General features: G+C 45.8%; 1 protein-coding gene across 1 annotated transcript; it reads right to left on the bottom strand.

Moving 5' to 3' along the window:
• Window positions 1–18362: 18362 nt before the first annotated feature.
• Window positions 18363–58900, bottom strand: LOC141115363 (proteinase-activated receptor 1-like). Its single transcript, XM_073608508.1, has 3 exons — window positions 58744–58900; window positions 44902–44934; window positions 18363–20246 (listed from the first exon to the last, which is right to left on the bottom strand). Exons 1-3 carry the CDS (start codon window positions 58823–58825, stop codon window positions 19264–19266), a joined length of 1098 nt encoding a protein of 365 aa, XP_073464609.1. The 5' UTR covers window positions 58826–58900; the 3' UTR covers window positions 18363–19263.
• Window positions 58901–118731: the final 59831 nt, after the last annotated feature.

The raw sequence follows: 118731 nt of genomic DNA on the forward strand, positions 1-118731 counted from the left end.
GCAGGTACGGCATGGGGAATTCTGAAAATGGAATGCATTAGTGTCTCACTGACACTTCCCTGCGCTGCTCTGCTGATGGTGAGGGAGTCGAGTGCCGGCAAAAGAGGCTTCGCGTGATGGGGGTTGCCTACCCCTGGCTTAGAGTATGTAATGCAAAACCCATTGTACAGGGTGCAGCATTCAGGGGTACTGTCCAGGGGCCAAAAATGTGTAACATTTTAGTATAAGATTTGTAACATGTAGCACAGCATACACAGTATTGCCGTAAAAGTATGTTACAAAGTATGGTACAAAATCCTGACCACTGAACCCTGCATGCCATGCCATACATTACATACTCTTGGTCACTGAACTCTGTGTACTTTACTGTCCCCCAACAAATTTTCCTTTTCCTTCCGAGACAAAATTTCCCTCAAGTATCCTCTTTCCAAAGTAACCATTGAATGTTGACCTCTACACACCTCTTTGCTTACCTCTGCCCTCCCCCCATCCACAGCTAAACTCTGTGCCCCTTTTCAACAGCTCACCTCTGCACCCCAATCCACAGCTTACTTCTGAAACCCTCATCCACAGCTCACCTTTGCAACCCTCATCCACAGCTCACCTATGCACCCCCTTATCCACAGCTCACCTCTTCTTTCCGTGTCCACAGCTCACCTTTGCTTTCACCCACCCACAGCTCACTTGTTCTCCTCCTGTCCACAGCTCACATCTTCTCCCTCCTCCGCAGCTCACCTCCTCTCCTCCACATCCACAACTCATCTTTTCCCTTCACAGCCACAGCTCACCTCTTCTCCCTCTGCCAGCAGCTCAACTCTGCACCCCCCAATTCACAGTTTACGCCTCAGTATACAACTCACCTCTGTACCCCCAACCACAGCTTATCTCTTCCCCCTCCTTCTAAACTTCCCACCTGCACCCCATCTCCAGCTCTCACCTCTGCACCCCCCCCCCCCTTCAAGCTCTCACCTCGCACAACTCAGAAAAGCCTTATAGCTGTGCAACAGCTCTATGCATGGTATGCACAGGCTTTTCTACTTTAGCACAATACAGTCTTACTTGGGGAGCTCCACCTATCACAACTGTTGCTCAGAGCCGAAGAGGAGTTTCATAGCACTTCACCTGGCTCTGTGCTACATGTCTGGCAGCAGCAGCAAGCCATCTCTTGAATCACCACATTTAGAAATGCAGGTGCCTGTGGGATCAGGACCCGGGGCACTCACCAACAGATGTGAGGCATGTGTCCTGGATGTCCCGTTGCCAGTACACAGAAGCCGGTGGAGGAAGTGAGTAGTGCAGAAAACTTTCTCTACTACCTTCTGTGTTAAGTGACAGGTTGGAGAAGAGAAGGCTGCCGGAGGTGCTGTAAAAAAAAAAATCCTGGCGTTGACAGAGCAAAGAAGAAGTTTTGAAAGGGGGGCCCTGTTGGCACCAGGAAAATAATTTTGACAGGATCACTTATCTGTATCAAAAAGGAAAACTTTAAATTACTCAAATGAAAGCAAAATGACCTCAGTTCCACTGCATGCTTTAATTTCAGGGAAAAAAAGTGCTAACCCATGTGTTAACATTTTTAAAATGTTTTTTCCTGGCACCAAAATGGCAGCATACATGTGTTAGTATGCTACCATGGATTGGTGCCAGGAAAGGAAAATTGCAATATTTGACGTGAGTGAAATTGAGTGACATTCCAGAATTTTCCTGCCATGGGATGATCTCCATATTAACAATGCCAATGATACCCATGTCAGCATTATAATGGTGGTTTTCACATTGCTTTGCTAGAAAACAGAACCATGTGAGCAAATTTCAGCATGTCAAGGTTCCAGGGTAGTACTTTCTTCATTATTAAAAGTCATGTTTCCAACTAATGAGGGCTCATTTTTTGGAACAAAGACATGTTCAGGATAGTTAAATGAACCTTTTGGGCCATTTAAAGCCCAAAGCACCCTTAAAAAAACACCTTAATTTTATCTTTCTATCTGACTCCAAAACATTTAGCCAAATTGACATTTCAGAAAAACGAAAACCCATGTCCACATTAGGACTATGACATCTGCAGCTATTTGGACCATAATTGACAGCTTACTTCCAGGTTTGGCTGAAGTTGGGTATGGACTGAAACCAAGCTCATTATTATTTGTTATCAATATTTTATAACTTCTTGTGAAAAAGTGAAATGGATGGTAAGACTTTGTGGTTTGGTAAGGAAGCCCAAACACTTCCTGTGATAAGTAACCTTACTTACTTAACACACACACTCAGAGTCCAGTTAGTAGTTACATTTACATTAGCTAAATGGTTTGTTTAAATAATGTATTACGTTATGTAAATAATGTTAAAGATCTGCTTAGGAAAATTATATGTATTATTTATTAAATATTACTATTATGGATTTTACAAAAACATATGGACATTATCTTAAGGAATATGTTTAAAAAATGATTAGAAACAACTATTAAAGCGGTAGTAAACTGCCATCTTTAAAAAAAAAAAAAAACAAGATAAAACCTGCAAGGCAAAGTTATAATGTGGTAGTATGCATCGTATACTAGTACATAATGTGGAACTTACCTTAAAACAAAGCCCTCCAGCGGAGCACTGTCACCGCTGACAGGGCTTCCATCTTCACCCAGTCTTCCTTCAGGGTTGGTGGGCTCCGGTCCTTTGGTTACGGCTCCCGCTTGTGGCTCCCAGGAGCTGCTGTTCATGGCACAGGACTATGAAGGAATGGCACAGGAGCGCCGGTGACATCACCTGCAGTTCGCAAGTAAATATCTCCTAAACAGTGCACGTTTAGGAGATATTTACTGTACCTATAGGTAAGCCTTATGGGATAGTAGGCATCATGCAAATTCACAAACATGCATAGCAAAATAAATAAATAGTCAACACACACATCTAATTATAATAGTACTTCTTTTATTCTATTATTATTGGATACAATTGGCCACGGCCTGATTTATTGGTTTTATTTTCGTTTTTAATACCAAACCAAATTTTTATTTATAACATCAAATCCATTCTCATAAAGCATATTCTCGACCAAACTTTATTTAACAATAAACCATACTCAACCCAGCCACTGAGACTCGAGCTGACTCAGCATTTATCATAAAATCTTCTTCTTAAATCTCCCAATCGACAGGAGAGCTGTCAACACAACCCCAGACTGCGGCCGACTCTATGCATGTTTGCAAATCCAAATTAAAAATATCTAAACCTACATCAGATAAATGTATGCCGTCAAATCTATACAAACCTGTCAAATTACCTTCCAGTTCCATATGACGAAACGACAAACCTAAATCAGGGACTAAAAATTTTTCCATAGCCTTATTTATCCTTTTTCGAACTTTGTTCAGAGGTTTGAAAACTAAAGAGTTAGACCAACATAAACGTGGTATAATTTCTGAAAAAAACAAAACCGTGTTTGGCGAAGTGAGCCGCAAAAATCTATAGGTATCTTTCATAGAAGAAATCAAGTCTAAAGTTTTTATTTTCCCAATATCATTACCACCAAGATGAATTATAATTATATCCGGTGAAGCATGTAAAGCATATAATCTACCTAACTCGAAAACCAAATCTTCCCACAACATACCCCTCCGTCCATACCAATGAATGCGAAAAGATGAAGGATCCAGTCCCAAATTTTCAGAATATATTCTATTTGCTGCTCTCTGTTGCGCCCAAAAAATAAAAGAATGACCCACAATCCAAACTGTGCAGTGAGAACCTGAAACAGAATAACAATTTAATAAGGACAAATGTATAATTGAAAGGAATTTGAACTCCATCTCCCTATTTTTTTGATGATATTGTCTTGCAATCCAATCCGAGCGGCCTCAGTAGCCGCTCCAATTCGAAAGGAATGACATGTAATCTTTAAATGACTCAATTGTAGATATACCAAACATTTTTTCAAGACTGCCGAAAATTGATAAATAGTTAGAGGAGCACCATCCTTGTGAATAAATAAAAAAGTTGAAATATTGGGTCGCAATTCAAAATAAGAACGTAAAGCTTTTACCGGGCAAATATTAGCATCCGTACATTCTTTCAAATTTATCCAGGGCCCTAAACGTAGAGGGTCTGTTTTACTAAAACGCAGGAAAATATGTAGATCATCAGATAGTAACTGAACATTTGATGATAATATTCCTAATGTACCTGTCCTAGAATAAGGTAAAACTTCGGAAATTCGAAACGCAGCAAACGTTATTGTAAAAACCGAAGAAAAAAGAGCGGATTCGTAGTTTGACGAGCACACCTGACATGTTGCCATACAAAGTCTTGACAAAATATCAGGTGTTATCGGAGACCTGACATCTTTCCTAAAATTGATCCTCTTATATCCCTTTAGAACCTGTCTCACAGAGAAAAAGCTATGACATGGAGGCAGGCTGTAAAGACGAAGAAAGAAGGAAATTCCTGACAAAGTTTTACTAATATGAGACCAGGAATATTTCTTCTGGATTAACGATTGAAGAAATAACAACACAATACTTTCCGAATAAGCAGAAACAGTAATATTCAAAGCTAATAAGAAATTAGACCATAACAGCCATGAAGAAGTATAATTCTCCCAAGTAGAAGGGGCTACAGAATTCTTAATATGCTGAAAGATCAAATCAGATCCCACAGATGTGACGGGCAAGGTGCCCCCACCACATCCGCCTCTGGCATTAATTCGAAAAACCGCTCCATCTGTAGGCGAGAGAGAGCATCAGCAATTATGTTAGTCTTACCTGTAATGTACTTAGCCTTTATCCAAATGTTCCATTGTAGGCATAGAAAAACTAAATGACGCAAATAGGAAACCACTGGAGGCGATTTAGATGAAAGGCTGTTAACCGCAAAAGCAACACCTTTATTGTCAGTGCTAAATAACAACCTCTTATTCATAAAGCAAGAACCCCAGAGTTCCAAAGATACAATAATAGGAAATAGCTCTAGAAGAACTATGTTTTTGCAAAAACCATTTGTGATCCACCTGGAAGGCCAAGTAGATGAACACCAATGGTTTCCCCAAATTGTCCCAAAACCAACCGAGCCAGCAGCATCAGTTAAAAGTTTAAAGTCACTATCAATAATAAAGTCCTGTTGCCACAGAGCTCTTCCGTTAAATTTCTCCACAAATTGCAACCAAACCATCAAATCTTGCTTTATATCCATAGTAATTCTAATATGTGATGACGGATTTTTCAATCCTGAAATAGACGTGTATAACCGTCTGGAAAAAACCCTTCCCATAGGTAAAATTCTTGTTGCGAATGCCAATTGACCTAACAACGATTGCATCTCCTTTAAAGTTACTTTATGTCTCCTAAGGAATAACCTCAAAAGCTGATTAAGTTTATACATTTTTTCAGTGGGCAATCTAAATTCCATGTTTATAGTGTCTAAAGTTATTCCCAAAAATTCAATACAACTAGTTGGGAAAATATTTTTTTCTTCCGCCAAGGGAATCCCAAAATAATTGCATATTAATTGAAAAGATTTTAATAAATGCAAACAATCGTTTGAACCACCCGCACCCATGAATAAAAAATCATCCAGATAGTGGATAAAGCAGTCAGAGGCAGTTACTTTACTTACTACCCATTCTAAAAACGTGGAGAAAGCCTCAAAATAAAAGCAGGAAATAGAACATCCCATTGGCAGGGCCTTATCGAAATAAAATTTATCCTCGAAATTAATACCCAATGAGTTAAAGCAATCAGGATTTAACGGAAGAAGCCGAAAAGCGGATTTTATATCTGCCTTCGCCATTAATGCCTTAGTCCCTAATGAACGCAGCTTAGATACTGCCGTGTCAAAAGATGTATAAGAAACTGCCACTGAATCATTATCAATTTGATCATTTAAGGAGCTTCCACAAGGGAATGATAAGTGATGGATGAGATGAAATTCATTCGGCTCTTTTTTAGGAATCAAACCCAATGGGGAAATCCGAAAATTGACAAAAGGGGGGCTATTGAAAGGTCCTTCCATTCTACCTTCTGCCACTTCTTTTAATAATTTTTTACGCACTAAATGAGGGTAATCGTCTACCGATTTTAAATTATTCACCTGCGTACAACCAGTACCTTGATATTTGGGTAATGAAAAACCTACAGAGAAACCTTCAATTAACAGAGATGCCATCGGAAGGTTTGGATAAATTTGTAACCAAGTAAGAATTCTTTGAAACTTCACCGGCGTAACTGCTTTTGGAAAAACCTTCTTTTTGACTTGGCTGTAGCTTCCGAAAACACTTAGATATTGGGTGGTTGCCTGAGCAAAAAGCACATTCATGCTTATATTTGCATGCAGATAACCATTTACAATGGCTATCATTGTATGCAAAACACAAACCTTTCTTATAGTTAGTACCTGTAGCAGAATTAGAAACAGTATTGGCTGTACGCAAAAAAGGCTGTTTTTGAGGTAAAAATAAATTCAACCAGAGACCGACGTCCTTAGACCCCCATTGCAAAGAGGGTTGGACTGCCAATTTCTGTCTGAAAGCCTCATCATAAGCCAACCATGAAAACCCGCTAAAGCTTTTGTAAGCTTCCAAAATAATGTCAATATGTTGAAATAATAAAGAGCTTTTGGATGGGCATCTTTCACATAAAACACTTGCATATATACAAAAAGCTTGTAACCAAATGTAAAAAGATTTAATCAACGGCTTCCGCCGATCCTCCTCTGGCTTCTCATCCCTCCTCTCATATTTCGGAAATTCTCTAGAAAGGGGAAGAATCAAATTTAAATCAATAAATTCCTCTCTCCAGATTTTCTCCCGCAAAGAGGAGGACAAATGAAAACCCAGAGGAGAAATAAAACAAGGCATGCACTCTCTAAACCCTTTTTCAGGCCCAGTGCCCACTGGGCTGCAAGCCTCTTGTGACACAATAGACTTCTGAGGTATAGGGCTTGTTTCATTTAAAACCGACGACCAAACCCCTGCTGCACTATCGCCCATGCTCCCAGACATTCCTGTCTGAGAGACTGTTTGAGCACGCATAACTGCAATAAGCTGCTGCAAAGAAGAAGACAATTCAGAAAGTTGGGAGACAGCTGCACACTCACCATCATTATTAATAACACTATTGACTCCATTAGAAGTCATTGGCGAAGCACACCGCACAGTGATAGGAATGCCGGCTGCTGGAAGAGTAGGAGGAAAAAGCTAGGTTCCCCTATTGCTTCCCCACTTTGACTGAGGATCCTCTGCTGATGTTCCGCTTGATGTTGCTGTTCAGGCGACTGTACTATGGCCGCAGACGTCACCTGACTCGCTCTCTCCTCTCCGCTATCCTTAGACGTAGTCGCGCATGCGCGCCGACTACCCGATGACGGAACCGGCCTCTCTCTCCTTTCGTCAATTTGTACAGGCGGAGCCGGACTGAAGCTCCTCCTCGGAAGCCGCTTCCTCTTGTTCACTCTACGCCCCTCTTCTTCAGCTTGTGTGACGTCTTCCTGCCTCTCGACCTCCGGAACTGCAGGCGCCAGACACACTTCTTGTACAGCGACCCGACATGGACGCTGACGATAACCATCTCCACCACTTCTTCTCTGTTCTTCTTCCAATCTTCTCTCAGCTTCCCCAGAGTCTTGACCCGCAGGTAAAGCAAGGCAATTCCGGATCCATTCTTCTCCTCCAGCCGCCTCTGCTCTTTCTAATAGCTGACGAATTAGGGTCTTCATCCCGCCAGAGAAAATACAGGATCCAGTATTATAGCTACTTTTGCCTGAGCTCTTTGCACTGTAATCTCTCTGGCGTCTGGCAAACTCCTAAATGGAAATCTCCCTTAAATAGGCCATAAGATATCTTCTAGAATATTCTAAAGGTCATATGACCTTTACTGACCAATCCTAACTGACCTCTTGACCTTCCAGAACCTTCTAAAACACCTGACTTAAATTGTCCAATCATTGTTTAATTAGCTAACCTTCTAGAGTCTTCTATGACACCTGACCTTAACTGACCAATCCCTAATAGTCTATTAACCTTCTATAACCTTTTGAATCACCTGACCCTAAACAACCTATCAAATTTTAAATTACCTGAGAGACCTTTTAATTGATTCGTAAATGCCGATGCCACAATCCCATGAGGAAAGGACGGCCAAATATGGCCTCCCCTTTATTTCCCCATTTTCGGTAAAAATCACAGATCGTTATGATGGCAGGGCACTGTATGTATACTCCCTCCTAATCTGGCTACTTTGAGCCATCACATACCTAAACGTAGAAGCCTATCCATACTTACTTGGCTTATATGCTGCAGGTGAGTGTGTGAGGCACTTTACTAGCATATTAGCAGTGCAAAACAATAGGTTCTTTTTTTCTACCTTCTTTGAGTGCCTCACTCATTTATTTTCAAGAAGGGACATTTGGTTGAGGCAAGTATAGACTTTCATGGTACCATACAAAGGCTTTACACACACAACGTAAGTATAAAAATATATTTTTTATTACAAAAGTTACTTAATTAAAAAGGGGGACATACATATAGAAAAAAGGACAGTTTGTGTCGTCACAAGACACTCAATTGCTCTATATGGCCAGAACACACAGATGCAGTGACAACAAAGGGCTAACACGTTCAAATTATCACAGATCATTTGTATATCCTTCTCTCGACATGTTTGAGACATACTTCTGCTTCTTCAGGAGCTTTTGTATTTTAAAGAACAATAATAAAATTTTTTATATTACTTAAAAGAGAAGTATGTTTTTTTTTCTATTTGCCCATTATACTTACGTAGGTGGATGCTGCATCTGTCCCCCGCCGCCTCTTCACTGAGAACCGAGCCACCGAACATCGCACATGCCTCATTGGTTTCCGTGTGTGACCTGTTCTTTTTGGGCAGCTGGGCCCAGGGCTTTTCTTCTCAGAGATTAGGTGCAGAAACCCCCCCCTCTGCCTACAAAAGAGCACACCAAGTCATAGGGTGGGTGTGGCCAAATTGCAAAGTGGGAGGGTCTTAAGGGGGCATTGTTAAATAAAACACAGAGTGCTGGGTACAGAACTGCATAATACAGAGCTACATAATACACAGAGTGCTGGGCACAGGACTATATAATACACAGAGCACTGGGCACAGGACTACATAATAAACTGAGCGTTGGGTTCAGGGCTGCATAATACACAGAGCGCTGGGAACAGGACTATATAATACAAAGAGCATATGGCACAGGACTACATAATACACCAAGCGTTGGGTTCAGGGCTGCATAATACAGAGAGCGCTGGGCACAGGACTATATAATACACAGAGCGCTGGGCACAGGACTACACAATACACAGAGCGTTGGGTTCAGGGCTGCATAATACACAGAACGCTGGGCACAGGATTACATAATACACAGAGTGCTGGGTTCAGAGGTTTGCTATGCACAGAGGACACTTCTGCCCCCACATCCAAAGCTCACCTCAGCATAGGGTACAGCTTTAAAACTTCCTACACATCTCTAACCACAGATTCCCATCCCAAAACACCAAGATTCAGTTTAGAACAAATAAAAGTTAACCTAGTTTTCTATATATATGGGGTACCCCCAGGGGCGGACTGACCATTCTGGCATTCGGGCACGGACCGAGGGCCCGCGGGGTCAGGGGGGCCCCATGAGAGGCTCAGTCTGCCCCAGGAGGTGCCCGCAGTTTATCAAGCAGATTGCATGATAAACCCCCCCCCCCCAGACAGGCGCGCCTCCGGCCACCTCTCCCCCTGGGGAACTCAGCTGAGGGGCGGAGCCATATCTCAATGCCGCGGGGTCAGGAAGGGAGCTGGAGGCTGCAGTGCAGAGTGCACACAGATCGGACAGACAGCGGAGCGGAGTCTCATGTTCGCATTGGCCACCCACACTGACCTGCCTTGTGTGCAGCAGCAGGTCAGTGTTATAAAAACAGACAGCACAGCAGTTGTATGCATTGTTTTTCTAAGAACTTGCCCTGGCCCATGATACTCTCCTGGTCCCCCCACCCCCACAGTGTCCCCCTGTGTGTGTGTGTGTGTGCTCTCCCTCCAGTGTCCCCCTGTGTGTGTGTGTGTGTGCTCTCCCTCCAGTGTCCCCCTGTGTGTGTGTGTGCTCTCCCTCCAGTGTCCCCCTGTGTGTGTGTGTGTGTGTGTGCTCTCCCTCCAGTGTCCCCCTGTGTGTGTGTGTGTGTGTGTGCGCGCTCTTCCCCTCCAGTGTCCCCCTGTGTGTGCTCTTCCCCTCCAGTGTCCCCCTGTGTGTGCTCTTCCCCTCCAGTGTCCCCCTGTGTGTGTGTGTGTGTGTGTGTGTGCTCTCCCTCCAGTGTCCCCCTGTGTGTGTGTGTGTGCTCCCCCTCCAGTGTCCCCGTGTGTGTGTGTGTGTGTGCTCTCCCTCCAGTGTCCCCGTGTGTGTGTGTGTGCTCTCCCTCCAGTGTCCCCCTGTGTGTGTGTGCTCCCCCTCCAGTGTCCCCGTGTGTGCTCTCCCCCTCCAGTGTCCCCCTGTGTGCGCTCTCCCCCTCCAGTGTCCCCCTGTGTGTGTGTGTGCTCCCCTTCCAGTGTCCCCGTGTGTGTGTGTGCTCTCCCTCCAGTGTCCCCCTGTGTGTGTGTGCTCTCCCTCCAGTGTCCCCCTGTGTGTGTGTGTGTGTGTATGCTCTCCCTCCAGTGTCCCCCTGTGTGTGTGTGTGTGCTCTCCCTCCAGTGTCCCCCTGTGTGTGTGTGTGTGTGTGTGTGTGTGCGCGCTCTTCCCCTCCAGTGTCCCCCTGTGTGTGCTCTTCCCCTCCAGTGTCCCCCTGTGTGTGCTCTTCCCCTCCAGTGTCCCCCTGTGTGTGTGTGTGTGTGCTCTCCCTCCAGTGTCCCCCTGTGTGTGTGTGTGTGTGTGCTCCCCCTCCAGTGTCCCCGTGTGTGTGTGTGTGTGTGTGCTCTCCCTCCAGTGTCCCCGTGTGTGTGTGCTCTCCCTCCAGTGTCCCCGTGTGTGTGTGTGTGCTCTCCCTCCAGTGTCCCCCTGTGTGTGTGTGCTCCCCCTCCAGTGTCCCCCTGTGTGTGCTCTCCCCCTCCAGTGTCCCCCTGTGTGCGCTCTCCCCCTCCAGTGTCCCCCTGTGTGTGCTCTCCCTCCAGTGTCCCCCTGTGTGTGTGTGTGCTCTCCCTCCAGTGTCCCCCTGTGTGCGCTCTCCCCCTCCAGTGTCCCCCTGTGTGCGCTCTCCCCCTCCAGTGTCCCCCTGTGTGCGCTCTCCCCCTCCAGTGTCCCCCTGTGTGCGCTCTCCCCCTCCAGTGTCCCCCTGTGTGCGCTCTCCCCCTCCAGTGTCCCCCTGTGTGTGCTCTCCCCCTCCAGTGTCCCCCTGTGTGTGTGTGTGCTCTCCCTCCAGTGTCCCCCTGTGTGTGTGTGTGTGTGCTCTCCCTCCAGTGTCCCCCTGTGTGTGTGTGTGTGTGTGTGCTCTCCCTCCAGTGTCCCCCTGTGTGTGTGTGTGTGTGTGCGCGCGCTCTCCCTCCAGTGTCCCCCTGTGTGTGCTCTTCCCCTCCAGTGTCCCCCTGTGTGTGTGTGTGTGTGCGCTCTCCCTCCAGTGTCCCCGTGTGTGTGTGTGTGTGTGTGCTCCCCCTCCAGTGTCCCCGTGTGTGTGTGTGTGCTCCCCCTCCAGTGTCCCCCTGTGTGTGTGTGCTCCCCCTCCAGTGTCCCCCTGTGTGCGCTCTCCCCCTCCAGTGTCCCCCTGTGTGCGCTCTCCCCCTCCAGTGTCCCCCTGTGTGCGCTCTCCCCCTCCAGTGTCCCCCTGTGTGTGCTCTCCCCCTCCAGTGTCCCCCTGTGTGTGTGTGTGTGTGTGTGTGCTCTCCCTCCAGTGTCCCCCTGTGTGTGTGTGTGTGTGTGCTCCCCCTCCAGTGTCCCCGTGTGTGTGTGTGCTCTCCCTCCAGTGTCCCCCTGTGTGTGTGCGCTCCCCCTCCAGTGTCCCCCTGTGTGTGTGCGCTCCCCCTCCAGTGTCCCCCTGTGTGTGTGCGCTCCCCCTCCAGTGTCCCCCTGTGTGTGTGCGCTCCCCCTCCAGTGTCCCCCTGTGTGCGCTCTCCCCCTCCAGTGTCCCCCTGTGTGCGCTCTCCCCCTCCAGTGTCCCCCTGTGTGCGCTCTCCCCCTCCAGTGTCCCCCTGTGTGCGCTCTCCCCCTCCAGTGTCCCCCTGTGTGTGTGTGTGTGTGTGTGTGTGTGCTCTCCCTCCAGTGTCCCCCTGTGTGTGTGTGTGTGTGTGTGCTCTCCCTCCAGTGTCCCCCTGTGTGTGTGTGTGTGTGTGCTCTCCCTCCAGTGTCCCCCTGTGTGTGTGTGCTCTCCCTCCAGTGTCCCCCTGTGTGTGTGTGTGCTCTCCCTCCAGTGTCCCCCTGTGTGTGTGTGTGTGTGTGTGTGTGTGTGTGTGTGTGTGTGTGTGCGCGCTCTCCCCCTCCAGTGTCCCCCTGTGTGTGCTCTTCCCCTCCAGTGTCCCACTGTGTGTGTGTGTGTGCTCTCCCTCCAGTGTCCCCCTGTGTGTGCTCTTCCCCTCCAGTGTCCCCCTGTGTGTGTGTGTGTGTGTGTGCTCTCCCTCCAGTGTCCCCCTGTGTGTGTGTGTGTGTGTTCCCCCTCCAGTGTCCCCGTGTGTGTGTGTGCTCTCCCTCCAGTGTCCCCCTGTGTGTGTGTGCTCCCCCTCCAGTGTCCCCCTGTGTGTGCTCTCCCCCTCCAGTGTCCCCCTGTGTGCGCTCTCCCCCTCCAGTGTCCCCCTGTGTATGCTCTTCCCCTCCAGTGTCCCCCTGTGTGTGTGTGTGTGCTCTCCCTCCAGTGTCCCCCTGTGTGTGCTCTCCCCCTCCAGTGTCCCCCTGTGTGTGTGTGTGCTCTCCCCCTCCAGTGTCCCCCTGTGTGCGCTCTCCCTCCAGTGTCCCCCTGTGTGTGCGCTCTCCCTCCAGTGTCCCCCTGTGTGTGTGTGTGCTCTCCCTCCAGTGTCCCCCTGTGTGTGTGTGCTCTCCCTCCAGTGTCCCCCTGTGTGTGTGTGTGTGTGTGTGTGTGTGCGCTCTCCCCCTCCAGTGTCCCCCTTTGTGCGCTCTCCCCCTCCAGTGTCCCCCTGTGTGAGTGTGTGTGTGTGTGTGTGTGCTCTCCCCCTCCAGTGTCCCCCTGTGTGCGCTCTCCCTCCAGTGTCCCCCTATGTGTGTGTGTGTGTGTGTGCGCTCTCCCTCCAGTGTCCCCCTGTGTGTGCGCTCTCCCTCCAGTGTCCCCCTGTGTGTGCGCTCTCCCTCCAGTGTCCCCCTGTGTGTGCGCTCTCCCTCCAGTGTCCCCCTGTGTGTGCGCTCTCCCTCCAGTGTCCCCCTGTGTGTGCGCTCTCCCTCCAGTGTCCCCCTGTGTGTGCGCTCTCCCTCCAGTGTCCCCCTGTGTGCGCTCTCCCTCCAGTGTCCCCCTGTGTGCGCTCTCCCTCCAGTGTCCCCCTGTGTGTGCGCTCTCCCTCCAGTGTCCCCCTGTGTGCGCTCTCCCTCCAGTGTCCCCCTGTGTGCGCTCTCTCTCCAGTGTCCCCCTGTGTGCTCTCCCCCCCCCCCCCGTGTCTTCCTGTGCAGGTGTGGCTTGAGTGTGGGGACACAGGGGGCCCCATGATCTTCTATTGCCCGGGGGCCCCATGAGTTGTCAGTCCGCCCCTGGGTACCCCAGAGATACAGTATGTCCAAAGTTTGCATTATCCTTCTGTTCTGATTGTCACCTATTAATTTTCTTTATGTTTTGGCATGTTTCAAGCTATCCAACTTAAAATGACTGTATACTGTGTATTACTGTACTGCATTTTTATCAGTATTTCCTTAAATGTTATAGTAGGCCACCTATGTTTTGTTTTTTGTTTGTTTTGGGGATGTCATTGCTATCCTGTATTGTGTGGTATATAAAATATTAAATAGCAATTCCAGACAACAAATGAAAGCAATTATTGAAAGACTAATGCAATTTATCAAACATTACAAATCAGGCAGGAGGGGGGGCACAGGCGCACAGGGCCTGAGAAACGCTAAGAGAATTTTGTCTGCTTCATCAGGAGCTGGCCAAAATTTGAACAGTGTATGGTCAGCTTAAAGCGGTTGTAACCCTAAATAAACTAAATAAAAAGCTCCTGTTCCTTTAAAGCATGAATAACAGCATAGTGCTGTTGCGGTGTAATTTGTCCCTTTCTATGTTCTAAAATACTAGGTTGATCCAGTGTGTTCCTGTGTCCCCTATGTGAAGTGATCACGGTAATCATGGCTGCTGATCCATGATACCTTGGTCAGTTTACGTGCCTCTGTCATCCCGCTGCTCTCCCTCTCCCCCTCCCTCCCCCCTTGCCTGTCAGCTCAGTCTGTGTAGTGAGAGCCAATCTCCTCCTCGCCCCTCCCCTCTCTTTCTGACGCTATTATTGCTGCTATACATAACCCCATTACTTGTATCCTCTCTGTTTAATGAAGATCTAAAATACTGTGTGTCAATTTTTTTAAAAATTATAATCCTGAATACCTCCTTTTAAGCGCTGCACTGCGGTCACATGGCCTCCCTCTGCTGGCCGGCTGATGTCAGAGGGCAATCTCAGCCCCTCCCGCTGCTCTCCTTAGATTGGGGAAGGAGAGCAGAGGGGGATCACGTGACCCCAGAGCGGTGGTGTGAGAAAAGGTATTTAGGATTATAATTTAAAAAAAACTGACACACAGTATTTTAGATCTTCATAAAACAGGGAGGATACAAGCAATGGGGTTATGTGACTTAACAACCACTTTAAGATTGCCAAATGCAAAGAAAGCTTTGCTAATTACAGCCTATCCCAAAGCAAATATAAACCATTCTATCCTAAAAAAAAAGGCCCACATTTTCACAAAGCTGAATATATTTTGAATTTCTCATTACTTTCTGGACTATGGTCACCAAAACACTTAAAGAGGGAATATACAGACAGCAACAAAAAAAGTTTTGGTTTTATATTCACTTTTATAAACTATATTGGCATGATCTATTATACATGGCTCTAACATACAGAAAAAAAAAACATGTAGTGAAGACAAAACTTAATATTAAATCAGACAATTGTGTAATATAAAATGGGCACTGTTCATATACAGTATAAAGATCTGCATGATGAAAATACTAGGCATGTTGACACAAAAAAAGAAACAATAGTGTTTAATAAACAGGAAATCTCTGTTTATTCATTAAAGGTGAAGTCTGGGCTGTATTAAAAAACAAACATACATAAAAAAAGAATCAGTGCTTAGGAGGAAATATTAAATCACATGAAGGTGAAGCTGCTAACACTATCTTGATACAAGATATAAAATCTTAAATATAGAAAGTGTAGTGCTAGAATTATATCCAAAAATTAGAAAATGCAAATACAACAAATAATATCATTAACATATACAATATGTGATAAATAAAATAAAAATGTAATCTGTGGATATACGGTCCACATAAAAGAGTAACAGATATCCGTGTGACCAGATCTTCAAGGCACTTCTTATGCAAAAGCAACAAATAACATTATTACAATATGTGAGAAATAAAATTAAACTTTAATCTGTGCATATAAAGTCCACATGAGACAAAAGTATCCACATGACCAAATATCTACATTTATTTAAAACATACATACTCACCTCCATGCTGCAGCATTGGTGTGATGCTGCAGCTGTCCCCTCCACCTCTAAGACCAAGAACTGAGCGATCACATGACCGCTGCTCACTCAGTTCTTGGTCAGCTCTGGGCACAGAGTCACTGATCTCCGTTCTGCCCTCCAGCACTCACTGGAGTGCCAGGCTGATGAGGGGGTGGCACTGAGAGCTGGAGCCAGCTGTCAGTTAGACGGCTGTGTGGATCCTGACAATATGGTCTGGATCCTTCCAGAGCCTAGAGAAGCTGTGTAATGTCAGCAGATAGTGGACTTTAGCCCACTATTAGCTGACTCTCTGTGACCCAGTAGAGAAGTACAGTGGGGAAAATAATTATTTGATCCCCTGTAGATTTTATAAGTTTGCCCACTTACAAAGAAATTAAGGGCGTATCATTTTTATCATTGGTGTATTTTAAATGATAGAGACAGAATATCAACCAAATCTAGAAAAAAAAACACGATACAAATGTTATAAATTGAGTTGTAGTTCAGTGAGTAAAATACGTATTTGATCCCCAAGCAAAACATGACTTAGTACTTGGTGGAAAAATCCTTTTTGGCAAGCACAGAGGTTAGACATTTCTTGTAGTTGGTTACTAGGTTTTCACACATTTCAGGAGGGATTTAGGTCCACTCTTCTCTAATACTTAAGGTCTCTTGGCCGTTGCTTGGCAACTCAAAGTTTCAGCTCTCTCTATTAATTTTCTATAGGATTAAGGTCTAGAGACTGACTAGGCAACCTTATGGCCTTTGTGTGCTTCTTCTTGAGCCACGCCTTTGTTGCTTTGGCAGTATGTTTTGGGTCATGCTGAAAGACCCATCCATGACCCATCTTCAGTGTTCTGGCTGAGGGAAGAAGGTTCTCATTCAAGATTTTATAACACATGGCCCCGTCCATTGGGCCCTCAATGCGGCAAATTTGGCCTGTACCTTTAGCAGAGAAACAGCCCCAAAGCATGATGTTTCCACCTCCGTGCTTGACTGTAGGGATGGTGTTCTTAGGGTCATAGTCAACATTTTTCTTCTTCCAAACACGGTCGAGTTAATGCCAAAGAGCTCAATATTGGTCTCATCTGACTACAGCACTTTCTTCCAATCCTTCTCTGAATCATTTAGCTGTTTATTGGCAAACTTCAGATGGGCCTGTTGATGTGTCATCTTGAGGAGGGGGACTTTGCAGGCATGGCAGGATTTCAGTCCATGAACCAGAGAAAGATACCCCCCTTATTTTGGGACTTTGACAGACCACCAACTCTTGAGTTAAAAAATATGTTTTTAATGGTATGCAATAAAAAAGGACGTACAAACGTCTACAACATATGTAAAAAGATGTGCATTCCATACAAAAACAGAACCAGAGATATACAAATGAATATAAATCGTATTACAAATACTCTCCAAGGGGTGATGTACCCCAATACCCGACGCGTTTCCAGTATTCTGATACCTTCATCAGGGGTTTGAGAGTTGGGAATGTTTTACAAATGTATAGGTTCAGGTGGAATGACTCTGTGTTCAAGCAGACGTGATTGGACGCTGACAGACTTCCGGGTAATTACCATCCACTGCGGGCATCACCCCTGAGGCACATACCGGTCCACAGATCCTCTCAGGATCTTCTTTCAACTTCCACGGAACTCCATCAGCCGTTTATCACTCAAGCTTGTTTGACCAAATTGAACGTATGTTTCTTTGGGTTCAAACATTCCGGTAAGCCTTCCTATTGTTGGTGGTGGTGTTTTTCCATTCCAGATGTCATGTGCACACTGACTTGTTTTATGTATGAAGTCACATATATATTGAGGACTATCAGCCCATCATTTTGTATGAGTCACATACTTTTTGAGGACTTTATTTTTTTTGATATACCTTTTTGATGTCCCCCTTTTTTAATTTGGATTTGCTGATTTGAGGATGTAATGGTCTTCATGTTACATAACATGTGGTTATTCTATTTTTTATATTACACTTATTTTGTTCTCTGATTTATGCACATATCCTACTGGCCCTGTTAGCTGCTTGTTCTTTCAGGTAGCGCAGAATTATTTGTTATATTTTGTCTTTTATCATAAATAGTGATATAACAAAATCAACAAAATGACCATTGTAACACACTAAAAACAGCGCTAGTGTTGAACTAAACGGATAATGTGGCCAACTACACATGCAAAAAAAGTCCTTAGAGAGAGAAGAGCAGTAAGCACAATGGTTCAGATAGTGTTCATAGGTGATCAAAGTAGAGAAGTTCAGCGTGCACCTTCCACCGATCCATCCACTTCCACCCTGTGAGAACACACTCCCCTCAGGGGGTTAAACTCACCAAAGCCTAATAATTATAAGCATCCAAGAAAGGAGAAATCCAAGCCACCAGCCACTGTCAGCAACCCTCCGGAGGAGGGACGTGTACTGACTGTTTACTATGGGGTAGAGATGGTTAGTGACTTTGGAAAGCCTTATCTACCTTAGGCCACATACAGTTGGGGCTTGCGCCATATACAGTTGTGGCTTGCGCACAGTTTGTAATGCCCTGGTGATTTATGAGCCCTGACCATCTTGGATTCCTCCGGAGGGTTGCTGACAGTGGCTGGTGGCTTGGATTTCTCCTTTCTTGGATGCTTATAATTATTAGGCTTTGGTGAGTTTAACCCCCTGAGGGGAGTGTGTTCTCACAGGGTGGAAGTGGATGGATCGGTGGAAGGTGCACGCTGAACTTCTCTACTTTGATCACCTATGAACACTATCTGAACCATTGTGCTTACTGCTCTTCTCTCTCTAAGGACTTTTTTTGCATGTGTAGTTGGCCACATTATCCGTTTAGTTCAACACTAGCGCTGTTTTTAGTGTGTTACAATGATCATTTTGTTGATTTTGTTATGTCACTATTTATGATGATTTCCCTGTAATTTTAAACGGCTGCTTCTCTGTTTAGTCATATTTGAGACTTTTGTCACTTTTTAACAAATTAGTGTCATTTTTATATATTTATTTTGTTCCCTCTTTTTTATTTATTCATTACTGCTTTGGAACTGCTAGGGCCCTTGGCGCTGAGTGGTGTATTTTTGGGCCTGTAAATACACCTTTTCTCATATTTTGTCTTTTATACACATAACAAGTTGTCGTTAGGAGCACCTTCTTAAATTAACAAAACAAATCTGTGCACATACTGTAGCCAGTCTGTAGGAGCCAGAATTATTGTTGGTTGGTAGGGGATCAAATACTTATTTTACTCATTGAACTGCAACTCAATTTATTACATTTGTATCATGTGTTTTTTCTGGATTTTTGTTGGTTATTCTGTCTTTATCATTTAAAATACACCTATGATAAAAAATTATAGACCCTGCATTTCTCTGTAAGTGGGCAAATATCTGCAGGGGATCAAATAAATATTTTCCCTACTGTATGAGCAAAAAATACTTTGGCCATACTTCTCTTTTAAATTGAGAAAGGGAAAAGGTTTCCATATCTAAAAATTTGGCCTTAGCAATTATATTTATCATGGTGGGGGTAATTCTTGGTCTCAATAGCACCCCAAAACTTGGACTCGTTTTAGACATAAAATTAAATAAATATAACTGAAATTCCACTTTAAATATAGAAAAAAATACTTTTATTTGGTAATAGCAACCCTCATGAATCTTTCTTTCTGTTTCTTTTCCTTATATATACACAGTATCAGTGTTAAGTTTCAGCCAATGAGTGAATTTTGGTACAGGAAAGTAAGCTGTACAGATATTTTGAAATTTCTGGAGATGCATAGTAATAGATAATAGGGTCAAGACAGCAACTGATACTACTGACACTGGCACATAAGATGTAGGCAGAATACAGGGAATCACTGACCGTTCTATAGAACTGCAAATAATAAATTACAAATATGACATTGGTTGGGCCAAAACAAACTACAAATTCACAAAGTACAATCAAACTAAGGAAGACAGATCTGGACCTTTTAAATGGGCTCTCATTTTTTGGAGAGCTCAGATTTTGGATGACTCTAATGTAACAGAAGGTTGTAATGATTAAAGGCAGGAAAAAGAAAAGAGTAATGTAAGGAGTGAAATAGTAAATGGAAAAATTCTGAACATTTGTTATATCCAGCACATCATAACAGGTTACGATACCAAGGGAATCAACGTATTGTGTTAGTTCACTTGTCAGAAGTGGTACAGTGCCAGCTATGGACAGGATCCAGATAAAGATGCAAACCAGCCAGGCTCTTTTCTTTGTGCGCCATAAAAGCGACTCCATTGGATAGACGATAGCTAGGAATCTGTCCACACTGACACTTGTCATGAGCAGGATGGAGCAGTACATGTTGCAATATAAGGCCGCGATGAAAAAGCGGCACATTTCTTCTCCAAGACTCCAATTATTTCCAGAGAACCGATAGACAATACTGAATAGCAGCATGCTGACATAGAGCACATCAGCAGTGGCCAAGTTCAGCATATAGACCAATGCCGGGGTTTTGAGTTTGAATTTGAAAAGGAAAATGATGACTGCCAACACATTCAGAGGGAGTGAGATAATTACTACAATGGTAAAAACTGAAGGTATAAATGTGGTCATTGGCCAACTGCTGAGGAAATCTTCAGCTTCATGTGACACCTTGTCAGATGATGATACAAAACTTTCATTTGGTATGCTTTCTTCGTTCATACCTAAAAATAAAAGTGAAATTATGAGAGGAACAAATTCAATAAATGCACAACTGTAGGCTGCAAGAAATCACTTTTCATATCAAGTAACTACAGTAATAATTTCTTAGCACTGTTCAAATGTTTTTATCTGATGTATTTTATCTAACAAAGGAGTTTGTGAGATAAGGTAAACGATGACAACACACACTGCAAACTGTTATGTCTATATACAAAGGACAATAACTCATGCCAACCAATCAGAATTCTTCTCCCTCAACTGACTGTAGAAATGTGAAATTCAGTTACTTGGAGCTTTTGCACATTGTCATTGCTGCTTAAAGCGGAACTAAAGTTTGCAATATCTACCTCTCCTTCAGTGGTCCGAGGTCTCTCATCGACGCCAGCATCTTCTACTGGCTTCTTCCAGGTGCTGTGCTACAGTTGCTGTCATTGGCCATAATGGAATGATGTCATTTCTGCACATGCACAGGAGTTCATTCATTCCAGCACACAAGACCTGTGCTGGAATGTAAACTGAGCTGCTAGCTAGTTCAAGGACTTTGTGTCCTCAATCTCTTTCTCAAAGTCAAAAGTGAAACATCAGGGGTCATTTAGAGTCCCCTGACAGTACAGTAAAACAAATATTTGTGTGTGTGTGTGTGCGCTTTGTGTCTGTGAACTCCTTGGAATTAACTGTTTTTCTGTAATAATTTGCCATGAAATGTGATCTGATCCTCATCTATGTCACAACAATAGACAAACACAATGTGCTTAAGCTGATAACACATCTACAAATCTACTTTCTCGTTTTTTTTTCAAGCGTACCCATAAAACATGAAGAGTGCATACTTACCAACTGTCCCAGATTTCCTGGGATTTGGACTCTTTCCCCGAGTTTATTGTTTCCCGGGAAATGTCCCGAGAAATCCGTTTGTTTATGAATTTTCGCCGCCGCCGCTAGAGGTCCGCGGCCGGCAGAGACATTGTCTCCGCTGGCCGCCATTTTTAAGGAGACCAGGAATGGCTGGGTGGCTAGACGAAGCTCCTGCGTCGCCGCCCACCCTGCGCCCCGCTCCGCCTCGCCCCACCTACCCGCCCCGCTGCCGGTCTGCTATGGAAAGGTAAGGGGGGGACCGCTGGGGACACCTGATGTTAGGGGGGCACCGCTGGGGACACCTGATGTTAGGGGGGGCACCGCTCGGGACACCTGATGTTAGGGGGGGCACCGCTCGGGACATCTGATGTAAGGGGGGGCACCGCTGGGGAACCTGATGTAAGAGGGGGCTCCGCTGGGGACACCTGATGTAAGGGGGGGCTCCGCTGGGGACACCTGATGTAAGGGGGGGCTCTGCTGGGGACATCTGATGTAAGGGGGAGCTCCCCCGGGGACATCTGATGTAAGGGGGGCTCTGCTGGGAACATCTGATGTAAGGGGGGACCGCTGGGGACATCTGATGTAAGCGGGGGCTCCGCTGGTGACACCTGATGTAAGGGGGGGCTCCGCTGGTGACACCTGATGTAAGGGGGGTCTCTGCTGGGGACATCTGATGTAAGGGGGCCTCGCTGGTGACACCTGATGTAAGGGGGGCTCCGCTGGGGACATCTGATGTAAGGGGGGCTCCGCTGGTGACACCTGATGTAAGGAGGCTCCGCTGGTGACACCTGATGTAAGGGGGGCACCGCTGAGGACACTTGATGTTAGGGGGGCACCGCTGGGGACACCTGATGTTAGGGGGGCACCGCTGGGGACATCTGATGTAAGGGGGGCTCTGCTGGGGACACCTGATGTAAGGGGGGCTCTGCTGGGGACACCTGATGTAAGGGGGGGCTCCGCTGGAGACACCTGATGTAAGGGGGGCTCCGCTGGTGACACCTGATGTAAGGGGGCTCCGCTGGGGACATCTGATGTAAGGGGGGCTCCGCTGGGGACACCTGATATAAGGGGGGCTCCGCTAGGGACATCTGATGTAAGAGGGGGCTGCGCTGGGGACATCTGATGTAAGGGGGGCTCCGCTGGGGACATCTGATGTAAGGGGGGCTCCGCTGGGAACATCTGATGTAAGGGGGGGCTACACTGGTGACACCGGATGTAAGGGGGCTCCGCTGGGGACACCTGATGTAAGGGGGGGCTCCGCTGGTGACACCTGATGTAAGGGGGGGCTCTGCTGGGGACATCTGATGTAAGGGGGGCTCCGCTGGGGACATCTGATGTAAGGGGGGCTCCGCTGGTGAAACCTGATGTAAGGGGGGCTTCACTGGTAACACCTGATGTAAGGGGGGCTCCGCTGGTGACACCTGATGTAAGGGGGGGCTCCACTGGGGACACCTGATGTAAGGGGGGCTCCGCTGGGGACATCTGATGTGTAAGGAGGGCTCCGCTGGGGACACCTGATGTAAGGGGGGGCTCCTCTGGGGACATCTGATGTAAGGGGGGCTCCGCTGGTGACACCTGATGTAAGGGGGGGCTCCGCTGGGGACATCTGATGTAAGAGGGGCTCCGCTGGGGACATCTGATGTAAGGGGGGCTCTGCTGGGAACATCTGATGTAAGCGGGGACCGCTGGGGACATCTCATGTAAGCGGGGGCTCCGCTGGTGAAATCTGATGTAAGGGGGCTCCGCTGGTGACACCTGATGTAAGGGGGGGCTCCGCTGGGGGCATCTGATGTAAGGGGGGCTCCGCTGGAGACATCTGATGTAAGGGGGGCTCCGCTGGGGACACCTGATGTAAGGGGGGGCTCCGCTGGGGACATCTGATGTAAGGGGGGGCTCTGCTGGGGACGTCTGATGCAAGGACGGACTCTGCTGGGGGCACCTGATGCAAGGACGGATGGCTGGTGGCAGGCAACGTGGCAGGTGACACGCTCAGGGATCCCAATGATTCAGCATTATGGTGAGTTGAATGATTTAATTTTATATTACAATGTAATAATAGAAATAATGCACTTCAATCATCCTGACACTATAACAACCATGGTGCCGGGATGATTGAAGCGCTAACACCAGGTGTTTGGAGTATCTTTATCTGCTGGTTGTTAAACTTTCTAGAATACACATATTTTCATTGTTGTGTAGGATCTGGGCCTGCTGTCCCTCCATCCTTCTCCCCCCCTTTCCCTCTCCATCCCTCATTCCTCTCAGACTCTAACCACACCCTCTTTGAGCCACGCTCCGCATTTTTTATTCCCCCCTGTGCCACGCCTACAAATGCATGGCCCGCCCCCTAATTATAATAAGACTCCGCCTACAGCCAAAAAGTGTCCCTAAAAATTTTTTTTCACTGTTGCCAACTATGAGAGTGTTGAAGCAAAAAGTAAGTGAACCCATAGCCTAATTACTTCAACAAAAGCTAATTGGAGTCAGTAGTATGCACACCTAGAGTCCAGTTAATAAAATTAGTTTGGAGGTGTGGTTTAGAGCTACTTTGACTGATAAAAGACCAGTGCCTGACGTACAGGGGTTGCAGGAGTCACCATGGCGATCGGCCCCCATGCTGCAAGGGGCCTGTGCAGGCCCCCTGTATGCCTGGATAGGAAAAGCAGCAAGGGCAGCTGAGTCTGAGCTCCCCGATCCTCAGCCGAACTGTAAATCGGCACTGCGGGGAGCTGGTCACATTGTTTAGACCTAAAGTGAAAGCACAGTGTGTGCTGTTCTCTCTGCCTCCCCCTACAGTGCAGTACTCGGCAGGAAGAGGTACAGTAATGCCGTTTTTTTTAAACACACCTGGCCATGGAACAGCTGAGCAGCCAATTGTCCCATTACTTTTGGTCCCTTAAAAAGTGGGAGGCACATATACACACCGTTGTAATTCCTACACCGTTCACCTGATTTGGATGTAAATACCCTCAAATTCCGGGGGTGTGACCGGATGCTGGAGTGAGAGGCGGTGATAGCGGTCTCCCTCTGGCCTGAAGCCTCCGTGACCATCTGCACCAGCCCTATGGTTTAAGCCCAGCCGGAAGCTCTCTCGCCGGCTGCAGAGCTTGTTTGGCTGCCTGGCTCCCTTCAACCCTGTTCGTGCCTGCATACGCCACCGGAGCTCATCGGATAAGCGGCGCCAGCGACCCCCCTCCCTGGAGCGGCGAGGAGAGCGTGTAACACCGGCCGTGCTCGAGAGGGTTGCCGGGGCGACGGGTCCGACGCTAGTGGCTCCGACGGCGTTCACTGACAGCGGCGGGAGCAACCAGTGGGGAACGTCCCTGCACTGCCCAGATAGCCCGGCAGTATTAAGGTATTGAGTGCTTTGATTATAAACGAGACAAACTGTTTTTTGCTTTTTTCTCTCCTTTTTTCTTTCTCTCTGGAGGCTGAATAGCCGCCTGAAGCAGAGGGGTCCTATCTGGTGATCAAAAAGCGGCTTGTCCCTGTGGGGGAGGGGGACGCTGGCTGGAGCTGGGACGCATAATTATAGCAAACGTTTACCTATGGCTGAAAAAATAAAGGCTCGATAATACTGAATCACCTGTCACACTAGGCTGGGTGCTAGCCCTTCTTGCAACCGAGCACTTTGAAAGACACAACTGGGACTGTATCAATATTTTGACCTGAGAAAGGGAAGGGAAAGGTTAATTTGATAAGCTGCTAAAACCCCATAATTATCCTCCCTTGGACTATATACTAAGTCATGACTAGAAAAAAGGGAGAGGAGCTGCAGCAGCAGGAGAATAATAGCTCTCAAATTACCCGAACATCAAAAGAAAAGGGGAACCAGGCAGCAGCAGCAGCAGCGGCCAAGTTGGAAAAATTTGCGCACCCCTCTGCCTCATCACCATCCAAAAGCACCCTCCAACAACAGGAGAAATCCTATGCGGGGGGCTCTGGGGACAGGAAGAGCTTAGGAAAAGGGCCGACGGTAACGCACACGACAAAAACTGCGAGCAGTAAAGGCTCTGTGGGTGAACCCTCAGGAATGGCAACTAGCAATGTCGCCGAGCAAAATATATCCTTAACAGCGGAGCCGACATTGAAAGATGTTTTATGTGCTGTTAATTCCTGTAAAGCCTCCCTAAGTGAATTATGTGATCAGTTGAAGGGGTTAAAGGAAGAGTTAAGTACAGTAAGCCAAGAATTACAAAGGACTGTTGCTAGAACAACTACATTAGAGGAGAGGATGAGCCAGGCTGAGGACGATCTGGCCCCATTGAAGCAAGAGCTTAAAGCAATGAAAACGCAGATTGACCTGCATAAAGCTAAGATGGAGGAAATGGAAAATAGGTCTCGCAGGAGCAACGTGCGGGTGGTGGGCCTGTCGGAGCGGTGCGAGGGTCCCCACCCAGAAGAGTTCATAGAGAAGTGGCTTAGGGGAATATTTGGGACCGAAACCTTTTCTCACCTTTTTTCTATCGAAAGAGGCCACAGAGTGCCAACTAGGCCCCCGCCATCAGGAGGATATCCCAGACCAATAATTATGAAATTTCTGAACTACAGAGACAAGGTTACATTGATGCGCAGGGTTAGAGAGAAAGGGGATATTCTATACAACGGGGCGAAAATCTTATTCTTCCCCGACTACTCCCCAGACCTGCAGAAACGAAGGGCCGAATTTAGGGACATTAAGTACAAACTACGGGACTATAAAATTGAATATGCCCTGCTATATCCGGCACGGCTGCGCATCACTGCTCTAGGGGCTACTCATTTCTTTGACACAACAACAGGGGCAAAAAAATGGCTTGAAGATAACAAAACGACCCTGCAGAGCTAGGGGTCATACAGGGCTGGCTGAATCATTATGTTTTATTCCATTTGTTCTCTCTTTTTTTTTTTTTTCTTTGGGTTTTGTTTGCATCATATAGCGGATGGCACGGGGAGGGGAGGGTAAGAGGGGGGCGTGTTGGATGGAAGCACGGATGAAGGATGCGATTTCACCAGGTTTATACACTTTGGGTATTGTTTTGGCGTTTTGGAATTGGGTGGGGGGAGGGGGAGAGGGGGGGGGGAGTTTGGAAGTGTGTTATGAAGCACTTGGTCAGTACATGAGTGAAGAGGTTTTTTCTGAATGGTTGAAAGGGAGTAAAAAGGTCACACGCATAGCCCCTAGGGCTAGCCTAGTTAGGCAGGAGGGGGGGAACACGAAAAGGGGTGGGGAAAAGGGGGTTGGGCCAGGTAAAAGTCGGGGGGGGGGGAGGGGGGTAGGTTAAATAGAGGGAGGGGAGGGGGGTTCACAATAAATAATGGGGTCAGATACTGCGGTGAACGAAAGGCACACGCATTCAAGAGGAGAGAGTTTACAAAAATTAAGCACATTTGCACAGGTTGGTTACGCTTGCAATTAAATAACACTGGAGGAGGGGATGGAGTGGTCCCTGGGTGCGGGGGCCCATACCCCCTCACCCTATATTTCTTTCTTATTTTTAACACAACCACAGAGTTCACGGCAAGTCTTGTAGACACAAATGCACAAATGAATTGCCTTTATCGGGGGGTCAGCCACTCTCCCTTTTTTTCTTTGTTTTTCTTTTTATTTATTTGTTTCTTTTTTCGTAGATGCCCTTTAAAACTTTAAAAATAGGCTCGTGGAACATTAGGGGTATGAGCGATCCTGCTAAGAGAGCAGCTGTTTTTTCGGTGATGGAAAATTATGGTGTTGGACTGGCTTGCCTGCAGGAAACTCACCTCACAAATGAGACTAAATTATATGTTCGGAGTAAGAAATTCCAAGAACAGTATCACTCGGTTCATACCTCTTATTCAAAAGGGGTGAGCATTTTGGTGAGGAGAGGTATCTCATTTTCCTGCAGGGAAGCTAGGATAGACCCGTTGGGAAGGTATGTCTTTCTGAGTTGTGTGGTAGAAAATAAATTTCTGGTGATAGCAAATATTTATATCCCTCCTCCGTTTAAAACAGAGATCATGCTGGAATTGTTGGAGTTTGTGGATGGCATGGTGGACATCCCTATAATAGCGGTGGGTGATTTTAATGCAGTCCTAGATAGCAGCATGGACCGATTTCCGCCCGTGATCCGCGCGGAAAGAGTTTCAGAGGGGCGATTGGCCCAACTGCTCGCAGAGATTGGATGGCGTGATCTCTGGAGATCTCACAACCCAAATACTCGGCAGTACTCCTGCCACTCAGGGTCACACTCCACACTCTCGCGTATAGACATGGCAGTGGGTAACAGTGAAGCCATGCGATTAATAGGAAACATAGAGTATAGACCGAGGGGAATATCGGACCACCCACCCCTGACTTTGACCCTAAATCTAAGTATCAGAACTAGTCAGAAGAGGTGGACAATAAACCCACTATGGCTGGACCTGATTAGTAGTCCAACAGAAATTTCCTCCAAGTTAAAAGAGTTTATAACATTCAATTCAGGCACAGCATCAGCAGGGGTGGTGTGGGATACCCTAAAAGCGTATCTTAGGGGACTGCTACACCAGCAGGTTGCCATGGCAAAAAAAACATCAAGGGACCGGGAGGGGAGGGCTAGGGAGGGAAGTCATGGAAGCAGAAGCACAATATGTGTTAGACCCAACCCGAGAGAAACAGGAGATTTGGCTCAACAAACAACAAGTGTACAAAGAGGTAATTAATAGAAGAGTAGAGAATAAGAGACTTTTCCAGAAACAAAATTACTTTGGGGAGGGAGAGAAAGTAGGCCGGATGCTTGCCCTCCTAACCAGGTCTAATCTATTCTCACCGGCCATCTCCTCAATTAAGACCTCGGCTGGAAATATTACATCTGATCCGGTCGAGGTTTTAGAAACTCTCTCCATATTTTATAGAGACCTGTATAGGTCCCGCCAGGGCTTGAACCAGCGCGAGATGGACAGGTTCTTGGAGGGAGTAGACCTGCCCACACTCTCGGAGAATGATAGAAGTGAGGTGGATTCCCCTTTGGCCCTGGAGGAGCTACAAAAGGCAGTCGCAGAGCTGTCAGGACAGAAATCTCCGGGCCCGGACGGGCTACCATTGGAGATCTATAGGAAATATGGGGAGATTTTGCTCCCGGAACTTCTAAAAGTGCTAGAGCAGGCGACTAGGGATGGTAGGCTGCCTCTATCAATGTCAGAGGCTGATATAGTAGTAATCCCAAAGGAGGGGAAAGATCAGTCGGAAGTTTCTTCATACAGACTGATATCACTGCTGTGCACAGATGCCAAGATCATTGCAAGGGTGCTCGCATCTAGGCTAAATAAATGTATCGACAAACTGGTGCATCCGGACCAATCAGGGTTCATCCCCGGTCGGTCCACTAGCATAAATATCAGAAGAGCTTATTTGAATCTACAGGTACCAACAGAGAATGCGGAATCCAGAGCCATATTGTCTTTGGACGCTGCCAAGGCCTTTGATAGCCTGGAGTGGGAATACCTTTGGAGGGTGCTAGAGAAGTTCGGATTCGGCCCCGTATTTATCAGCTGGTTAAAAATCTTATATAACCATCCAAGGGCAAGGCTCAAGATAAACGGCGAATACTCGGAAAGCTTTCCACTCGAAAGAGGGACAAGACAGGGATGCCCCCTATCTCCTTTGCTGTTTGTCTTGGCCATGGAGCCATTGGCGGGAGCAGTGAGATCATCTACGGAAATACAGGGATTTCAAAGAAAAGGGAGAGAAGAGAGAATAGCGCTTTTTGCAGACGATGTCATATTCTTCCTGGGGGACACGACCTCCTCGTTGGAGAAAGTGATGCACTTAGTAGAGGACTTCGGAAAGTTTTCAGGACTAGTTATCAACTGGGAGAAGTCATCGCTTCTACCGGTAGACCCACTGGCCAACTCCATCCCGATGTGTTTGCCCCACCTGAAGATTACAGAGAAAATGAAATACCTCGGTGTTGTGCTGTCCAAGGACCCCGGTATGTTTATTAAGGACAATTTGATCCCCCTCTTATCAAAATTCAAGAGGAAATGCGATATTTGGAGCAGACTCCCTTTGTCTGTGGCAGGCCGAGCCAATTTGATAAAAATGGTTTGGATGCCCCAGCTGCTATACCTACTTCACAACTCTCCAATTTGGATTGGAGAGAAGTGGTTTCAAAAAATCCAATCCCTTTTTAGGGAATTAATTATGGAAAAAAGGGCAGGCTAGGATTGGCCTACAAAAACTGCAGCGCCCCGACACGGAGGGGGGACTGGGGGTCCCTCAACCATTTATTTACTTCCTGGCAGCCCAGCTACAACAATTGGGCGGATGTGCCATTGAGGGGGAAATAACAACATTAAAATCATTCTGCAGGGGAATCCACATATCTCATTAGTGGGAGCACTGGAGGCAGATTCGCTACAAGGAGAAATCCCAACATTTAAAATGATCACCAAGGTCTGGCAGGCAGCTAAAAAAATAATGGGGTACAAAGGAATATCAAAATACGCGCCACTATGGAATAATAAGCGACTGCACGAACTATCAACAGTAGAAAGGAACAGATTGTGGGAAAACTGTGGGGTAAGCCGGCTGATACAACTATATGAAGGGGACACTCTGAAATCCTTTGAGGACCTAAGACGCAAGTACGGGATACCAAATCAGGCACTCTACAGTTACTTTCAGATCAGGCATGCTCTGAGTAAGCAGTTTAGTAGACAACCCCCAACATGGTGTAGGACCCCACTACTACAGACAATAATTGAATCAGAGACCACCAAGGGTTTAATTACAGAGGTATACACCCAATTAACAAAGAGAGGTAACACGCAGGCAGGTCTATCAGGGGGAAGAGGCAGATGGGCGGCCGACGTGGGGGTGATAACGGACGAGCAATGGGAGAGGATTCTTGAGCTTGGATCAGAGGTGTCGGTTTCTCCCTCACAAAAAGCCTCCCACTTGATGTTGTTACACAGATCCTACTACACACCAAAAAAGTTGTTTATGTTTGGCCGTAAAACCAACGACGAATGCCCTAGATGTAGAGGAACAGGCGACCTAATTCACATGGTCTGGAGGTGCCCAAAATTAGTCAGGTATTGGACCGAGATTATAAAGAAAATAAATGCTACGTTCAGAGTGGACTTAGAGCTCGATCCCAAAATCTGTGTGCTGGGCTATGTCAGTAGTGGACTGAGGGATAGGAGCACAGCCATAGCGATAGCAAGATGCTTGTTTCAAGCCAGAAAATTAATTGCTCAAGCCTGGCAATCAAGCATACCTCCAACCCCGGAAGCTTGGGTTGGAACGGTCAACTCCACAATGTGGAGCGAAAGGACTTTCTACACTAGGTTAGGTAATTACAACTTGTTCGTGAAACTATGGAACCCATGGGTCCAAGCAATGCCATGCTCCCTACCAATACTACCTTAGTGCCGAGGGCAATCGTCTCTTCACCAGGGCAGAGATGTTGCTTCATAGCCCAGAGACCCGAAGTCAAGAGAGAATGCGAGAAGAGGAAAAGAGAGGAAAGGAAGGAAAATATATATATTAGCTTAATATAAGGTGTGCACTGGAACAACTGGGGTGGGTCACTGGGGGGAGGGGGTGGGGGGGGACCACTAGTTTTAAAAGCAATAAAGTACAGCCATGCATGTAAACAGTAAGAGATTGTGTGGCCGGCTGGCCGAGATGTATAGAGCGGGTGTTTTTTTCTTCTTTCTTATGTTACACTTTTGTATAATTGTAACTTTATATATTGAACGCACAAATTAAACCAAGAGAAAAGCCTGAACGGCCACAATGATGTGACTCGGCAAGAGACAACTATGACTATCAATCTGAAAGATGTCTCTGGTTCAAGGTAACTGAAGTGGCACAAAAAAAAAAAAAAAAATACCCTCAAATTAAAGCTGAAAGTCTGCAGTTAAAGCACATCTTGTTTGTTTCATTTCAGATCCATTGTGGTGGTGTATAGAGCCAAAAAGATTAGAATTGTGTCGATGTCCCAATATTTATGGACCTGACTGTATGTCTGTGTGTTTATGTATGTCTGTGCTTATATATACTGTATATGTGTGTGTGTGTGCGCGTGTGTGTATGTGTGCGATTTTTTTATTTTTTTTTACCGCTTGTTCATAGTACTAGCAAGAAAATGCTGTTCCTCTGAAAAGCGACCCATGCTCTGATCGCTTTTCAGAGGCATTTGACAGCTGGTAAAGAGGCAATATGGTTTAACCCCCTAAATGCATCATCACTAGCTGCAACTGCGTGCAATGCACATACTGTAGTTGCAGGGTGGTTGCAGTGCAGCCTCATTCACCTAGGGGTATACTTCATGGGTGCCCTGAATGGAAATAGACTGGGAAACACTGGCATAGAGGAACGCTAAATGCCTGCAGGAGGGAAAGGAGGAGAAGTGGGGGGAAAATGGAGAGAGATTGGTTCCTTTATATGCAGCCACCCCCACAGCTCCTCCTATGCAGCTTCTTTCTGCTGCCCTCTGTGTGTCTCCAGCCCCCCTGTGCTTTTTCCTGCCCCCCCACCTTCGTCCTCTCAGCTCTGCAGGGTTCTCCCCTCTCCCGCCGGCTGCTGTTTCTTGCATCGGGGCCCTGAAGGTTCATGTGTTATCAACTTAAGCACATTGTGTTTGTCTATTGTGACTTAGAAGAGGATTAGATCACATTTTATGGCAAATTAGAAATAAGATGTAGCACCCTGATGTTTAGGCAGGGTTGCTAGTAAATTTTCCTGCTAGGTATAGTCGCCTTGGCCAATTGATAGGGGGATCAATTGCTTCCACCCTAATTCTAGAATTGCTGCACTTCTCTCTTCTGTCACTAGATGGCTGGGTATCTGGTGGCATTAGATAAAACAAGGGCATTGCAAGGACAGATTAGGAATAGATGGGGTATCTCAGCCAAAGGGCAGGGATGTTCTTGGGTCCCTTGGCCTGCTGGGAGAGCCTATTTATTTAGGTGGGGTCAGGTGATCGGGGTCTGTGCCACCTGGATGGCTGTCTGGGTGGACCTGTGTTGTGCTGCCCCAGGCTGCTAGGCCAGAGCCTGAGGCCTATTCCGTGGACATCTGGCTGCTAGGCTGTCTGAGGGCCTATCCAGAAGAAAGAGAGCACCGTAGGGTTGGGACTTCGGTTTGCAGTCCAACCAGAAGAGAAGGTTCTGCCGGCCGGAGAACCTGTCAAGGTCAGAGATGGAGGGGAAGCAATCACCACTAAGGGACCAACCACCTTATTACCAGGGACCACTGTGAGTAGCTGAAGCAAGTACCGGAGCAGCATTCTCACCAACCAGGGACGGTGAAGAATTGGGAAACTTCAGCAGGTGTCAAGCCAGGGACCCAGCCAGCGGCGGTGACACTTGCAGAGCATCCTTGTGTGTCAAGCTAGGGACCAAGCAGGCCAGTGGGGTGAAGCTTGAGAAGTATCTTGGATGCCAAGCTAGGGACCCAGCAGGGAAGTGGGGGTGACGCTTGAGGAAGATACTGAGCGAGAAGGTTAGAAGAGCTTAGGGGATCCAGTGGCAGTGGATCAGCAAGTCTAGTGAGAGAGACTGGGAGCTCAGTTGAGTGAAGATCTGCAATAGGAGATTGTAGAGGAAGTGAAACAGTTCATTGTAACCTTTGTTAGGAACTGTTCAAGATTGTTGCCATAAGAGAGAGCGCGTCTACACATGCAGATGTGGTGTCTGGCTGGGTGCCTTTCCCTGCATGGCTGTCTACCTATAGAAGTTTCTGAGTCTGTCAATTAAAGTGGAGTTCCACCCAAAAATGGAACTTCCACTTTTTGGATTCCTCCCCCCCACATTTGGCACTTTTCAGGGGGGAGGAGGGAACAGATACTTGTCTAATACAGGTATTTGCTCCCACTTCCTGGCATAGATCACCGCGGCGCTTGCGGTGACCTACGCCACTTCCGGCGCCTACACTGTCCTCCACCGCTGTATTTTTTGAGACACAGAACACAGCAGGGACCAGAGAGGACTCGCAGCGCGACTCGCACATGCGCAGTAGGGAACCTTACTGAGGATGGCGGCGGCAGCAGCCGAGAGGCGATGGACGGATCGGCTTCGGCTGCCGACATCGCGGGCTCCCTGGACAGGTAAGTGTCCATATATTAAAAGTCAGCAGCTGCAGTATTTGTAGCTGCTGGCTTTTAATATTTTTTTTTCAGCGGACCTCCACTTTAACATTGCAACTACTAAAGGGTGTCATGGCCCTAAACCCTCTCTCCGCAGTTATGTTTAAGAGACAATAAAGGAAAATTTATTGTCAAATACTTACCGTAATTTTCCTTTCCTGATGGACTCCATGGCAGCCTACGTGTGGGTTAACCCCGCCTCCTCTCCAATGCTATAGGACCCCATTCCCATAAATGAGAGCTCACCGCTATGTACCGTGTTCTATAACTAGCCGACTCTTTGACCGATGGGTGGGGACTCCGTCTGCCATGGAGTCCATCAGGAAAGGAAAATTACGGTAAGTATTTGACAATAAATTTTCCTTTTTCCTGACAGACTTCATGGCAGCCTACGTGTGGGAAATAACTAGCCAACCACACAGGTGGGTATGCTGAACAAAACATAATTTAATTTGTCCTATCAACTGATAGGAATTTTCAAACCAAAGTTTACAGAAGACAGTGAAGCTGGCTCTATGCAGTAATGAGACATGAATGTATTAATAGAGGCCTAAGAGGCCGCTTTGCAAATGGTGTCTGGAGCCACTTGTCGGGCCGCCGCCCAAGAAGCTGCCATTCCTCTGGTGGAGTGTGCTGTCACCGCCTCTGGAGGAGCCAAGCCCTTAGCCCTATATGCTTGCTGGATGGTCTGGACGATCCAAGCTGTAATTATCCTGGTTGAAGCCCTCTCCCCTTCATAGCTGCCTGAGTGCAGTATGAATAGGTGGCTAGAACGTCTAAAGGGAGAAGTAATTTGCAGGTATTCCCTTAGAACTTCGCCTATATCCGGAGGATGAGTTACAGTGGACCCCGGGGTCTTGAATGTAAGCAAGACGATTTCTTGGTTCTCGTGGAACACTAAAGTCACTTTCGGGTTCGAGCCCATTATAGGGATAAGGACTACCCGATTCAGAAAGAAAAACGTCAGAAAGGGATCTTCATGACCTAGTGACCCAATCTCAGAGACCCTTTTAGGTGAGCTAATGGCTACTAAAATAAAAGCTACCTTTGTTGAGAAATCCTTAATGGAAAGCGGGGAGGGCCCCGTGGTACTTAGTCCAGGCAGTGAGTCGAGAACAAGGGGAAGGTCCCACTTGGGAAAACTTGGTCTCCTTTGGGGCTTGAGTCTTGGCGCCCCATGGAAGAACTGCCAAATCAGGGGACGAACCTCCAATGAAGTCCCAGAAAAGGCTGACAAGGCTGAGACTTGGACTCTAAGAGAGCTGATGGATAGAGATAAAAACTAGGCCAGATTGAAGGAAACTGAGAATATCCTGAACTCCAGGATTTTAAAAGACCTGCTCGTAGAAGAAGCAGACAAATTCGATCCAGACTCTCCTATACACTTTATTTGTACTTGTCTTCCTTGAGCTCATGAGGGTAGAAACCACTCTTGCGGCGCACCCGAGATATTCCAGCCTCTCCCCCTCAAGAACCAGACCATCGATCCCAGTAGTGCCGGACAAGGTTTTGTTTTTTTGTTTTTTTTTTTTGTTTTTTTTTGGGTGTAGGACTGTCCCTTGAGAAAGAAGGTCCGGCCTGAAGGGAGAGAGGCACTGGATCCCGGAAGCTAAGCTGGAATAGAAGGGGAAACCAAGGCCTGTTCGGCCAATAAGGGGCTATCATCACTGATTCGACTACTTCCGCTTGAAGCCTCCGTAAGAGTAGGAGGACAATCGGGAGCGAGGGAAAGGCGTATGCCCCCCTGAACCTCCATTGATCCGTCAGGGCATCTGTTCAGAATGCTTGACTACAACGGCCCTGAGTAAAACTTTTTTTTTTTTTTTTTAATCTTGAAATTGCAGGGGGGAATCGAATAGATCTACTTCGGGACTGAATCCCAGCGACAGAATCCACTTGAATGTCTGCACATGAGGGGACCACTCGTTGTTGTCTAACTGGGTGCGCGAAAGGAAGTCCGCTTGAGTGTTCTGGACTCCGGGGACGAATACCGCCGAGATGCCGGCCAGATTCTTCCGGACCCACGACATGATGGGTTCGACTTCTCGAAGAAGTGTGGAACTGCAAGTACCCCCTTGCCTTTTCACCTAGGAGCCTGCTGTGGTGTTATCCATCCCTAATAACACTGACTTTCCTTTCAGGAGATGAGAGAAGGATTGGAGGCACACCAGGCCGCCCGAAGTTCCAGGACATTCGAACCTAGGTTGGGGAGATGTGTCCCACTTGCCCTGAGCAAGGTTCCACCCACAGAGGGCCCCCCCAGCCGAAACCACTGGCATCGGTTGTGACCATGACCCAGAAGATGGGGCAATGGAGTGGCAATTTAGAAGGTTCTTGCATTGAAGCCACCAAAGGAGACTGCTCCTCATCGTTGCCAGTAAGTGGATAGGTTGACTCTTGTCACACACGCTTCATGAGAGACTCCATACGTTGATTCTCCGTCTCTTTTTCCCTGACCGCTCGGGCATAACAGTCACCTAAGGACTTGCCCTCCGGGACTCATGGCCAACATCCCCAGCAGGCTCTGCGGTCAGAGCGGCTGTCATGGCGGTGGGGCGGTGTCTGGAGGAGGAATGGAAGCGTCTCCTCTGGTGGTGAGTTCCAGATGGATTATGATAATGATGCTGTAGTTGTGGCCTGGCAAGGTCTGTGTCTCTCTGGACCACAATCTGCGGGTGCGACCTGACTTCCATTGCTGGAGGATCCCGATTGAAAATTGCGTAACTGCTACAAGGCCCATTTGACCATGTGGGTTGCAGAAACCTTTGCGCCAATAATTTTTAGGCATTGTAATGCTTTCAGACGTGGTGAGTGAGTATAAGGCCTGAGAGATTGTCTCTCGAATAACTGGTATATTTTTTTTTTTTTTTTTTAACCGGGAGAGAGATGGTGTTCTCCACTGTATCGAACTGAGCCCCCCCAGGTATATCCGGTGTTGGCCTGGATATAAGTGGCTCTTTCTATGTTTAGGAGCCACCCGAAGTTGAACAGGGTGGAGATCCCCTGTTCCCTGTAGACCAGCAGTTGATATTTGTCCTGAGACAGCACCAAGAGGTTGTCAAGGTAATGATAAAGGCGTACTCCTTTCAGCCTGATGAGGGTCGCTATGGCCAAAAGAACTTTATAAAAGACTCGAGGAGAAGTCGTTATCCCAAAGGGAAGGCAGATGAATTGCATATGTTCTTGCCTGACTTGAAACCGGAAGTATTTCAGAAAACTCCTTCGCCACCGGGACATGTATGTAAGCTTCTTTTAAGTTAATTGAAATCGGCCAGTCGCCTAGCTGTATGGCTTGTTGAATGTGTCTCCAATTTGAATTTCCCATGTCTTATAAATTTGTTTAGGTAAGTCAGATCGATGACCGGATGCCATGCACCGTTTTCTCTTTTGAACTAAAAAAGGGGGAGTATACCTCCTGGAACCATTTGTCCCTTGGGACACATATCACTGCTCCTTGGGCTTTCAGCAAATGCACGTAGGACAGTAAGGCCTGCTTCTGTTCTTCCGCATGAGGAAGTAGAGTGGAGACATACCTGAGGGAAGGAATACTGGTGAAGGACCAAGCGTGGCCTGACGAAACCGTGTTGACACCCCTAGTAGTCCGAGATCAAGGCCACCCAGACATGCCAGACGAGGATCAGACGGGCCCCCACCCGACCTGCCTGGTGGGAGTGATCTCAAAAAGATTTGGCCAGATCACATCCGCTGGACGTTTAACCCTTAGTGAGCTTTCAGGATGATGGCTGCCCTCTGCCCCAATTCTTTCTGAGGTCTCGGCCAGGTCTGTCATCGTGAGCTTCTCTCGAGCGTTCCGGGCTGCGTCTTCTGTACTGGGGTTTTTTCCATTAAAAACAGACGCCTATCCTGGAGCCGGAAGCCCATGGTATGGGTTATAGCATCGTCCAACTTGATGCCGAACAGTGAGGACCCTTCAAAGGGGATTTTACACTAGGATTGCTTGGACGCCGGGTCAGCAAGTCAAGGATGAAACCCGAGGGCACATTTGGCCGTGAATGAGGGCAACATAATCCGCGCCAGCAGGCGGATCAAATCGATAGATGCTTCCCCCAGGAAGACTGCCGCCAGTATTAGCTCTGCAGCTGCCGAACTTCTAGCCAGCCCTTCTGAAACACCCCTGAGGAAGGAGTCCACGTTCTATGTCCAGGCTTCCATAGCCTTGGCTGCTAGGGCCAAGGCAGGTTTGCAAGCCATTCCAGCAGGCCCCTAAATCTTCTTGAGGTCCTGTCTATTTTTCTCTCAAGACCATCCCTGAATGACACCGCATCCTCCAAAGGGAGGGTCACACGCCTGGCCAGACGCATCAAGCTGCATCCACAAGAGGAGTGTTTTCACTTTTTCTGCCTTGACGGGGTATAATCTGGAGGTTTTATTTGACATGGAGGACTTCCTGTCCACCTTGCTTCATCCTTCATCAAAAAATGACCTTTGATTCAGCAAGGAGAGTAAAGTTTGAGTGCTCTTTCCCCAGGTGCTTAAAGAATCATTTTCTGTTTAGCCGGAGGGGTGGAAGGGTCTTCCCACTTAAGGGGCTCCTTAATTGCTTTGATTAGTAGAGAAACTATAGAGGTCAAACCTCCAATATCCATTTCCTTCAGGGATTTTTGCACCACACGCTTCATGAGAGACTCCATACGTTGATTCTCCGTCTCTTTTTCCCTGACCGCTCGGGCATAACAGTCACCTAAGGACTTGCCCTCCGGGACTCATGGCCCACATCCCCAGCAGGCTCTGCGGTCAAAGCGGCTGTCATGGCGGTGGGGCGGTGTCTGGAGGAGGAATGGAAGCGTCTCCTCTGGTGGTGAGTTCCAGACCGATTATGATAATGATGCTGTAGTTGTGGCCTGGCAAGGTCTGTGTCTCTCTAGACCACAATCTGAGGGTCCGACCTGGAAGGGCTGTAAGAGAGAAAAAAGGAAGGGGGGGGCAATATGTGACGTTGGACAACGCCAAATCTTGCGACTGTACCTCAACCCCTCCCCTCACCTGCACACACCTTGTGCGTGAGGGTTGGCCACATGAAGGCGGTGACTTGTCCATGCCTCTGGACGCAACACGTCACAAAATGGGTGGTCTGCAGGAAAACCAGGGGCCCGAGAATGCCAAAGACATATAGAGATCAATGATCTTATGTGCCCCATATTCCATAAATACATGTATGCTTAAAAGTTATTATTATTTTAATCATATATATATATATATCTCCTATCCAACTGTACATCCCTACTGAACTGGCTTTGCTGAGTCTTCTATTAGTATTTTTGGTAATTGTCTCCTATCTCCTATCCAACTGTACATCCCTACTGAACTGGCTTTGCTGAGTCTTCTATTAGTATTTTTGGTAATTGTCTCCTATCTCCTATCCAACTGTACATCCCTACTGAACTGGCTTTGCTGAGTCTTCTATTAGTATTTTTGGTAATTGTCTCCTATCTCCTATCCAACTGTACATCCCTACTGAACTGGCTATGCTGAGTCTGCTATTAATATTTTTGGTAATTGTCTCCTGCTGCCATATCTTTAAACTTCCATATTTACTGCTAGCTCTATAACAAACACACTGCAATAGCAATATTACTGGTGATTGATTCTCAACTCCATGTGGCTTGAGTGATCAAGAGAGGTAATTAGCTTTACGACCCTAGCCTGTGTCTGGCCTGGCCCTGGCCATCTCCTCCCCATATTCAGGTGTCTCACATCAGACCCAATAATGACCAACTGAGAAATGCATCCCAGCTTAGGCTGTCTATAAATTTATGGCAGCTTATGGGGTGGCGCAGACAGGGGCATGGCGCAGACATCATGGCTCTTTCCTGAGTGGCTCTGTCACGAGTGATGCGCAGTTTCACCGACGCAGTTTAACGAAAGCAGGATAACTAAAGCTGCATGAACAACAGGAACTCTGCTCCACTCTGAAAGACGACAAGCAAACCAACTTTGAAATTTATTTTATATTAGGTTAGTTTCCCACTCTCTAGCCACGAACATGCTCCTTATTCTCTTCCTTCTCACATTGGTGTCTTCTATCCTCAAATTATCTTTACTCTACCCCTCCTCTCTTCCCTGCAGCATGCACATATCACCCTCACTCCTACCCTCTCCCTACTATGGCACCCATCATCTCCTGCATTTGCTGCACCCACATGCTGACATAAAGTCCAGGGCCACTAGACACGTGCGCTCATGCACATCCCACTCCCACCTTGCCTTCCTCATCCTCCTCCTTCTCCTAGTCTCAGGTGATATTTCTCCTAATCCTGGTCCGCCATTTTGCAAATGCAAGCCACATATCCAATACCCCTCCCCCTCTGGCAACCACCGCAATCCACTCAGTTTAATTTCTATCCCCCTGCTTCCTCAAAGCACCCCACCAATCTCATGTGCCCTGTGGAACGCCCGCTCCATCTGTAACAAGCTAACATCTGTACATGACCTCTTCATCTCTCATGGCTTGAACATACTGGCCATAACAGAAACCTGGCTGCAAAATTTTGACTCAGCTTCTCCTGCTGCCCTCTCCCATGGTGGTCTCCATTGGACTCACTCCTCCAGACCCAACAGACAGAAAGGAGGTGGAGTTGGCTTCCTTCTGTCCCCACAAAGCACCTTCCAAGTCCTTACTGTCCCTCCCTCTCTATCCCTCTCTTCTTTCGAGATGCACTGTATTCGTCTGTTTTCTCCCATTTCTCTGAGGATTGCAGCAATTTATAGGCCTCCAGGACCGGTATCGCGCTTCATTGATGACTTTGCTGCCTGGCTACCCTACTTTCTCTCCTCTGAAATACCCACCATTATTCTTGGTGACTTTAACATTCCTGTCAATGTCAACAGCCCAACTACAGCTAAACTTCTCAACTTAACCTCATCTTTTGACCTAACCCAATGGACACATACTTCCACTCACTCCAATGGTAATACCCTTGACCTTGTATTCTCCCATCTCTGCAACCCTGGCAACCTCACCAACACCCCCTTTCCTCTATCTGATCACAACCTCATTACTTTCACTGTATCCTTGCCTCCAACCACCCATCCCTCCAAGCAGCAAACAATTACTTGTAGAAACCTTCGCCACTTTAACCCTTCTCTTCTCTATTCTGCTACTGACAACCTATATGACATAATCTCTCCCCTGTCCTGTCCTGACCTGGCCACTTCTGTCTACAACAGTTCACTCTCATCATCACTAGATGCACTTGCTCCCCTAACCACACGCAGAATTAGGCCCCGACCGTTACAACCCTGGCAAACTGACAACACTAGAAATCTCAAGAGACATTGCCGTGCTCTTGAACGACTGTGGCGTAAAACCAAATGCCTGCAAGATTTCACCCTATATAAATCTGCCCTTCTAAAATACAATTCATGCCTCCATGCTGCCAAACAAGCCTACTTTGTCTCTCTTATTAATTCCTTGTCATCCAGTCCCCGTCGGCTCTTCTCAACCTTTAACTCTCTGCTTCGTCCACCACCCCCTCTACCCACTAACTCACTCACTGCCCAAGAGATTGCCAATCACTTCAAAGACAAGATCAATGCAATTCGTGAGGACATCTCCACTGTGCGTACATCTTCCCCACCCATCATACCTTGCCCAGCAGCACATTCAACCCTCTCCTCTTTTGAATTGGCTACTACGGAAGAGGTTACAAAAATTTTCTTGAATGCCCACCTAACCAATTGTCCCTTGGATCCTGTTCCCTCACAACTACTACGGTCACCCTCTTCTTCTATCCTATGCTCCCTCACCCACATCTTCAATCTCTCCCTTTCTAGTGGCATTTTCCCCTCCCCTCTAAAACATGCACAGATCACTCCCATTCTTAAAAAGCCCTCACTGGACCCTACCGACCTGAACAACTTAAGACCCATCTCATTACTCCCATTCACCTCTAAACTTCTAGAACGCTTAGTCTACAACCGTCTTAGCTCCTACCTCAATGAAAATAACCTTCTTGACCCCTTACAGTCTGGCTTTCGCTCGCAGCACTCCACGGAAACTACCTTACTAAAACTCACTAACGATTTACTAACTGCTAAAACCAACAGCCAGTACTCCATACTCCTACTACTTGACCTCTCTGCGGCCTTTGATACTGTTGACCACCCGCTCCTTCTCAATAAACTACATTCCCTTGGCCTCCGAGATTCTGCTCTATCCTGGTTCTCTGGCTATTTATCACAGCGCTCCTTCAGTGTCACCTACAACTCTGTCTCCTCCTCTCCATTGCCCCTTTCTGTGGGGGTCCCCCAAGGCTCGGTTCTTGGACCCCTTCTCTTCTCTATCTACACCACCTCCCTTGGTCACCTAATAACTGCCCACGGCTTCCAATACCACTTATACGCTGATGACACCCAAATCTATCTGTCTACTCCTCACCTCACTCCTTCAGTCTCCTCTCGCATTACTAACTTACTAACTGACATATCAGCATGGATGTCGCACCACTTCCTTAAACTAAATCTCTCTAAAACTGAGCTATTAATATTCCCCCCCGCCCGTGCCCCCCTCCATGACTTTTCCATCAAAATCAACAATGCAACCATCAGTCCCTCCCCTCACGCCAGGGTACTAGGTGTAATCCTAGACTCCGACTTGTCATTTCAGCCTCAAATCCAATCATTGTCAAAAGTTTGTAGAATTCACCTCCGTAACATCTCTAAAATTCGCCCTTTTTTAACAAATGAAACCACCAAGCTCCTCATTCACTCCCTTGTTATCTCTCGCCTTGACTATTGCAACTCCCTTCTCATTGGCCTACCGCTCCATAGGCTATCCCCTCTTCAGTCTATCATGAATGCTGCTGCCAGACTTATCCACCTTACCAACCGCTCAGTGTCTGCCAACCCTCTACTTCAATCCCTACACTGGCTCCCAATCACCCAGCGAATTAAATTCAAAATTCTAACCACAACATACAAAGCCATTCACAACTCTGCCCCAAGCTACATCACTAATCTTGTCTCCAAATATCACCCAAATCGTCCTCTCCGCTCCTCTCAAGACCTCCTGCTTTCAAGCTCTCTCATCTCCTCCTCCCATGCTCGTCTCCAGGATTTCTCCAGAGCCTCTCCCATCCTCTGGAACTCGCTACCTCCATCTATCCGGCTAGCCCCTACTCTTGCTACCTTCAGGCAATCCCTGAAAACTCATCTCTTCAGGAAAGCCTATCACGTCTCCAACTAATCTCCTACCACTTCCACCAGCTCATTCCCCACAGTTACAACCTTTTGTACCACCTACCCCACCCTATTAGATTGTAAGCTCTTCTGAGCAGGGCCCTCTTAATCCTATTGTATTGTATTGTATTATATTATAACTGTATTGTCTCCCTTTTATATTGTAAAGCGCTGCGTAAACTGTTGGCGCTATATAAATCCTGAATAATAATAATAATAATAATAATAATATATATATTTACATATATATTATTATTTTTTTTTTTTTTTTTTACAATAATAAAAACTGATATGCAAAAGAATATTGCAACATTCCTGTAAATACACACATATTTCCCTTGGTGAAAGGGAGAGAAAGCAGACCAGCACTCACCAGTGTAGACCTGGGCTAGGGGAGATGTGCAGCTGCAACCGCTTCTGCTCATAGCCTGGGAGAATCCCATTCTAACAGGAGCCAGCAGCTGACTTCAAATCCCCCGCCCGTGACGTCACCGCCCCCCCACCTCACGCCTGCACTGTGGGGAGGACCCATACGGCACCTGCGCGGCCGCCTCGGGAACCCACCATTCCGCGCACGCGCGAACCAAGCCTCGCTCTCGCAGAGGTCTCCGCGCATGCGCGAACGACGGTGACGGCCGCAACCCGGAAGCGCCGAGGCGAGCTGGAACGCAGGGCGCTCCAGCCGCCATGAGGGGAGAAAAATACAGTTTATCGAATTATTTGAGCCACATACAACATATAAACACAGAAACGACTGCCATGGAGAAAGAAGAGGGTCGCAGACCTTGCCAGCCGATGATGCGTCCGTCCATCCTGCACACAGAGGCCACCTCCCATCCACCAGTGGGGTATCTAGTGCCTCAAAAGCTACTCGCCCACCCATGGCTGGGCCCTGAGCTGCACCGCATAAGAAGTGTGCTGAAGACTTTGAAAACATCCGACCAGACACGAACAGCATGTGTAGGTCCATTGGAGGAGGACAAAGAAAGAACACGGTACCTAGCGGTGAGCTCTCATTTATGGGAATGGGGTCCTATAGCATTGGAGAAGAGGCGGGGTTAACCCACACGTAGGCTGCCATGGAGTCTGTCAGGAAAAATCTCTTTGCATTTAGGAAGTGTCTGGTGTAAGCCGCATCTAATTCGCATAGGTGTGAACGGGGCCTAAAAGTCACGTATTGCACATATGTCTAGGCACATCTAGCATTTGAGTGTTAATGCATTCTATTGGTCAGAATATTGATTTATCCTTTGCAAAGCCTTAACATTCAAATATTAGATGCATCTAAATATGTCCAGCGTTCATGAGAATTTGGACCCATTTAAGCACGTTAAGTGTTTTTTCTGCTCTTCAGCTACTCCCCTGAACGCACCTTTGGTGGGGGTTTTTTTTAGCCTGTAAACGCTTTTCTTCTAATATGCCTGTAAACACCTATGTATGCATGGACAAATAAGCTTACATAAAGGTGCTTTTACAGGCTGAAAAAATAATGCTCAATGCCTGTATAAGGTCCCATACACATGGGGTGGGCTCCATTGCAGTCCACCTGCTCAGTGGGCAATCTCTCTGCTGATCCCTCCTGAGCAGCGGTATGGCTGTGTCCTCTCCGCTTATGCAGAGCAAATACAGACACAGCCTACTCTCCTCTATGCATCCAACTGTTCTCGAGAGACTGTCCCTGATTTCAATCAATGTCCCTGTCCCTCATTCCTCCTCATTTGTCCCTCATTTTGGTCTGATCTATATAGTTGTATATAAAATGCACTTTTTATCTATCAAAAAGTGTTTTCCAGCACTAAACCTTTTTATCTGATTTCTAAATTGCTGCATTTGTAAATTCCAAAAGCCAATATAAAGGAATAGTAGTGGTAAAAAAAGCACTTGTGTATTTAACAAATCTTGTTTTTTTGTATAATTCTCCTTTAAGGAGGCGTGGCCAGGGGTGTGTCCTATGCCTGCATACTTTTGCTGATAGGTGTCCCTCATTCCCATCTCAAAAAGTTGGGAGGTATGTCTATGGGCAGGCGGATGGAAACGGACCGCCTGTCCATTTACACTCCACTGCCATCTGATCCGCCAGAAGGAAGGGGAAGGGATCCCTAATCCGTATGTTTTTAGCAGACAGGATTGGATTGGATGTTGGTGGGTGTCAATGGACACCCACCGCTCCATAGAGCAGACTGGAGGGTCCAATCGGGTCCACCTAAAAAACAGACAGGTGCACCGATCGGTCCACCTGTGTGAAAGGGTCCTAAGCTGCGTTTTTAAGCTGCATGTGTGTGAGGCCTTAATGTTATCAAAATGACCTTTCCATTTCAGTCTCCAGCTACTGTGATTTTCTGAACTGCTAAAAGTTGACAAAACATAGGAAATTCCTCTTTCAATCTTGTGTATATTCAACATATATTTCACTCATTTTTTTACGTTGGTCCCCGTCTTGTAAAACTCCAGAGGTTTATCACAGAAACTGACCACATTGTAATGATTTATAACATGCAAAATTTTTGCTTACCTGGGCTTTCAATTATAATTTCTATTGATGGCACTAAAAATAAAATAAATAAAATAACAAGAATGTATTAAAGTGGTTTCTCTTTCTAACTTTCAGAAAACATTAACATTACATTTGATTCTTATGTGATTGCACATTCTTGTATGTATTTATGTACTATGTACTGTATTTTGACTTTACTCCAGTTTTTTTTTTTTTTTTACATTTAATTACTCATTTAAAGCTTCATCTCTTTGTTTTGCTGTTTCTAAAATTACCTTTATGGCGCTGTAAAAAAAAAAAAAAAAAAAAGGTTCTTAAAGTAAAACTTTGCACACAGATTTAATAAACATTAGTGAACAATGAAGTTGAAAAATATATAACTATATATAAGTGCCTGTGCCCTGCGCTACTATAAAGATGACCTAGGCTATAAGAAGATTGCCAAGACCCTGAAACCAAGCTGCAGCTCAGTGGACAAGACCATACAGCGGTTTAACAGGACAGGTTCCACTCAGAACAGGCCTTGTCATGGTCGACCAAAGAAGTTGAGTGTACACGCTCAGCGTCATATCCAGAGGTTGTCTTTTGGAATTAAACGTATGAGTGCTGCTAGCATTGCCGGCGATTCCCTACACCATAAGAATGATCATAGCAGCTGTTCCACTGCTTGAATTGTTTTTTTTTTGTTTTTTTTTATTTCAGGCTTCCAAGCCTAGGAGGTGAGATGTGGGGTTTTATTGACCCCATATCTCACTGTAAAGAGGACCTGTCATGCCATATTCCTATTACAAGGGATGTTTACATTCCTTGTAATAGGAATAAAAGTGATTATAAAATTTATTTTTTAGACAAAAGCATCAAACTAAAATAAGTAAAGTAAAATGAACAATAAAAAAAAAAAAAATTGTTTTTTTTTCCCCGTGTCCTCGCATGCAGAAGTGAACGCATACGTAAGTCCCGCCCACATATGAAAATGTGTTCAAACCACACATGTGAGGTATCGCTGCGATCGGTAGAGCGAGAGCAATAATTTTGGCCCTAGACCTCCTCTGTAACTCAAAACATGTAACCAGTAAAAAATTTTAAAGCGTCGCCTATGGGGATTTTTAAGTAGTGAAGTTTGGCGCCATTCCACGAGCGTGTGCAATTTTGAAGGGTGACATGTTAGGTATCTATTTACTCGGCATAACTTCATCTTTCACATTTTGCAAAAACATTGGGCTAACTTTACTGTTTTGTATATTTTTGAAGCATAAAACTGTTTTTTTTTTCAAAAAAACACGTTAGAAACATTGCTGCGCAAATACCGTGTGAGATAAAAAGTTGCAATGACCGCCATTGTATTCTCTAGGGTCTTTGCTAAAAAAACATATATAATGTTTTGGGGTTCTATGTAATTTTCTAGCAAATAAATTATGATTTTTACATGTAGGAGAGAAATGTCAGACCTGGAGGTGCTCCCCTGCATGTTGGGCCTCTGTATGTGGCCACGCTGTGTAAATGTCTCACACATGTGGTATCGCCGTACTCGGGAGTAATAGCAGAATGTGTTTTGGGGTGTAATTTGTGGTATGCATATGCTGTGTGTGAGAAATAACCTGCTAATATGACAATTTTGTGAAAAAAAAAAAAGAAAAAGAAAATCTTGATTTTGCAAAGAATTGTGGGAAAAAATGACAACTTCAAAAAACTCATCATGCATCTTTCTAAATACCTTGGAATGTCTTCTTTCCAAAAAGGGGTCATTTGGGGGGTATTTGTACTTTTCTGGCATCTTAGGGTCTCAAGAAATTAGATAGGCCATCAGTACTTCAGGTGTGATCAATTTTCAGAGTTTGGCACCATAGCTTTTGGACTCTATAACTTTCACAAAGACCAAATAATATACACAGATTTGGGTTATTTTTACCAAAGATACGTAGCGGTATAAATTTTGGCCAAAATATATGAAGAAAAATTACTAATTTGCAAAATTTTATAACAAACGAAGAAAAATTCATTTTTTTACAGATTTTTCTGTCTTTTTTCTTTTATAGCGCAAAAAATAAAGAACCCAGCGGTGATTAAATACCACCAAAAGAAAGCTCTATTTGTGTGAAAAAAGGACAAAAATATCATATGGGTACAGTGTTGCATGACTGAGTAAGTGTCATTCAAAATGTGAGAGCACCGAAAGCTGTTTAAGTGCCCAGTGGTCAAGTGGTTAAGAGAGAATAAATCTCTTTGCGTTCAAAAAGTGTCTGGCGCCCACCGTTACACCCACAATGCCTTGTAACCCACTCTACACAGAAGGATGTCAGCTGTCCCTGACTCTGGAGGTCACCATTAGGCCTAAAGGGGCCTGGGACTTTTGCTACAAAAGTAACTAACAGTAGCTAACACAATTGTCCAACTTTGACCACATGGTATACCCCGTCTCTTTGTTTACATTTAGCGGCGGGGACCAGAACTGTAGTGTGTGATCGGACTTGCTGACCATTTGCCATGTTTTTGTTCTTTGGGAAATTCAGGGGGTATCATTCATTGGGATTGGCAAGGCTCTGCATTGCTGGGTGAAGTGATTGGCAATAGATTTACATCACAAGACATATTTTTCTATTTTTCAAGAAAGGACTTGTCAAAATGTGTGGTGCCTGGTTTGTTTTGGGAATGAGTACCCCTTAACCACTTGACGACCGCCTCACGCAGATATACTGTGGCAGAATGACACGGACAGGCAAAATCACGTACCTGGTACGTGATTGCCTTCCCGCAGGCGGGGGGTTCGATCGGACCTCCCCCCCCGGTTGCCCGAGGCGGTCGTCTTTGGTCTGGCAGCGATCAGAGATGAGGGGTAGGCCGTCCATTCGTGCCCCCCCCCCCTCGTGATCGCTCCCAGCCAATGAGAAACTTCCCCTGCCTCTGTGTAGTACACAGAGGCAGAGGAAATGATGTCATCTCTCCTCGGCTCGGTATTTTCCGTTCCGCGCCGAGGAGAGAAGACTGTAATGTGAGTTACACAAACACACACAGTAGAACATGCCAGGCACACATTACACCCCTCTTTACCCCCCGATTACCCCTCCCCCCCCTGTCACACTGACACCAAGCAGTTTTTTTTTTTCTGATTACTGCATGGTGTCAGTTTGTGACAGTTAGTGTGGTAGGACAGCTACTGTTAGCCCCCTTTAGGTCTAGGATACCCCCCAACCTCCCTAATAAAGTTTTAACCCCTTGATCACCCCCCGTCACCAGTGTCACTAAGCGATCATTTTTCTGATCGCTGTATTAGTGTCACTGGTGACGCTAGTTAGGGAAGTAAATATTTAGGTTCGCCGTCAGCGTTTTATATCGACAGGGACCCCCATATACTACCTAATAAATGTTTTAACCCCTTGATTGCCCCCTAGTTAAACCTTTCACCACTGATCACCGTATAACCGTTACGAGTGACGCTGGTTAGTTTGTTTATTTTTTATAGTGTCAGGGCACCTGCCGTTTATTACCGAATAAAGGTTTAGCCCCCTGATCACCCGGCAGTGATATGCGTCGCCCCAGGCAGCGTCAGATTAGCGCCAGTACCGCTAACACCCACGCACGCAGCATACGCCTCCCTTAGTGGTATAGTATCTGAACGGATCAATATCTGATCCGATCAGATCTATACTAGCGTCCCCAGCAGTTTAGGGTTCCCAAAAACGCAGTGTTAGCGGGATCAGCCCAGATACCTGCTAGCACCTGCGTTTTGCCCCTCCACCCGGCCCATCCCAGCCCACCCAAGTGCAGTATCGATTGATCACTGTCACTTACAAAACACTAAACACATAACTGCAGCGTTCGCGGAGTCAGGCCTGATCCCTGCGATCGCTAACAGTTTTTTTGGTAGCGTTTTGGTGAACTGGCAAGCGCCAGCGGCCTGGTACACCCCGGTCGTAGTCAAACCAGCACTGCAGTAACACTTGGTGACGTGGTGAGTCCCATAAGTGCAGTTCAAGCTGGTGAGGTGGCAAGCACAAGTAGTGTCCCGCTGCCACCAAGAAGAAGACAAACAGGCCTGTCGTGCCCATAGTGCCCTTCCTGCTGCATTCGCCAATTCTAATTGGGAACCCACCACTTCTGCAGCGCCCGTACTTCCCCCATTCACATCCCCAACCAAATGCAGTCAGCCGCATGAGAGGCATTTTCTTTATGTCCTCCCGAGTACCCCTACCCAAGGAACCCCCCAAAAAAGATGTTGTGTCTGCAGCAAGCGCGGATATAGGCGTGACACCCGCTATTATTGTCCCTCCTGTCCTGACAATCCTGGTCTTTGCATTGGTGAATGTTTTGAACGCTACCATTCACTAGTTGAGTATTAGCGTAGGGTACAGCATTGCACAGACTAGACACACTTTCACAGGGTCTCCCAAGATGCCATTGCATTTTGAGAGACCCGAACCTGGAACCGGTTACAGTTATAAAAGTTAGTTACAAAAAAAAGTGTAAAAAAAAAAAATATATATATATATAAAATAAAAAAAAATAGTTGTCGTTTTATTGTTCTCTCTCTCTCTATTCTCTCTCTATTGGTCTGCTCTTTTTTACTGTATTCTATTCTGCAATATTTTATTGTTATTATGTTTTATCATGTTTGCTTTTCAGGTATGCAATTTTTTATACTTTACCGTTTACTGTGTTTTATTGTTAACCATTTTTTTGTCTTCAGGTACGCCATTCACAACTTTGAGTGGTTATACCAGGATGATGCCTGCAGGTTTAGGTATCATCTTGGTATCATTCTTTTCAGCCAGCGGTCGGCTTTCATGTAAAAGCAATCCTAGCGGCTAATTAGCCTCTAGACTGCTTTTACAAGCAGTGGGAGGGAATGTCCCCCCCACCACCGTCTTTCGTGTTTTTCTCTGGCTCTCCTGTCTCAACAGGGAACCTGAGAATGCAGCCGGTGATTCAGCCAGCTGACCATAGAGCTGATCAGAGACCAGAGTGGCTCCAAACATCTCTATGGCCTAAGAAACCGGAAGCTACGAGCATTTCATGACTTAGATTTCACCGGATGTAAACAGCGCCATTGGGAAATTGGGAAAGCATTTTATCACACCGATCTTGGTGTGGTCAAATGCTTTAAGGGAAGAGGAGAGATCTATTGCTATTAGGGGATATTTACATCCCCTGAGATAATAATAAAAATTATTAAAAAAAAATAAAATGAAAGGAACAGTTTAAAAATAAGATAAAAAAGCAAAAAATAATAAAGAAAAAAAAAAAAAAAAGCACCCCTGTCCCCCCCCCTGCTCTCGCGCAAAGGTGAACGCAAGCATCGGTCTGGCGTCAAATGTAAACAGCAATTGCACCATGCATGTGAGGTGTCACCGCGAACGTCAGATCGAATGCAGTAATTTTAGCAGTAGACCTCCTCTGTAAATCTAAAGTGGTAACCTGTAAAGGCTTTTAAAGGCTTTTAAAAATGTATTTAGTTTGTCGCCACTGCACGTTTGTACGCAATTTTAAAGCATGTCATGTTTGGTATCCATGTACTCAGCCTAAGATCATCTTTTTTATTTAATCAAACATTTGGGCAATATAGTGTGTTTTAGTGCATTAAAATTTAAAAAAGTGTGTTTTTTCCCCAAAAAATGCGTTTGAAAAATTGCTGCGCAAATACTGTGTGAAAAAAAAATGAAACACCCACCATTTTAATCTGTAGGGCATTTTCTTTAAAAAAATATATAATGTTTGAGGGTTCAAAGTAATTTTCTTGCAAAAAAAAAAAAAAAATTTTCATGTAAACAAAAAGTGTCAGAAAGGGCTTTGTCTTCAAGTGGTTAGAAGAGTGGGTGATGTGTGACATAAGCTTCTAAATGTTGTGCATAAAATGCCAGGACAGTTCAAAACCCCCCCCAAATGGCCCCATTTTGGAAAGTAGACACCCCAAGCTATTTGCTGAGAGGCATGTCGAGTCCATGGAATATTTTATATTGTGACACAAGTTGCGGGAAAGAGACAAATTTTTTTTTTTTTTTTTTTGCACAAAGTTGTCACTAAATGATATATTGCTCAAACATGCCATGGGAATATGTGAAATTACACCCCAAAATACATTCTGTTGCTTCTCCTGAGTACTGGGATACCACATGTGTGAGACTTTTTGGGAGCCTAGCCGCATACGGGACCCCGAAAACCAAGCACTGCCTTCAGGCTTTCTAAGGGCGTAAATTTTTGATTTCACTCTTCACTGCCTGTCACAGTTTCGGAGGCCATGGAATGCACAGGTGGCACAAACCCCCCCCAAATGACCCAATTTTGGAAAGTAGACACCCCAAGCTATTTGCTGAGAGGTATAGTGAGTATTTTGCAGACCTCACTTTTTGTCACAAAGTTTTGAAAATTGAAAAAAGAAAAAAAAAAAGTTTTTTCTTGTCTTTCTTCATTTTCAAAAACAAATGAGAGCTGCAAAATACTCACTATGCCTCTCAGCAAATAGCTTGGGGTGTCTACTTTCCAAAATGGGGTCATTTGGGGGGGTTTTGTGCCACCTGGGCATTCCATGGCCTCCGAAGCTGTAATAGGCAGTGGAGAGTGAAATCAAAAATTTACACCCTTAGAAATCCTGAAGGCGGTGATTGGTTTTCGGGGCCCCGTACGCAGCTAGGCTCCCAAAAAGTCCCACACATGTGATATCCCCATACTACTCAGGAGAAGCAGCTAAATGTATTTTGGGGTGCAATTCCACATATGCCCATGGCCTGTGTGAGCAATATATCATTTAGTGACAACTTTGTGCAAAAATATAAAATATTTCATGGACTCAACATGCCTCTCAGCAAATAGCTTGGGGTGTATACTTTCCAAAATGGGGTCATTTGGGGGGGTTTTGTGCCATCTGGGCATTTTATGGCCTTCAAAACTGTGATAGGTAGTGAGGAGTGAAATCAAAAATGTATGCCCTTAGAAATCTTGAAGGCGGTGATTGGTTTTCGGGGCCCCGTACACGGCTAGGCTCCCAAAAAGTCCCACACATGTGGTATCCCTGTACTCAGGAGAAGCAGCTGAATGTATTTTGGGGTGCAATTCCACATATGCCCATGGCCTGTGTGAGCAATATATCATTTAGTGACAACTTTTTGTAATTTTTTTTTTTTTGTGATTATTCAATCACTTGGGACAAAAAAATTAATATTCAATGGGCTCAACATGCCTCTCAGCAATTTCCTTGGGGTGTCTACTTTCCAAAATTGGGTAATTTGGAGGGGTTTTGTACTGCCCTGCCATTTTAGCACCTCAAGAAATGACATAGGCAGTCATAAACTAAAAGCTGTGTAAATTCCAGAAAATGTACCCTAGCTTGTAGACGCTATAACTTTTGCGCAAACCAATAAATATACGCTTATTGACATTTTTTTTTACCAAAGACATGTGGCCGAATACATTTTGGCCTAAATGTATGACTAAAATTGAGTTTATTGGATTTTTTTATAACAAAAAGTAAAAAATATCATTTTTTTCGGTCTTTTTCCGTTTATAGCGCAAAAAATAAAAACCGCAGAGGTGATCATATACCATCAAAAGAAAGCTCTATTTGTGGGAAGAAAAGGACGCAAATTTCATTTGGGTACAGCATTGCATGACCGCGCAATTAGCAGTTAAATCGACGCAGTGCCAAATTGGAAAAAGTCCTCTGGTCTTTAGGCAGCCAAATGGTCCGGGGCTGAAGTGGTTAAGCACCCCCACCACCGTCCCCCTGCCCTTAAACCCCCACAAGCAACAGTTCAGGGTTGTGGGGAAGAGGCCCTCATCTATAGGGGGACAAGGTGCTTTGCTAAGGGGCTCCCCCTGTCAAGGTATCCTCCCATATTAAAAGCACGTGGCCTGGTATGGTTCAGTAACAAAGGGGGTGCATGCTAACCCCCCTCCCTCTTCCTTTCCTGCATGGTTGGAAAAGGATTTAGTATGGATTTTGCTTTTATTTCTTGTTTTTTGTGTGCCCCCCCTTCACATTCTATGCTAAGCCCTTACAAGGGTCTGGTATTTATTTTTTAAAATAGGACAAGGGTCTGGTATAAATTAAGGAAGCCCCAGCAGAAGCAAACATTTTTATAAATATCAGTTTTGCTGTAGTAGTTTGTAGTTAGTATGTGCTGCTGGGGAGGGGTTGTATTAAAGTGAACCTGTTGCTTTGCCCTACATAGAGAAAGAACAGTTTCATTTTAAGCACAGCTGATTAACCAAATACATTCAGCTTGACAAACTATCCAGAGTGGATCCAGAGTTGTTGAATTGTAAAATGTTTTTTATCTGCAAAGCTTCCCTTTTTGTTTCTTGGTGGTATTTTGGGGTTTTCATTTCTTTTGTGTTTTTTTTTATTTTATGTTCGAAGGGCTTTTTGTTAAGTTTGGGGTGCTCAAAGCAGAGAATTTACTTATTACTGACCACCTGTTCCTGGAGCTGCTTTTTGTTCACAGCACACAGCTACATCATTTGAGGCTGGGTTCACACTGTTGCGAATTTTATGTGTTTTTTTCTCGCATCCAATTCGCATAGCAGAAGATTGTGACCGCCTATGGAGTCGGTTCACGCATCTCAGCGGCGGCTCCAGAGCGAATTGCACAGAAGTCCTGTGCGTCTTCTGGCCTGTTTCAGGTCCAAATTCAGCCAAAAGTTTAGGCTGAAATCGAACCTGAAAGGGTGAATGAGGACGCACCGGACTCCTGCTGTGAGCCTGTGCATGCTGCAGTGTGAACCCAGCCTGAAAGAAAAGCTAAGTATAAGAACAATGTGCACCTAAACGACATCACATTATATCATTCACATTCACTTTGTCCCCCTTATCCCCATAGATAAGTCCTCCTCCTGACCAATTTTTTCACTGCTGTATCCTCTGCAATATCGTATACACCGCTCCTTCACCGCTTCAAAGATGCTGCTTTTTACACAGCATCCCTGTGTAAAGACCCCTTTCACACTGGAGTGCTTTGAAGGCGCTACATAGCTAAAAATAGTGCCTGCAAAGCACCCTGAAAGAGCCGCTGCTGTGTCTCCAATGTGAAAGCCCTGAGGGCTTTCACACTGGAGCGGTGCAACATCAAAGAAATCCTGGACAGCCGCATTACAAAAATATTTGCCTTTATTCAACAAAGTGCCATCCAAAATACTGGTCACAGCAAAGTGGAACAATGTTTACGCGTTTCGCACAACACAGAGTGCTTAGTCATAGCACTATAGCACACGAAGCTATGACTAAGCACTCTGTGTAGTGCGAAACGTGTAAACTTTGTTCCACTTTGCTGTGACCTGTATTTTGGATGACACTTTATTGAATAAAGGCAAATATTTTTGGAGTGCGGCTGTCCAGGATTTCTTTGATGTCTAACTGCTACAGCATTGCCAGCACCTGGACTTCTAGACTGAAAGAGATGCCTTTTACTTTGATCTGACCCACCTGGAGCGGTGATACTCTCTCTCTATACTGGAGCGGTGCGCTGGCAGGACAGTAAAAAAAAGTCCTGCTGGCAGCATCTTTGGAGCGGTGAAGGAGCGGTCGCTCCTGCTCATTGAAATCAATGGGGCACCGCGGCTATACCATCGGCATAGCGCTGCTTTTTACCCTTTCTCGGCCACTAGCAGGGGGGTAAAACCGCCCCGCTAGCGGCTGAATACCGCTGCTAAAACGACGGTAAAGCGCTGCTAAAATTAGCGCCTTTTTACCGCCGACGCCGCCCCAGCCCCAGTGTATTTTTTGCTACTTCTCCCTCATTAAAAATGTCCTGTTGCTGGCCAGTTTTACACTGCTGTATCATCTGTGGTCTCATCATTCTTAATAATTGCTTGATAGATATTGGCAAGCAGCAGGACAGTTTTGCATCAGTGTGTACTGGCACAGTAACAGTGAACTACTGGACAATTTCTATCTGCCTGTCAAAGCAAGTCTATTACCATTTGATGAAAAATCATGGGTTGCTGCTACCGTGTGAAATGTGTTGTGTTTACTTTAATCAGATTGGGATGCTTCTGCTTTTTGTAAACCAAGCTAATTATAAAAGAAAAAAATAATTCCACAGCCAAATATGTTCTGTCATTGTACGCTGCTGAGTCTGTCTGTGAAAATCATACTGATCCATAATACCAGGCACAGCTTTAACCCCCAAGCATGTTATTTATAGAATTTTTGCTTTTCGAATGTTGCCATCAAAGCCACATGAAAAGACCGACTCCCTGCATATGGCCAGATTTTGTCTGCATGATTTGACTCTCATAGACTTCAATGGGATTCACTTCTAATCTTGAACAAGATTTGAACCTGGGCAGATTCACACATCATTATTTCAGTGTACTGCCAAGAGCACTGCCTGGTCACAGTGTGGGAACTATACATATATGGTGCTGAGGTGTCAACCCTCATAAAATCATAAAATGGCACCTATATCCTGGTCCAAAACAAACAACAAACAAATAAAATCTGCACTGAGGAAAATATATAGGCTGCCAATGCAATGCTCTCCTTATGAATTATAAGTTGTCATGTTTATCCCCTGACTTTTGTACCCTTGAATTACAAATCTGTAACAAGTTTTGGGATTTCTGTCTACATTCAGACTGTACTCACATTGAACTTTTTCTGGGTCAGTGACTCAAACTACTGAAGTCAGAGAGCCAGGGCATTGACTTTTTAGGGGGTCAGCAGAATCAGCCTTTATATTTCTGTTGGTTAAAGTGGTTGTAAACCCTTACAGACCACTTTTCCCTACAGGTAAGCCTATAATAAGGCTTACCTGTAGGTACTGGAAATATCTCCTAAACCTGCACGATTTAGAAGATATTTAACATATACGCTTGTGCCGACGTAATCAGCGCATGCGCACTTTAGAAAGGGCTCGATCATGCCGTTTCTATAGGGCCTGCGCCATGACAGTCAGCTCCTGCTCGCATGCACGGGAGTGACGTCATGCGACTCCGGCCAGTCACAGAGCCAGAGTCTGTGGCCCCGGAAGGAAGAAGGGTGAAGATGGATGCTTCCACCAGCAGGGACATCACGGACATTGCGGGCTTTGTTTGCAGGTAAATGCCACATAATGGGCTAGTAAGTGATGCATACTAGTCCATTATGCTTTTACTTTGCAGGGGAGAAAGGAGGAAGTAAAACCCATCAGGGTTTACTTCCTCTTTAAAGGAGAAGTCCAGCCTGAGCTCAATTGGCTGGGCTTCTACTCAGGGTCACAGGAGTGCAACCTATTTTGCATTACTGTAACCCGTTTTCAGCAGAGAGCGGTCTGATGTCCGCACTCTGCTGACTTCACACAGATCAGTCCAGGCATCCCAACTCTGGAAGTCTTGATCCGCCAGGTGACTGGACTGATGGCTGTCTCAGCTTTTCAGCGAGCCGCTGAGACGGCCGCTTCCCTGCCCCTCCACAGCTCAGCGCTCCAGTGAGTGTGAAGGAGCAGAGAGGAGAGCTGCTGATTGACAGTCAGCAGCTCTCTGCTCAGGGAGCTGAGAGAACCGTGTCATCAGCGGTGTTCGGTGGCTCAGTTCTCAGTGAAGAGGCGGCAGGGGACAGATGCAGCATCCACCTAGGTAAGTATAAATGTTTCCAGTAGGAATGCGCGCAAGTGACGTCATCACGGCTCCGGCCAATCACAGCGCCTGAGCTGCGATACCCGGAAGTACCGCAGCGGGGGCTTTGATCAGGTGAATATTACATAATGAGCTAGTATGCTATGCATACTAGCTCATTATGCCTTTGTCTTGCAGGTCTTTTATTTTTCGGCCAATCACAGCGCCTGAGCCGCGATACCCGGAAGTACCGCAGCGGGGGCTTTGATCAGGTGAATATTACATAATGAGCTAGTATGCTATGCATACTAGCTCATTATGCCTTTGTCTTGCAGGTCTTTTATTTTTCATGTGGGTTTACAACCACTTTAAGCTCAGTGCCTTTGGCAAGAAGTGAGGAGAGGCACTGTGAGCTCATCCTCTCAGTCTGCGAACAGAGTGTGCCAGCTTGTATTTAAACTGGCTGCTCTGTATGTAGCTTCTGACAGGCTGCACAAGAATCCCCGTATCTCTGGAACCATAGGTCGTAGGAGCCCCAAATTTTTACCAGTGGTGGGGTAAGACCACAGCTACAATTTGGGGTCTGTGACCCCAGGTTGCCGAGTTATGACCCTCAAAGTCAATCTTTTTCTTTTCTTTTTTTTTAATGATGTTCATGGCACTGCCTCACCTGCCTCACCTGCCTCCCTGACTGCACATCTCTGTTTTAGATTGTAAGCTCTAAAGAGCATGGCCCTCTGATTCCTCGTGTATTGAATTGTATTGTAACTGCCCTGTTTGCCCTAACATTGCAAAGAGGTGTGCAAACTGTTGGGGCTATATAAATCCTGTATAATAATAATTGCCCATTTGAATGTAGCCTTAGTAAATCAACCTCTTATGCCCCGTACACACGGTCGGATTTTCCGATGGAAAATGTCCGATCGGAGCGTGTTGTCGGAAATTCCGACCGTGTGTGGGCTCCATCGGACATTTTCCATCGGATTTTCCGACACACAAAGTTGGAGAGCAGGAGATAAAATTTTCCGACAACAAAATCCGTTGTCGGAAATTCCGATCGTGTGTACACAAATCCGACGGACAAAGTGCCACGCATGCTCAGAATAAATAAAGAGATGAAAGCTATTGGCCACTGCCCCGTTTATAGTCCCGACGTACGTGTTTTACGTCACCGCGTTCAGAACGATCGGATTTTCCGACAACTTTGTGTGACCGTGTGTATGCAAGACAAGTTTGAGCCAACATCCGTCGGAAAAAATCCTAGGATTTTGTTGTCGGAATGTCCGAACAAAGTCCGACCGTGTGTACGCCCTATTATAGGGCGTACACACGGTCAGACTTTGTTCGGACATTCCGACAACAAAATCCTAGGATTTTTTCCGACGGATGTTGGCTCAAACTTGTTTTGTCTACACACGGTCGCACAAAGTTGTCGGAAAATCCGATCGTTCTAAACGCGGTGACGTAAAACACGTACGTCGGGACTTTAAACGGGGCAGTGGCCAATAGCTTTCATCTCTTTATTTATTCTGAGCATGCGTGGCACTTTGTCCGTCGGATTTGTGTACACACGATCGGAATTTCCGACAACGGATTTTGTTGTCGGAAAATTTTATCTCCTGCTGTCCAACTTTGTGTGTCGGAAAATCCGATGGAAAATGTCCGATGGAGCCCACACACGGTCGGAATTTCCGACAACACGCTCCGATCGGACATTTTCCATCGGAAAATCCGACCGTGTGTACGGGGCATTAGTGTTTCTAAGGCACTATGTAACAGATTTTAAAAATGTTTAACAATAACAAAACACACCATATCACTGCAAGCTTTGCATAAATGATAAAGAATGCAAAATTCATAAATAAACTATTTTCAACTTTTCCATACATTAGTACATCCCACAGTTCCACTATAACATCACTCAGTTGATTTGTGCTTTTTCTGTGAAGTATTACATTTGAACAAAGCAAATCTGTCACTTGAGAAAAAAAAGCACTCTTCTGCAGAGCAAGTTGGGACAAGCCACATATTAATGTTTCAGATTATGCTGATGTTGTTGAGTAATCAGCAATTGGAAAGCAACAGTGTGGGTGGTCAGCCTGTGCGCTCCATAGATTGAGATGTTCTGAACCCTTAAGACAATCATTCACAAGACAACACACCAAGTAGATTTATTATTACCTTTTCTATATTAATCCAGATTCTAACAGACTATGAAAAATATTTGATCGTGTTTGTCTGGTGATTTTCCTGCATGCCCAAATATTCTTTTATAATGAACAGATTATCTTTAGGTTTATATGTTTTTGATCATATGTTCCACCATAGGCTCCTTACCTGAAGTTTCATTGTAGCAGTCCACGTTCCAGAAGGACATCACACTAAGACAAAGGATAGGCAACAGCGATGGGGTGTCCATGAATACAGGTCCTCGGAGATAAGTGCTATGTTTTCCAAAATCTAATGTGTAATGGCTCAGCCCGTCCTTCTATCAGCTGGGAAAATTCCTCCATGCTGAGTAGGTGGAGTTACATAATATCTTTTGGAAGCATTATAAAGAAGTACTTTATGTCCAGTTCTAACTTTGCCAAACCTGACTATATTTAGTTCCAGCACAACGTTACTGTTAACAGAGAAATGCAACTGACGTTCTTACATACTAATATACACTACTGTTTACCAAGCTTAAAAAAAACAAAATTTAAAAAACTACCCTAGGATTTGCCCAAGATTGTGACAGGGTTCATGTACACCCGTGTCGCTGTATGAAGAGCATTCTGTGGTGGATATCTTTTAAAAGAGCGGTGCAGGTGCTGCTGTCAGCCATTTAAGAGGCGACAATGCCAATCCAGACTGCCTTTTTTTTTTTTGAATGGGAATACCGTAATGCTGAGTGGTTGGCTACATGGTTGTGGTGTGGCCTCCTTCAATAAGTCAAGCTCGGTGGCAGAACTGCCTGCAAAATACAATGGGGGGGGGGGGGGGGGGCAGGGCCGGTGCTAGGCTATTTTAGGCAAGACCAGCCACTTGCACCCCTCAGCCTTACCCTCCCCCCTTCCCTCGTCAGCAATGCTATATCTGTGAAGGAATATAGGAAATGAAAACAGAAATAGAGATAGTGTGCAGTGACATGCAGCCCCTGAAGGAACACAAGGCAGTGACAGGCTTACCAGGCCAACTGCACCATCCAGGGAAAGAAACAAAGGGTACTACCACCAGTGCCTCCACAAGGCCAAATGACCTACCAAACAGCCCTATATAATCCCCACGGGAGAGAAAGCACCGCCCACACCAGTGCCCCATCCAGTGCGTGGGGCTCGCGTGGTCCAAAACCCACAGCAGAACCAATGACCACCGTTGCCATCTTGAAAGAGGACAGGGTGGCAGCATACCAAGCTCCAGGCATTGGACCCAACAGGGAGTGCGGGACAACCTGTCTACATGACACCAAAGACTAGGGATCACCTTAATGTTCGGGTCGAACATAAGTTCAACCCGAACATCGGGTGTTCGCCGTTCGCCGAACAACGAACATTATGGGATGCCTTTGGTCAATCATGGCTCGGGGGAGTAAGTCCACACCCCACACTATATAAGGCTGCTTACACGGTGGCCGTGTGTAGTGTTGTTGGCGTGGACAGAGAAATAGCTTGAGTTAGATTAAGCAGGCAGGTTATTCAGTTAGTGGCAGTGTATTTGATATATATATATATATACAGTCAGTCTAGTGTGTGTGTGTATATATATATACATATATATATATATATATATATATATATACACATATATATACTTTGCATTTAGCATAGACTATATATTCAGTGTTTAATATTTAGTCAATATTCAGTCAGTGCAGCCGTAGTACAGTTTCTACTACTTTTCTGGTGGTGTACACAGTATCTAATACAGTGTGTACAGTTTCTACTACACTTCTGGTCTTGTACACAGTGCACAATACAGTGCAGCTGTAGTACAGTTTCTAACAAAGTGCAGGCGGTGTACACAGTATCTAATACAGTGTGCATAGTTTCTACTACACTTCTGGTGGTCTACACAGTACACAATAAAGTGCAGCTGTAGAACAGTTTCTAATACAGTGCAGGCGGTGTACACAGTATGTAATACAGTGTGTACAGTTTCTACTACACTTCTGGTGGTGTACACAAAACAGTGCAGCTGTAGTACAGTTTCTAATACAGTGCAGGCGGTGTACACAGTATCTAATACAGTGTGTACAGTTTCTACTACACTTCTGGTGGTGTACACAGTACAAAATACAGTGCAGCTGTTGTACAATTTCTAATACAGTGCAGGCGGTGTACACGGTATCTATTACAGTGTGTACAGTTTCTATTACACTTCAGACGGTGTACACAGTATCTAATACAGTGTAGTGTGTGTTGCAAAACAAAAAATACATCATGTCCGGAAGGCCACCAAGGAGAGGCAGACGCTTACAGGCCACTAAAAGAGAGCAAGCAGCCTCTGTGTCTACAATCAACAGTGGTGGTCGTGGACTTGGTGCATCATCTGCAGGTGGCCGCGGGGCACGCTTGTCCTTTTTGTCTGCTGCTGGCCGTGTCATTGAGCCACAACATGCAGAAGAGTTGGTGGAGTGGATAACAAAGCCGTCCTCATCCTCTGTCACCCAGGCTCAGAGTAGTTTGCCCTCCAACGCGGCTGCCAAATTGACCTATTCCACCGGCTCCTTGTCCACAGTCACTCCTTCCGTAGCCCCACCATCATGCACGGAGGAGTCCCCAGAATTATTGTGTTTGTTGGGTACATGCTGCTGGAGGATGCGCAGCGATTTTGAAGGTTCCGATATTGGTTCCCAGGTTGAGGAAGGGAGTAACGTGAGCCTAGAGAGAGGGGGTGCCACAGAAGGGCAAGAAACTGGCAGTCATGTTCCCCCAGCTGCAGCATACTGCCAAGTTTGCTCCAGTGATGAGGAGGGAGGGGATGATGAGGTCACTGACTGTACTTGGGTGCCTGAGAGAAGAGAGAAGGAGAAGGAGGCACAACTTAAACGAGGCAGGATGTCCTCTAGGGGGCAGCTTAAGGGCAGTCACCCTATTGCATCACACCGCAGAGCTCCGCAGGTGCAGGGCGCTGCTGACTCCCCACTGACTTTTAAAAGTTCCTGGGTGTGGGCCTTTTTCAACACGTGTGAAGCAGATCGCACCGTTGCTGTTTGAAATCTATGTCTGAAGCGGATCGAGCATGGCCAGAACAGCAACCGCTTGGGCACCACATGCTTGACCAGACATATGACGACCTGCCATGCAGTCCGTTGGCAACAGCACTTGAAAGACCCACATCAAAGAAAAAGGCGGACTTCTCCTTGCCCCTCATCTGGGATCTCGAACCCTACTATACCTCCAGTCCTCTCAAAAACCTGCACTGAGAGGAATGAAGGTATAGCAATAGGTGTCCCAAGTACGTGCAGCCAATCTGCTAGCAGTACACCACTATCTGACTGTAGCAGGCAAATTTCCATACCCCAGTTGCTGAACCGTAAAAAGAAATTCAACCCCGCCATCCACATGCTCAGCGTCTAAATGCTAGCTTGGCCAAATTGCTACCACTGTAACTGCTGCCTTTTCAGCTGGTAGACTCTGCGCCCCCCTTCGTGAATTTGTGGAATGTGCTGTACCTCAGTGGCAGGTTCCAAAAGGCCATTTCTTTTCACGGGAGGGCATTCCGGCACTCTACCGGTATGTGGAAGGCAATGTTTTGGCCTCATTGGACAGGGCAGTCAGCAGTAAGGTTCATATTACCACTGACTCATGGTCCAGCAGGCATGGGCAGGGACGATACCTTTCCTTCACGGTGCACTGGGTAACTCTGCTAGCAGCTGGGAAGGATGCAGGACAGGATTCAGTGTTGTTGGAGCTTGTTCCGCCATCACGCCTCCAAAATCCTAGTGGTAATTCTGCCACAGCTCTCTCCTCCACCCCCTCCTCTTCTTCTTCCTCTATGGCCTCTTCTGCAGATTTGTCCTCTGAACCAGCGGTGCTCTGTAAGCGTTCAAGGGGCTAAGCAAGCATTCAGGCTAAAAGATGCCATGCTGTGCATGAGTTGGCCTGCTTAGGGGAAAGGAGCCACACTGGGGCAGAGATTCTGTCAGCTCTGCAGGGGCAGGCTCAGAGGTGGTTGACGCCAGGCCAGCTTCAGCCAGGAATGGTTGCATGCGACTTGGTTGTATGTTTCCGCCCTCCGACAGGGACACTTGACCAATGTTCCATGTTTGGCATACGTCCTGAATTTGGTGGTGCAGCGGTTCTTGAGCAGGTACCCAAGCTTACAGGATCTCCTGAGGCAGGCCAGAAAAGTCTGTGGTCAATTCCGCCGGTCATACAATGCCAGTGCTCGGCTGGCTGACATTCAAATGGAGTGCAACCTGCCCACCAACCGCCTCATTTGTGACATGCCCACCAGGTGGAACTCAATGTTGGCAATGCTGCAGTGGCTGCACACACAACAGAGGGCCATAAATGAGTACCTGTGCGAGTATGGTACCAGAACAGGGTCAGGGGAGCATAGCTTCTTTTTGCCACTCCAGTGGCTACTATCAAGGATGCATGCACTGTCCTGTCACCATTTGAGGAGGCCACAAGGATGGTGAGCAGCGACAATGCAAGTATCAGTGATACTGTCCCTCTAGTCTTTGTGCTGAAGCACACGCTTCATGGAATCATGGACAGGGCACTTGAGGCAGAACAGCGGGAGTAGGAGGAGGGACTTCCTTACCTCTCAAGGACCCCTTTATCCAGGACAGCATGGGCCCGTGAAACAGATAGGAAGAAGAGGAGGAGAAGGATTTTGTCAGCATGGATGTAGAAGATAACACTCAGCAGCAGTCTTCAAGGGATGCTTTTCAGTCCCCAGAAACCCAAGGAATTGTACGTGGCTGGGAGGAGGTAGTTACGGATCATGTGATCCTTAGTGACCCAGAGGACTCAGAATCGAATGCCTCTGTAAACTTACGCTGCATGGCCTCCCTGATTCTGCAAAGCCTGCGAAAGGACCCTAGGATTTGTGGTATCAAGGAGAGGGATCATTACTGGCTGGCAACCCTTCTTGATCCACGTTACAAAGGTAAGGTTGCAGAACTCATCCTGCCATCACAGAGGGAGCAGAGGATGAAACATCTTTAGGAGGCCTTGAAGAAAGGTTTGTGCAACGCATTTCCAGACCCTGGGAGGTTCGAATTTCCTGGTGCTGGACAACTTGTTGCTGAGACTTCGTTCAGTCAGAGGAAGAGCGGTGGAGAAGGTGGCCGACTGACTGATGCCTTTAAACAATTTTTCAGTCCTCAGCACCAAGGTCTGATCGGTTCAAGCAACCATCGCCAGCGTCTGCATTACATGGCGCAGGAATATCTAGGGGCAAGAGCAAACTTGGAGACCTTACCAACAGAGCATCCACTGGGTTACTGGGTCTTGAGGATGGACCACTGGCCAGAACTTGCTAAAAATGCAAATGAGCTACTGGCCTGTCCTGCATCCAGCGTGCTTTCTGAATGCACATTCAGTGCTGCTGGAGGGTTTGTAATGGATCAAAGAGTGCGCCTGTCCACAGACTCCGTTGATAGGCTCACATTCATAAAAATCAATCAGTCTTGGAACAGCAGCTATCAAGCACCTGATGCTGATGTAACTTATTGAATTTGCTATGGATGTGGGATCCCTTTGAAGACTGCCTATGCTGACTATCCTATTCCTCCTCAATCTTGATGATGCTAGCTTCCAACAATATTTTTGGTTTAGGGCACCACCACCCAAGGCCCAATTTTTCTGCCCCAGTTTAACAGGGGCATGTAATTACAATTTTTTATCTAATATTTTACAGCAGGGCCTGTTCCTGCACCCAACAAGAGTATCTGTGAGGGGTTACAGTGTTGTGGTACCAGCATCACCACCACCCAAGGCCCAATTTTTCTGCCCCTGTTTAATAATAGGGGGGCAAGTAATTAATATACCCAATTTGCAGTCCACCTGGTAATACAGTGCCTTGAAAAAGTATTCATACACCTTGACATTTTCCACATTTTGTTATGTTACAACAAAAACCGTAAATGTATTTTATTTGGATTTTATGTGATAGACCAACACAAAGTGGCACATAATTGTGAAGTGGAAGGAAAATGATAAATGCTTTTCATTTTTTTTTACAAATAAATATGTGAAAAGTGTGGCGTGCATTTGTATTCAGCCCCCTTGAGTCAATACTTTGTAGAACCACCTTTCTCTGCAATTACAGCTGCAAGTCTTTTTGGGGATGTCTCTACCAGCTTTGCACATCTAGAGAGTGACATTTTTGCCCATTCTTCTTTGCAAAATAGCTCAAACTCTGTCAGATTGGATGGAGAGCATCTGTGAACAGCAATGTTCAAGTCTTGCCACAGAGTCTCAATTGGATGTAGGTCTGGACTTTGACTGGGCCATTCTAACACATGAATATGCTTTGATCTAAACCATTCCATTGTAGCTCTGGCTGCATGTTTAGGGTCGTTGTCCTGCTGGAAGGTGAACCTCTGCCTCAATCTCAAGTCTTTTGCAGACTAACCAGTTTTCTTCTAAGATTGCCCTGTATTTGGCTCCATTCATCTTCCCATCAATTCTAAACCAGCTTCCCTGTCCCTGCTGAAGAAAAGCATCCTCACAACAGGATGCTGCCACCACCATGTTTCACGGTGGGGATGGTGTGTTCAGGGTGATGTGCAGTGTTAGTTTTCCACCACGCATATCGTTTTGCTTTAGGCTAAAAAGTAAAATGTTGGTCTCATCTGACCAGAGCACCTTCTTCCACATGTTTTCTGTGTCCCCCACATGGCTTCTTGCAAACTGCAAACAGGACTTCGTATGGCTTTCTTTCAACAATTACTTTCTTCTTGCCACTTTTCCATAAAGGCCAGATTTGTGAAGAGCATGGCCAATAGTTGTCCTGTGGACACATTCTCCCAACTGAGCTGTGGATTTCTGCAGCTCCTCCAGAGTTATCATGGGCCTCTTGGCTGCTTCTCTGATGAATGCTCTCTTTGTCCGGCCTGTCAGTTTAGGTGGACGGACATGTCTTGGTAGGTTTGCAGTTGTGTCATACTCTTTCCATTTTCAGATGATGGATTGAACAGTGTTCCCTGAGATGTTCAAAGCTTGGGATCTTTTTTTTTTTTTTATAACCTAACCCTGCTTTAAACTTCTCCACAACTTTATCCCTGACCTGTCTGGTGTGTTCCTTGGCCTTCATGATTCTGTTTGTTCACTAAGGTTCTCTAACAAACCTCTGAGGACTTCACAGAACAGCTGTATTTATACTGAGATTAAATTACACACAGATGGACACAGATGGACTTTATTTACTAATTAGTGTGACATGCCACACTTCTCACATATTTATTTGTAAAAAATGTGGAAAACCATTTATCATTTACCTTCCACTTCACAATTATGTGCCACTTTGTGTTGGTCTATCACATAAAATTCCAATAAAATGCATTTACGTTTTTGGTTGTAACATGACAAAATGTGGAAAATATCAAGGGTTATGAATACTTTTTCAAGGCACTGTATAACCAAAAACAGGAGAAGAGGTCACTGTTTGGTGACTGAGTTATGTGGAGGTTTCCTCAGGGATCCTCCCTGTCCAGCCAGTCGGACGCAGCAACAGGACTTCAAGCTGTCATTGATGTTAAAGGGGGCAATAAGAACTGGAGTATGTAAACTTTTGAACAGTTAAATAAAGTGTAAATACCGCGCTAAGACAAAAGCAAAATCAGCAAAAAAAGCAGCAACAATAAACCATCTAATATCTAATGGTGCTAATAAATGTCAATGTAAGAAAAGTTGCGCTACATTAAATATTTCTTATGTAAGAAATAGTGTGAACCAATACCATGCAGAAAACCAGGACACACCCGAATCAGGGGTGCATCCTGAGCATCCTAAACTCCTTCAAGTGATGTATACATAAATGAATTGTGAAATAAACAAAATAGCGACAGTTGAAATAAATCATGTGCACATCAATCAATAAATAAAAAAACAATGTCCATGTGACCTTTGGTGTCCATATAAAGATAAAATAAAATGAGCAGCGTTTTCTTTAGATGTAATAAAAAAGTAAAAAATATGTGAGTTATAATCCACAGTAGTTATCAAGGTCCAGATATTCAGCCTTAAAATGTCCACAAATGAAAGACAGCTCAATGTAAACTCTGTATGTGATAACCCTTACCGGGTCTGGTGGACCCCCTCAAGAGCGGGGTCATACGAGCAGACAGATACAGCCCTCTGCGGGGACACTTAAATCGTCTGGTATCTCGAGTCCTTTGGTTGCCTTGAGCGGTCCGTGAGGATTTCGCCAAACAGCAGTAAATGCTTAGCAGCTGGATATTCCCAGTCTGAAAAGAGAAGCACACTCGGGCTCCCAGCCACGAGTGAGCAGACAGAAAGGGACTCCAGTCATGTAGTAAGTTAAAATTAAAAATCTTTAATGTTAACTAGATAAGCAAAAGCTCATAAGACAACATGTACAGAGGTAATGTACAGGGATATTGCACAGAAATATTGTATAAAGGTGCATGAATAGATAAAAAGCCGGCTAGCTAAAACAAACAATAAAAAAACACCCGTGTACCGGGTCACGTGTGACGTGATTGCGTCAGCACAACGCACCACCCTACATGTTTCGCAATACCTTGCGTCTTCCTGGGACACAAGCGACGTGCTGACACATCACTCAAATAGCATCCACTAAGTACCAAGCCTCACTTTCACTCCAAGTTCGTATTGGCTGTGACGGAGACCAAGCCTTGTTATCCCTCAATCTGGGACTCCAACCTAACAGGGCGAAACCTCAATATGAAATTCATAAAGAACACATAATTGTGTCTCTATATTAAACAGAGTTAAATTGCATTTGATAGTATAGTGCCAAACCACAAATAAACACACATATAGTGCCAAAACAAAAAATAAAAAGGGGAGTATTTTAAACAAAGGGTTGTCTGCAGAAAAGTTCCATATAATCAAATCCTCATATATAAACGTACAGCCTACCACTCCTTGATGGCACGGCTATTTGGCGAAATCCTCGCGGACCGCTCAAGGCAACCAAAGGACTCAAGATACCAGAGGATTCAAGTGTCCCCGCAGAGGGCTGTATCTGTCTGCTCGTATGACCCCGCTCTTGAGGGGGTCCACCAGTTTCAGTAAGGGTTATCACATAAAGAGTTTACATCGAGCTGTCTTTCATTTGTGGACATTTTAAGGCTGAATATCTGGACCTTGATACCTGCTGTGGATTTTAACTTACATATTTTTTACTTTTTTATTACATCTAAAGAAAATGCTGCTCATTTTATTTTAGCTTTATATGGACACCAATGGTCATATGGACATTGTTTTTTCATTTATTGATTGATGTGCACATGATTTATTTCAACTGTCGCTATTTTGTTTATTTCACAATTCATTTATGTATACATCACCTGAAGGAGTTTAGGATGCTCAGGATGCGGTGTGTCCTGGTTTTCTGCATGGTATTGGTTCACACTATTTCTTACATAAGAAATATTTAATGTAGCGCAACTTTTCTTACATTGATATGTAAACTTTTGATCAGGGTTATTTGGGTAGTTTCTGTTTCCATTATGATCTAAAAAGAGTAAACACAGTTGATTGATAATAAATGGCTTCAGCCAAACACTAACCATGAGTGAAAGAAAAGTTTGTGTTATCATTCATATTCTCTGAAAAATGGCCAACAAATCATAAATTCTGCCAGGTTATGTAAACTTATGAGCACAAACTGTATATATGTATATATATATATATATATATATATATATATATATATATATATATATATATATATACATATATATATACAGTACCTATTTAGACATCTGATTCATTCATCAAGTTTTTTACACATGTTTATTGAGGAATAAACCAAGGTATGATTGCAAAGGCTGAACCTTCTCTGTGTAGCAGCCCCCCCTAAGGCTACTTTTGTTTTGGATCAGAACCAGAACCAAGGTCTGGTATTTTTGTATCTGCCCCTGATCAAATTTTTTATATAGAGCATGCACGCTCAAGCAACTCACGCTGAGACACTCAGAGTAAAATTACTTTCTGTTTTTATTTCCTCTTTTCCAGACTTATATACTATTTAGTTAAAATTAAGATACGTCAGATAAGGCTGGCGTATGCAAACCACAAAACAACCACAAAATATATATATTCATTGTGACAAAGTAGGCTTTAGCTGGGTCGTCCATATGAGGAAGTAGCAACTGGTCATAGCTATGTTCTTGCTCCTTCTAAAATGTTTGTGTTAACTTTTGAGTGTATTCTCGGAGCAGGTGCGATCTCTTAACTCTTGCAGTTCAGTTCCACAGCAAGGGAGGGGTAAGCTTTGCAGATATCTACTGACTATGTTTTAAGGTTGATAAGCAGAAGCTGTTATATGTCAGATATATATATAAAGCATGTACTTATATATATATATTGGAATAGACATTTCATCATGACATTCCAACCACATCCATTACAGTCCCCCCTTGAAACTGTCTATTTCAATACTGTCCCTCATACTGAAGGTCCTACTCACCTGGCCCATTCTCCTCAGCAACTCTTTTGGGCTGTATATAGAGAAAAGCAGCGACTAACCCACTACCCGCCTCGATACAGCTTAGAGAAGGGCAATCAGGTGCTGTCTGTCCCTGTAATCCTATGGTGTTGTATCTCGGGGGGAAGTGACTGTAACAGAGTGTAACACATAATCATCATCAAGTCTTACATAATCATCATCATCTGGTATTTCCTGGTTCACAAACGTGGGAGTAGATTGGTCAACAGCTTTTTCTACACACTTCTTAAAACAGGGAAGAACACAGCAGACCATGACAGCTAGGGTCACTAGAATTATCAGAATGGCTATTCAGATCTGTGTTAAAATTCCCTGCTACCCCCCTTGATCCAGGTGAAGTACTGATACCAGAGGTTGGAGAGCCCTGAATTCCTTTTTAGTTCCTTGGATAAACCTTCAAGTTTCTGGTGGCTAAGGTCACTTTACCATTTGGGCCTGTGTTGTCAGGGATTTAAGTACAGCATGTACTTGTTTCAGGTATCATTTTGCACACACCCCCCTTTTCAGCTAGGACCATGTCTAAGACCATGCAGTTTCGGAAAGTCATGTGTGAAGCGGCTTCTAGTTGTTCGGCGAAACCTTGGAGTGCATCTCTAGTGTAATTGACAAACCTTTGTTGGTTATAGTAGATGTAATGTATCCAGTCTACATTCTTGTTTATGGTGATGATGGGGATCAGAGATTCGAATCCTGCTTGGTCTCTTACTTTGAACTCATCTGGGACCCCTCTAGGGACCCCTATGGCATCTATGTATACATGAGGGTCAAAGCTTCCTGCTGGGGCACTCCTACGCCTCCTGTTAGGTCTGGGTGTTTGTTTCTGGCTTTGGGTTTTCCAAGAGAATATGTAGAGGCATTATGGCCTTGGCCAGTGCACATTCTCCTGTCCACTGTCCTGTCAATCTGCTTCTGATTTTCATGACTCTGCAGATCCAGTACACATCTCCCAAAGACTGGACTTGATTTTGCACCAGATCTGCAGAGACCTCACTATAAGATCCACAGTAACTGTACCTCATCCACTCGAGCCACAAGTTGACATGCGAGAACCCGGTTTCTGCAGCTATAGTATCCTCAAAGGTAGGGTCTGCTATGGCTACCATGTCCTTTTAATGTCTGTATATGGGGCCTCAGGGGGTTTAAACTAGATGTACAAAAAATAGGGGGATTTGCCTGGATCACCGAGTAAATAGTATTAATTGTACTAAGCAGTTAAGCACTCGCTAGTTTGAAGATCAATCTCATCCACACGGATAACCATGGGACGCAGTTCTAATCGCCCTATTGGCATACAGAACAAAAAATAAGAGAATAAGGTTCTCTTAAGAGGGCAAAATTAGACCACTAAATATGATACAAACAAGCTTTATTAAATAGAAATAATCACAACAAAATATTAAGAAAAAGAGAGGCAGATTAATTGTGTATGCACAGATTGATTTAAAAGAGACAAAGTTGTAGTGTAACGTTGTAGTAATTAAAAACAGGGGGAACCGCAGCTGCGCATATCACATACACACCCAGTCACCACTTTCAAGCATTAATGTTGTTTAGGCATATTCGTTTAGCAACAGAGTTAGAGTCAGACTGAAGATATCTGTAGGGAATTCCTAAAATTATTATAAATAAGAATAAGAATTATAAAGAAAACCCTCAGAATGTCCAGTTAATAGCCAGAAAGGATTGCACTAAAAACCAAACAATGTAATGAAACATGATACGAACATTTCCAGATCATAGACTATAGACACTGCAGACAAGTCTCCTGGGAATATCAGCAGGGGAGGTAATACAGGAACATACTGGGCGCATCCGTATATAATTAAAACAGGTGGGTTAAAGATACTCTCACCACATTGACGGTTATGGTCGTTCTTCTGATCACTCTCTACCCCCAGTTTCTTCAGTTAGGAGACCGGCTCGGTATTAGTCTATTGCTGTGTGATAGGGATGAGGCTCCACACTCGTGTACTTGTTGCTACGCCGAAAGAACGGATACCGGCTGGAACTAACGAACGGCTTGTGGAATCCTGTGCAGTTCACTCAGTGGTCAGGATGAGGCTCCACATTCGTAAAGTCGCTGCCACACCGAAGGGACCGGTACTGGCTGGAAGTAACGAACGGCTCGTGAAATCCAGAGCAATTCACTCAGACAGCTAACAAACAGTTCCCTATTGACGTACTGATGTCACGCTGACGCGTTTCACCAGCCAATGGACGCTGCTTTCTTCAGAGCAAGGAGGAGTAGGATGAGTGAGCTTAAGTTGTCACATATCCTTGTAATTACTATCTTGTACCAGTAGATGTCATACAAATCACCTCTCATAGCAGACATTCAGCAAAGGGTATTTTTGTCAGTGCTTTGCCAATTGTAGCGTCATGACGATGAGATTTTGAGTTTTTCACACGGGAAGGGAAGTATCCCCAGCACTGGGGATAACAGCAACAGAAATTTACTAAGTAAAGTAAAAACAAATAGAAATGGTTTTATTCATACTGATTACATAAGTAGAAACTAATGTATTAGGAGGTCAACGAATATTTGCTCAGAGATAATTTTTTATCAGAAAAAAACAAAAAAACAAATCCAGGATTTTTAGAAAAGCTCAAGGGTTTTAAAGAGGGGAGAAACCAGTCATTTAGTAATAACAGAAGATGGAACATGGGCAAGGGTAAGATCAGTGGGTAGGAGGCTAAATATAAAGAGAACCAAATTAGTTTGATAGGTGAAAAGGGGGGGAGGGATATTATTTTGTCAGAAAGGACTGTAGACTAAATTCAGTATTTAACCCTTTCGGTGCCAGGGAATCTAAATAATACGTCCACATCGTCTCTTTCTGGAGAAGAATGGTATCGAAGTCCCCACTTCTTGGGGGCAAGTTCAATACATATATCCCTTTGACTGTCAGACCTTTGGGGTCACCATTGTGAAATTTAGCAAAATGTAATGTTTAATTTTGTAGCTTTTATCTCCGCATGAATTGGCGAACACATCGGTCTTATGTATATACTTGTAAATGCTACAATGTCCCCTGGGGGGGGGTTTCTGTGTAAGCCAGTTTTCATTGATAGACCGTTTGTATTCAGAGTGGACTAAGGTATCGCCTAGATTGCATGCCCTCTTAGCAGTAAGTAGTGGTCTGGGACTTACGAAATCAGCAATCTGGGGGGCAGATCTTAAGATGTGCCAATGTTTGTTCAAAATATTTTGGACTTCGGTCCATTGAGAACCGAATCTAGTAATGATCCTACGGAAAGCCTCCTCTGTGTTGTGCACTTTCTGTTGAGATCTTTTTTGGGGTACTAGAAGGTCTTCACGTTTGCTTCTCAGGGCTTTGTTTTTAGCTTTTTTAAGGGGGACATGTGAGTACCCCCTCTCTCTGAACCGTTGATACATATCTCCTGCCTATTTTAGAAATTGTTCATCTTCAGAACAGTTTCTCCTGATTCTCAAGAACTGCCCTGTAGGTATCCCATTAATGAGCAGCCTAATATCACTTTAGGTTGACGTAGACATGTACAGATGATCAACAACATACACAAGTACCAACAAGGTTGGCAATAAAATCAAGAGACACAAAGTCCAGGGTATATTGGATGAAGGCCCCTGTTTTAAATTCAAAGCCTAAGTGTAGCTAAAATTAAAAGAGAAAAAAATCAGCACAAAAGACATACAATAACTTACAGTAAGTAGGCTTTGTCCCTTATGCTTCCTAATTCTTCTTCTTTAGTTAAAATCCTCCACCATCCCATCCCCCTTTCCCCCCTCCACCATAAATTTCCAGTGTGGCAGGGGTTAATACAACTAATGTTTTACGCCATATAAAGATTATATAAAAAATGTACAAAAAACCCCCTAGCGGGGCTTTAAAGCAGCCAATGAATACAAGATGGATAATCAAAACATAATTTTATTGGTACAAAAAATATTATGTAACAACATGATTCTGACCTATAGAGTCAGGACATGAACTGAGATACAGTAAGCAATAAAAGTATAAAAAATACAACGGACAGTGCCCGTAATCGGGAACAATGTGCAATACAATGTATAAAATTCTGACGCGTTTCGACCCTGAATGGGTCTTCTTCAGAGGATAATTGTCAACTGTTGAAATATAATCATGTATCAAACAAAATGTAGGATTCAACAATGGCAAACTTACATATATAACTCACAGTACATCTACAAGACTTGTATAATTACCAATCACAAGATTCCCGATAGTGTTAGGTGTTCACGATGAAAAGGATATGGTCCCTCCTGAGTCAGTGCCTCCCCAGTACTGGGTCAACTCCTCAGAGAGCGGGCGGTGGGCCAAGTATGCCTTATGAGGAATCATGCATTTATTACCCCCCACGCAGGGGAGGGAAGCAGGGAGAGGCGGGCAGCAGGCACTCCCCGCACCCGGGGTGAGGTAACGATGGTACTACAATCAATTTAAGGCAGAAAAACATTGATTAATACTCGTAGAGGAATATAAATTCCCCTAATTCAGAGCATAGTTGAATGTAGGTGTACGGGAATGCAGGAGCAAAAGTGCAAGGGGACAGAATGAGGAAACATAAGGAATAAAAGTGAGGGGAAGGGAAGGAAAAAGGGGGGGAGGGGGAAGCAGGGGGAAGGGAAATGAAAGAAATGTGAGGGGAGTAAAAGCAGGGAAAAGTGAGAAAAACAGACGTGAAAAGAAAAACAGGGAGAGAACGGGAGTGCGGAAATGTGTGACGTAGGTGAGAAGTGACATAGTGAGACAAACAAACATACAGACCCCTGCTGCCCCTGCAAGACCATACAACAGTGAGGGTATAGGAAACAATACAACCCATTTACCAGTAAGTGAAAAGTGTGTGAGGTGAAAGAGACCAGCCATAAGGCTGGAAAGGAGGAAAGAATTGTTAAAGTGGTGCGGCATTGGAGGTGAGGGAGCCAAAGGTCAGGAGAAGAGTGGAGAGGCAAGATGAAAGTGATAGTGAAGCTCAGAAACCATATACAATCCACACAGAAGATTGTGTTCAAAAAAGTGCATGCAGTGTGATCACCAAAATAAAGGGGTGCATGAGGTGATGGTGGTGATTATTACCTAATACTGAAGATCGGGAGAGCTTAAGTTAATTAGCCCAAATTCTGAAAAGTATAGTATCAGTATCAAATATATTTGAATAAAAACAAGGGATATTACAGAGAAATGCTCTGCAGCAGTGGTATAAACCGCACATGAAAGAAAGCATTTCCAAGTATTTTAAGACACTTACCATTACATGAGACCAATGGCTACATGCAGGCATCTTACAAAGTCAGGAGAGGATCGCTGAGCCTCCCATGTGGTTATGTGCTTAATATAAGGAGGTGCTGATTGACTACAAACCCCTACAGGTGCGGGTCGCCTGTCTGATCCCCCCCCTCCCCCTCCTCCACCACGGGGAGGAGCGGCACACAGGTGCGCTTTCCGCATGGTCCCCCCGGCGTTCCGGAGGAGAACAAGCCCTCAGGGACACCTGTCGCTTCCGCCGCAACTGCGCTGACGCCGTGATGTCACGGGGTCCGGAAGGTATCCGGGACGCCGCTGGCAGGGAAGAAGCGTCCAATACAAGGTGCTGACACCTGGTGGACGCATTTGAAGGAGGCGCAGGGCCCAAGCGTCTCCCCTCTTCTCCTGCCAGGAAGGCATGTGTGGCACAACACCGCCCCCCACCAGAAGAGAAAAGCCAGCCAGAAGGAGACACATACACAAGACACAGGGGGAAAAAAAGGGCCGAATCATGGCAGATATGTCATGTTAAAAACCACACCTAACGTTAATAAACACTAACTGGGGATATTGCGTAAGGCAAAAACATTTTTATTAACCATGGTAGATGTACTGTGCAATGTCCCTGTCACGAACAAGACATTTGTATCAATGCAATAGCATGATACATGTTATGTACAAGATGAAAAATACAAAATAAACCATATTTAATAAACATTATACATAATGGAAAAGAAATAAGCAAAATCAAAAAGAAATCAAGAAAGATCAGAAAGAAGATCAAAAAGAACTGTGAGCTATTTTCCAAGGCTATATTTTACTGAAAATGGAATGCACGATCAACCATGTTGTAAAAACTATTGTATTGTTGTATTGGTTGATGCTAAGGACCGATATTGGTTTATACCCCTCCTTGTTATTAAGGATCTCCAGACACATGGAGACGTAGTCATCATTGTTCATGATGACCACATTGCCCCCTTTGTCCGAGGGTTTTATCACTATTTTAGGATTGTTGGTGAGGCAATGAAGGGCTTGGTTTTCATCATGTGAAAGATTAGTGGGCTTGGATTTAGTTTGTGATAGTTTGCATATGTCTCGAATAGTCTGCTTTAGGAATATTGCTACGTTGGGATTAATGCTCGAGGAAGGGAAAGTCATCGAGGCCTTTTTGAACACCGCCTACTATGTGCGGAAAACCAGGCAGGAATTTGGGAAGCGCATTTCCCAACATGTATATTGTATGCAGGTGGGGAATCCATACCTCCCTATTAGGAGGCATGTAATCTCCGTACATAACTATAGGGTTCCAAGAGTTACCTTTGTGGCCCTTTGTAGGATGCATATTCCCGCTAGAGGTGGCCATTGGAATAAGACTCTGCTACAAAGGGAGCAGAGATGGATATTCCAACTACACGCCACCTCTCCACCAGGCCTGAACGAATCCATCTCGTTCGCCCCTTTTCTCCAGGGGTTTTCCTCTGGCAAGACACAATGAACGAATTAGAGGAATTCCCCACCTTAAATTTCCTGTCTGTCCAGGACCACAGTGTTACCATATACATTTCCTTTTGTTCCCCCCTCTCCTTTTCCCTTTTCCCTTTTCCCCCCTTTTCCCTTTCCCCCCTCCACCCCCCAAACCCCCCCCCTTTTTTTTTTTCCCAGTCCTGGTACTAATTCCCCCAATTAGGGCCATTATGTTTCCCACTCCATGGTCTAGCCCTGTTTAGGCTACCCCATGACTGGGAGACTGATTACGTTGAGAGTACAATATAGAAGAAGTAGTCAAATGTCATTTCCTAATTTTCCCATTTTCAGTAAAATATAGCCTTGGAAAATAGCTCACAGTTCTTTTTGATCTTCTTTCTGATCTTTCTTGATTTCTTTTTGATTTTGCTTATTTCTTTTCCATTATGTATAGTGTTTATTAAATATGGTTTATTTTGTATTTTTCATCTTGTACATAACATGTATCATGCTATTGCATTGATACAAATGTCTTGTTCGTGACAGGGACATTGCACAGTACAGTATACATCTACTATGGTTAATAAAAATGTTTTTGCCTTACGCAATATCCCCAGTTAGTGTTTATTAACGTTAGGTGTGGTTTTTAACATGACATATCTGCCATGATTCGGCCCTTTTTTTCCCCTGTGTCTTGTGTATGTGTCTCCTTCTGGCTGGCTTTTCTCCTCTGGTGGGGGGTGGTGTTGTGCCACACATGCCTTCCTGGCAGGAGTAGAGGGGAGATGCTTGGGCCCTGCGCCTCCTTCAAATGCGTCCACCAGGTGTCAGCACCTGGTATTGGACGCTTCTTCCCTGCCAGTGGCGTCCCGGATCCCTTCTGGACCCTGTGCGCATGTCACGGCGTCAACGTGGTTGCGGCGGAAGCGACGGGTGTCCCCGAGGGCTTGTTCTCCTCCGGAACGCCGGGGGGACCATGCAGAAAGCGCACCTGTGTGCCGCTCCTCCCCGTGGTGGAGGGGGGGAGGAGGGAATCAGACGGGCGGCCCGCACCTGTAGGGGTTTGTAGTCAATCAGCACCTCCTTATATTAAGCACATAACCACATGGGAGGCTCAGCGATCCTCTCCTGATTTTGTAAGATGCCTGCATGTAGCCATTGGTCTCATGTAATGGTAAGTGTCTTAAAATACTTGGAAATGCTTTCTTTCATGTGCGGTTTATACCACTGCTGCAGAGCATTTCTCTGTAATATCCCTTGTTTTTATTCAAATATATTTGATGCTGATACTATACTTTTCAGAATTTGGGCTAATTAACTTAAGCTCTCCCTCACCTCCTCCACCTCCAATGCCGCACCACTTTCACAATTCTTTCCTCCTTTCCAGCCTTATGGCTGGTCTCTTTCACCTCACACACTTTTCACTTACTGGTAAATGGGTTGTATTGTTTCCTATACCCTCACTGTTGTATGGCCTTGCAGGGGCAGCAGGGGTCTGTATGTTCATTTGTCTCACTATGTCACTTCTCACCTACGTCACACATTTCCGCACTCCCGTTCTCTCCCTGTTTTTCTTTTCACATCCTTTTTTCTCACTTTTCCCTGCTTTTACTCCCCTCACATTTCTTTCATTTCCCTTCCCCCTGCTTCCCCCCCTTTTTCCTTCCCTTCCCCTCACTTTTATTCCTTATGTTTCCTCATTCTGTCCCCTTGCACTTTTGCCCCTGCATGCCCGTACACCTACATTCAACTATGCTCTGAATTAGGGGAATTTATATTCCTCTACGAGTATTAATCAATGTTTTTCTGCCTTAAATTGATTGTAGTACCATCGTTACCTCACCCCGGGTGCGGGGAGTGCCTGCTGCCCGCCTCTCCCTGCTTCCCTCCCCTGCGTGGGGGTAATAAATGCATGATTCCTCGTAAGGCATACTTGGCCCACCGCCCGCTCTCTGAGGAGTTGACCCAGTACTGGGGAGGCACTGACTCAGGAGGGACCATATCCTTTTCATCGTGAACACCTAACACAATCGGGAATCTTGTGATTGGTAATTATACAAGTCTTGAAGATGTACTGTGAGTTATATATGTAAGTTTGCCATTGTTGAATCCTACATTTTGTTTGATACATGATTATATTTCCACAGTTGACAATTATCCTCTGAAGAAGACCCATTCAGGGTCGAAACGCGTCAGATTTTAATATTTAATATTCTTTTTTTGTCCTATACATTGTATTGCACATTGTTCCCGATTACGGGCACTGTCCGTTGTATTTTTTATACTTTTATTGCTTACTGTATCTCAGTTCATGTCCTGACTCTATAGGTCAGAATCATGTTGTTACATAATATTTTTTGTACCAATAAAATTATGTTTTGATTATCCATCTTGTATTCATTGGCTGCTTTAAAGCCCCGCTAGGGGGTTTTTTGTACATTTTTTATGCATCTTATGGGGTGCGCAGCCTTCTTTGTCTGCACTCATATGAGTGTCTTCTGTTGATTATCTATAAAGATTATATATTTTTTCCATTATTTGTCCTGTTTAAATTTACATTAAAAGGGTGTTTCTGCGATAAAGCATGGCAAGGCTATTTGTAAATGAAAAAGGTGGGTTTCTCTAGTTTTGTATATTTTGTGGTTATGCAACACTGAAAAAAGTAATAAATAAAATGAATGAAAATGAGAAAAATTATCAATGGTAAAAATTAGAAACCAAAAAAATAAAAAAAATATTAGCTAAGGAGAGAAGGGAAGAAGGGGTTAATCAGGGATGATTAGGATTAACTATGGTTTATTGGGTTAATTTTATTAAAAATTAAAAAAATTTAATTGTGAGGTTTCAATATTTTTTTATTAAAGTTTTCAATACAAAAGTACTTGATTTGATTGTAGCCGTATTAGTGACAGAGAAAATTGAGTACTGTCCGTGATACTTTTTTTATTTGCACTAACATACACTTTTTCAGGACAAGCTTTCGGGGTATATCCCCTTCTTCAAGGTCCAAGCAGTACTGATTCACAAATTTTTAAGCAGAATGTTAAAGAAGAAGAGAGAAAAAAAAAAGAGAAAACCAAACACATACAAATCAATGGTAATAAAGATAGCAGCAGAGTTAGTGAGATAAGACAGAGGGAGAGCTAGGGGGGGGAATGCAGGGGGGGATACTAGTCACAGAGCGGTCGTAAAACTTTAGCATAATGTGTAAGGAAACCAATATCTAAATTCAGGCCATTATTCTTCGTGTCAAAAAGAAGTATCATTCTTAGTTTAAAAGTTTTCCTTTCCTGGATAGTTCTGAAATTCCCTTTAAGAACTAAGACATTGAGGTCTTCTATAGTGTGGTCCGATTGTGAGAAATTATGTCCCACAGGTGTGCATAAACTGTCTTCTTTATGTTCTTTGATGGTATGTCTGTGCAAATTCATCCTCGCTTGCAACTTCTGTCCTGTTTCACCAACATAAGATCCTTTGCTGCACCAAAAGTACAAACCGTTAAGAGTACAAATTGCGTTTACAAGATATGACATACTAGCTAGGGGGGACATATTTCAAAAGGCCCAATTATTAGAGTTCAGATGTACACATTAATGAATATAAACCAAGCAGCCTCAGTATTAAGACGTTGGGACACTATTGGCTAACAGAAAAGTATTATTAGTACAACAATTATAACAGAGATAAGTAACAGAGTTACTGCAAGCTATACATAGCAATGTAAACTCATAACATGTTTGCAAGTTTTTTTAATTGATGTCTTATATAGAACACAGGTCAGATCTTTGATTTACATATGAACGAATAGTGAATTCAATTAAACAATGCATTGATTTATTGTGTTTTCTCAATGTAAAGTGAACACAAATTCATCTTATTCACAAACATAGTTACATAGATCTGTGGAGCAACAATGGATGCGTATATATTTGGAGCAATTCCTTGAAAATGTGAGATCTTAGGAATTCCTTTCCACACTTATTTGATGCCATGATGGTATATAGTAAAAGACCATTTAAAGTGGTATTAAATCCAAAAGCAAACATTTATTTAATTGCAGCTTGCCAATTCTTAAATGCATTAGTTTTATTTTTTTAGGCTTTCTTTTCTTTATTTTCTCCTGTTGATCTGGCCAGTAAGTCTGTTGTATTTCATCATAACAAGCTGTTCTGCAGATGTATCAGTTACAGGGATGAGACAAACCATTTACTACTGATTTTTATCCCCCAAAAAATGTTTGCTGTAACTACTTATGATGTATTAATTGGAGTTTGTCTTCAATTTATTTTAGTATATCTAAATCTGCTAGTACATCTTACACTCCCCCTCCCTAGACTGATGATTCTGCTGTCCATAAGTACCCCCAGTGCTCCTTCATTCAGAGTGGGGGCACTCTAATACAGAAGGTGTGTTACTGGCCAGATCACAGGTGGAAACAGAGGGGGAAAAAGCCTAAAAAAACAAAAGCAAATGCAGCCACCACATCTAAGGATTGGTAAGCTGGAATATATTACATTTTTAATTTTGGGTTTAATACCACTTTGACACCACTTCCACTTCCATAAAGGCAAATGGCATGATTTTTATATCCTACTGCTCACATTGGCCATAGAACTAGAACTAGCAGAATTAGAGTAATTATCTACCCTACTCTATAGTAATAGAGTAATAGTGTATAAGCCAGAGCTTTAGTTTTGTACAGAGAAGAGAGAATGGTTATCACATAAATTACACTAATTTAGAGGATAATTTATTTTTTTATTAGAAGTGTAAACCAGTGGTCATCAACCCTGTCCTCAGGGCCCACTAACAGGCCAGGTTTGCAAGATAACGGAAATACATCACAGGTGATATAATTTGCTGTTCAGTGATTGCAGTATTCTAGTCTGCATCTCCCCAAGGTAATACATAAAACCTGGCCCTTTTAGTGGGCCCTGAGGACAGGGTTGATGGCCACTGGTGTAAACAGTTGATGAGTGGATAATACATGGAGCAATCTGTCTCTCAAACTCAGTATATGTGTGTCATTTAGACCCCTTTTACACTGGGGCTGCGGCCTAATTTTAGTACCGCTTTAGCACTGTTTAAGCGGCACTTTTCGGCCACCAGCAGGGCGCTTTTACCCCCAAAGATGGGGTTAAAAACTCCTGTGTTGCGGCCCTTCCGAAACGCTTTTCAGGTGCTTCGGAAGCACTGCCCATTTATTCCAATGGGTAGGGTGTTTTGGGAGCGCTAAATACAGCGCTCCCAAACCACCCCAAAGATGCAGCTTTCAGGACTATTTGGAACATCCCACAAGCGACCGCCCCATTGTGAAAAGTCACACTTGAATGAATGGGAGGAGGTTTTCAGGCACTTAGCTAAAGCACCTGAAAACTGCCCACAGTGTGAAAGGGGTCTTATGTGATCATCTTTGCCACCCTGTTTTAGCCTCCGTTGTGTATATATAGACATCCATGTGAACATATATTTTTGTGCCTCTATGTGGAGGTGTGCAGAGAGTTTTTTTCTCACTCCCTATTATCCAAGTAGGCTGCTTTTCCAGCTGCTTCCATCCCTGATTTTAGTTGTGACCCTATTAATGAGTCATGCCTTGATCGGCAGAGATTCTCTAGGCAAACGCTAAGTGCCAGTTCACACAGGGGCGGCACGACTTCAGCGGCGACTTGCAAAACGACTTCTGTATAGAGGTCAATGCAAGTCGCCTGAAGTCGCCCCAGAAATACTACTGGAACCTTTTTCTAAGTCAGAGTGACTTGCGTCGCTCCTATTAGAACGGTTCCGTAGTACAGAACGGTAGGCGAATTGTCAGGCAGCTAGGTCGCCTGACAAGTCGCCCCTGTGTGAACCGGCACTAAGGGAGAGAACCCTAGGGTGTTTACAACATATTTTTGAATATTTACGCTTCAAGAAGATATAAAAATTTGACAGGTTTATAAATATACTGGTATGGCCTTATCTTGTGCTGATGTCAAAGATGTTTAGATACATTTTCGTGAGCGAAGGGCTTTTCAAAACTTGATCGTAGCAAACTTAATGTGTGTGTCATTAAACCCAAAATTCAAACTTTGAAAAAATTATTTATTTGTGTGTGCTGAAGTTTTCTTTAAAATGCGAACTAGTAGCTAGTAATTACCTGGTAATCTTGCCAGTTCATAAGATTTCCTTGTTTAAATGGCAATTCAATACAGCCAGATCCACAGTCTTCTCCATTGTCTCTCCAACTGTGCATTCTACATTAGACTACCGAACTTAGTATTACCAACTATCGATTCTGAATTCTGCATTACAAACTACTGAACTCTGCGTTTCAAACTACTGAACTCTACATTAGACTACTAATCTCTGTGTTACCAGTTACTGGTTCTGAACTCTGTGTTACAAACTACTGAACTCTACCTTAGATTACTGAACTCCGTATTACCAAATAACGATTCTGAACTCTGCATTACAAACTACTGGACTCTACATTAGACTACTAATCTCTGATCTCTGCATTACCAACCACTGATTCTGAACTCTGCATTACAAACTACTGAACTGTACATTAGACTGCTAAACTCTGCATTACCAACTACGACTATGAACTCTACATCACAAACTACTGAACTCTATGTTAGACTACTGAACTCTGAATTCTGCTTTACCAGCTACTGATTCTGAACTCTGCATTCTAAACCAGTGGTCCTCAACCCTGTCCTCAGGGCCCACTAACAGGACAGTTTTTATGTATTACCTTGGGGAGATGCAGACTAGAATACTGCAATCACTGAGCAGCAAATTATATCACCTGTGATATATTTCAGTTATCTTGCAAACCTGGCCTGTTAGTGGGCCCTGAGGACAGGGTTGATGACCACTGTTCTAAACTACTGAACTCTGCATTATAAAATACTGAACTCTGCATTACAACCTTCCAAACTCTGCCTTACAAACTACTAAACTCTGAGTTACAAACTACTGAACTCTGCTTTACAAACTACTGAACTCTTAGTTACAAACTACTGAACTCTGTGGGATTGGTTTACTAAAATCGGAGAGAGTGCTTAATCGGGTACAACTCTGCACAGAAACCAATCAGCTTCCAGTTTTTTTTTTTCTCAAAGCTTAATTGAACAAGCTGAAGTTAGAAGCTGATTGGTTGCCATGCACAGCTGCACCAGATTTTGCACTCTCCAGTTTTAGTAAATCAACCTCTGTGTTACAAACTACTAAACTCTGTGTTACAAACTACTAACTCTGAACTCTGTTCTACAAACTTATGAATTCTGTATTACAAACTACGGAACTCTGAACTCTGTTACCAGTTACTGAACTCTGAATGCAGACCAGTAAAAAAAATGGAAATGTTACTTACCATCAATGGGAGACCTGAGCCTGAGTCGATACATACAACTACTTTATTGTGCTCTGAACTCTGCATTACAAACTACTAAACTCTTAGCAAGTAACATTTAAACTTTTCACACTTTTGACTCGTGTACCCCACCATTGTGCAAAATTTTAAAGGGTGCCTTGGCTGAAAAAATGTTGAAAAACAATTATCTAAACAACAGTTCCGCGTATCAAGATTTCCTGCTCAATAAATGACAAGTGTAGAGTATTGCCTTTGCTTGATAGTGTTCTAGGAAACTTATTTCCAGTACAATATAAACAGATCATCCCCTAATATATTCATTACAGACTTGTCTTCTGATGGGATATTGCAGCTGCCATTCTGACACTTACTTTTGACACTTTGTGGGAACCAGTGACACTAATACAGTGATCAGTGCTAAAAATATGCACTGTCACTGTACTAATGACACTGGCTGGGAAGTGGTTAAACATCTAGGGCGATCAAAAGTTTAAATGTGTACCTAGCCAGTGTTTGTGTACACTATGTGAGGTGCTTTTACTAAGGGAAGTGATGGATTTTATTCACTGCTTTACAGGGAAAGGAAATCCATCATTTCCCCTCTGTCAGGATGGAGCTCTGCCTTGTTTACATAGGCAAAGCTCTGCCCTGTGTCTCTGCTCGACAATTGGCGGGTGCTGGTTGACATCCATTGGCTGGCACCCGCTGATTGGCTTCCGCTGTGATAAATTTCAGCAGAGGCGGCGCATGCGCCCCCAACCTGGGAGTGCAGAATCACGTATATATACGTGATTCTGCACAGTGCGGCTGCCTTGTAGCAGTAAATGTGCAATAGAATAGTCGGCAAGCAGTTAAACCTTGTGTTATTTCATCTGAGACACTTTGAGTCAAGCAATGGATTACCTAATCTTATTAATGCATATTCTTTATGAATGCTATTTCTCCAAAACACAGAGTTCCATAAAACTATAGTGACAATTTTCTAGTGATAGTTTCCTTAAGAGCTACATGTGCCTATGTCAGCGTTTTATTCCAGTGTCTTTAACATTACCGACACCTGTGGCAAGTTCATGACATTGTATAACAGATGTAGTATACCATACTGCCAGACCTAATTATTACTCCACCAACCCATATCCTTGATCACCCCATTAACATGAGACCACACCAATTTTGGAGTAAAACATTGGCCATAGCAGCCTCCTTTATTAACCAATAAAATTTTACTTTTAACATAATCGTAAAACATCTGTTATAAAGCATATCCCTTGCCTAGCATTGGTCTTTGCCGGACACCTCCATCTAACATCAAATTCCAACTGGCACTGCGGTATCTTTAAATATGTTAATAGGCCTCTAGCCGACATGCTGGCTCTGAGACAACCCACTTACCACAGTGCACCCATTAACCAACTTCCAGTTAAACCCCTGTTAACTGGAATACCACCATCAGGACCCATACCACCGATGGGTCCCGAACTCATCCTTCAAAGGTGTCTTCCTTCTCCCGCAAAGACCAACACCTGCCACAGCACCCAACGGGGAAAACCTTACCCTTGGGTGCCCCTCCACGCCCTCAACGCTCTCTGGATGCCATCCTGCTGCCCAAGAGCCCACATATCGATCCCCACATCATTCAGGTGAACCCTGTCCCCTCTCAGGTATCTCCAGGTATCCACCTCCAATTCCCAATGCTGAATAGTCAAACCCCCATTCCTAACCACCAATCTGCTGATTTCCCGATTAACTTTTTTCCTAGCCTTATTAATTCTGTCAACCGACCTAGCTAATTCACTGCTTTAGTGAATTAGCTAATTAGTCTGAGCAATCATGTTAGACCAAATGATCTTCATATCAGGGAAGGCCATGCGGAGCCGAAAAAAAAATCAAACCTGATGTCTCTTTATATATCCAGCATTGACCGTACCCCCAAATCATTGCCACCTACGTGCAGAACTAAGACGTCCGGCAGCCTGTCCCAACGCGCAAATTTGTGCACCTCTGGAACAACTCTACTTCATAACATTCCTGGCACCCCCAACCACCGGATACAGGCTTCACGCCTGGAAATGCCCAACTGTCTCCCCTCCGGCCTAACATCTCCCCGTTTTGCCGCCCAAAACACATACGATTGGCCCAGTATCCAGACCAATCTCTACCTTCCATCTGAAAGAGAAGAAAAAACAAACTCCAAATAACCACAGGCTCATCATCACAACTACTACAAATCCCCAAAGCCCCCGCTCCCAGTCTCAATTAACCAGCGGGTGGGGCCTAACATAAATCTCGAACCTCTGTGATTCCCACCTGCCGATGCATTTTACTGCATCATCCGCTAACCTACTTCTTGCCGCTTCCATAGCCGCCCCTATTCTGAAGGAGTGGGATGAGAATTTCTTCTACTCCAAGCCCAAAGCCCATAAACCTTTCTGGAACACCACAATAAACTGGAATCGCGACAGGGGGGACCCATGGGCGTGTATGAGAAAAGTCCCCACTACCCCCAGACGTATAGCCAAAAATTCCTTCACCGCCTCCACCAGACACATCGGAGACCCAGGCAAAGAAAAAATTTGCACATTCTTACCCCCTTGATCCATTTTTGATCGCCTAATGATGAGGGATACCCTATCCTCGTTGAAGCATACCTCCCAATCCAACATACCCCCCTGCACCACTTTAGGCTAATCAACTCCCCAATCCTAAACGCTCCAAAAAATGCCAATGTAAAAGCCACCCTAAATAGCACCGCCTCGTAGGCCGATGAACAAAAACTCACCAATTGAACCAACAACTTCTGCAAAATCTCAAACGACACCAGGCGCATGATGTTCCTGCGTTTCTGAGAGCCACTGTACCCTTTCAATGCTTGCTTCACCCAGAAATCTTTAGTGAAATCTTGACACCCCTTTACTTTCAATAAGAACGCCAATCCAGCCAATTTCTTCTCCAGCACTGACACCGACACCCCATTTTCCAAGTTTTGAGACACAAAATAGAGAACCAGAAGGCGAACCTCTGGCCCATCCTGGTCCACATTCGATTGCTGAATCAGCATCAGCCATTCGTGCCATACCTTGCTGTAAGCCGCCCACGTAGCCTCAGTCACTGACAGTCTAATCCATACGGAGACGACCCCAAGGCTATCTTCCAAAGCCATTCGGGACAAGGAATCCCATGTTGCTCCGCCCCCGGCACCAACTCCCAGAACTTGTCCCACTGAAAGCGAGACAAGGCATCAGCTATGACGTTCTCTACTCCCAGAAGGTGCACCGCATAGATAAAAACATTAAGTTGTAAACACCGTAGCACCAAGTGCTGTAACAAGCACACCACCGGTGGTAACGAGGCAGATATCTTGTTGATAACCTACACCACCCCGAGATTATCCCCATGGAAAAGCACTTTCAGGTCCCTGAAAGACTCCCCCCACAACTCCACAGCCAGCACCACTGGAAACAATTCCAGTAACACCAGGTTGCGAGTGAAACCAGCCTCCTTCCAAGTGTCCGGCCACTCCATTTGCCTTGACAAAATGCCCCGAATCCTGATGCCCTTGCCGCATCAGTATAAAGTTCCAGGTCAAAATTACTTACCGGCCCAGACTTCCACAAGGCCTGCCCATTGAACGACTCCAAAAACGAGTGCCGCACTTTCAGGTCTTCCCGGTGTTCCCTCACTAATCGCACATAATGGGTAGGAACCTTAATCCCTGCTGTACTTGCCAACAGCCGTCTGCAAAATACTCTCCCCATCGACAATATCCTTCGTAGTTGAACCTTGCGCAACGCCAGCAACTTCGAATCGCCAACAACTTGTCCTCTGGCAGATGGCATTCCATTGCTCCGGAGTCCAGAACAATGCCCAAGAAACTTAGCACCATGGTCGGACCCTCTGTCTTTTCTGGTGCCAGCGGTATCCCGAATCTGTCTGCGATATGTTCCAACGTGGTCAATAGCACCGCACAGATCTTTAAGGCAGCCGAGCAGACACACAGAAAATCATCCAATGAATGACTGATTTCACCCCTGACACGTCCCTAACCACCCATTCCACAAACGAACTGAACCTTGCGAATAGGGCACATGAAATCGAACAGCCCATGGGCAGGCAGCAATCTACATAGAATGCATTCTCCCAGTAGCAACCCAAAAAATGAAAACTATCCGGGTGGACCGGCAGCAGCCGGAAAGCCGATTCCACATACGCCTTCGCCATCAAGGTACCTTGCCCCCCAAAAACACTGCGGAAGTATAACTGACGGTACATTTCTCTACATCTCCCTCACGTGGAGTACCAAAACGAGCTACCAAATCCTTTAACCCCAATAAAAACCCCTGTAAGCCTGTATCGGCCTCTGCAGCATTGTGCCCGCGGGCCGAACACATTGTGCCCCGCCGGTATAGTTGCCGACCACTCCTACCCGCAATATCTGCAGCCCCCACATGCTGACCCACAATAGCAGAATTAGAAATGGTCTTACCAGGCTGCCTAGGAAGGATCCCACCAGCCGACGGTCCCACCTCCATCGCTGCTGATCGTCCACATGGCTCTGCCTCTTCTTCGGATCCCGACAGCTCACCCTTGGATCTATGTCCCGATACCAGGTCTCGATCTGTAGAACGCCCTCCAGGTGATGGCACTCTGGATGCTGAGGATCCGCGCTGCCTTGGACTCTGCCCCCGCGCGCCGGATCCGTTCAAGGATTTATGTGCTTTGCCGCGTCTTGCTGGGCTCACCTCGGACCCCACCGCCGTCTCCATCCTTGTCTCCATCTGGCCTGACCCCCCTCTGGCCCGGCGGCCGTAGCTGTTTTACTCCCCCGCCGGAGCTCCTCCCCCGCAGACCCGCCAGGTGCGGAGCCCACACTGTCCTCACCCTGCTGTCTGGAGGGCCTGGGAGTTGACCTGGTGCGCCAAGCTGCCATGCCCGCTGTCTTCCTCTGGGGGGCGGGATACCTCCCGGGACCCCCTCCTGCGAGCGCAGCCTGCCGCTTCGCTGGGGGACCCGAAGAAACCCTGATGGGACTCCCTGGCTGCTGCTGTTGGGGGCGAGGTCTGGCGAGAAGCGCTCTGGAGGCCTGGATCTCCACGCCCGTGCAGACTCCCGCCCCCCCCGTCAGGGCCGATCCTAGGGTCACAGGCACCTGGGTGCAGAAATATTTCTGGCGCCCCCACATGGGTGTGGTCATTTTACTAACTCCTCCCCTTTACAAATATTTCTATGGCAACGACTCAACCACAGAGATGCTCCCCCACGAAGGCTTCATTACCCTCGGATCCTTACAGGTACAATAAACAAAATACAGGAAGAGAAGCAAGATTACTTTATTGGGACCTGGAGGGGAGCCTCTCTGATGGAGACAGAGAGCGCTTCTGTTAGAGAGTCTGTTAGAAAGAGCCCCCAGAAATACTACAGACATGATACAGGAGATGATCAGAGACTGCAGACATAGTACAGGAGATAATTTGAGCAGTGCCGGGACAAGGTCATCCGGTGCCCAGGGCGAAGATGAAAAACTGCGCCCCCCCTGTGAAAAGCTACAGTGCCTACAGACGATGGGATCTATACTAATGCATCAGTGACAGTGCATTAACCCCCTTCCTGCGTCATATTACCAATATCATTGCTAATTAAGCAAACTCCCCTCAGAGACTGCAGACATGATACAAGAGATCAATGCAGTCTCACCAGTGCCCATCAAATGCAGCCTACCGCTGTGCCCATCAATGCCGCCTCACTATGCCCATAATTGCAGCCTCAATGTGCTCATAATGGCAGCCTCTGTGACCATAATCGCAGCCTCTCTGTGCCCATAGTTTCGGCCTCTCTCTTTGTGCCCATAATCGCAGCCTCTGTGCCCATAATCGCAGCCTCTCTATGCCCATAGTTTCAGCCTCTCTCTTTGTGCCCATAATCGCAGCCTCTGTGCCCATAATCGCAGCCTCTCTGTGCCCATAGTTTCGGCCCCTCTCTTTGTGCCCATAATCGCAGCCTCTGTGACCATAATCGCAGCCTCTGTGACCATAATCGCAGCCTCTGTGCCCCTAATTGCAGCCTCTCTGTGCCCATAATCACAGCCGCTGTGACCATAATCGCAGCCTCTCTGTGACCTTAATTTCAGCCTCTCTCTCTGTGCCCATAATTTCAGCCTCTCTCTCTCTGCCCATAATCGCAGCCTCTGTGCCCATAATTGCAGCCTCTCTGTGCCCATAATCACAGCCTCTCTGTGCCCATAATTGCAGCCCCTCTGTGACCATAATTGCAGCCTCTGTGACCATAATTGCAGCCTCTCTGGGCCCATAATCGCAGCCTCTGTGCCCATGATTGCAGCCTCTCTGTGCCCATAATCGCAGCCTCTGTGCCCATAATCGCAGCCACTGTGACCATAATCGCAGCCTCTCTGTGACCATAATCACAGCCTCTGTGACCATAATCGCAGCCTGTGTGACCATAATCGCAGCCTCTGTGACCATAATCGAAGGCCTGTGTGACCATAATCGCAACCTCTCTGTGACCATAATCGCAGCCTCTGTGACCATAATCGCAGCCTCTGTGACCATAATCGCAGCCTCTCTCTCTGTGACCATATTTTTAGCCTCATTTTGCCTATGAATGCAGACTCACCATAGCCTGCCTTGGATGCATCACACAGCCGACATCTCCTGCAGCGCTGTGTGCATAGTTGCCAACATTGCAAAAAAAAAATGTGGGACACTTTTGTGGCTGTAGGCGGAGCCGTCCAATAATTAGGGGGCGGGGCATTCGTCTTTCGGCGTGGCTTAGCAAAAATATACAAGTGCGGCGCGCGAAGCGCGTCGTGGCGAAAAATGGGCATGGTTTACGCGACATAGTGGGCGTGGCTTAAATGGGCGTGGCTCAAGAGGGTGTGGTTAGAGTCTGAGATGAATGAGGGATGGAGAGGGAGAGAGGGGGAGAGGGATTAGAGGGGGAGAGGGGGAGAGGGAAATGACAGGACAGCAACCCCAGATACTACACAACAATAAAAATATGTGTATTCTAGAAAGTTTAACAATCAGCAGATAAAGATACTCCAACACCTGGTGTTAGCACTTCAACCATCCCGGCACCATGGTTGTTATGGTGTCAGGATGATTGAAGCGCATTATTTCTATTATTACATTGTAATATAAAATGAAATCATTCAACTCACCATAATGCAGAATCAGTGGGATCCCTGAGCGTGTCACTAGCCACGTCGCCTGCCACCAGCCGTCTGTCCTTGTGTCAGATGTCCCAGCAGAGTCCGTCCTTGCATCAGGTGCCCCCATCAGAGCCCCCCCTTACATCAGATGTCCCCAGCCGAGCCCCCCCTCCCACCAGGAGTCCCCGGCGGAGCCCCCCTCACATCAGGAGTCCCTAGGGGAGCCCCCCCTCACATCAGGTGTCCCAAGCGGAGCTCCCCCTCACATCAGGAGTCCCCGGCAGAGCCCCCCCTCACATCAGGTGTCCCCAGCGGAGCCCCCCTCACATCAGGTGTCCCCAGCGGAGCTCCCCCTCACATCAGGTGTCCCCAGCGGAGCTCCCCCTCACATCAGGTGTCCCCGGCAGAGCCCCCCTCACATCAGGTGTCCCCTGCGGAGCTCCCCCTCACATCAGGTGTCCCCGGCGGAGCCCCCCCTCACATCAGGTGTCCCCGGCGGAGCCCCCCTCACATCAGGTGTCCCCGGTGGAGCTCCCCCTCACATCAGGTGTCCCCGGCGGAGCTCCCCCTCACATTAGGTGTCCCCAGTGGAGCCCCCCTCACATCAGGTGTCCCCAGTGGAGCCCCCCTCACATTAGGTGCCCCCAGTGGAGCCCCCCTCACATTAGGTGTCCCCAGTGGACCCCCCCCTCACATCAGGTGTCCCCAGTGCCCCCCCTCACATCAGGTGCCCCCAGTGCCCCCCCCTCACATCAGGTGTCCCCAGTGCCCCCCCCTCACATCAGGTGTCCCCAGTGCCCCCCCTCACATCAGGTGTCCCAGTGCCCCCCCTACATCAGGTGTCCCCAGTGCCCCCCCTCACATCAGGTGTCCCCAGTGCCCCCCCCCCCACATCAGGTGTCCCCAGTGCCTCCCCCCCTCACATCAGGTGTCCCCAGTGCCCCCCCTCACATCAGGTGTCCCCAGTGCCCCCCCTCACATCAGGTGTCCCCAGTGCCCCCCTCACATCAGGTGTCCCCAGTGCCCCCCCTCACATCAGGTGTCCCCAGTGCCCCCCCCACATCAGGTGTCCCCAGTGCCCCCCCTCACATCAGGTGTCCCCAGTGCCCCCCCACATCAGGTGTCCCCAGTGCCCCTCCCCTCACATCAGGTGTCCCACAGAGGTGCGCGTGCCCCCCCCGCACCTCAGAGGTGTCCTAGTAGTGTGTCCGCAGCATCATGGCTAGAACCCCCGCCCCTTTCCATATCAGACTGGCAGCGGGGCGGGGGGGTAGGTGGGGCGAGGTGGAGCCGGGCGAGGCAGAGCAGGGCGGAGGGTGGGCGGCGACGCAGAAGCTCCGTCTAGCCCCCCCCCAGCCGTCTTCCTGAACTTCAATAAAATGGCGGCCCGGCCGCTGACCTCTAGCGGCGGCGGTTTCGAAAATCGAGAACCAGATTTTTCGGGACATTTCCCGGGACACCACAAATTCGGGAATGGAGTCCAAGTCCCGGGAATGTCCCGGGAAGTCCGGGACAGTTGGCAACTATGTGTGTGTCACACAGCTGGGTCTGTGTGTGTGTTCGGCGGCGTAACAAGGTCCCGCCCCCCTAGACTGGCTCGTGTGATAGGCGGAACACTGATTCAATCTGCTACCACATGAGCCAGTCTAGGGGGGCGGGTCCTTTTTACGGCGCCGCCAAACACACACACAGACCCAGCTGTGTGACACACAGCGCTCCCGGCGCTGTGTGTCAAACAAGAGGAAAAGGTGGGAGGGGAGCGCTGCAGCCACAGATCAAAGCGGTCTGTAGCGTGGCTTCTACTGCACCCCCCTTCCTCCAGTAAATGGTCCCGCCCAGGGCATCCGTCCCCTTCTGCCCACCCCTTGTACCGGCCCTGGATCAGAGACTGCAGACATAGTACAGGAGATGGTCAGAGACTGCAGACATAATACAGGCGATGATCAGAGACTGCAGACATAGTACAGAAGATGGTAAGAGCTCCGGTGTGTTCGCAAGCTGCACGTGTCGAGCTCGCCAGGAAGTCGGCACTGTGCTGCGCTAATCACAGGCAGTGAGACATTTCCTGATCTCTGCAGCCGTGCATCGGGAAATATCTCACTGCTTGTGATTAGCGCTGTGTAGTGCCGAGTTCCTGGCGAGCTCGACACATGCAGCTTGCGAACACACCGGAGCTCATCCTTAATGCAGACATACTACAGGAGATGGTCCATTAGACCCCTTTCACACTGGAGGCGTTTTCAGGCGCTTTAGCGTTAAAAATTAAAAATAGTGCCTGAAAAAAGCCTTATCTACAATCCCAGTGTGAGAGCCCGAATGCTTTCACACTGGAGCAGAGCACTGGCATGACGTCCAAAAAATTCCTGCAAGTACCTTCTTTTGAGGCGCTGCAAGGGGGATCAATGGGCAGTGCCTCCGCAGTTGCACCTTTGAACCCTTTAGTGGGGGTTAAATGTACCTCTAAAGCAACGGTAAAGTGCCACTAAAAGTAACGGCGCATTGCCCCTGACGTCCCTGCACTGTCAGTGTGAAAGGGCTCTTAGTACATCTCATTATACATCACATCTGTAGATGGACTACTGAGGTGCAGGAAGGGACAGGGGCTGTGTATCCTATGTAATCTATCATGCCATAAAACATCTCCTAGCAGGGGCAGCCCAGACCACATCTAAAGGTGTGCTGGGGATGCCATTCCTGCACACTGCACACTGACTCACCTTGGTTCTCTCTCCTTGCAGCCCCAGATAGAGATGGGAGGGGGAGGCATTTGAACTGGAGTTGGTAAAGACAGTGCGGGATCCCTGTGTGAGGAATTCATGCACATCAGCAGCCACTGACTAGAACCCTCCTGTCAGAAAGAGGAGCGCCCCTCCCCCAAGCACTGCCAGGCTGGACGGGCTGCCCTATGCTCACACTGGTGTTCTGGACGGACACTCACAAGGAGAGAAGGAGGGAGGGGAGAACTCTGGCACTTCGGCGCCCCCACCTCTGCAGGCGCCCAGGTGCAAAGCACCCTGCGCACCCCGGCTAGGATCGGCCCTGCCCCCTGTACTTGCCACCGCATGCTGGGTCCCCAGCACCAGCGCAAGCTGCTTCTGGAGCCAGTCTGCTCTTTTTGTCACCGCCTCCTCTCGCAGGCGCTGAAGGAGCCACTCCACGTCCGCCAAATTAGAGCCGCCCTTGTCTCCCAGCACTGTCTGCCGCCCTGCAAGCCGCCTCTGCGCTCTCACGCCCCAGCCCATTGATGGCCTGACACTTGTGCTGCTGGATGTGGCTAATTGGCCTACAGACAGTGTGATACTGGCTCCCTGCAATGCGATCTCACTCAGCAGATGTTACCCACGCCTGAATCTCTTCTCTCCTGTGCCGCTGGTGATGCTGGGGAGGGGCCAGGCTCCTATAACACCCCTGAAACCCCTCCTCCCCTGCATCACCACCAATTAATCAATCTCTCTCATTTTACCCCACTGTTTCCCCTGTCATGCCAGCCCTCCTCCACCCCTTCGTTTTCGCTCCGGGCTTCTCTGGTAGCACTTACTACCGCAACTTTAAGAAACTCTCACTATGGCAGCGACAGAGTCCTAATGAATTACTGCAAGTTTCCAGATTAGGACACTGTCGGCAATTAAAGCGGAACTACACTGCATCTGAGCACCACAAACCAAAAACTATTTGATTCACTTTTAATATTCAGAACAAACTCCCCCATCCATCCATGTCCTCATGCTTTATTGTGCTGAGAAAAACACCTGTATAGCATTTATGGCCATGGCCATCTTGAGTAAGGGCAGGTGATTCATGTTGCATGCAATAGGTGTGCTTAGCTGAGAAATCCCCTCTTATAGACTCCTGGGATGCATGACATTATTTGCCTAGGCCTGGAAATCAGAAGGTACCTGAAGATATGTAAAAAACAAGTAAATATACTTTTCTATCTATTTATTTATCTAGTCCTAGCATCATAAAGATTAAAAATACTCATGTTGATCGAGAGAATGTAGAACCGATTTTTTTTAAGACCAACTTTGAGCTGGCATACAGAGCTGGAGCATGTCTGTGCTGAGAAGCTGTCATATAGGTGACAGCTTCCCACACAGTGCCGTATTCTTGGCCCTATTCAGCTGTCGGCCAGGAGATTCCCCAGCCAAAAAAAAACAAAACAAAGGGGCCAGGGATACTGATGATGTAATTACCTAACTATGGCTATGCCTATATTTGGAAAATGACTTGTCATTGGCTGGGTGGAGCCTGATGCGGAGCTGAGAGATTAGTTCACTATCGGGTTCAATTTACTTTTGGTTGACAGAGCATTGCAGTAGGTTGATTCATATCTGTTATTGAACTAAATAGCAGCTATGGATGTGCCCACTGTCAATCAACAGCCAGACAGACCTGATAGGAAACTGGTCGCAGTTTCCCAAAAGGCTTCGCCCTATCTTAGTATATGTGAACCCTCACCTTGTAAAACAACGCATTTAGTGAAAGGCAAACATTTGTGTATAGATATAAAAAAACTTTATAAATACCCTTTTTTCCCCTTTTTAATAAGTGATCACATACCCTTTGCTCGCAGCTGCATAAGGAGCTCAGGCGGCCAGGCGGACTCGCCTCAAAAGGCGGTGTTGAAGTGGGAACGGGATGTTGGGGTCTTTGAAGAGGAGTAGTGGGAGGAAGCCCTACAGGCTGTTCCCCAAGGCTCTCTGAACGTGGCTCAGCGCCTGTCACAACTATATATCCTCCTGAGAGTTCACTACAAACCAGCCAGGTTAGCCTGCATGGGGGCGAGCTCTGGCTCCACCTGCACCAGATGCAGAGGAGATTACGGGGATTTGATACACCTCTTATGGAGATGCCCAAAGCTCCATTTATATTGGAAGCAGGTCTTAGATACTCTTAATAGGGTCTTCCAGATTATGATCCCTGATGACCCTAAACATTGCCTGCTGGGTATTCTAGACACACTCCCAATAGAGGAAGGGCTGTGGCTAGAGCTCTCTTCCAGGCCCGGAAAATGATTCTGAGACACTGGAAATCCACGGAGCCCCCCACGTTGCAGGAATGGATTACCCAAATGGGTGACACAATTCGATCAGAGAAGCTCATTTAATAAAACAGGGGTAAAAGAGGCAAATTTGGTCAATTGTGGGCCCCATGGTTGGATATCCCTGGCCTAGTCCCAGTAGATCTGGTGTATGACCGACTGTTCTAGCATTTGTTAACACTTTTGCCCTGCCCGTCTGAATACCTGGACGATTGATTGTACGGTTGTACTTTATGTTGATGAATAAGGTTTTATTTGATTGTATGGGCGGGTGGGTTATCATTCTGCAGAATGTTTTGTATAATTTATTGAATTTATATATGTTGAAATCTACAGATCTTGTGTACTTGTTTTGCTCTCGACCATGTAGGTACAATTTCTTTCTATGCTCAATAAATACTTATTGTTTGAGGAAAAAAAAGGAGCTCAGGGCAGGTGGTGCTAGGGGAAGAGAAACAGCCTAGGGGGATGTGTGAGCAGAAGTTTGACTATTGGAGAAGAGCAGGCTGAGCTCTCAGCACAGCTGGAAAACTGACCACACTGTGCTCTTATGCCTAGTGTGGTCCGTTTTTAATAGGACTGGAAAGAATACAAAGGAAGCAATACAAAGAGAACAGGATACTTTTTCATACAAGTACATAGTACAGCAGGCACGTATCAGGAATATGAAATGTTTACAAAACTCCCTGGCCACGCACCTGTCCAGTATAGACTATGTGATCTGAGAGATTTATGTACCTGTCCCTGACATGTAAATGACATTGGCACAAGCACCTACACTATTAGTGCTGCGCCCTGACAGAATTTTAGTTTCCCCCCTCCTTTCCATTGTTTGGAACAAGCAGTACAGGTTAGTTGCAGTCATGTGCACAGCTCTATGCACACTATGCATCCTATAGTTCAGCCCTCAAAATTTCTACTCGCCTGCTCGCATTTTCAAGAGTAGAAATTAGTAGAGGGCAAGTGCGGACTGGGTTGACAGTTTCCTGACTGATCCCTTCTGGCAGAAGCGGTGCGACCTTTAGAGCAGCCCGGAGGGGGGGGGGGGGGCTCCCTGCCCCTGATCCGCTTTTATGCGGATTAAATTCAAATTAAATTCAAAATTCTAACCACAACATACAAAGCCATTCACAACTCTGCCCCAAGCTACATCACCAATCTTGTCTCCAAATATCACCCAAATCTTCTCTAGACCTCCTGCTTTCAAGCTCTCTCATCTCCTCCTCCCATGCTCGTCTCCAGGATTTCTCCAGAGCCTCTCCCATCCTCTGGAACTCGCTACCTCCACCTGTCCGGCTATCCCCTACTCTTGCTACCTTCAGGCAATCCCTGAAAACTCATCTCTTCAGGAAAGCCTATCACGTCTCCAACTAATCTCCTACCACTTCCACCAGCTCATTCCCCACAGTTACAACCTTTTGTACCACCTGCCCCACCCTATTAGATTGTAAGCTCTTCTGAGCAGGGCCCTCTTAATCCTATTGTATTGTATTGTATTATAACTGTATTGTCTCCCTTTTATATTGTAAAGCGCTGCGTAAACTGTTGGCGCTATATAAATCCTGAATAATAATAATAATAAATGCCCTGTAAAAAAAACAAAGGCTGCACCACTTCTGCCAGAAGCAATCAGTCAGGAAAATGTCAGGAGGACTGCCGGCTGGATCACACAGAGCAGGGATCTCTCGCTGTGACATAGCTGGTATATGAAAGGCCAGCCACTGTCAAACAAAGTCTCACCTCCTGGACCGGCGCCTATGATAGACAGCACACTGGTCCAAAGCCGGTCCAGGAGGTGGGACTTTGTTTGACAACTGCCGGCATTTCATACACAAGCTGTGTCAAAGGGGGGAAATTCCTGCTCTGTGTGATCCAGCCAGCTCTCATCCCGATTCCTCCCTGCTGCGTTGATGGGAACTGATGAAGCTGCACTTATGGGCACTGATAGGCTGCACTGCTGGGCAATGATAGGCTGCATTTTTGGGTAATGATAGGCTGCATTGATGGGCACTGATAAGCAGTGATGAGGCTGCACTGATGGGCACTGATGAGGCTGCACTGATGGGCAGTGATAGGCAGCAGTGATGGGCGCTGATAAGACTGCACTAATTGGCACTGATAAGGCTGCACTGATGGCCACTGATGAGGCAGCACTGATAAGCTGCAATGATAAGGCAGCACTGATATGCTGCACTGATGTGCACTAATAGGTTGCACTGATGGGTACTGATATGCTGCACTGAAGGGGCACTGATAAGGCTGCACTGATGGGCACTGATAAGACTGCACTGATGGGCACTGATGAGGCGGCACTGATGGTCACTGAGAGGCTGCACCGATGGGACTGCACTGATGGGCACTGATAGGCTGCACTGAAGGCCACTGATAAGGCTGCACTAATGGGCACTGATAAGGCTGCACTGATGGGCACTGATGAGGCGGCACTGATAAGCTGCACTGATGGGGCTACACTGATATGATGCACTGATGGGCACTAACAGGCTGCACTGGTGACCACTGATGAGGCTGCACTGGTGACCACTGATGAGGCTGCACTGGTGGCCACTGATGAGGTGGCAATGATGACCACTGATGAGGTGGCACTGATGGCCACTGATGAGGTGGCACTGATAAGATGCATTGATGAGGCTGCACTGATAAGGCAGCACTGCTAGGCTGCACTGATGGGCACTGATAAGCTGCACTATTGGCCCCAGAGGTGGTACTGATGACCACTGATGAGGTCACGCTGATGGCCCCTGATGAGGCCGCATTAATGGGCACTGATAAGCACTGATGGGGCTGCACTAATAAGGCAGCACTGATATGCTGCACTGATGGGCACTGGTGGGGCTGCACTGATGAGGCTGCACTGAAGGGCACTGATGGGCGCTGATAGGCTGCACTGAAGGGGCACTGATAAGGCTGCACTGATGGGCACTGATGAGACTGCACTGATGGGCACTAATGAGGCTATACTGATGGGCACTGATAGGCTGCACTGATGGGCACTGATGAGGCTGCCAATCAGTGCACCCCTTCCCATTCAATCGAGCGGAGGGGTAGTGCCAGTGGATCGCCGCCTTCCCGATCAATCAATCGAGCGCTGGGGGGTAGTGCCAGTGGACTGCCTCTGACACCTGCTAATCGTCGCTAAAACACACAGAACTGAGATCTGCCTATCTAAACAAGGTAGATCTCCGTTCTGACAGGGGGGAAGGGATGCAAAGCAAGAAATAAAATCCATCACTTCCTCCTGCAAAAGTACCTCCCACAGTACACAAAAAAACTGGCTAGGCACACAATAAACCCTTTGATCTCCCTAGATCAGGGGTCTCAAACTGGCGCCCCTCCAGCTGTTGCAAAACTACAAGTCCCATCATGCCTCTACCTTAGGAGTCATGCTTGTAACTGTCAGTCTTACAATACCTCATGGGACTTGTAGTTTCGCAACAGCTGGAGGACCGCCAGTTTGAGACCCCTGCCCTAGATGTTTAACCCCTTCCCAGCAATTGTCATTAGTACGTCGACTGAATATTTTTAGCACTGATCACCGTATTAGTGTCACTGGTTCCTGCAAAGTGTCAAAAGTGTCAGTTAGTGTCCAATTTTCCATCGCAAAATCGCAGTCCCGCTACAAGTCGCTGCTTGCCGCCATTACTAGTAAAAAAAAAAGAATAATAATTAAAAATTCCATAAATATATACCATAGTTTGTAGATGTTATAACGTTCATGTAAACCAATCAATATAGGATTATTGGGATTTTTTTACTACAAAACATGTTGCAGAATACATATTGGGCTAAATTTATGAAGAGATTGTATTTTTTTTATTTTTTTATTGGGTGTTTTATAGCAGAAAGTAAAAAATATTGTTTTTTCTTCAAAATTGTCTTTTGTTTATAGCGCAAAAAACAACTCAGAGGTGATCAAATACCACCAAAAGAAAGCTCTATCTGTGGGAAAAAAAGGACTTACATTTTATTTGGGTACAGTGTTGCAAGACCGCGCAATTGGGAGTTAAAGTAACGCAGTGCTGTATCGCAAAAAAATTACCTATTCAGGAAGGGGGGGGGGAATCTTCCAGAAATGAAGTGGTTAATTGATTAGTTGTGCTAGCAAAGGAAATCCAAATCTGTCCCCATGAAAAATACACAAAGCAGCTATGAATCTGCAAAAAGCGTGTATTTAGTCACAATTGTATGTCCGAGGAAAGAAGTTAAAGTGAAAATATGAAGGATTTTTTTCCTTCCAGATGTTTTGTAAATATAAAATGGTCCCATGTGTTTATGTTCTACAAACCTTGGCTGCACATCAGCAGACTCCTCTGGGAAATTATAACACAAGGCGATTGTTGTAAAATCGTAACTTCCCAAGAAGACAAAAAGGGACAGGAAAGCAGCTCAGAAAGAGTGGGTGTGGTCTCACAGAGATGGGCGTGGTTATATAGCTGAGATTTAACAGGCGTGGCTTAATCATAATGAGCATGGTAAAATAGAGGCAGTTTGGGAATAAATGTTATACCAAGTTCCAGTCTAAAAAAAGATAACATAATGAATGTTAACATACCAGTAAAAAATAGTTGTATATCACTTTTGTCCAGTTTTGGACCACAGCCTTTGGATTAACATATTATTATTATACAGGATTTATAAAGCGCCAACAGTTTGTGTAGTGCTTTACAAAATAAAGGGAGATTGTATAGTTACAATACAATTCAATACAAGAGGTTAAGGAAGGCCCTGCTTGTGAGAGCTTACAATCTAATAGGGAGGGGCAAGCAGTGGCAGTTGGTGTTTTTTTTTTTGGAGAAGGGGCAGCAAACAAACACTCCCCCGGCGGAAGGCTTCTGCGGCACTACCCCACCCGCTGTCTGCCGGTCGGTCCAGCACTTACCCCATCTAGGCGGCGGGCTGCGGGCAGTAGCTCCGATGTCCTCGAGCACGGTGGACCCCATCTAGGTGGTGGGTGGCGGGCTACAGGCAGCGGCTCTGGTGCCCTCTCCTCCAGCACTCCAGTGCTTCTCCTCTCTTCTCCTCCTAGGTGCTAGGCATCCTAGGTCTCACGGCCCGCTTCCTGATTGGCAGGGAGGAGATTTAGTGTGAAAATAGCAAATATTCATTTGCTATCTTCACACAACTGGGTGGGATCGGGGCGCAGTGCTCTGCCCCCCGAGCCCACCCTTTTTAAAGCCTATTAGAGCCACTTGCTTCAACCCCCCCCCCCATTGTAAATCCATAGTCTGGCGCCCCTGTATGTAGATCAGGGGGCTGGATGCATGGATAGGGGGGCGGTGCCTGTGCACCCCTAATGGATGGGCCGCCACTGGGGGCAAGTGGTACAAAAGATAAATACCGTGAGAGGGATGATCCAATGGAAAATGTAGAAGTCCATGTAGGGATCTGCTGTCCTCTACTGTCTGTAATTGTAAGTGTGTGTGTGTTGGTAACCTTGATGTATCATAGTAGGTGAGCCTGTTTATTGTAATACGGTTTGTATGTGGCTCCTCTTATTTTAGTTAGCTAGTTTTAGCTCAGGGCTCAATAACCAGCATAGGCTAGAGCCAGGTTAGGCATCTGACAGCCCACAAGTAGTTAGAGGTCTGGTTGCATGTCAGAATATAAGCTATTAGTGACTAAGACACAGAGTAGATCGATTGACTCTGAGTTCCAGTGTCACACCATGGTTTGCTGGTGAGGATCTGAATTCCAGGCCAGTTGGCTGGAGGATCTCCCTATCATCGCTGATCTTGTCTTTAGCTCTTTGGCACCAAGATGGACGCTTCATCGTGATCATCCTCAAGGGCCCCTGCAACTAGACTTTGCTGCAACATTCATCTGGAGGTATTTTTATTGATAAAGAGTTATTAACCACTTCAGCCCCGGAAGGATTTGCCCCCTTCCTGACCAGGCCATTTTTTGCGATACGGCACTGCGTTGATTTAACTGACAATTGCGCGGTCGTGCAACGTTGTACCCAAACAAAATTGACGTCCTTTTTTCCCCACAGATAGAGCTTTCTTTTGGTGCTATTTGATCAGGTCTGCATTTTTTATTTTTTGCGCTATAAACTAAAATACAAGACAATTTTGAAAAATACACAATATTTTGTATTTTTTGCTATAATAAATATCCCCCAAAAAATGTAAAAAAACGAATTTCTTCATTAGTCTAGGCCGATATGTATTCTGCTATGTATTGTTGGTAAAAAAAATCGCAATAAGCGTATATTGATTGGTTTGCTCAAAAGTTATAGCGTCTACGAAATAGGGGAAAGATTTATGTAATTTTTATTATTTTATTTTTTTTTACTAGTAATGGCGGCGATCTGTGATTTTTATCGGGACTGCGACATTGCGGCGGACAGAGCGGACACTTTTTTGGGACCATTGACATTTATACAGAGATCAGAGCTAAAAATAGCCACTGATTACTGTGTAAATGTCATTGGCAGGGAAGGGGTTAACACTAGGGGGCAATCAAGGGGTTAACTGTGTTCCCTACTTGTGTTTCTAACTGTGGGGGGATGGGAGTGACTGGGAGAGGAGACATATTATTGTTCCTACTTAGTAGGAACACACGATCTGCCTCGACCCCCCCTGACAGAACCGGGATTTCTGTGTTTACACACAAAGATCCCCGTTCTCGTTCTGTCAGGAGCGACCACGGGTGCCTGGTGGACATAGTGCCTGCCGGGCACGTGCATCAGCTGTTATAGCATCTTAAAGAGCCGACGTACAGCTTTAGCGATTTGCCCAGCCGTGCCAACCTGGTCGGCAAGCGGTTAATAACTCGGTATACCCGGGCATATGTGCACAATTCCACCAGGACTCTTCTTGGGCCCCTTGCTGATAATACATGTTTGTACATTGAATGCATGTATTATTATTAATCTTATATAAAGCTTGTAATATTTCCATACCTGTGTGCATCTATATACGTATGGGTAATGGTATATGCTGGTTGCAGTAGTTCATCTGCTCCTAAATACTTTGATTAGATTACTATTTACTTTAACTGTTATGGGTGGAGACACTGCCAACATTATTATCAAACCCTCTCTTCCACTTATCAAAGGTTCTGATTCTGGGTTCTGTTGCCTACAGGCTTAGCACAATATCTGTTTAGAGAGGACAATTTCTCATAACTCTCCCCATGTTCAGTTTTTAGGTAGAAGTGGGATAAGCTTCCCTGAAGAGATGAGTTTTCAGGGATCGCATAAAGTTGCACAGTGTAGGAGATAGCTAAACAGACTGGAGTAGCAAGTTCCAAAGGATGGGGGAGACTCTGGAGAAGACCTGGAGGTGAACATGGAAGGAGGGGACAAGGGAGCTAGAGAGCTGGAGGCCTTTGGAGTAGCAGAGAGGATGGTTTGGGTCATGTATTGAGACAAGATTGGTGATTTAGCGTAGGGCAGAGTTGTGGGTGGCTTTGTATGCCAATGTTAGTATTCTGAATCTTATTTGTTGGGTGATCGGAAGCCAGTGTAGGGATTGACAGAGTAGTGAGACTGTGAGAGGTGCTCAATGGGGAAAGAACAATTTAGGCATAATTCCCTCTTTTCCCTTACTTCTTGTTCTGGACACATCTCTAACATTTTGGATTTCCCTTCCCTTATTTCTTGATAATAATGATCCCCCGTACAAACAGAGGGGTGATTCTCTACAGTAATACAATATGTTCAGTTTCTAATCAATGGCAGCACTATCCAACACAATACTTGACTGCTGGACTGTTCTGTCACTGCCATTGCTTGATTTCTGATGTACTCAAGAAGATACAAAGTTGAATTGTGGGAAAGGCAAATATTCTCTTAATATACCATATAACTAGATGTATGGTTACTTGAATATTGATGTGCTTTGTAAATTTCTACCAGATCTGTACAGTAATCCAGGGTGAAACTTTGCCTAGGGGCTGGAGCTTCCTGTAATAAAGACCGGTCACTGCTGCTCTCTCTCTCCTTGTGCAGGGTGACTGGTCTTGTCTCCGCCCCCTCTTGTAGTTTTTTGTAGTGGGTGGAGCCTGTTGGGTTCCTCTTACTGCTCTGTTCTCTGCATAGTGCAGTGATGATGTCACGGATACTTTTTCAAAGTAATATCTGGGTTTGAAGAGGTATTTGGTGCATACAAAGGAGATTTATATCCTTTGTGGCTGATGAGGAATGTATTTGTATTAAAGTTTTGTGCCTGGAGTCCAGCTTTAATGTGTTAGAGATAGAAAGTGACTGCCTTTAGTGTATATGAGCAAAGTTGTAATTTCAATAAAGTTAAGCTGAAACATGTTTTTTTTTTTCAGTCATGTCAATTATGTAACTTCACATATAACATTATGTAAGATTTATACAACTGGCAAACATTCGGGGAAATTATTAAAACTATCATGAGAATCTAAGGCGTACTTATTTAGTACTTAGAGAGACCATTAGCATGATTTTACATTTAAAGTAACATATATATTTCCGGTAATCTGAAACGTTGTAAACCATTGTAAAAGCATTCTTAGTATTGATATTTGTAAGAATTCTGACCACAGCCTATAATGGGCAGAAATACAGAACAGAATGGCCAAACATGGCTATTTGATTTAATCAGAAAGGGTCACTATCACTCAAAGGATAAATTCACCTTTTGGAGTATGTTAAGCAGCTGGCGGCCATTCCACTAATCCATCCGCCTGGCCCCTAATCTACATGCGGGGTGCCGGACACATGGATTTCAATGGGGGTTTTTTTTTTAACCACTTGAGCCCCGGACCATTATGCTGCCTAAGGACCAGAGGTCTTTTTCCAATTTGGCACTGCGTCGCTTTAACTGCTAATTGCGCGGTTATGCAATGCTGTACCCAAACGAAATTTGCGTCCTTTTCTTCCCACAAATAGAGCTTTCTTTTGATGGTATTTGATCACTTCTGCAGTTTTTATTTTTTGCGCTATAAACGGAAAAAGACCGAAAATTTTGAAAAAAAATGATATTTTCTACTTTTTGTTATAAAAAAAATCCAATAAACTCAATTTTAGTCATACATTTAGGCCAAAATGTATTCGGCCACATGTCTTTGGTAAAAAAAATGTCAATAAGCGTATATTTATTGGTTTGCGCAAAAGTTATAGCGTCTACAAACTAGGGTACATTTTCTGGAATTTACACAGCTTTTAGTTTATGACTGCCTATGTCATTTCTTGAGGTGCTAAAATGGCAGGGCAGTACAAAACCCCCCCAAATGACCCCATTTTGGAAAGTAGACACCCCAAGGAAATTGCTGATAGGCATGTTGAACCCATTGAATATTTATTTTTTTTGTCCCAAGTGATTGAATAATGACAAAAAAAAAAAAAAAAAAAATATTTACAAAAAGTTGTCACTAAATGATATATTGCTCACACAGGCCATGGGCCTATGTGGAATTGCACCCCAAAATATATTCAGCTACTTCTCCTGAGTACGGGGATACCACATGTGTGGGACTTTTTGGGAGCCTAGCCGCGTATGGGACCCCGAAAACCAATCACCGCCTTCAGGATTTCTAAGGGTGTAACTTTTTGATTTCACTCTTCACTGCCTATCACAGTTTCGGAGGCCATGGAATGCCCAGGTGGCACAACCCCCCCCCAAATGACCCCATTTTGGAAAGTAGACACCCCAAGCTATTTGCTGAGAGGCATATTGAGTCCATGGAATATTTTATATTTTGACACAAGTTGCGGGAAAGTGACACTTTTTTTTTTTTTTTTTTTTTTTTTGCACAAAGTTGTCACTAAATGATATATTGCTCACACAGGCCATGGGCCTATGTGGAATTGCACCCCAAAATACATTTAGCTGCTTCTCCTGAGTATGGGGATACCACATGTGTGGGACTTTTTGGGAGCCTAGCCGCGTACGGGGCCCCGAAAACCAATCACCGCCTTCAGCGTTTTTAAGGGCGTGAATTTTTGATTTTACTCTTCACTGCCTAACACCGTTTCGGAGGCCATGGAATGCCCAGGTGGCACAAACCCCCCCCAAATGACCCCATTTTGGAAAGTAGACACCCCAAGCTATTTGCTGAGAGGCATGGTGAGTATTTTGCAGCTCTCATTTGTTTTTGAAAATGAAGAAAGACAAGAAAAAACTTTTTTTTTTTTTCTTTTTTCAAATTTCAAAACTTTGTGACAAAAAGTGAGGTCTGCAAAATACTCACTATACCTCTCAGCAAATAGCTTGGGGTGTCTACTTTCCAAAATGGGGTCATTTGGGGGGGTTTTGTGCCACCTGGGCATTCCATGGCCTCCGAAACTGTGATAGGCAGTGAAGAGTGAAATCAAAAATTCACGCCCCTTAGAAAGCCTGAAGGCGGTGCTTGGTTTTCGGGGTCCCGTACACGGCTAGGCTCCCAAAAAGTCTCACACATATGGTATCCCCGTACTCAGGAGAAGCAGCAGAATGTATTTTGGGGTGTAATTTCACATATTCCCATGGCATGTTTGAGCAATATATCATTTAGTGACAACTTTGTGCAAAAAAAAAAAAAAAAAAAAAAAAATTTGTCTCTTTCCCGCAACTTGTGTCGCAATATAAAATATTCCATGGACTCGACATGCCTCTCAGCAAATAGCTTGGGGTGTCTACTTTCCAAAATGGGGTCATTTGGGGGGGTTTTGAACTGTCCTGGCATTTTATGCACAACATTTAGAAGCTTATGTCACACATCACCCACTCTTCTAACCACTTGAAGACAAAGCCCTTTCTGACACTTATTTTTTACATGAAAAAGTTTTTTTTTTTTTGCAAGAAAATTACTTTGAACCCCCAAACATTATATATTTTTTTAAAGCAAATGCCCTACAGATTAAAATGGTGGGTGTTTCATTTTTTTTTTTCACACAGTATTTGCGCAGCGATTTTTCAAACGCATTTTTTGGGGAAAAAACACACTTTTTTAAATTTTAATGCACTAAAACACACTATATTGCCCAAATGTTTGATGAAATAAAAAAGATGATCTTAGACCGAGTACATGGATACCAAACATGACATGCTTTACAATTGCGCACAAACGTGCAGTGGCAACAAAATAAATACATTTTTAAAAGTCTTTAAAAGCCTTTACAGGTTACCACTTTAGATCTACAGAGGAGGTCTACTGCAAAAATTACTGCCCTCGATCTGACCTTCGCGGCGATACCTCACATGCATGGTGCAATTGCTGTTTACGTTTGACGACAGACCGCCGCTTGCGTTCGCCTTAGCGCAAGAGCAGGGGGCGACAGGGGTGCTTTTTTTTTTTTTTTTTTTTTTTCTTTATTATTTTTTTGCTTTTTTATCTTATTTTTAAACTGTTCCTTTCATTTTTTTTTTTTTTAAATCATTTTTATTGTTATCTCGGGGAATGTAAATATCCCCTATGATAGCAATAGGTAGTGACAGGTACTCTTTTTTGAAAAAATTGGGGTCTATTAGACCCTAGATCTCTCCTCTGCCCTCAAAGCATCTGACCACACCAAGATCGGTGTGATAAAATGCTTCCCCAATTTCCCAATGGCGCTATTTACATCCGGCGAAATCTAAGTCATAAAATGCTCGTAGCTTCCGGTTTCTTAGGCCATAGAGATGTTTGGAGCCACTCTTGTCTCTGATCAGCTCTATGGTCAGCTGGCTGAATCACCGGCTGCATTCTCAGGTTCCCTGTTGAGACAGGAGAGCCAGAGAAAAACACGGAAGACGGTGGGGGGGGGGGGGGCATTCCCTCCCACGGCTTGTAAAGGCAGTCTAGAGGCTAATTAGCCGCTAGGATTGCTTTTACATGAAAGCCGACCGCTGGCTGAAAAGAATGATACCAAGATGATACCTAAACCTGCAGGCATCATTCTGGTATAACCACTCAAAGTTGTGAATGGCGTACCTGAAGACAAAAAAATGGTTAACAATAAAGCACAGTAAACAATAAAGTATAAATAATTACATACCTGAAAAACAAACATGATAAAACATAATAACAATAACAATAACAATAAAACACTGCAGAATAGAATACAGTAAAAAAAGAGCAGAACAATAGAGAGAGAGAATAGAGAGAGAGAACAATAAAACGACAACTATTTTTTTTTATTTTATATATATATTTTTTTTTTTTACACTTTTTTTGTAACTAACTTTTATAACTGTAACCGGTTCCAGGTTCGGGTCTCTCAAAATGCGATGGCATCTTGGGAGACCCTGTGAAAGTGTGCCTAGTCTGTGCAATGCTGTACCCTACGCTAATACTCAACTAGTGTATGGTAGCGTTCAAAACATTCACCAATGCAAAGACCAGGATTGTCAGGACAGGAGGGACAATAATAGCGGGTGTCACGCCTATATCCGCGTTTGCTGCAGACACAACATCTTTTTGGGGGGGGTTCGTTGGGTAGGGGTACTCGGGAGCACATAAAAATGCCTCTCATGCAGCCGACTGCATTTCGTTGGGGGATGTGAATGGGGGAAGTACGGGCGCTGCAGAAGTGGTGGGTTCCCAATTAGGATTGGCGAATGCAGCAGGAAGGGCACTATGGGCACGACGGCCCTGTGTTTGTCTTTTTGGTGGCAGCGGGACACTACTTGTGCTTGTCACCTCACCAGCTTGAACTGCACTTATGGGACTCGCCACGTCACCAAGTGTTACTGCAGTGCTGGTTTGACTATGACCGGGGTGTACTAGGCCGTTGGTGCTTGCCAGTTCAATAAAAAGCTTCCAAAAAAACTGTTAGCGATCGCAGGGATCAGGCCTGACTCTGCGAACGCTGCAGTTATGCGTTTAGTGTTTTGTAAGTGACAGTGATCGATCGATACTGCACTTGGGTGGGCTGGACTGGGCCGGGCGGAGGGGCAAAACGCAGGTGCTAGCAGGTATCTGGGCTGATCCCGCTAACACTGCGTTTTTGGGAACCCTAAACTGCTGGAGACGCTAGTATAGATCTGATCTGATCGGATCAGATATTGATCCGTTCAGATACTATACCACTAAAGGAGGCGTATGCTGCGTGCGTGGGTGTTAGTGGTACTGGCGCTAACCTGACGCTGCCTGGGGCCGGTGCTTGCTAGTTCACCAAAATGCTACCAAAAAAACTGTTAGCGATCGCAGGGATCAGGCCTGACTCTGCGAACGCTGCAGTTATGCGTTTAGTGCCTTGTAAGTGTCAGTGATCGATCGATACTGCACTTGGGTGGGCTGGGCTGGGCCGGGCGGAGGGGCACAACGCAGGTGCTAGCAGGTATCTGGGCTGATCCCACTAACACTGCGTTTTTGGGAACCCTAAACTGCTGGGGACGCTAGTATAGATCTGATCGGATCAGATATTGATCCGATCAGATACTATACCACTAAGGGAGGTGTACGGTGCGTGCGTGGGTGTTAGCGCTACTGGCGCTAACCTGACGCTGCCTGGTGCTTGCTTGCCAGTTCACCAAAATGCTACCAAAAAAACTGTTAGCGATCGCAGGGATCAGGCCTGACTCTGTGAACGCTGCAGTTATGCGTTTAGTGTTTTGTAAGTGACAGTGATCGATCGATACTGCACTTGGGTGGGCTGGGCGGAGGGGCAAAACGCAGGTGCTAGCGGGTATCTGGGCTGATCCCGCTAACACTGTGTTTTTGGGAACCCTAAACTGCTGGGGACGCTAGTATAGATCTGATCAGATCAGATATTGATCCGTTCAGATACTATACCACTAAGGGAGGCGCATGCTGCGTGCGTGGGTGTTAGCGGTACTGGCGCTAATCTGACGCTGCCTGGGGCGACGCATATCACCGCCGGGCGATCAGGGGGCTAAACCTTTATTAGGTAATAAACGGCGGGTGCCCTGACACTATAAAAAATAAACGAACTAACCTGCGTCACCCGTAACGGTTATACGGTGATCAGTGGTGAAAGGGTTAACTAGGGGGCAATCAAGGGGTTAAAACATTTATTAGGTAGTATATGGGGGTCCCTGTCACTATAAAACGCTGACGGCGAACCTAAATATTTACCTCACTAACTAGCGTCACCAGCGACACTAATACAGCGATCAGAAAAATGATCGCTTAGCAACACTGGTGACAGGGGGTGATCAAGGGGTTAAAACTTTATTAGGGGGGGTTAGGGGGGTACCCTAGACCTAAAGGGGGGTAATACTCACTGTCCCAACACTGTAACTGTCACAAACTGACACTATGCAGTAATCAGAAAAAAAAAAAAAAAAAAAAAAAAAAAACCTGCTGGTGTCAGTTTGTGACAGGGGGGGGGGGTGATTGGGGGGGGATCGGGGGGCGATCGGGGGGGGGGATCGGGGTGTTTTGTATGCCTGGCATGTTCTACTGTGTTGTGTAGTGTGTTTTCACTCACATTGATGTCTTCTCCCCTCGGCGCTGGAACGGAAAATACCGAGCCGAGGGGAGATGACATCATTTCCTTTGCTGCTGTTTAGCATACAGCAGCAAAGGAGTGTTATTTTTTTTGTCCCAAGTGATTGAATAATGACAAAAAAAAAAAAAAAAAAAATATTTACAAAAAGTTGTCACTAAATGATATATTGCTCACACAGGCCATGGGCCTATGTGGAATTGCACCCCAAAATATATTCAGCTACTTCTCCTGAGTACGGGGATACCACATGTGTGGGACTTTTTGGGAGCCTAGCCGCGTATGGGACCCCGAAAACCAATCACCGCCTTCAGGATTTCTAAGGGTGTAACTTTTTGATTTCACTCTTCACTGCCTATCACAGTTTCGGAGGCCATGGAATGCCCAGGTGGCACAACCCCCCCCCAAATGACCCCATTTTGGAAAGTAGACACCCCAAGCTATTTGCTGAGAGGCATATTGAGTCCATGGAATATTTTATATTTTGACACAAGTTGCGGGAAAGTGACACTTTTTTTTTTTTTTTTTTTTTTTTTGCACAAAGTTGTCACTAAATGATATATTGCTCACACAGGCCATGGGCCTATGTGGAATTGCACCCCAAAATACATTTAGCTGCTTCTCCTGAGTACGGGGATACCACATGTGTGGGACTTTTTGGGAGCCTAGCCGCGTACGGGGCCCCGAAAACCAATCACCGCCTTCAGCGTTTTTAAGGGCGTGAATTTTTGATTTTACTCTTCACTGCCTAACACCGTTTCGGAGGCCATGGAATGCCCAGGTGGCACAAACCCCCCCCAAATGACCCCATTTTGGAAAGTAGACACCCCAAGCTATTTGCTGAGAGGCATGGTGAGTATTTTGCAGCTCTCATTTGTTTTTGAAAATGAAGAAAGACAAGAAAAAACTTTTTTTTTTTTTCTTTTTTCAAATTTCAAAACTTTGTGACAAAAAGTGAGGTCTGCAAAATACTCACTATACCTCTCAGCAAATAGCTTGGGGTGTCTACTTTCCAAAATGGGGTCATTTGGGGGGGTTTTGTGCCACCTGGGCATTCCATGGCCTCCGAAACTGTGATAGGCAGTGAAGAGTGAAATCAAAAATTCACGCCCCTTAGAAAGCCTGAAGGCGGTGCTTGGTTTTCGGGGTCCCGTACACGGCTAGGCTCCCAAAAAGTCTCACACATATGGTATCCCCGTACTCAGGAGAAGCAGCAGAATGTATTTTGGGGTGTAATTTCACATATTCCCATGGCATGTTTGAGCAATATATCATTTAGTGACAACTTTGTGCAAAAAAAAAAAAAAAAAAAAAAAAATTTGTCTCTTTCCCGCAACTTGTGTCGCAATATAAAATATTCCATGGACTCGACATGCCTCTCAGCAAATAGCTTGGGGTGTCTACTTTCCAAAATGGGGTCATTTGGGGGGGTTTTGAACTGTCCTGGCATTTTATGCACAACATTTAGAAGCTTATGTCACACATCACCCACTCTTCTAACCACTTGAAGACAAAGCCCTTTCTGACACTTATTTTTTACATGAAAAAGTTTTTTTTTTTTTGCAAGAAAATTACTTTGAACCCCCAAACATTATATATTTTTTTAAAGCAAATGCCCTACAGATTAAAATGGTGGGTGTTTCATTTTTTTTTTTCACACAGTATTTGCGCAGCGATTTTTCAAACGCATTTTTTGGGGAAAAAACACACTTTTTTAAATTTTAATGCACTAAAACACACTATATTGCCCAAATGTTTGATGAAATAAAAAAGATGATCTTAGACCGAGTACATGGATACCAAACATGACATGCTTTACAATTGCGCACAAACGTGCAGTGGCAACAAAATAAATACATTTTTAAAAGCCTTTAAAAGCCTTTACAGGTTACCACTTTAGATCTACAGAGGAGGTCTACTGCAAAAATTACTGCCCTCGATCTGACCTTCGCGGCGATACCTCACATGCATGGTGCAATTGCTGTTTACGTTTGACGACAGACCGCCGCTTGCGTTCGCCTTAGCGCAAGAGCAGGGGGCGACAGGGGTGCTTTTTTTTTTTTTTTTTTTTTTCTTTATTATTTTTTTGCTTTTTTATCTTATTTTTAAACTGTTCCTTTCATTTTTTTTTTTTTTAAATCATTTTTATTGTTATCTCGGGGAATGTAAATATCCCCTATGATAGCAATAGGTAGTGACAGGTACTCTTTTTTGAAAAAATTGGGGTCTATTAGACCCTAGATCTCTCCTCTGCCCTCAAAGCATCTGACCACACCAAGATCGGTGTGATAAAATGCTTCCCCAATTTCCCAATGGCGCTATTTACATCCGGCGAAATCTAAGTCATAAAATGCTCGTAGCTTCCGGTTTCTTAGGCCATAGAGATGTTTGGAGCCACTCTTGTCTCTGATCAGCTCTATGGTCAGCTGGCTGAATCACCGGCTGCATTCTCAGGTTCCCTGTTGAGACAGGAGAGCCAGAGAAAAACACGGAAGACGGTGGGGGGGGGGGGGGCATTCCCTCCCACGGCTTGTAAAGGCAGTCTAGAGGCTAATTAGCCGCTAGGATTGCTTTTACATGAAAGCCGACCGCTGGCTGAAAAGAATGATACCAAGATGATACCTAAACCTGCAGGCATCATTCTGGTATAACCACTCAAAGTTGTGAATGGCGTACCTGAAGACAAAAAAATGGTTAACAATAAAGCACAGTAAACAATAAAGTATAAATAATTACATACCTGAAAAACAAACATGATAAAACATAATAACAATAACAATAACAATAAAACACTGCAGAATAGAATACAGTAAAAAAAGAGCAGAACAATAGAGAGAGAGAATAGAGAGAGAGAACAATAAAACGACAACTATTTTTTTTTATTTTATATATATATTTTTTTTTTTTACACTTTTTTTGTAACTAACTTTTATAACTGTAACCGGTTCCAGGTTCGGGTCTCTCAAAATGCGATGGCATCTTGGGAGACCCTGTGAAAGTGTGCCTAGTCTGTGCAATGCTGTACCCTACGCTAATACTCAACTAGTGTATGGTAGCGTTCAAAACATTCACCAATGCAAAGACCAGGATTGTCAGGACAGGAGGGACAATAATAGCGGGTGTCACGCCTATATCCGCGTTTGCTGCAGACACAACATCTTTTTGGGGGGGGTTCGTTGGGTAGGGGTACTCGGGAGCACATAAAAATGCCTCTCATGCAGCCGACTGCATTTCGTTGGGGGATGTGAATGGGGGAAGTACGGGCGCTGCAGAAGTGGTGGGTTCCCAATTAGGATTGGCGAATGCAGCAGGAAGGGCACTATGGGCACGACGGCCCTGTGTTTGTCTTTTTGGTGGCAGCGGGACACTACTTGTGCTTGTCACCTCACCAGCTTGAACTGCACTTATGGGACTCGCCACGTCACCAAGTGTTACTGCAGTGCTGGTTTGACTATGACCGGGGTGTACTAGGCCGTTGGTGCTTGCCAGTTCAATAAAAAGCTTCCAAAAAAACTGTTAGCGATCGCAGGGATCAGGCCTGACTCTGCGAACGCTGCAGTTATGCGTTTAGTGTTTTGTAAGTGACAGTGATCGATCGATACTGCACTTGGGTGGGCTGGACTGGGCCGGGCGGAGGGGCAAAACGCAGGTGCTAGCAGGTATCTGGGCTGATCCCGCTAACACTGCGTTTTTGGGAACCCTAAACTGCTGGGGACGCTAGTATAGATCTGATCTGATCGGATCAGATATTGATCCGTTCAGATACTATACCACTAAAGGAGGCGTATGCTGCGTGCGTGGGTGTTAGTGGTACTGGCGCTAACCTGACGCTGCCTGGGGCCGGTGCTTGCTAGTTCACCAAAATGCTACCAAAAAAACTGTTAGCGATCGCAGGGATCAGGCCTGACTCTGCGAACGCTGCAGTTATGCGTTTAGTGCCTTGTAAGTGTCAGTGATCGATCGATACTGCACTTGGGTGGGCTGGGCTGGGCCGGGCGGAGGGGCACAACGCAGGTGCTAGCAGGTATCTGGGCTGATCCCACTAACACTGCGTTTTTGGGAACCCTAAACTGCTGGGGACGCTAGTATAGATCTGATCGGATCAGATATTGATCCGATCAGATACTATACCACTAAGGGAGGTGTACGGTGCGTGCGTGGGTGTTAGCGGTACTGGCGCTAACCTGACGCTGCCTGGTGCTTGCTTGCCAGTTCACCAAAATGCTACCAAAAAAACTGTTAGCGATCGCAGGGATCAGGCCTGACTCTGTGAACGCTGCAGTTATGCGTTTAGTGTTTTGTAAGTGACAGTGATCGATCGATACTGCACTTGGGTGGGCTGGGCGGAGGGGCAAAACGCAGGTGCTAGCGGGTATCTGGGCTGATCCCGCTAACACTGTGTTTTTGGGAACCCTAAACTGCTGGGGACGCTAGTATAGATCTGATCAGATCAGATATTGATCCGTTCAGATACTATACCACTAAGGGAGGCGCATGCTGCGTGCGTGGGTGTTAGCGGTACTGGCGCTAATCTGACGCTGCCTGGGGCGACGCATATCACCGCCGGGCGATCAGGGGGCTAAACCTTTATTAGGTAATAAACGGCGGGTGCCCTGACACTATAAAAAATAAACGAACTAACCTGCGTCACCCGTAACGGTTATACGGTGATCAGTGGTGAAAGGGTTAACTAGGGGGCAATCAAGGGGTTAAAACATTTATTAGGTAGTATATGGGGGTCCCTGTCACTATAAAACGCTGACGGCGAACCTAAATATTTACCTCACTAACTAGCGTCACCAGCGACACTAATACAGCGATCAGAAAAATGATCGCTTAGCAACACTGGTGACAGGGGGTGATCAAGGGGTTAAAACTTTATTAGGGGGGGTTAGGGGGGTACCCTAGACCTAAAGGGGGGTAATACTCACTGTCCCAACACTGTAACTGTCACAAACTGACACTATGCAGTAATCAGAAAAAAAAAAAAAAAAAAAAAAAAAAACCTGCTGGTGTCAGTTTGTGACAGGGGGGGGGGGTGATTGGGGGGGGATCGGGGGGCGATCGGGGGGGGGGATCGGGGTGTTTTGTATGCCTGGCATGTTCTACTGTGTTGTGTAGTGTGTTTTCACTCACATTGATGTCTTCTCCCCTCGGCGCTGGAACGGAAAATACCGAGCCGAGGGGAGATGACATCATTTCCTTTGCTGCTGTTTAGCATACAGCAGCAAAGGAGTGTTCCCATTGGCCGGCGGCGATCGCGAGGGGGGGGCCACGAACGGATGGCCTCCCCCTCATCTCGGATCGCCGGGGAACAGAACGGGACCGCTTCGGGCACCGGGGGGGGGTCCGATCGGACCCCCCACCCGCGAGAGGCAAATCACGTACATGTACGTGATTTTGCCTGCCCGTGCCGCCTTGCCGACGTAAATCGGCGTTAGGCGGTCCTTAAGTGGTTAAGCACATGATTAGAGCCTGAGGCTCTAAATGGCTTAAAAAAAGGTTGGGCTCGGGGCAGAGAGCACTGCGCCCCGAGCCCACCCACTTGTGTGACAAAAGCAAAATAATTTTCGCTATTGTCTTCCTGCTTCTCCTCCTGGCCAATCAAGAATCTGGGCCTTGAGACCCGATTGGCTAGGGGTCTCAGGACCCACTTCATGTTCGGCCGGGAGGAAAAGCAACGGCCCGGCTCTTCTGGAGAAGCTGGAGCATCCTGCGGAGGAGCTGGGGAGAGTTCCTGGGGGAGAGCAGGGGGGAGGGGGTGGAAGTCTTCCTTGGGGTCAGGGACTTGTCATGCTGCAACAGGTTCTTCCACAGAGTCTTCACCAGATCCTTGTTCAGGTACGGATTACTGCCGCTGCTGTGTCTGCTGTCCACCTCTGGGACCGTCAGGGTCTCCGAACTGGGCACCGACTGCGACAACTATTGAGCCATGTCTTCCTCTCCTCTCCACCACCGTACAACTTACTGCAAAGTCTCCGCTACACACCGATCACTGCAAACCCACTTCTGCCATGCCCAGCACTGGTGGAGAGCAACTCACACTGACTAACGACCCACCAACCGCCCGCCTCATGCAACTATTCTACACAGATATACTGGGAGCACTGGAAGCAGCAGGAGGAGGGAGCAGACACTGCATGACTCTCCTATATACACCCCTCTGCTATACACACCCTCCTCTGCTATATACACCCCTCTGCTATATACACCCTTCTCTATATACACCCTCCTCTATATACACCCCTCTGCTATATACACCTTCCTCTATATACACTCCTCTGCTATACACACCCTCCTCATTATACACCCTCCTCTATATACACCCCTATGCTATATACATCCTCCTCTATATACACCCCTCTGCTATATACACCCCTCTGCTATATACACTCCTCTGCTATATACGCCCTCCTCATTATACATCCTCCTCCATATGCACCCTCTCCTATATACACCCTCCTCTATATACACCCATCTCCCGTGGAGGGGATGGCGCTAGTCTGCCGCCCCTCCTCCCCAAAATATTAAGCACATCCGGCACCGATGTTACGCATTAATCTCAATCTTAATTAATTTAGGGTGTAATATGTAACATGCTCCAAACCTGCTCCTCAATCCCCCCCCTTCCTGTGACAGTGGCCGGGGGATCTTTTTCCCTACACCCACTGTCAAATTTTGAAGCAGTGCGGCTGTGCGGGTCTCCGCCCACTGAGCCATGTCATTCATTCACAGTGTAGCAGAGCGTCCCAGAGAGAACCAGGAAAAGTCCTGTTTGGGGTTTATACATCTCCCAGGCTCCTCTCATACACGTTCAGGGATCTCTGATCCATGGTCCAGTTCAGTTCTTGGTCCTCTCCCCCAGGCTAATTTAAGCTCACCTGAGCAGACAGCCTTTGCTCTTGGCCTGGGATACTCAGACAACTTCTGTGTAGGAGAGCAAAAGGTTGGTGGAAGCTATTAAGCTGTGAATGTGGAGGCTGACAAGCTGTAGGCTTGCTCAGCCTGGTAGTTAGGGTCTGTAAATATTGTTTAGTTAGTGCCGAGACACGGCTAGGTTTTGTTTTGGCTATTTTTGTTCCTATTTGTTTTTGGAACACTGTACAGCACCTGTATATAGACTTGTATATATCACAAATAAACACCACACTGTTTGTCACTACTTCACTGGATTTGGGTATCTGTGCCTGAGACTGCTCATCCCAGGGAGCTTTGTACCTGCTACCTGTCCCCCAGGTTACATATGGTGGAGAATGCGGGCAGCTGTAGTAAGTTACTACTTAAAAGGCCAGTACCTAGAGTGACTAAACATGGAGGAAATCCTAAAACAACTGGTGATATCCAACGCTGCACAGCAGCAAGCAAACGCTACACAGCAGCAAACAAACGCTATCGCACAGGAGCAAACCAAGGCGCTGTGCCAACAGATTGGTGCTGTACAGGAGCTATTGCAGAGGCTGTTTGAACAGCTAGCCACTGATGCAAAAGTGGATAGGAAAACCCTGCTGGGGTTGTGGAGACGCTAGCACAGTGGTCACCTGCTAAAGTTGATGTTGTTGGAGACAAGCCCTCAGCCATCCATGTGGGTCGCTTTCTTTCTAAGATGACTGCAGATGTTGATCCAAAGGCCTTTCTTCTAACGTTTGAACGGACTGCTGAGAGGGAAGGTTGGCCCAAAACCCAATGGGCAAGACTGGTCGCCCCCTTGCTGTCTGGATAATCGCAGAAGGCCTACTATGCCTACTATGATTTGGAGTCAGCAGAAGCAGGAGACTATGAAAAGGTCAAGCGGGAAATCCTGGCGCGACTTGGTGTCACCTTGGCAGTTCGAGCACAGCGGGTCCACAGCAGGACTTTCCACCCAAAGCCACAGTCTCCCCAGGCAACCAGTAAGACTATTCCAGGGGAAGTGGATGGTAAGCATGGCAAGGAAATAGGTGGGAGGAATTTTGGTGCCAGGACTGAAGTTTGGCGTTCCAAACAAGGGAAGCTACTGCCTGTCAGCAAACCAAACTGGGGAAACAGTTGACAATGACCATGAGAAAAAGTATGCAGTCATTGAAAAGGAATGTTTAGCCATAAAGTGGGCTGTCGACGCACTAAGGTACTATTTATTAGGACGCCAGTTTGAGTTAATAACTGACCATGCTCCTCTGAAATGGATGGCCCAAAAGAAGGAGACTAATAGAAGGGTGGTTTTTGGCTCTACAGGATTACTCCTTCACTGTAAAACACAGGCCAGGTGTTGAGATGGGAAATGTAGATGCCCTGTCCCGTGTTCACTCTTGTTGGGCTACAGGTGTTCCAACCTTGGGGTTGAAACAAGGGGGGAGGATATGTAGCAGAGCGTCCCAGCGAGAGCCAGGAAAAGTCCTGTTCGGGGTTTATACATCTCCCAGGCTCCTCTCATACACATTCAGGGATCTCTGATTCATGATCCTGTTCAGGTCTTGGTCCTCTCCCCCAGGCTAATTTAAGCTCACCTGAGTAGACAGCCTTTGCTCTTGGCCTGGGAACCTCAGACAACTTCTGTGTAGGAGAGCAAAAGGTTGGTGGAAGCTATTAAGCTGTGAATGTGGAGGCTGACAAGCTGTAGACTTGCTCAGCCTGGCAGTTAGAGTCTGTAAATATTGTTTAGTTAGTGCCGGGACACGGCTAGGTTTTGTTTTGGCTATTTTTGTTCCTATTTGTTTTTGGAACAATGTACAGCACCTGTATATAGACTTGTATATATCACAAATAAACACCGCACTGTTTGTCACTACTTCACTGGATTCGGGTATCTGTGCCTGAAAGACTGCCCATCCCAGGGAACTTTGTACCTGCTACCTGTCCCCCAGGTTACAACAGGAATCTGTGACTGACAAAACTACAAGTCCTCTCTGCCACTGCAGCAGATGGTTTGTAGTTTTCAATGGACCACGGGCATGCTAATCAGCATGCGGATAATCCATTCACGTTGCCTCCAGGTCTGTAAAAGAAAGACCATACAGGGGTATGGGCAGCAGAGCTGCAGGCAGCATGTGC

Source organism: Aquarana catesbeiana, linkage group LG01 (assembly GCF_042186555.1).
Source record: "Aquarana catesbeiana isolate 2022-GZ linkage group LG01, ASM4218655v1, whole genome shotgun sequence".
Lineage (NCBI taxonomy): Eukaryota > Metazoa > Chordata > Amphibia > Anura > Ranidae > Aquarana > Aquarana catesbeiana.

Coding starts and splice junctions, on each gene's coding strand:
- LOC141115363 (XM_073608508.1), bottom strand. CDS start 58,825: ATGGACACCCCATCGCTGTTGCCTATCCTTTGTCTTAGTGTGATGTCC. Junction 44,935..58,743: donor CTGCTACAATGAAACTTCAG/GTAAGGAGCCTA, acceptor TTTTATTTTTAG/TGCCATCAATAGAAATTATA. Junction 20,247..44,901: donor AATTATAATTGAAAGCCCAG/GTAAGCAAAAAT, acceptor TTTTATTTTTAG/GTATGAACGAAGAAAGCATA.